Here is a 144179-nt window from a genome sequence, read left to right on the forward strand (position 1 = left end):
AAACCTCCATGATATTTGGTTTCACTTTTTGGCCTGGGGTAGAATCTCAGTTGCCCCTGCAGGCCAACTCCAGGAGAGCTAGACTGTGGAGATTTCCTAGCAGCTACCAAGAGCTTTTCTTAGACTGTTTTCCTGCACTCCTGCTCAAGGCATCAGCCTCCTGAAATTCCTATCTGATTAAAGGAAACAGGTCTGGGAAGGAGATGGACTCCAATACTGGACAAGCCCCACTGGCAGGCACACCAGGGGCCCTCTATCCCTGCTACTTGGACTTTGTGTCACTTGGGGCCAGTTAGGATAATTTGCAGTACCAGTTGGCAAGCTATGCATGCTGATTTGGCTTTGTGCCACTTGGGCTTTGTGCCACTTGGGCCAAGTTAGGACTATTTGTGGTACCAGTTGGCAGGCTGTACCTGCAGCTTGGACTTCATGGCATTTGGGTCCAGTTAGGATCACTTGTTCTATTGGTTGGCAGGAGACAAGACACTAAAACTTGCAATTATGGACTCAGATTTTGTTTATATGTTCCCACATTGTCTAGGGTCTTGTTAGAATTATGGTTATGGTTTGGGGTTTGTACTTTCATGACATGAGAGGCTGTTCTGTTTCAACTCCCGAAGGGAGCCCCCTGTGTCGAATTTTAGCAGATTGGTCCATGTACAGCTATCATGCAATGACTAAGATAGAATTAGTTTAATATTGTTAACACTCCTTGGCCTAAGTATACTTTAGACTATGGGTAAAAATGGTCCCTAAATTGTCCCCTAAATCACTACACCATCATACAATTGGAATTATTTTGCCAAAGATCAGAAAAATGGGATGAAATCCCTTATGCCTAGGCACTTGTGTCTTTACACACACACAAAAAAGACAGACTAATGACGCAGAGAAAGGAATAGGCTTCAAAATCCCTCCTTGATAGTAAGACACAGAAAGAAAAGGAAAATGAGGAAATGAGTCTTTTTAATGCCCTGAACCCAGGGAGCCCAGAATCAGCAGCAGAAAGATCTCCCCTGCTACTAAATACCCCTGAAATAGGGCCCAGAGGGGCAACAGACCCACCCCTTTGAAGATGTGGCAGGGCACCCAGTTTGGCCAGGGAGCATCTGTATCTGGAGCAGAATAATTCCCTTTGAGGCAATACCCTGTAGGCAGAATAAACTAGCAAAGCTACTTCACTGGCTACTATTGGGCCCATTCTCTATTTTCCACCTTCAGATTTACTGAATTGGAAAATGCCAACTCCTCTAATTGGGAGGATACTCAGAAAATGGCAGACTTCATCAACTCCATTTTTACCACTCATCATTGAAACTGGGCAGATGTTGCTTTGCAAACCACCACTATCTTAAACCTGGCTTCCCTATTTCTAGACTCAGAGGAAGGCTCAGACCTCCAGCATGATTGTTTAAAAATCATTGACAAAGTTTATTCCAGCAGACTGGATCTATTGGACAAGTCACTGACAGAACCTGAATGGGAATTATATACAGATGGGAGCAACTTCATGGAGAATGGTCAACGATGAGCTAGGTACACAGTAGTCCCCATGGACCAGGTAAAATAGAAGCCCAAATCTTTCCTGTATAAACTTCAGCACAAAAGGCTTAACTGATAGCCCTCATCAGAACCTTAAAATTATCCCGGGTAAGAATATTAACATCTATACTGACTTTAAATATGCCTTCACTGTAGTCCATGTCCATGGGGCAATATGGAAAGAAAGAATGCTCTTAACTCCAGGAAATAAGGACATAAAATAGGCAAAAGAGACTTCTAAATTGCCAGAGGCAGTGAATCTACTGAACCAGATTGCCATAATGCACTGCTCTGGACACCAGAAGAACAGTTCCCAAACAAGCCAGGGTATCCAAATTGCTGATAAAGCAGCAAGACAAGCCACCCAAAGGCGACCACTTCTTGGCACTTTAATTCCCTACCGGGACTTTAATTCCCTACCTGGACTTGCCAGAATTTAAACCACGTTACATGGAATGAGATGAAAAACAAGCCCATGAGTAGGGATTCTCTCACACTGACCCTAATTCTATATGGAAGATCAATACATAGTATGATCTTATTTCTGAAGCTCTAGTATATCCCATCCTCAAACACCTACATGAAGGGACCCATTATGAAAGGGACGTTTTAATAGTTCTAATTATACCATATTTAAAGGGCCTCATTTACTAAGAACCATTCAGATGATTACCCAAGCCTGTCAGATATGCACCAAAAACAATCCTAAGAGAGAATGTGCTCCAACAGGAAAGGGAGTATAATATAAAGGGATATGCCCATTTGAGGACTGGCAAGTTGACTTTACACAGGTGCCTAAGAACATAGGAAACTTTAAATTTTTATTAGTTTTTGTAGACACTTTCTCTGGATGTGCAGAGGCATAGCTCACTACAACTGAGAAGATAACTCAAGTATCAAAACTTTTACTCAAAGAAATCCCTGGGTTTGAGCTTCCTTACAGCATTCAATGTGACAACGGTCTGTTGTTCACTTCAGAAATCTTCCAGAAGATAGGACAGGTGCTACAGATTCAATGGAAACTACATGCATCTTGGAGACCTCAATCTATGGGAAGACTGAATAAATGAAACACACAATAAAGAAGACCCTGGTGAAAATATGCCAGAAAACACAGTTTTAATGGTCCAGGCACTCCTTTTGCCTTGCTCTGAATTAGGGTAACACTCCAAAGTTGTCGTCGGCAGCCACCCGTCTCGAGAGACGATGGTGTAGCTTCTTAAGAGTCTATCTGCACCGCCGAGAATGGCTGTGCAGTCCGACTTGGGAGTGACACGGTATCTGTCTCCTCCCGTGTTGAATCGACATCTTGCGATGACGCTGGAGTGTCCTCTCCAGTGAAGCTGAAGCTACAGAGCCTGGGCAGGGTGATATGGAGGGTCTGCTGTTGCCCATGCAGCAGACCCCCCTCTCTTCGCAGCTGAAGGGCCCAAGGGAAAGACAGAGTCAATACAGCTGGGCTTCAGGTGTGCCGCAGGAGTTGCCGGTGTTGACTACAACGTCAAACCGCCTTAGGGACTCCGGCTCCGGATTTTCTGTCGGGGTTTACTCCCCTAGCCTTTCCCCTGAAGAGGTATGCCGCAAGGCAGCGGAAGTTTTTTGGAGTCAGAGTTTTCCTTCTCTGATGTGCCCTGACTGGAAGATCGAACCAGCGACACTTAGCTCGCAGGCCGACGCTCAATCCACTGAGCCAAACCAGCCACTCCAAAGTAGGCTTAAATTAAGCCCTTTTGAAATAGTTTATAGGAGACCCTTCCAAGTTTCTGTTTTAGGAACACCCCCTTTAGATTTAGAGCATGAATCAAAAATCAAACAATAACATTTAAGGCAAATACTGACAAATTTGCACAAGTTTGCTCATTGTAGGTTCACTTACCTATCTGACAAGCCCTTACATCTGTCGCAGCTGGGAGACAGAGTCTTTCTAAGGGCCTGGAAGACTCAAGGTCCTGAACAGCAGTTAGCTAGCAATGAGCAACAAGCTAATTCCTATGATGTCCTGCTGACAACACACTCTTCCCTAAAACTCATTGAGCCTTGTATATATCACACACGTATAAATGGGCACCACCTGAGGAGGACTAGAATCTTGCTGCTGCTGTTGACTCTGCAAAGGAAATCTGAACTTGCACTCCTGAAAGAGATTTCAAATTCCTCTTTCAGAAAGGGATAGCACCTCCCAAAGCCAAATGACATGTTACTTTTTATTTTATTCTGCATTTCCTAGACAGTGGATTCCTTGGTAAATTTATTCTGCTGTTGGGTGTGCCACCCAAAGCCCTGCTCAGGATTAGATCATGGGGATTTTTAGTCTTTCCAGTATTTGATTTCACTACAATTCCCCTACACTACTAGGGATATCCCTTATTAAACACTTGATTGTTTGCACAATAGGTCTCATTTTCGAAGCCCATCTGCAACACCATCTCTTGAAACATGAAGCAGTCTACCAGCTTCAGTTGTTCAGTAGTGCCATCCTCTAGACACCACATATGCCACCCTCTGAAGACAGCAATCCTTCCCCCTCACATAAAGTCTTCCCTCCATCCTTGACTCCCTCTTTTTAGTAGATAGTAAGAATCTCTGGACTTGAGAATAGATAAGACTACATCCTTTGATAGCAAGAAGTAACTACAGAAGATGAGACCTTCATCCATTTAGCCTTGTAAGATTACAACGATCCAGAGTTTAAAAGGCAGTACTTGTTACTGTAGACAGTCAGAGTGCGCAGGAGTTTCCCCTATTGGCCAAGATTGTGGCAGGGTAAGGTTCTTACACAGCTAGAAATATGAATGGACAGGGTCTGAGAACGCCAAAAGCTCAAAAGATGAATGGATACTGCCCAAGTGTACCAAAAACTAGAAAGATAATTGGATATGAAAAGGTCCTTCCCTCCCTATCCCTATAAGAACTGAGGGCTTGAGCAGGAAGATTGAGATGGGAGTTCACCATTCTCCCAGGGTGTGTAGTATCTGAATAAAACCTCTTTCCTTTTGCACCAGCATCTGCCTCATGAGTTTGGCAGCCAAACCTCCATTTTGTTTGGTTACCCTATGGTTAGATTTTGGTAACCAACCTTTTATATTTGTTATTCTTCTTGTGTCCATACTCTCTACATAAGTTTGTATCCTAATTTTGGAAATTAATATTTAATTAGTCAACATTTTGGCATGTCTCAATTTATTAACTTGTTAGGTAATGCATTGCTTTAAAAACACATCTGAAAAGCACTACATTGTAGAAAATATTAATAACATATAAAGCAAATTAAGTGAGAATTATTAAAAGTTATCAAAATATCTGAAGTGTATGGGACTCGCTTAGGCTGATATGCAGAAAAATATGTAATTATCTGATTATCTGATCATGGTATCTACAGAGAATACAAACACAAAAGTATATTTTGGAGCCTGAATTTTCTTGCTACGTTTATATATATATGTTACACACATGCACAGAAATGTGTAAAGACAATGTAAACATGCTTTAGCCAAAGACCACCTGGAACACATCTGTAGTTCAACAAATTGGGTTTGTTCCTCATTGCAGGGAAGGAGAACACAGACCACGGGAAATCATGTGTGTCTCAGTAACAGGGTGCTAGAAGGAAATGTTAAGAGAATTTAGGCTTTAGTTGGATGACTGGGGGAGGATCTAAGGAAGTATGGATTCACTCTAGATTGGTTGCTGTTAGAAATTTGGGCAATTCTGTGATTGCATATCTCAATGCATTTTGTCTACATGGAGGGGAAGCTGCAATGAGGAGAAAGCTATAATTGATAAAGAAGTAGCAGTCACTTATATTGTCCATAAGAGTGGGTGCTTGGTATTTTATGAGTGACATAGTGACCTGTTTTTTCTGTGCTTTGCCAAAATCATGAAGTGCACTTGCTTTGTCTCATTTGTTTGTGGTCTCAGAGCATGATTGTCTGAGGCTGGTGTTCTGGGAGATTGTTTCTTTTTCTTTTATTTTTTTTAAAGTATATTTTATTGATTATATTGTTACAATAGTTCCAATATTTTTCCCCTTTGCTCCCCTATGCCCAGTACCCCCCTTCCCCCAGCAATCCCACCCCACCTTAGTTCATGTTCAGGGGTCATGCATATAAGTTCTTTGGCTTCACCCTTTCCTATATTCTTCTTTTTAAAAAAAAAATTAATTAATTTTTTATAACAATAAAAAATAACAATTCCCCCCTCAAGAGATTGTTTCTATTGGGAGAGACATGGTCTGGCTGTGAGCGCTGGGCCAGCTTCTTACTGTCAGGGGCTGCTCTTCTTTCTTTCTCAAAAACTTCAGTTTTTTTTTTTATTCTATAGCTAGTAGATCTCACAAGTTTATATGTGGGAATGTATCATACTGCTCCTTAGCAACAAGTACAATTTAACTTCAGGCTGGGTTAAATAAGAGAGTGAATATAAAAGAAATACTCTCCTGGAAAGGATGGTTCAGTACTACCCATTGGTCCCCTTTCTAAATGGTTGGCCCTTTCAGGGGCTGATCCTTCCTTTCTTCCTAGAGCTCATGCTTGAGTACTGTTTTGCCCACTCTCTTGTCTGTACATGAGCATTTGAAAACATTCTTTTCTCATGATAAATGTGATGATGAGTGGATTTTCATGTTTTTATTTTGTTATCAGAGAGGCACTCATAAGTTTTTAATAATCTATTGTATTAGAGAAAAAACGGTTTTTACACTTTTAGTTTAAGGTCTCTCTGGTCTGATCACTAAGCATTGCTAAAGGTCATTTGACTCTGAATTGCTTTTTCCTCTAGTTTCTTTTTTTGTTTTTCCTAGAAACTTTAGAAAAGTTTCTATGATTCTATATTTACAGTTATCAAGGTTGCTATTCCCTTTTTATTTTTTTTCAGAATGATTTGTTTACCTCTACATGTTAGTTGGACTAGATAAAAATTAATTTATATGATATTTTATGATATACTAGATGTATTCAATTAGTTCTTGTTTATAAAACTTGGGAATGCCACAAGCCACACTGACTGTTACCATAACTGCCTATCTACATATATGTTTATTCAGAAAATATTTGTTGAGCCCATGTTGTGTCCATACAACTTTGTCCTAGGCACTGTGACACTAGGAAAGGAGAGTGGGGAGGTTAAGAGCCCAGTTTCTGGATTGGAGTACCTGATCTGCCACTTGCCGGTTTTCCATGTTGGACAATTAGTTGCTTTCTCTAAATTTACATTCTTCCTCTGTAGAATGTGAGGATCATACTAATACCTCCCCTTAAACTACTGGAGGACTGAAAGAGCTTATCACAGTACTCAGTTAAAGCCACTGTTATTTTTTGAGGATAAAGTGGTGAATTACTAGATACTATCCTTCCTTAAGAAACTGACAAGCATCAGGCTCCACTACCTAGTTAGATAACTAGGAAGTTTGGAAGCATCTCACTCATTCTTGTGGAGGGTGTTGGAAGGCAGGCGAAGACTGCTATGGATAAAGCATTGTCCAAGGAAAATCTGAAGGATGCGTAAAAGTTGTCCAGGCAGTGGTGTAAGGTAAGGTAGAAGGCAGAAGAATAAGGCTAATGGAGAGCAGGGCAGTCCCAGCTTGGGAATACAGTGTCAAGTGCTAAAGTAATAGAAGGCACTTCCTCTGGCCAGACTGGATGGACAGGGTGGGGAGATAGAGGTGGTGAGAGCTGTGATTGAGGGGCAAGAGAGGACTAGATTTCAAGGTCCATGTGTTCAAAGCATAGTACCTTGAACTTTACCCGCAAGACAAATAAGGATCTAAAGTCAGTATCTAATATCACCACTAGTGTCCCTTCCAAGGTACTTTTTTTTAAAAAGTAAAGGAAATTGTTCAGACATATTATTACAGCTCATTTAAAAAAATGTATTTGCTTTTCAATCTAAACATGAGAAAGTTAATTATATTCTCTACACAGTGACAGCTATTTATGTTTCCTGGCCTTCTCATTTGATTTTCCTTGTCCCCTCATTCCTTACCCATCTCTTACCCTATTCTCCTCCATTTTGAAGACACCCATTTCTTATATGTTTGATATATGGCCTTAAATGTGCATGCATCTTTAAAAAACTTAATGTTTAATTTTTTTTAATTTACCTACATTGTATTCTGCCTTAAATCTCTTCCTGTCCCTAACTTTTTTCCTCTTGATATAAAGGACCCATGTGTACATCTGGTTTGTAGATACCATAGTATACTTTGTAGCATTATTTATAATACTACTTTGAAATAACCTAAATCTTGCACAGTGGGAAATCGTTAAGTAATCTTGGTATATTGGCAGTGTGAAATAACATGCCTGCATTAACAATGACGGCTCTGGATGACATGGGAAACAAGTTTCTGACGATGTAAAAGGAGAAAAGCAGACAAAATTGGCTTTACCCTGTGAAAACAACCACATATAAATACATATTCATACAGCCAATGGCTGGAAAGGATCAGAGAAAAAAAGGGGAAAAATAGCTCTGTATGTTGGAGCATGGGAACTGTGTGTAACATTTCTCTTGTAGGTGTTAATCATGATTATGGTGTGCCTGGGGATTTGGCTGACACACCAGAGCTTTACCAAGTATAACTTTAAGGTAGGGAAGAGATCAGAACAAGATCAGTCTGCTTCCTGCCCCAGTGCTGGCATCTGAATGACCTTCCTCTGCCAGAAAGTCTTCCTCTCTACCACCTGTGTCCTGCAGTCAACTTCAGCTGTCTGCCTCCCAGAGGAAGCAGGATCAAAACTAAAAATCTTTTCAGAAGGTTGAGATAGTGCTGCTGAATTTAACTACCTTCGAGATTAAACAAAAACAGCAAAATGCATAAAGGATTATGTATATTATTCTATTTGGGCAAAAAGCAAGACATAAGAATTTGTAAGTGCATAGAAAATTTCTGGAAGACTAGTCAAGAAATTGTAAACAGTAAGTGCCCTGGGGAGAGTGGTTGGGGCATCCTGGGCAGGAGGGAGACATACCTTTCTTTAAAGTATGGAAGAAGTATTTGTAATCTTTTTAAAAACCATGTGCACCAAGCATCACCTTTTCAATTAAAATTTTATTTTTAAAAGTTTAAGTCCCTCAATTTCATGACCCTTTTTAAACATTGCTTTAAAAAATCTCTTAATTTTTAACTCATTACAAAGTCTTCCAAACTAACAAATTCACATATTGAAGCCTCAAATTGTAAAACCTCTTTTTGGTGATAAGGACTCGGCCCAATTTGAGCACTGATTTCATGCGTTATGAATCACAAAGCACACACTATTCGGACATTAATTCCTACGCAGAATACTACTGACGATCAAGATACATTGAAAACCAAGAGTACCTAAGGATTCGGATACGGTAGCGGTTGTCATCAACACGGACTTGCTCCATGCTTTCCCTCCCTTGCCAGGTGTACGCGAGTGTTCTGGCCCTCGAGTGGGGGGAGGGGACGTCCATTCTGAGGCCCCAATCCGTTCCTCCCAGTCCGGCCTCTCCCGCTCTAGCGATTGGAGGTTCCTCTGCCTCTCCACCTCCTTGGTGGGAGGGGTCCTGTTTGTGGTGACTTAGCACTGACGGCTTAGGTGACCCCGCCCACCGCCGCGACCTAGTGCTGCAGCCCCCAGACGTTGAGACACTCCACGCTCTCGGTGAGCAGGTACCACTGGCAGAGAAGCGGGGGGGGGTAAGGCCGCGACCATAACCTCCAGGCAGGCGGTTAGGCGCCAGTACTCAAGTCGCTTCCTGCCTGGCGCTAAATTTTAAAAAGTTAATACGAGCCGCCAGTTGGCTCCGGAAACGAAACCAAATTTGTACCATGGGCTACCTCCTGGGCCCCTCCAGGCCCTTAGCGCGCTGCGCCACCCGGAATAGACCTTTCTGTAGCCATTTTCTGCCGCGCTGCATTCAGGCTCTGTGACGCGAGGGCTAAGGACCGCGGCTTCCGGACCCGCAGATACCTCACTAAGACCCTGGAGAAGGCGGGCTACGGGGCTGGTCGCATGGACTGCGGGGAAGGCGCTGGCGCCCGGCAACACGTGCTCCTGCTTCCAGGTAAACACGCCAGCTGCAGGGCAGCACGCAAGGCCCTCCTGGAAGGCGGCTGGGGGTGGGGGGTGGGGGGAGGAGGCACTTGGCGCCTGTGACCCCCACCCCGCGTGGACTCTTGGGGTTCCTACCGCCCGCGCTGAGGCCAGGCGCAGCCCGCCCAGGCTTTGCGCGACCTTGGGCCCCGGGTGCTGAACCAGATTCCTTCCCTGAACACATTGCCCCTCTTATTGGTCCCACATTACAGCCAGATGCGGTTTTAAAACCCAATGCTGGTAGCGCAAAAACGGACTGATGAGGCCCTCCCACACACACACACCTCCCCCACCGGCTTCCCTTGCATTCTTTGTGGCTCTGGTGGGCTGCTGGGAGTGGCTCCCCCGGCCTGCGCAGAGCAACGTGGGTTCAAGGACTCGGGGGCGCATTGTGATGCCGGGAGGTGTTTTGCCCTCACGGGTTGTAACTTGCCCCCCCCCCCCCCCCCCCCCCGCCCAACACACACACTCTGCTGCGGGCCCCGCGTCTGGGTTCCTACTGTATTGGAAGCTAGGATACAGCAGGCCCAGAATGGCATGGGAAACACGGCCCATGGCCTGGGACGAGGTAGAGGCTGGAGGTAAGCTGGATCGTGGTAGGTGGGGGTTAGGACAAGAGTGGTTCAAATAGGTTCAAGTTACAAAGTAATGACAGGACTGCTGGAGTCAGGTCTTTCAGCCCCCATCCCCACCCAGATGAACAGCCATCCACAGCCTGTAGGAGCTTGGGATGATGATCAGTCAGTTGCTGGACCCCGTTAAGTGACAGAATAAAAGAAGTTTGGGACTAGGGAGTGAAAGCCAGAAAAGGTTTGCCCTTTTGTAGAATCATACGTTAATATGACGACATAACATTGGAAATAAGGAAAATCCATTGTTCTTTGTATTTGAGATTTAGCTCAGCAAATGCTAAAGTTTTTGATGATGACGATATAGTTGCCCAGTAATGTAAATTTTATGGTGGATATTGAAAATTGTTACTCAATTTGTCAATATTTTTGTGTGTATAACCTTCTCAATCTTTATAAAGAGGTATGACATGCACAGTAAAGTGTACACACTTAAGTATACAACTGAACTATACATTTAAGTGTAATTCAATGAGCTTTTCACATGTATACTCACCTGTAACCATCTTCCAGGTCAAGATGTAGAACTTTTTCAGCAAGCTCCTCATGCCTTTTGGTAGATAGGGCCAGTAACCTCTCTGCTGACCTCTGTCACCAGAGATTCATTTTGCCTTTTTGAATCAGTGTGTACTTCTTTGTGTCTGGCTTCTTTCACTTGATGCCTGTAAGATTCATCAGTATTGGTGTAGCAGTTTGTTGGTTGGTTTGTGTTATTATTTTTGTGTATATTTTATTATAATAATATCCGTAGTATTTATCTCCTGTACTGTGGACAGACTTTTAGATTGTTTCCAGTTGGTAACTATTATGAATTACACTTCTAAGACAGACAGAGGAACTCATTTCTCCAGGGTGCATACCCAAGAGTGGAACTGTTTGTCTTAGGTACTTGTGTGTTCAACTTTAATAGACACTGCTAAACAGTTTTCCAAGGTGGTTGTCCTAATTTACACTCTGACCAGGAGTGTGTGAGAGTTTCTGTTGCTCCACATACTCTCACTAGAGATGTTTGTATAGTAAAATTAATGCAAAATTTAGGGTTTTGACAGACTCTAGTAAAGGGCTACCTGTATACATGCTTTACGTTAGGAAAAAACCCTCTTATTTTGCTATATCAATTCAATGAGATTTTAAGGATAAGGAACTATTCTTTCATATCAAGTGCATTATTATTCAGATATACACAATGGCTGAGGATAACATACCATGTTTTTCACACTATAAGACGCACCTGGGTTTAGAGGAGGAAAACAAGAAAAAAATGGTGTACTAAAATACTTAATGAAATAGAATAACTTTTCAACCATGTAAAGTGAACATGTAAAGTCCCTAAGGCGGTTTGACGTTGTAGTCAATACCGGCAACTCCTGCGGCGCACCTGAAGCCAAGCTGTATTGACTCCGTCTTTCCCTTGGATCCTTCAGCTGCGAAGAGAGGGGGGGTCTGCTGCATGGGCAACAGCAGACCCTCCATATCACCCTGCCCAGGCTCTGTAGCTTCAGCTTCACTGGAGAGGACACTCCAGCGTCATCGCAAGGTGTCGATTTAACACGGGAGGAGACAGATACCGTGTCACTCCCGAGTCGGACTGCACAGCCATTCTCGGCGGTGCAGATAGACTCTTAAGAAGCTACACCATCGTCTCTCGAGGCTCTGTAGCTTCAGCTTCACTGGAGAGGACACTCCAGCGTCATCGCAGGATGTCGATTCAACACGGGAGGAGACAGATACCGTGTCACTCCCGAGTCGGACTGCACAACCATTCTCGGCGGTGCAGATAGACTCTTAAGAAGCTACACCATCGTCTCTCGAGATGGACGGCTGCCGACGAAAGTGAACAGCAGTCAACAGTGGAATTAAGTACCATCATCATTGTCATTAACAAATGAGGAGAAACTTTAAGGTTCAAGTACTATTCTAGTTTTCTGGGAACTCCAAGAACTCATCGTTAGTGTCAGAATTTATGAAGCTCAGTTGCTCACAATTACTGATATCACTTTCTTCGCTATCTTCATATATGATACTATCTTCATTTCCATCTAAGGCATTGCTAATGCCACATTTTTTAATAACCGTACAATGTTTTCAGCCATTCACAAACTTGAATGATAGTGGGTCTTTTCATTCATCCAGTAGATGTCAGATCATGATTACCAGCAGCCATCCATTTGTTCCACGCTTCTTTCATAAAGACTTGAAATGGTTTGTTGATGGAAACATCAAGAGGTTGTAACTGGCTGGTAGGACCCCCAGGAATTACAGCTAGATGAGTCTTCACTTCTTTAAGCTCTTTTGTAGTTTTGTTAATATGTACTCTAAACTGGTCAAGCACTAATAAGGCAGGTTTTTTCAGAAGCCCTCCAGAACGTTTGGACCACACTTTTTCAACCCATACTCTCATTCCATTTTTTTCCATCCATCCTTTCTCATGAACATGCACAACAATTCCTTGCGGAATCACTTCTTTTGGAAAGTTTTTCCTTTTGAAAATTAACGTTGGTGGCAGTTTGGTGCTGTTTGAACAGCAGGACAACACAACCGTGTAATGGGTTTTCTCATGTCCTGAGCTTGTCACGGTTATGGTTTTGCCACCTTTTGGATCACTGTCCTACACAGCACCAGCCACCTCTCCCTCCTGCATAAACTGACCATTTTTCTGGAGCTACAGACTGGCACTAAGATCGTGTGAGCCCAGAGCATTACAGAATAGGAACTAAGGAATTAAAAAGTACCTGAAAGCTTCCGAAAGCTCCACTTCCCCCCACTTCTCCCTTGGCAGTTGGCCTGGTTAGGGCATTCAAATAAAAAAAGCTCATTGCTTCTCGCACCCCACTATCTGTTTTATGACAAAGAGATGAGCTTTTTATTTTATTTTAGTGCTCTAACCAGGCTAACTGCCAAGAGAGAAGTGGGGTTTTTTTGGATGGTTAGAAGTAGTCTTTAAGGTAGGGCCTTTAATAACAGGCATTGAGGAAGTTAAGAGGTGTCACTAGTTGTAACAGTCACTGAGAGTATCACTATCCTAGTTACAGGTTCTGGCAGACTACCCCCAATGCCTGTTACGGCTAGTGATACCCCTTAATTCCCTCAGTGCCTGTGTTACTACTAGAATAGTGACCCCACCATAACTCCCTTTATATACTACAAACTTCAGTATTTATGGCTGCTCACACAGAAATCTGGCGTGCACTGGAAACAGTATGGAGGTAGATGAGACAGCTGTAGCAACTTACGGAGCCAGTAGCCAGCAGAGAACGTGTTACTTCAGCTCCACCCATCTGCCTCTTGTGATTGGCAGAGCTTAAGGCACAGTGATTGGTGATTGGAGGCGGTTTTACTGACATAGACAATTGGCAATTGGCACTGTGCCTCATACCTGTTATTAGTCTCAGCTGATTCAACAGGTGAGCGGTTGTGGCTGGGAGTGTCAGGCTGCTCTCTGCACTCTCCCAGGTCCCGGGTGATGGGCAGAGGCGGATAACAACTGACCATATGCCCTGAGATTTAGCAGTAAAGTGGGACATTTAAGCATCCTCAGGGGTTTTGCGTGGGCCCACTGCTTCCCCTTCTAACAGCTGTCACAACCACTGATGGTAATACACATCACAATCTGTGATGCAATATTTGGGGGGAAAAAAAGTGCATCTTTTAGAGTGAAAAATACGGTAAGTTTCTTATTTTCTGTTTAATTAGTATTGACATTCATTCTTAAAGTGTTTCTGCCCTCATATACTAAACACAAAAACCTTCAAGATAATTAAATATTGATTGTATCCTGTAAAATTGTTGGTTTACTATGTCTACTTGCTGGGGCTGTGAGAAGAATTAAAATCCAGGTCCCGGTCAAAATTGAGATGCACTATGACCTTTGAACTCACTGGATGAGGCTGAGGCAGCTGTTAAGGCACTGATAGAAGGAACTGTCTGGCAGCAGGTTCTGTAACACAACTCAGCTTCCTGCTCACGTAATTCTTCTAGCCAGCCTTTAGTGCCACCTGCAAGCTCTGAGGGTACAAACACCAGTGCTTTGATAATTATTGCAGTGCAACTGTCTGTGCTTCTCAGACTTGAGGGTATAGGTCACCTGGGGAGCTTCACCCCACCCCCAGAGTTTCTAGTCCAGTGAGTCTGGGATGGGCCTGACAATGTGCATTTCTAACAAGTTCCTAGATGATGTTGATGTTGCTGGTTTGGGTACCTTACTAAGAACTACTGCAGTGAGACCAGCCTTTGAAAGCTGGATTGGGAGGTAGGAATGGTCATCCTGCAGTTTATATCTGTTTGTGGTAGGCCAGAAGGAACATAGTCAGGGGGAGTACATGTGGTGGGCAAGAAGTACATACATGGTCAGGGAAGAGCACAGGGTATGAGGTGTACACATGTATTTGTTAGGAGATAAGCTCTGATAAGTTATGCATTTGAGGAGGAGACTGTACCCTCCCTCGGCTGTGTGGGCACCATAACTACAGTAAAGTTGGGTCCTTAGTAAAGTAAACAAAAATTATATGAGAAGAATTTTATATTAAAATTGTTTGATGGGAGCAGTTTGTGCTCAGTTTTAGAAAACTTTTGGCAGAAGAATCTGAAAAGTTTACTCTATATACTGGAAAGTGAGCACATTAACCAACAGCCAAGAGAACTTTAGAGATTTATCCATGAGAAAAAGGTAAAGCCACTGAACCTTGAGATGACACCTTTTCCCCCAACATTTAATTTATTGAGTTACCTACCATAACGTTATGTTATATCTTGAAGCGTAAAATTTTAAAAGTACTATTTAGGTATCTTTGCCTCTCCTTTTCCATTTGCCTGAAGAAGTGGAATATCCCAGAACAACAAAAGCTGGAACTTGGAGGGATACTTGTGAGGTGGTCACAGGTGGGGCTTTGATTTTCATAGGCCGATAGAGACAGAACTGCCTTTCTTTTCAGCAGGGTAAGCATTTCTTGTAGTTTAAGATGGTCTTAAACATTTATCAAAAATGGCCTTGGAATACTAGCCTTTTTGCAGTTTTAGTTACTATAAGAGACTTAATATCTCTATTTTTTGGAATATGATAAAAGTTTCCATCCCTCTTTGCTGCCCTAAAAGTAAGTGTCTAAGTTGTATTTTAAATATTTTTCTCTAGTTTTAAGTTTTGTACACTTGTCAGTTCTACTAAGTTGGAATGGAGTCTAATGTGAAAGGCCAGCAGGCCAGGTCAGTACAGAGACTTTTTATTGTTAATATGGTTGAAGCATGTTGCTTAGCCATTTCCAAAGAACTGTTAAAACACTGGGAAACCCCGATATTGTGTGAGGGAAGAAGAAAGTAAGGACAGAAATGAGCTCAAGACAGTTCAAAAAACAAAAAACCTCATTCAGGTCCATTTAGGCTGAAAATATTCTTTAATCAGCCCTCTGATCAAACTGAACTATAGATGAGTTTTGCAATAAAGTAATTGCCCTTTATTTCATACAAATACATGTTTAAAAGTATTTTAGGGAGGATTGTATTTGATATTTATTTTCCCACAGCCAGAATAAGAACATAATGCCAGTTTTGAGGGGGTAGAGGATGGGATACTTTTTGGAAGAATTCCAGCCTTGCCTGCCTACCTTAGACACTCCAGATACATAATACTAATGAGCCTTTCATATGAGGTGCCGTAACAATCACAAATAATGATATCAGAGCTTTTCCAGATGGAATGCAAAACTATATTGGAAAGCATTGTATGAATGCAAGCCTTAAAACAATGTTCTAATTAAAGAATTAAAGATAAAGTTTAAAAAGAAATTAATTTTCCGATTTAACGATGGAGAACATGTGAGTGCTATTATTGATTAGAGTCAATAAGTTCTCAAGAATACCTCTTGTTTGAAAAAAATAAAAGTATGTGGCAAAAGAAGAATTACAAACTTAAATGAATTTTCAGTGACCCAAAAATAGAACAAAAAACGTGTTTCCTCCTTTACTTAAGTGCATGTGGTTAATCTAAAAAAAAATTTAAACATGTTTTTTGTTCTTTGTGATTGTTACGGCACCTCATATAAAAGGCTCGTTAGTATTATGTATCTGGAGTGTCTAAGGCAGGCAGGCAGGGCTGGAATTCTTATCTTCCAAAAAGTATCCCATCCTCTACCCCCTCAAAACTGGCATTATGTACTTATTCTGGCTGTGGGAAAATAAATATCAAATACAGCCCTTACTAAAATACAAACTGTTTGCATGTATGTATATTTGTGTTTAGAAATATACCTTGTGGGGTGAAAGCTTCCTTACTTTCTTCAGAAGGGCTTATTCATATGGGAAGAACCTGCACTTAGCTTGGCCAGCCATGGGGCAGGAGAATGGGGGGAGACCTGGCCAATTCAAGTGCTGATTTTAGACAACCTCTGAATAATTAAGCTCAGCTTCTGGGAAGGTGTGTCATTTATTGAATAGTCAGATCAGTCCTCTGTAGACCTTCAGCAGTGTGGGAATCCCTGAGTTTTCTAGCACAGAGCATGTGTAACATTTTCCGCACAAATCTGAGTCTGGCTTTGTCTTTATGAAATGTTTTTTGGTGGGAATCCAACTGACCTTTCTCAGGTGGCCACCGGATCTGCTCCCCTTGCTCAGAAAGCACGTTCTGAAGTTGATGGACTTAATCAGTTGCCAGTTTGTGTAATTAGGCTGCTTCCCAGAGCCTAATCTTGTCCTGCTAGCAATTGTTCCAAAGACCTGGGATATTTTATAAGAAAGATCTTGTGAGTCCTGCATATTTATTCTCCATGGCAGAAAAAAAATCATAAAAAGAAAGTAAGCAATATTCATAGGTTTTCATTTGAATAGCAGAGTAGGAGCTACATGAGTTTTCCCATATGCTTTGAGCTTTAACCATGATGTTAAGAAACAAACAGCTAAAGCCTGGCTATAGTAAAACACACCTAAAACTAGATTAGCTTTGTGTTGGAGAAATAGTGTCCTTGTTGTCAAGCCTCAATTTCCTCATCTCTACATTGGGAAGAGCAGTACTAGTCTCTTGGGGTTGCTGTCTGTTTGAGTACATGGAAGAGTTCTTTTGCACCCCAAGTTCTTAGCCTGGGGTGTGGGACAAAACAGGCATTTAATAAACATTTATTGAAGGAGTGAATGTCTTGCATTTTATTCTTCCTGCAATGTTTTTTGCTTATGCAGTCCTTTTTCTTCTTTCACTTCTATCCAAACTACCCTTTCTTCAAGGCTCAGTTGCACTTTACTTTCTGTGAAGCTAAGCCATTTGTCCCAATCCAGCTTCTCTTTTTTTGAAAGCCCTTGACTTTATGTCTGCTTGGATGCTGGCCCACTCTTCTCCATGTTCTCTGCCTGCCAAATGCCTACTTATCCTTTAAAGAAGTGCAAGTGTCACCTTCTCCAGGTAGCCTCCCCTCTTGGCCTCTCCCCCATTAATGTGCAAGTTAATGGTACCTCTTCAGTCACCTACACATTTTCCATTTCCTCATGATTATTCAATTCACTATCATTTTTATATTAATAATGTATTGAACACCCAATACATACTGGTAGCTGGGGAGGATCCAGGTCCATTTTCCCTGAGTAGCCACTTTTAGCTTCTCAGGGGTAGGAACCTTGGTCATAAGCCTCAGTGCCTCTGAAATAAGAACTTGCTACTTAGGACTTTCAGCCTCTTTGTTCAGAGGTCTTTTATATTTGTTTTAAAAATATCTTTAAAAGTGGCTTTCTTTTTTCGGTATGTCTGTCTGCTAAAGTGGAATGGGCTACCTGGTGAAAAGGTCAGATCTACATGTTTTGTTATCTGCCTCTGATAAAAGGAGGATGCAGTCCGGCTGAGGTTTCTCTAGCCAGAGCTGATTTGAGACAGAGGTGCCTCACACACCCTAGGCTCGGTTGGAAGCTGCTCTGTCCAACAGAGTCTTCGTGATCACGGGGGAACAAACTGTACCTAGGATGCTTTATTATGTCTGGGGGAAGGAAGGTGGCTGCCTCTCTAGTGGAGAACAGCAGCTAAACTTACTTCGTCCCTTATGCCTTTTATTGAGGAGGATACACACGAGAGATACAAGGTCAAGATTCATGAATTATCAATAACTTATAGGCGTTAGGATTACAGTTGACATGTACAGTATAGTAACAGATTACATGTACCAGTACAGGGGGCACAGTGACCAGTCTGTGTCAGGGTCTATTAAACATCTTGACGCCACACTGGCATTAGGTGCAAGGTTTCATACTTTCCTTTCTAGAGATTGTTTATGCTATGTTAAAGATAAAGAAAGCAGAGCAAATTCTAAAGCATAATAAGCATTTTTAAAATCCAATTCCCATGGAAACCCTCTGAGTGGCTTTCGGTTATGTTCCATGCGCAGCCTTATGTTGAGACTTAAAGACAAGCACAGCTGGAATGCCAGCGGCAGGTCATGCTCAGGTCGGGACTACAATTCCCTAAACCACAAGGAGCGGTTCCCTACTCTGATTTTCCTGCAAGGGTCTAAAGTCCCAAGATTTGGAGAGGCTTGGCCATAATCCGTTTCTCAGTTTTGACCAATTAACTCTTCATTTACACATTTTTCTCCCAGTATACTTTTAGTTACTTTTTTATTAGAATAGTAATACACACCCAGTAAAGAAATATTAGTAATGCAGAAAAATATAAAGGAAGAAAAGAATTTGTCCATTATTTTACCACTCAGAAATAGCAAGTTGGAAATTTTTTTTCTAGTCTTTCTACGTTTTATTTATCACAGAATGAATTCAGTGTTCTTAATTTTTTCCAGATTTTTTCTATTTCTGCCTCTTATTTCACTGTTTACTTATTTACCGTAACATTCATTAAAATTCTCAGAGATATTGGGGTTATACAAGAGTGTTATATGGTTTTATTCACTGTACTTAATCATAGAATTAGAGAAAGGCAGTTAAATTGATTTGATGGAGAGCTAAGGAACTGAGATTTTTTTTCTCTCAATTTTAGTAAAGATAAGAAGTTACAAGCCATACAAATAAAGTTGACAAAGAAAATTTGTAGGTTATACCTTGAGCAATGAAAAGGCTTATGAATTTTTTAAAGTATATTTTATTGATTATGTTGTTACAGTAGTCCTAGTTATTTTCCCCTTTGCTCCCCCTTGCAGTCCCATCCCCCTTAGTTCATGTCCATGGGCTGTGCATGTAAGTTCTTTGGGTTCACCCTTTCCTGTATTATTCTTAATTTCCCCCTGTCTATTTTGTACCAACCAATTATACTTCTTAATCCCTGCACCATTTCCCCTTTTCTCTCCCTTCCCTCTCCCAGCTGATAACCCTCCAAATGATCCCTATACCTATGATTCTGTTCCTATTCTGGTTATTTGTATTGTAACAAATATACCAACTAAGCATTGCTTTCACAAGGTAGACTGCATATTTAGAATGGATTATCTTTAAGACTGAAAATACAAATAGATGCAAGAGAAGTAAAGATAAATTTACAGAGCCATAATGGGCACGATAGCAAGCTAAGGTGTTTTGAAAGCCGTTTCAGGTTGAGTTTATTTAGAATAGCCATGGTATCCTGCAAACATCCCTTGGCATTAAGGGGATTCCAGTTAGAATGGACAATGAGTCTGCATACTATTTAATGTGAGGCCAATGCCTCATGATAGTGTTACAAAACCTGACTTAACACTTTGTTAGGAGTTCTCTAGCAAGTTCACATGTTTCTAGAAGAGGCAGCTGTGTGTTGTGGGCAGGAATAGTGGGGTGATGAAGAGCTTAAGACATTAGAACTCAGCTATTGAAGCATCAGAAAGAAGGTGCAGGGTTTCTGCCTCTCTGAGATTTAACTTTTCTAAAGCAACTTCCCCTATTTAGTGGGAAACTGGTTGAACACTGCACCCAAGCTTCAAATCTGATGTCTGCTGGGAGAAGCTGCTCCTTTTAGTTCTTGATTTTTTTGTTTGTTTTTTAATTTTAATTTAATTTTATTTCATTATTTAATTTATTATTATTGTTTTTCTGTTATGGTTGTCTCATTTTTTTCTGCCTTTGATCTCCCTTCCTCCACCCAGCTCTGCCTTCTCCCACAGTCAATACGCATTTAGTTGTCGATGTCCATGAGTCATTTATACTTCCTTGAATACACCCTTCCCCTTCTTTCCTCCCTTTTCCCCTTCCTCCTCTTTCCTTCCTTTTCCCCTTCCGCCTCCCCTCTGGTCACTGTTAGTCTGTTCCTTGTTTACATGCCTCCTTGTATTTTGCTTGTTTGTTTGTTTTGTTCATTAGTTTCCTGTATTTGGTGAAATCATATGATATTTGTCTTTTGCTGCCTTATATCATTTAGCATAATACTCTCCACTTCCATCCATGCTGTAGCAAAAGATAGGAGTTCCTTCTTTGTTTCTGCTGTGTAGTATTTAATTGTGTAGATGTACCACAGTTTTTTGAGCCACTCATCGACAGATGGGCAGTTAGGCTATTTCCAGCACTTGGCTATTATAAATAGTGCTGCTATGAACATAGGGGTGCATAGGTTCTTTTGAATTGGTGTTTCAGGATTCTTTGGGTATAATCCTAGCAATGGAATCACTAGATCAAAATGCAGTTCCATTTTGAGTTATTTGAGGAAAAACTATGTTTTCCATACTGGCTGCACCAGTCTGCATTCCCACCAACAGTGCACTAGGATTCCCTTTTCTCTACATCCCCGCCAGCACTTGTTGTTTGTTGATTTGTTTATGATGACCATTCTGACCGGTGTGAGGTGGTATCTCATTGTGGTTTTATTTGCATCTCTGATGGCTAGTGATGTTAAGCATTCTTTCATGTGCCTATGGACCCTCAATATGTTCTCCTTGGAAAAGTGTCTGTTCAGGTCCTTTGCCCAGCTTTTAACTGGATTGTGACTTCCTGGTGTTGAGTCATAGAAGTTCTCTATATATTTTGGAGATCAAACCCTTGTCTGAGGTTATCATTGGCAAATATGTTTTCCCATATGGTTGGTTCCCTTTTCATCTTGCTGATGTTTTCTTTGGTGAGCAGAAACTCTTTAGTTTGATGTAGTCCCATTTGTTTATTTTTTCCTTTATTTCCCTTGCCTTAGGAGATGTAATCAGTGAAAATATTGTTATGTGGGATATCTGAAATTTTCCTGCCCATGTTTTCCTCTAGGACTTTTATGGTGTCGTATCTTACATTTAAGTCTTTGATCCATCTTGAGTTTATTCTGGTGTATGGTGTAAGTTGGTGGTCTAGTTTCCTTTTCTTTGCATGTCCCTGTCCAGTCCTCCCAGCACCATTTGTTGAGGACACTCTTCTCATTCCATTTTATGTTGCTTCCCCCTTTGTCAAATATTAGTTGACCATAGAGGTCTGGGTTTATTTCTGGGCTCTCTATTCTGTTCCATTGATCTATATGTCTGTCATTGAGTATGACGTTGGCTTCAGGTTTCTCGTATATGGCCTTTATTATGTTGAGGTATGCTCCCTCTATTCCCAGTTTGCTGAGAGTTTTCATCATAAATGGATGTTGTACTTTATCAAATGCCTTTTCAGCATCTATTGATATGATCATGTAGATGTAGTGTTGCATGTAATCAAGTGACACTGAGGTAATTCCAGTAGGCAGAATTCTTGGACAGATGGGGGGCTGCCGCACGCTCAGGCAAATCAGCAGAGAGCATGAGACCCCACCGTCCTTTTATTAGGATTTCAAAAGTTACAAAAAATAGAATGGGGGGGGGTGGCTGTACAGCCAATAATGAAAGAATTTTTACAATGTATCATTAACGTGTAAAATACAGCTAGGGTAACTTATGACTTAGATAGCACCTATCAAGGATACAAAGCAGACCCACTAATCCTCATTAAGACTTTATTTACAAGGAGGCAGATGGAGTACTTAACAGACCTCTTTGTTCTCAGGATTCCGTGACTCAGTGGCCTGTACAGCCTAAGGCCGCAGGTGGAGACAAGGCCAGCTTATCTGCTGAGCCACAGGACACCTGGACGGAGGAGCATGTAAACATGCCCCTACCCAGAGATCTGAGTTCCTGCTACATGATCATGTGGTTTTTGTCTTTCATTTTGTTTATGTGGTATATTATGTTTATTGATTTGCAAATATTAAACCATCCTTTCATCCCTGGGATGAATCCCACTTGATCATAATGTATGATCTTTTTAATGTGTTGCTGGATCTGATTTGCCAGTATTCTGTTGAGGATTTTAGCATCTATGTTCATCAGTGATATTGGCCTGTAGTTTTCTTTCTTTGTTGTGTCTTGACCTGGTTATGGAATTAGGGTAATACTGGCTTCATAGAAAAAGTTTGGGAGTCTTCCCTCTTCTTGGATTTTTTGGAATAGTTTGAGAAGAGTAGGTGTTAGTTCTTCCCTAAATGTTTTGTAAAGTTCTCCTGTGAAGCCATCCGGTCCAGGGCTTTTGTGCACCCGGAGTTTTTTATTACTGTTTCAATTTCACTCTTTGTTATTCGTCTGTTCAGGCTTTCTGCTTCTTCTTGATTTAGTTTTGGAAGATTATATGTTTCCAGAAATTTGTCCATTTCATCTAGGTTGTCAAATTTCTTGCCATACAGTTGTTTGTAGTAATTTCTTACAATCTTTTGTATTTCTGTGATATCATTTGTGATACCTTCTTTTTTGTTTCTGATTTTGTTTATTTGGGTTCTCTTTTTTTCTTGATGAGCCTAGCTAAAGGCTTGTCGATATTGTTTATTTTTTCAAAGAACCAGCTCCTACTTTTGTTGATCTTTTGAATTGTTAGTTTAGTCTCTATGTCATTTAATTCTGCTCTGATTTTGATGATTTCCTTCCTTCTACTCGTTCTGGGTTTTGTTTGTTGTTTTTGTTCTAATTCTTGTAGCTGTAAGGTTAGATTTTTTATTTGGGATTCTTCTGTCCTTTTTAGGTAGGCCCGTATTGCTATGAACTTTCCTCTCAGGACTGCTTTTGCTGTGTCCCATAGGTTTTGAGCTGTTGTGCGTTCATTATCATTTGTTTCCAGAAACTTCTTGATTTCTTCCTTGATGTCATTGTTAACCAATTCATTATTTAATAGCATGTTATTCACTCTCCATGAGTTTGAATGTTTTTGAGTTTTTTCCTTGAGGTTGATTTCTAGTTTCAGGGCATTGTGATCTGAGAGGATGCTTGTTTCAATTTTCTTGAATTTGTTGAGGCTTGTTTTGTGTCCTACCATGTGGTCTTTGAAAATATCCCATGTGCATTTGAAATGAATGTATATTTTGCTTCTCTGGGTGAAAAGTTCTAAATATATCAATTAAGTCCATTTTGTCTAGAGTGTTGTTCAATGCCTCAATATCCTTGGTGTTTCTTTGCTTCAAAGATCTGTCCATTGTTGACAATGGGGTATTAAAGTCCCCTACTATGAGTGTGCGTTGCTGTTGATATATTTTTTGTAGTCTTCCAATATTTTCCTTATATATTTTGGTGTACCTATGTTGGGTGCATAGGTACATACGAGGGTTATATCTTCTTGATGGATCATTCCCTTAAGTATTATGAAATGTCCTTCTTTGTCTCTTTTTATGGCCTTTGCTGTGAAATCAGTTTTATCGGATATACGTATTGCTACCCCAGCTTTTTTTTCATCTCCATTTGCTTGGATTACTTTCCTCCATCCCTTTACTTTCAGTCTGTGTAGATCTTTTGTTTTGAGCTGTGTCTTTTGTAGACAGCATATAGGGTCATGTTTTCGTATCCAATCTGCTACCCTATGTCTTTTGATTGAAGCATTTAATCCATTTACTTTTAAGGTTATTATTGACAGGTATTTATTCATTTCCCTTTGTTCCTGTGTTCCTCTCCCTCTCTTTTTCTCCTTTTTCTTACAGCATTCCCTTTAGCATCTCTTGCAAAGCTGGTTTGGTGGAATGTATTCTTTTAGTCTTCCTTTGTCTGGGAAACTCATTTCACCTTCCATTTTGAATGAGAGCCTTGCTGGGTAAAGTATTCTTTTTGTAGGCCTTTGTTTTTCATTGCTTGGGATATCTTTTGCCATTCCCTTCTGGTTTGTAGTGTTTCTGTTGAGAAATCTGTTGGTAGCCTTATCGGAGCTCCCTTGTATGTTATTTGGTGTTTTTCTCTTGCTGCTTTTAGGATTCTCTCTTTGTCTTTGAATGTTGCCATTTTAATTATGATGTGCCTTGGAGAAAGCCTTTTTGGATTCATTTTCATTGGGACCCTCTATGCTTCCTGGACTTGCGTGATTTTTTCTATCATCAAGTTAGGAAAATTTTCTGTCATAACTTTTTCAATCAGGCTTTCTATCCCTTGTTTTTCTTCTTCTCCTTTTTTTATCCCTATTATCCGAATGTTGTTTTGTCTCATGTTGTCCTGCCGTTCTCTTAAAGCCTCTTTACTCCTTTTCAGTCTTTTTTTTTTTCATTTTTTTGTATGGTTTGGGAATTTCTTCTACTTTGTCCTTTAACTCACTGATCCGGTCCTCTGCTTCATTTAGCCTGCTTTAGATCGATTCTACTGCATTCTTTAGTTCAGAAATTGTATTCTTCATTTCTTCCTGGTTCTTGTTGATAGTTTCTATGTCTTTTTTTTATGCTGGTGTCGTTTTCAGTAAGCTCCTTATAACTTCTCTGGAGCTCTTTATAGCTCTCCTGGAGACTGTTATAATTTTTTTTGAGTTTGTCGAGTTCATTGAGCTTCCTCATTACTATTGTTTTGAATTCTATGTCTGATAGCTTGCTCGCTTCTATGTCGTCTATCCTTCCTTCTGGGAATTCCTCTTTTCTTTCTGGTGGGGTGTTGTTTCTGTTTGGTGGGGTGTTATTCTGCCTACCCATTTTGGGCACTGGTCTTTTTTTCTGCTTCTTAGATTGATCTTTTATTTTCTGCCTTTATGGTATAAACTTCTTGTATACAGTTGTTGAGCTGCTGTGTCCAGTTGACGCCACTTGGAGGGGACCAGTCTGCTTAAGTGATTTCTCCCATAGCACTTGGGATGCTCTCCCAGCTCTTTCTCAAGGGCCAGCACCCAAAACTTATTACAGAGTACCTCCAGTTCATTTTACTGTCCTTTGTCCTCAGCCAGAGGCTAGTGCCTTCCCTCGTGAAGGCCAGGGACGGGTTGACATATTGTGCACCAGGGCAGGTGGGTCCAAGGCAGACTAGTTGCTCTCCTGTTCCGGTGGAGGGGGAGGCTCCTACTCGCCGGTGGATGGGATTGTTGTGGGCCTATTGGAGTGGGTGGCATATTGGTTTCACGCCCACAGGAGCGTGCCCGGGTGGCACCTGGGCGTAGTGGCTGGTGCCTATTGAGGTGGGCCGGAAGTTCCTGAGCGCGGCGGCAGCGGTGTGCGCCTGAGTGCGGCGTTGGGCACACTAGTCTTGCCACCCGCTGGGTCACGCGCCCGGGTGGCACGCGCCTGTTGGAGCTGGCTGGGGTGCTTGTGCACTCGCGCGGTGGCCTGCGCACTAGCCTCACACCTGCTGAGCTGTGCCCTGTGAGTTGGTTTTCTGCCCCTTGGGGCAGAGCCCCGGACACCTGTGCACGGTGGAGGTAGGCGTCTGTGAGCTGTGGCCTCCCGCTTGGCCGTGCAGGAGTAGCGCTTGGGCAAGTGGCGCGGGGTGCCTGCGCATGGTCGCCTGTGTGCCCGGCGGGTTGATGTTGTGCCAGTTGGGGCAGGGCCACAGGCTCCTGAGCATGGTGGAGGTGGGCGTCTGTGCCTGTCCACTGGCACTTTGACTTTATGGCTGTTGAGGCGGGCCTGAGGGGCACCTGGACACGGCAGCCAGCAGCTGGTTGCGTGCCAGGGCCAGTGGACAGGGGCACCTCCCTGTGCGTGCTCGCGCGACCCAGGGGGAGGATTGGGGAGTGGGCGAGTGCACTTCTGCTCCTGCACTCCTCAAGAATCTCATCCCACCCCTAACCTCTCCTCCCCTCTCTGCAGAATACAAGAGAAAAATAAAAAGGAAAAACACTTTCTTACATACACAGGCAGTACGCTGTTTCTTGCCTCTCAGCGCCAGATGTCACCTGGCCCACTCCTGGCTCTGCCAGCGGGCAGAGCCCTGCTCTCCTCCCGATTCCTCTGTGGGGAAGCCTGTGGTCACTAAAAAGTCTTTGTGTACCTCCAGCCGCAGCTCGGGAAGCCACCCCAGTCAGAAGTCCCGTCTCGTCCCTTTCTCCTCTGCTATCCTCACCAAGCAGGTCGCTCCCAGGTGATCTTCTCTGATCCAGCAGTGCCAAGGCTCAACTCCTGCCAGTGTCCAGATGTTAACTGAGATGGTCTGTCTGCAATTAGTCCAAACTACAGACGGGTCTTGGGAGCTAGAAAGCGCAGCCTTTCCTCACTCCTCCGCTATCTTCCCAGCTGATTTCTTTATTTTTCCCATTATAGGCCATCTTCTATTGCTTCTTTGAATGCCTAGTAATATTTGATTGGATGCCAGTTATTGTGAATTTGACTCTTTTGACTGATGAATAATTTTGTATTCCTATAAGTAGTCTTGAGCTTCTTTCTGGGATATAGTGAAGGTATGTAGACACAGCTTGATTCTATTAAATCTTACTTTTAAAATTAGTTCAGTGGAATCAAAGCAGCATTTAGTATAGTTATTTGTTCTATTTTACTGAGGCAAGACCCTTTTGAAGACTCTATCCAATCCTTCTGAATTACGAGGTTTTCAGTCTGTCTGGGAATAGGCCCAATTCAATATGCTGAGTGAATGTGAGGTACTATTCCACCTAATATGTTCCGGTGGTTTTTCTCCCAGACTCAGGTAGTTATATCATATGCATGAACTGATCAGTACCCTTTATAGACAGACCTCTGGGGTTTTCTTTCTTTGTAGTTCTCTCCTTGTGTGCTGACCTGTGAATTCTAGCCATGCTGTCTCCAAAACTCTTAGCTTCCTTTGTTCAACTCAGGGAGTCTGCCAGGCTTCACCTGTGTTCTCCTGTTCTGCTCTATGGCCTGAAAACTATCAAAGCAGTAAGCTGGAGCAATAACAGGGCTCACCTTATTAGTTTCCCATCTCTCAGAGATCACTATCCTGCATGGCTTAACGTCCATTGTCTTGAAAATAGTTGTTTCATATATTTTTGTCTTTTTACTTTTGGTTGCATCAGGTAGGAGGGTAAATTGGGTTCCTGTTATTCCACCTGACTGCTAGTAGGAATCTTAAAATTATGGTATTTTTCTTCATATATTTAATGTTTCTTATTTTCAGGAAAAAAAAGTTGTATTTTAACCATTTATGAATAAGCCGATTTCTATACATGCTTGCTGTGGTTCCCTGTATCTTTTGGCAAAAGATACAGGGAACCACAGCTGTTCAACTAAGGAAGGAACACTGAACACCTTCTGATACCTGCAGCCAGTCTGGGAGCTGCGGGGTCAACCAATGTGTCCTGGAGTCACAGACTGAATTGGAGAGAGTTTTGATTCCAGTGTTGCCACATTCCCTAATTCAGTGACCTTAGGCAAGTTAGTCATGAAGCCACTTTACCTCTCTGCATCGTGGGGACAATATCTTCATCTTCCTCATGGGGTTACTGGGATGACTGAATTGAATAATCTGTATAAGGCTTTTTATGTGCCTGACATGTTGAATTTGCTTAATTGTTAGTTGCTTTTGTTAATAGTAAAAATATAGTAGCCAGATTTTGGAAAACCAAGTCATAGTTTAAATGCATTTAAGAAACAGAAATTTTGAAAGGGATCCTTCATAATATGAATAGGTGCCCCTACTTCCATAGACTCTTTAAAATTTCTTAAATTTTATTTATTGATGAAAGAAAGAGAAAGAGACATTGATTTGTTCTTTCACTTATTTGTACATCCATTGGTTGTTTCTTGTATGTGCTCCGACTGGGGTTTGACCCCACAACCTTGGTGTATTGGGACAATGCTCTAACCAACTGAGCTACCCAGCCAAGACTCCACAGACTCTTAAGGCATTAAAACGGAGAGAGCCTCTGGGACCATATAGTCCTTCTCGCTATTTTATAAACAAAGAAAACCGAGAACTAAAGAAGTATTTACCTGTCCCAAATTTTCTTACTTAATGCTGGCAGCACCTCTTACTGATTATACTAAGATGGGCTATCTTCTTTTGCTTGATCTTGCCTAGGTATGAAAATGTATGTGTGTTGTGAACATACATATTGAAAAGTATTGAGAATTACATAACACACACACACAAGTACCCATCACCAAAACATAACATTGTTTTTAATGAGCAGATCTTAATGCTTTAGCTTTAAGTTTCTCAGTTCCTCATCTTCTTCACAAGTCTCCATCTAAAAATTCAGGTAAGTTCAGGGAGTGCCTATTCAAAGGAGTCCTGTAGGGAATGGAAGGCATGCTTTGTGGTTTATCTCTTGATTATTTTTTGATTTTCAGATAGAGGGTTCTAAAAAATCAAATGAAAATTAAAAGAAGCGTTGAAGATTAGAAAATAATAGCATTTTATAATTTAAACTTTCAGTTTTAATATTGGTGCCTTTATTTGAGATGTTTTAGTTCTTTCTGGTTAGGTTGTTTCTTATGAAAACTCAATAGACCTTATAGAATACTTCTGGCGTACCTTACAGAAGGAAACGGCGGCAGGCGCCCTGCCTGAAAAATCCGGACAAAAGGCGCGGACCTCCGTCCCCGCCGGTCGGCCGCCGGGGTCCTGGCACTGCCGCCCTAATCTGTGCCCTGCCCTGGCATCCCTCCTACGCTTACCCTTTTCCCATGCCTTCTTGCAGTTACGCAGATTATGAAGAAAGGAAGGCAGAAGCCACAGATAAATAGGAATATGATTTGGATAAGGCAGGCAAGGAAAGTGGGAAGGGAACTCTGTGCACTTTGGAATCACCTATGCCCTCTGGGGCCAGGAGACCTCATACAACCACCACCTTGACTCCTGAGAGCTGATCAAGCCCAAGCCTTCCACCCATCCCCCTCTGATCAGAATCAGGGAATCAGGTCCTGGAAGGGGCAGGTGGCTCAGACACCAAGTGGGCCATCTCTACTCCTGTAAAGGAGGAAAGAGGAAGGACATCTCTAAAATCAGAGAAGGAAAACTCTGACTCCAAAAAACCTCCGCTGCCTTGCGGCATACCTCTTCAGGGGAAAGGCTAAGGGAGTAAACCCCGACAGAAAATCCGGAGCCGGAGTCCCTAAGGCGGTTTGACATTGTAGTCAACACCGGCAACTCCTACGGCGCACCTGAAGCCAAGCTGTATTGACTTTGTCTTTCCCTTGGACCCTTCAGCTGCGAAGAGAGGGGGGGTCTGCTGCATGGGCAACAGCAGACCCTCCATATCACCCTGCCCAGGCTCTGTAGCTTCAGTTTCACTGGAGAGGACACTCCAGCGTCATCGCAAGATGTCGACTCAACACGGGAGGAGACAGATACCGGTTATAAGCTCATCCGATTGGCGAAGGAAACGAGCGCCAGGGGTCTCCTCTGACGGTGGGAGAGGTCATCGCACCTCACTGGACAGCTACCGCCCGCCTCAAGCTGGGCAGCCCCAGCCAATTAGGTGCCGTCTCGCCATGGCTCGCCTGCCCCACTGGGTGCGTGGGGATCAGAGAGGCGCCTCTCGAAAAGTGGGCCACAAAACACCCGCACCAGTTAATTCCAAGCAAACAACAAGAAAGAAGCCTCCGGCTCTTAGCCTCGCTAGCTGGAACATCAGGACCATGTGCCCCGGACTTACTGCAGACCTTCCGTGGATCAAGGGTGCCAGGAAAACCGCTGTCATCGATAGGGAACTGGCATGACTAAACATCGACATTGCGGCTCTACAGGAGACCCGGTTGGCCGACAACGGAACTATCAGAGAAACCAACTACACCTTCTACTGGCAAGGGAAGTCTCCGGACCAACCAAGACAGCACAGTGTTGGGTTTGCTGTGAAGAACACGCTTGTTAACTCCATAGAGCCACCCACAGGAGGCACAGAGAGATTACTTACCCTCCGATTGTCAACAACTTTCGGCCCAGTCAGCATTCTTAGCGCGTACGCCCCAACCCTCTGCGCCACCATCGAAGAGAAAGAACAGTTCTACCATGCACTGGACGAAGCGTTATCCAAGATCCCCAGAAGTAACGCTCTCTATCTCCTTGGAGACTTCAACGCAAGAGTAGGAGCCGACCACATGGCCTGGCCCACCTGCCTTGGAAACTTTGGGAGAGGAAAGATCAATGAGAATGGTCAGCGACTGCTTGAGCTTTTGTGTCACCACGGCCTGTGCGTGACAAACACATTCTTCAAGTGCAAAGAGATCCACCAGGTGTCATGGAGGCACCCCCGCTCCCGCCATTGGCACCAGCTTGACCTCGTCATCACCAGAAGAACGGATATTGGCAGCACCCTCCTCACCCGCAGCTACCACAGTGCAGACTGCGACACGGACCATGCCCTCGTGGTAAGCAAGGTGCGCATAATGCTGAAGAGGTTGCACCACTCCAAGATGAAGGGTCGCCCACGCATCAACACCAGTTGTGTCAGCAACCCAGTTAAGACCCAGCAATTCATCAACAAGATGGAAGATGCACTCGGCGAGGGAGTGGCGGCAGATGACATTATCGAATCCAATTGGCCACGTCTCCGCGACGCCATATACAACTCCGCCATTATTGCTTACGGGAAGAAAGAGCGGAAGAACGCTGACTGGTACGAGGTTCACTGGGAAGAAATGGAACCCGTGATCGAGGCTAAGAGGAAGGCCCTACTGGCTTACAAGGTCACACCCACTCCCAGTACACTTCAAGCTCTACGGGCTGCCAGGAACAAAGTCCAGAAGACCGCCCGCCACTGTGCCAACACCTATTGGCTAAACCTGTGCAGAAGCATTCAGGAAGCCGCCGATATAGGCAACGCACGAGGAATGTATGAGGGTATCAAGAAGGCAACAGGCCCAATCCCCTCCAAGATCGCCCCCCTTAAGTCCAAGACAGGTGAGGTCATCACTGACCAGGAACAGCAAATGCGGCGGTGGACCGAGCACTACCTCGAGCTGTACGCAACGAAGAACACCGTAACAGACACTGCTCTTAACGCCATCCCAGACCTACCAGTCATGGAGGAGCTAGACACCCCACCTACTGCGGCAGAGCTCGGCAAAGCCATCGACCGCCTTGCTTGCGGGAAAGCACCAGGAAGCGACGGAATCCCTCCAGAAATCCTAAAGAGCGGGAAACCAGTCCTGCTACAGCCGCTCCACCATCTACTCTGTCTCTGCTGGAAGGAGGGTTACATCCCCCAGGATATGAGAGACGCCAACATTATCACCATGTACAAGAACAAAGGAGACCGCAGCGACTGCAACAACTACCGGGGCATCTCTCTCCTCAGCGTCGTCGGCAAAGTATTCGCCCGGGTCGCTCTTGCCCGCCTGCAGACCCTTGCTTCCCGCGTCTACCCAGAGTCCCAGTGTGGCTTCAGAGCTGGCCGATCAACAGTGGACATGATCTTCTCCCTACGCCAGCTGCAGGAGAAGTGTCACGAGCAGCATAAACCACTCTACCTCGCCTTTATCGACCTCATGAAGGCGTTTGATTTGGTCAGTCGAAGCGGACTCTTCAGCTTGCTACGGAAGATTGGCCGTCCACCACATCTGCTTGCTGTGGTCATGTCCTTTCACGACAACATGCACAGCACGGTGTCCTACAACGGCGCAACCTCTGAGGCCTTCCCAGTCAGCAGCGGAGTAAAGCAGGGCTGCGTCCTCGCGCCTACGCTGTTCGGAATCTTCTTCTCCATGCTCCTCCAATACGCCTTTAAGGACTGCAGCGAGGGTGTCTTCATTCACACCAGATCCGATGGCAAGCTCTACAACCTGGCCCGTCTACGAGCCAAGACCAAAGTCAAAGAGGTGCTCATCCGTGAGATGCTCTTCGCCGACGACGCAGCTTTGACGTCACACTCCGAAGAGGGACTCCAGCAGCTAGTCACTTGCCTTTCCCACGCATGCAAGGAGTTCGGACTAGCCATCAGCCTGACGAAGACGAATGTTATAGCTCAAGGCACGGGGACTCCCCCATGCATCACCATCGACGGGTACACCCTGGAGGTTGTCAACGACTTCACTTACCTCGGGTCCACCATCTCGAGCTCTCTGTCAGTCGACTTGGAGGTCAACCGGAGAATCGCCAGGGCAGCCACAGTTATGGCCAGACTGAACCGGCGAGCGTGGAACAATTCCAGCCTCACTGAGAAAACCAGACTGCGCATCTACCAAGCCTGCGTACTCAGCACTCTCCTCTATGGCAGCGAGACGTGGACCACCTATGCAAGGCACGAAAGGAAACTCAACAGCTTCCACATGAGGTGCCTGCGACGCGTCCTGCATGTCGCCTGGCAGGATAAGGTCCCCAACACCGAGGTGCTGAAGCGAGCCAATATGAGCAGTTTGCATGCAGTTCTTAGCGAGAGACGCCTCAGGTGGCTCGGCCATGTCAAAAGAATGGATGCAGGCCGTATTCCCAAAGACCTCCTCTACGGCGAGCTAGCAGAAAGCAAGAGGATGACAGGGCGCCCAAAACTGCGGTTCAAAGACATCTGCAAAAAGGACATGACACAATGCTCCATCAATCTCAACACATGGGAAGTTCAAGCAGACGACCGCCTAGCCTGGAGGCTCGCGGTCAGGCAAGGTACGTCACGCGCAGAGGCTGCGCGCAACGAGGAGGCGATCCAGAAAAGATCAAGGCGGAAGCAGCGTCAACAGCAGCAACAACGGCCATCTGCCTTCACCTGTAACAAGTGTGGCAGGGATTGTCACTCCCGAGTCGGACTGCACAGCCATTCTCGGCGGTGCAGATAGACTCTCAAGAAGCTACGCCATCGTCTCTTGAGACGGACGGCTGCCGACGACCGACGACGACGATACATGCTTGCTGTATAAATAAGTTTATGAAGATTTGAAGTGGGGTAAAGGGAGTGGGGGCCATAGAAAATAAGTGACTAAGTTTCCTTTCTTCCCAGAAGCTTTGATTTGCTCTTTGGTAGGTTGTTGTTCTGCTCCCTTATTAGTCAGAGTTCCCTGGTTTCTTTTGGAAAGAAATTCTTTAAATGAGTTATATGACTGTGCCATTCAAAATGTATAGAAGATGTTATAATTAAAATGTCATGGTCTTTATGTTTTAAACTATATTATTAAAATATTGACAGTGAAACAGTACAGAGGAAACATGAGGGGATTTACCTCACAATATTAAAATGTATTTAATTAAACCTATAATTACAGTATTGAAGAACTGATGTTAAAGTAGATGTAAACTAATGTATCAAAATAGAATGTCCATTGACAGACTTATCAATGTATTTTAAACATTTCTCACCAAGGAATTATTTCTAACGATGGGTCATGTAGTAGATGGGGTTGGTACAATTGAACAGACAACTCATTGAAAAACATTAAAGTTGGATCTTCTCCTTATATTTTATCCCACATATATTCCAGATAGGTTAAAAATATCTAAAAATACTAGAAGAAAATATATTCTTGAGAAGTAGAGGGCCTTTCTAAGTATGACACAGAGTTCATATTCTTACTGTATAAAGACTACTCATAAAATAGTAAGAGAAAGATGAATACCCCACTAGAAAAATGAACAGAGGACAAGGTTAGGTTATTAAAATTAGGGGCAAAAATATAAATGTTTGCCAAGTATTTATTTTTAAAATGCTCTATTTCATAATGGTGAAAATAAAATAATACTAGTAATTGTAACTATATTGTGTATTTCTCTTTCCAGATTTCTTCAGAACTTTCAGCAGGTTAGCTAAAATAATCCTTTGAAAGGCAAACCTATATATTATCATTTTATTTTACTTTAAAGTATATTTTATTGATTATGCTGTTAGCATGGTCCCATTTTATTTTTTTTTACATTTTCCCCCCTCTCCCATGTAGCCCCCTTCAGCAATCCCCCACCTCTTAGTTCATGTCCATGGGTTGTGTATGTAAGTTCTTTGGTTTCACCTTTTTCTATACTATTCTTAACTTCCCCCTGTCTATTTTGTACCAACCAATTATGAGTCTTAATTCTTGCACCATTTCCCATTTCTCCCACTTCCCCCTCCCAACTGATAAACCTACAAATGATACCCATACCTATGATTCTGTTTCTATTCTGGTTTGCTTAGTTGGGTTTTGTTTTTATTTTTTAGATTCAGCTGTTGCTAGTTGTGAATTTGTTGTTATTTTAATGTTCATGGTTTTGATCTTCTTTTTCTTAAACAAGTCTCTTTAACATTTCATATAGTACGGGCTTGGTGATGATGAGCTCCTTTAGCTTTACCTCATCTGGAAGCACGTTATCTGCCCTTCCTTTCTAAATGATAGCTTTGCTGGATAGAGTAATCTTAGTTGTAGGTCTTTGCTTTTCATCACTTTGAGTACTTCTTGCCAGTCCCTTCTTGCCTGCAAAGTTTCTTTTGAGAAATCAGCTGATAGTCTTATGGGAACTCCTTTGTTAGGTAACTCTCTGCTTTTCTCTTCCTGCTTTTAAGATTTTTCTCTTTAGCCTTTGGCATTTTAATTATGATGTGCCGTGGTATGGTCCTCTTTGGGTCCAACTTGTTTGCGACTCTCTGTCCTTCCTGGACTTGCATGTCCATTTTCTTCACCAAGTTAGGGGAGTTTTCCTCCATTATAGTTTTCAAATAAGTTTTCGATTCCTTGCTTTTCCTCTTCCCCTTTGGCATCCCTGTGATTTGGATGTTGGTACTTTTAGAGATGTCCCAGAATCCTCTTAAATGCTCTTCATTTTTTGAATTCTTGTTTCTTCATTTTGTTCTGGTTGAATGTTTACTTCTTTACATTCCAAATTGTTGATTTAAATCCTGGGTTCCTTCCCATCACTCTTGGTTCCCTGTATATATTTCTTTATTTCACCTTGTATAACCTTCACTTACTTCCTTTATTTGTGGCAGTACTCAATCATTTCTTTCAGCATCCTTATTACCAGTGTTTTGAACTCTGTGACTGACAGGGTGGCTATCTGTATTTTGTTTAGTTCTTTTTCTTTTTCTTTCATATGGAAAAGCAGCTTGGGTGGGCCCGTAAGTTGAGTGGGGCAGAATTCTCTGAGGGTCTCGAAGGTGGGTCAAACAATGTTAGCCAGGTTGATGTAGTCTCAGGGCACTAGGTTGTCAGCTCTGTGGAGAGAGGGTTTGGAAAAGAGACAGTGGCCTATACTGGCCTTCATGCCAGACACTTCATTTTCTCCATATATACCACTCGTGCATTTTCAGCTGTTATCCTGGTGCTGGAGCTCAGAGGGAGTGAGTCTGAGTAGGTGAGTCCATGTGTGGGCTCTTTAAGAGGAACTGCTTGGGGCTCTAGCAGTTTCTTCTACCGACTCAATCTCTGCTGGTTTTTGTGGCCAGAAGTTTTGGGAACTTATCTTCCTGGCACTGGAACTCTGCCCTGGGGTCCTGGTGTGGGGCTGGGTCTCCTCTCTCCTGAGATATCCCTCTCATATTTTTATCTACCACATGTTGGTGAGAGACCAGCCAGTTCCACGTCTGTACCCCTTGTGCTTATCTTGACGGGTATGGTTTCTTTAATTTCTTAGTTGTCAGCTTGATTTCTGACAGTTCTGGCTGATGGTGGTCCTATATTTTAGTTACAATTTTGATATGGTTGTGAGACAAGGCATGCCATGTCTGCCTGTGTCACCATCTTGACCAGATCCTCTCATCATTTTATTAATGTGACAACTGAGACAGGACATGAAGAACCTTGCCCAAGTAGTTGATTGAATAAGATTATAACTCAGGCCATCTGACTCAGAGTTCTGTTCCTCATTACTTCTTCAAGAAATAAATTAAAATGGCCTAAAACCCCACTGCACCTTCAAACTGGTAATTTGCTCCAAATTACATCACTCCTAAGCAATAGAATTGTTTAAATTTTAGAAAGAAAAACCATATGAATAGAAGAAAATCAGGGTAAAGGAAATTAGAAGAACAACAAAGCAAATGTCTTAATTTTACAAATTCACCATTTCTTTTCAGAATATTTAAAAGATGCTTCAAAGAAGATGAAAACTGGGCTTATGTTTGTAAAATTAGTTAACCCATGTTCAGGTAAGCTCTTTTCCTCTCCTCTTCCCTTCCTTCTGATAATAGTAACTTGAACTTTTTTTAATACTACAGCTCATTTGCCTTTGTATATTTGTTCTAACTGAATAGCTTTTAAAATGGGGACAGACATAACCTAGATTAAATGTGTGTCCCAGAACTCTACAGTACTTTCTCAGATAAAATGTGTTTTTCTCCTAGTTTTACAAGAGTTTTATCAAGTAATTCTAAATGTAATTAAATTAATATCTCTCATTTCACATTGAAACATCATTAAATGAGAAGCGTTTGAAGTTGATGATTCAGACATTTATTAAAACATTTTGCAGAAATCCAACTTGATATGTATTTTACTCATGCTGTTGCACACTGAACAGCATTGCTGGTTAATAAGTCATTGGCGTCAATAAATTTAGTGCTATGAAGATTAAAATCTGTAGGACACTACAAAAACATAGACTGCATGTTTGGCCCAAAATTGCACTAAATTTTATCAGTGAAAATGTATTTTGTTTGAAATAAGTAATGTTTTCTATCAAATAAAACTAAAAATAGCTACCATTACATCTCTCGTTTCACATATAAGTATAATTTCATGTGATGGTTTTCCAATTTTATTTGGAATGCATGTTTAAAGAGTTTGAAGTTTCCCGCTTTCTAGGAATTTCATTTATCTGTGTTCAGACACAGAGCGCGGGTGCATTGTTAAGTGATAATTAGATTGAGGCCAATAAGTGCAGTGTTATTCAAGTTGTTTACTCTTAGATTTCAGTGAAACCTAGATTAAATGTATGTCCCAGAACTCTACAGTACTTTCTCAGATAAAATGTGTTTTTCTCCTAGTTTTACAAGGGTTTTTCAAGTAATTCTAAATGTAATTAATATAATATCTCTCGTTTCACATTGAAACATCATTAAATAAGAAGCGTTCGGAAAAAAAAAATGGGGACAGACTTATAAATGGAAAGCAGGGTGACAGCCAGTGGCAGGGGTAGGCTAAGGGGCGGAGGGATTGAGCAAAAAGAAAAAGGACTCATGTACTTGAACAACAGTGTGGTGATTGCTGAGGGTAGCAGGATATATGGGGACTAAAAGGTAATGTAAAAAATACAATTAAGATTAAATTTTTTAAAATGTACAATGGCATTATAAGGTGACAAAAAGTACGCTAATAACATTACTAGTCATCTCAGGTGATTCACTCAACCTAAACATTTTATTTATTCTTATAATTTTAATCCATAGATTTGTTTATTTATCAGAAATGATGGCAAAACAAAGTAGTGTGTTTAATTTCTCTAAAACGGATTTATTTTTATTTTTTGGCTTACTTAAGCTAACTTTTCTTAGTAGTTAGTTGCCTCTAAATTAATACAAACAATCATGGGGTGGGGGGGTAAAAAAGAAAAGAAGGCTTTTATGTGACATGCCAAGATCATGAGTGGTTTTATTTTTAGCTGACCAGAAAGTAGTATATTTTTTTCCTGTCAAGGTATGAGTTTTTTGTATTAAAAGCTTTGTATGTTAAAAAGATATATTTTATCAGAAGTAATTTTATTTTAACTATATTCAGTGTATTTTCTGTTTTGTCTTTTAATTTTAGGCAAAAATTAATAAAATATACTGCAAATATGTAGTAATATTGATATTTATCTCAATATGGAATTTTTTATTAATGTATAAGATTTATGTTAAAAGTTTATTGTTAATTTTATAAGATTTTTTATTAGATACTTAGAAAATTAGAGCATTCTCCTGTTGACTATAATGCTGAATAGTAAAAGCAAGGAAAGATGGTGCATAGTGCCTTCTCGTTATTATTGTTGGGAAGATATAAAATATAAGCAACAAGAGGAAAACAATTTTAGCTCCCTCCAGTTTTCTTTTTCTCAAAATAAAATTGAATGTAATTTGTTCACTATATTATTTGGAGCTCCTACTTATACATCAGACTAAGTTGAGTTGAGAAACATTTTTTCAAGACAAGTTTTAGGTAGCAGCACAGGTTCTAGAGCATTTAACAAAAGTAGAAGTACAGAAATTTCAGGCTCCTTCTAAAATTTCTTTTTTACCTAAATGTCCATAGACAACAGAGGTTCAAACGTTTGTACTTGCTACATTAACTATAGAAAAAATAAAGACTAACATTTGCTGAGCGTTTACTCTGTGCCAAGTACTGTTTAAGAATTTTGCATGTATTTTCTTTTTAATCCTTATAAAAATCCTGTGAGGTAGGTTCACTATCGCTCCCATTTTACAGATATTGAAACAGGTACAGAAAGTTTTATATAACTTACCCAAGAGCACAAGCCCGGCATGTGGTAGTGATAGATTCAAAACCCTTGATTTCTCTGTTTAGAATAAAAAAGAAATTCATGCCTTTTTCATTCAGAGCTGGCCTTCAGGGTCTATAGGCTCTTTCTATCTTGGCCCCTGTGTGTGGGTAGCCGCACCCTGTCATGGAGTCTGAGATCAACATGCCAGCTCAATTCATCTGGATGAAACATTAGGTTTCAGTACTTTAAAAGTGGGTTTTCCCTCCTGGTCTGATGGAGGATTCAGTAAGAGGCTTTGAAACAGTTAAGATAAATAATTTGCCTTTTATTATTTATAGAGCTGGAAAACAAGCATCTGTATATAATAGCTTTCCTTGGAGTTAGTTTGTATAGAATATATATCTATATATATTTATGTTTCTGTTTATAGTAGGAACATTCCTAAGAACTATTGGATAGTCTTGATTTTTTGTGTGTGAAAACTTACAAATAAACAACAGATTTGTCTTAACAGGGGAAGGAGCCCTTTACTTGTTCAATATGTGTTTACAGCAGCTATTTGAAATAAAAGTCTTCAAGGAAAAACACCATTCTTGGTTGATAAATCAGTCAGTTCAGTCAGGTAAGTGACTTGTGTATATTTTTCCATTAGCTGAACAACATACTCTAGCTTTCCCATCCTTCACAGACATATGGGTCTGTTCTCCTGGCATGGAGTCTAGTCAGTAGTTTTTTTCTTCCTTGAAATTACAGCAGAGTTTGGTCAAAGAAAGGAAAGATAATTTGAGAAAGTTTATGTCAATACCTATGTATCATAGATGGTAGGAAATTTTTTAACTAACAACTTTAAACACTGAACATTATTTTCAGAAGGCAAATTATCTTTGTACCGTGGAATGCACATTGTGTTGACTAGAAACTCTTTTATTAGCCACATTTGAGGATTTTCAAGTTTTTAATAACTTGTTTCCTTGAAAAGAGATAGCTGATATAGCTTCTAAAATAGAATAGAATATGACAAATTTTTTTAATGCTTTGTTATATAAATTAATACTGCCACCCTCCCCCCAAACACACACATACCCCCAACACCAAAGTTCTATTTCTTTTAATGTTCTTTAATTTGGAGTAGTGTTGACTCAAGGAAAAAAGGATACCACATGTTTTTCTGATGGTTCTGAGAGGGAGGGTGTTGGGGGGGAGAAGGTAGGGTATTAAGTTGAGGCACTCTGCATTCCCTCTGACTGTTCTTTCACTATTTCCAGAGAGTGCTGTTTTCTTTTGACTGTGTATATGGCTACTTCATGCTAAGGTACAAAGGTCACTTGCCTTTCTTCTAAGACACTCCAGAAGGAGGGTTTCATGGTACCAATAAATTTCATATACCTATGTGTATGAGAAGAATTAAAGTGGTTTTAGTTGCCAAAATGCAATGGTAGTCTATGTATATTCTGGTATTCCCTTCTGTTATTGCTACTATGCTTGTTCATTTCACAGTATGTGAGAGTTTCAGCTTTTAATGTAATACATACACTTATAGTTGGGTCTAGCTAGTAGACATAGTAATATCCAGATGGAACTGGAAAATACTGATTATCTCTCCTGACAGAGTTGGTACCTGCTTACCCACAGTTTTTTTGTTCTTTGTTTTTTTTCTTTTGTTTATTTTTTTTCTTAGTATAATAGTTTGAGGTTCACTGCAAAGTACCTGCTTTTTTCATTATTGTACTTTTGTAAAACTTAACCTTAAAGAGCTGTTTAGAATGGCCACCAGGATATTGTTTTCAAACCTAGAAACCTATTCCTAATTTTTGAATGTAAAGGATGTCTTATATAAAATGAACTTAGAGAACCTGATAGGTTATTTTTATAAATTTCTCTTCTACTTTTAAAAAAAGTTGCCTTGGCTGGTGTGGCCCAGTTGGTTGGAGCATCATCCCATAACTTGAAGGTTGCAGGTTTGATTACTGGTCAGGGCACATACATAGGTTACAAGTTCTATCCCTGGACCAGGCGCGTATGGGAAGCAACCAATGATGAATGCTTCTCTCTCTCTCACATCAATGTTTCTCTCTTCCTTCCTCTCTCCCCTCCTCTCTCTAAAAGTAATGAAAAAATGTCTTCGGGTGAAGATAAAAAAAAGTCAACTAATATCATAATATGAGATTACTTAATTTTTTTCTTACTATGAAATGGATCCATATATATAATTTAGGGTTAGAATTTCTAGGCTGTATAGTTGGATTGGTCTGTTAGAGAATAAAAGTAAATAAACACATTTCCTGGAACAAAGGTAATAAATATGGAGATAAATGAATTGTGTATTGTTTCATCTGATGAAATTCCTCTTCTGATTCATTTTTGTGGAAGGGGAAAATCTGAAAGAGGATATTGGGAAGGAAGTGTGATAGAGGAAAGAAAAGCGGGCAGTACTTAGGTTAGTTTATTTGAGTTGCCTTTTTCCTTTTAGCCTGGAGAGCACAATTAATCTTCAGAGTTTCCAGTTTCTTATGTGCAGTCTTATTAGACTCCTGACCTCTTGCCTTTTTCTTTGGGGTAGGATCTGGGATGGTAACAGCCTTCTGAGCTTTAAGTCATTAGTAAGTCAGAGCTGTGAGCCCATAGACCATAGAAGGAGCTATGCAGAGAGAAAATACCATTGCTATCCCATGGCTTTGTCCTCAAAAGCACAGGAAATTGCATTTTACTGTAGCTTTACAGATGGTCTTATATAGGTTTCCTGTGTTTGCATGGTTAATATTCTGTTCGTATTTCCCCCAATCCTTGCCTTTCTGGGGCAGTTAAAAGTTATTTCTAGCTCAGGATATCAAAGAGACTGCACCACTGAAACTCCCAGACCTTCGATAAAGAATATTACACCACAAAGGAGGGAAGTCAAAGCAGACTAACCCCCCCAAAATAAATAAATAAATAAATAAATAAATAAAAACAAAAAGAATCCAACATGGTAAGACGCAAAAATAACCCCTCAATGAAAAGAAAAGAGGAATCCTCAGAAAGAGAGATAGACGAAATAGACATAGCCCAAATGTCAGACATGGAATTCAAAACAATGGTGGTAAAGAAGCTCAATATACTCGACATCCTTAAAATCAACTATGACAACCTTCAAGGAAGTTACCAGCAGCTCCAAGAAAATTACAGGGAACTGGCAGAGAACTACACCAGCATAAAAAAAGACATAGAAATTGTTAACAGGAACCAGGAAGAACTTAAGAATACAATCTCTGAACTGAAAAACACAGTAGAATCAGTCAAAAGCAGACTTAACGAAGCAGAGGATCGGATTAGTGAGTTAGAAGATAATGTAGAGAAAAACTCCCAGACAATACAGCAAAATGAAAAACGATTGAAAAAATATGAACAAGATGTAAGGGAATTACAGGATAGCATTAGGAAAAATAATTTAAGGATCATCGGAATACAAGAGGGAGAAGAAAAGGAACATGGAATTGAAAATCTGATAGGAGAAATAGTGACAGAAAATTTTCCGAACCTGATGAGAGGAAAAGCTATGCAAGTCCAAGAAGCACTGAGAGTTCCAATCAAGAGGAACCCCCAAAAACCCACTCCAAGGCACATCATAGTTAAAATGGCAACATTCCAAGACAAAGAGAGAATCCTAAAAGCAGCAAGAGAAAAGCAGCAAATAACATACAAGGGAGCTCCGATAAGGCTATCAACTGATTTCTCAACAGAAACATTACAAGCCAGAAGGGAATGGTCAAAAATATTTCAAGCAATGAAAAACAAAGGCCTACAACCAAGAATACTCTACCCAGCAAGGCTCTCATTCAAAATAGAAGGTGAAATAAGGAGTCTCTCAGACAAAGGAAGACTGAAAGAATACATCTCCACCAAACCAGCATTGCAAGATATGCTAAAGGGACTGTTCTAAGAAAAAAAGAAGAAAACAACAAGAGAGGAGAGGAACAGAGGTACAAAGGGAAATGAATAAATACACGTCAATAATAACCTTAAATGTAAATGGATTAAATGCTCCAATTAAAAGACATAGGGTAACGGAATGGATAAGAAAACAGAACCCACATATTTGCTGTCTACAAGAAACACACCTCAAAACAAAAGATTTACACAGACTGAAAGTAAAGGGATATAAAAAAATATTCCAAGCAAACGGACCGGAAAAAAAAGCCGGGGTAGCAGTTCTCATATCAGACAAAATGGATTTCAAAGCAAGGACAATAAAAAGAGACAAAGAAGGACACTTCATAATACTTAAAGGAACAATCCATCAAGAAGATATGACTTTGATAAACATATATGCACCCAACATAGGAGCACCCAAATACATAAAGCAAATACTAGAAGACCACAAAAAGGATATCAACAACAACACACTCATAGTAGGGGACTTCAACACTCCATTATCAACAATAGACAGATCATCCAAGCAAAGAAACACCAAGGATATACAGGCATTGAACAACACACTAAACCACATGGATCTAACTGATATATATAGAACTTTTCACCCCAAAGAAGCAAAATATACATTCTTTTCAAGTGCACATGGGACATTTTCAAAGATAGACCACATGATAGGTCACAAAACAAGCCTCAACAAATTAAATTGAAATCATATCAAGCATCTTTTCAGACCACAATGCCCTGAAACTAGAAATCAACCTCAGAGAAAAAAATCAAAGACACCCAAACTCATGGAGATTGAATAACATGCTATTAAATAATGAATGGGTTAACAATGACATCAAAGAAGAAATCAAGAAATTTCTAGAAACTAATGATAATGAGCACACAACAACCCAAAACCTGTGGGACACAGCAAAAGCAGTCATGAGAGGGAAGTTTATAGCAATACAGGCATATCTGAAAAGGCTAGAAGAATCTCAAATAAAAAACCTAACCACAATGCTACAAGAACTAGAACAACAACAACAAACAAAGCCTAGGGCAAGAAGAAGGAATGAAATCATCAAGATCAGAGCAGAACTAAATGACATAGAGACTAAACAAACAATCCAAAAGATCAACAAAACTAGGAGCTGGTTCTTCGAAAAAATCAACAAAATCGACAAGCCTCTAGCCAGTCTAATCAAGAAAAAAAGAGAGAAGACACAAATAAACAAAATCAGAAATGAAAGAGGAGAAATCACGACTGATACCTCAGAAATACAAATGATAGTTAGAAATTACTTCAGACAACTGTATGACAAGAAATTTGACAATCTAGAAGAAATGGACAAATTTCTAGAAACATACAACCTTCCAAAACTAAATCAAGAAGAAGTGGAAAGTCTCAACAAACCAATAACAAAAAAGGAAATTGAAACAGTAATCCAAAATCTCCCTGCACACAAAAGCCCTGGACCGGATGGCTTCACAGGCGAATTCTACAAAACATTCAGGGAAGAACTAACTCCTATCCTCCTCAAACTGTTCCAAAAAATCCAAGAAGAGGGGAAAATCCCAAACTCCTTCTATGAAGCCAGTATTATCCTAATCCCCAAACCAGGTCAAGACACAACAAAGAAAGAAAACTACAGGCCAATATCACTGATGAACATCGATGCTAAAATCCTCAATAAAATATTGGCAAACAGGATCCAGCAATACATCAAAAAGATCATACATCATGATCAAGTGGGCTTCATTCCAGGGATGCAAGGATGGTTTAATATTCGCAAATCAATAAATATAATACATCACCTAAACAGAATGAAAGACAAAAATCACATGATCATATCAATAGATGCAGAAAAAGCATTTGATAAAGTACAACACCCATTTATGATGAAAACACTCAGCAAAATGGGAATAAAGGGAGCATATCTTAACATAATTAAGGCTATATATGAGAAGCCTGGGGCCAACATCATACTCAATGGACAAAAACTGAAAGCATTCCCCCTGAACTCAGGAACGAGACAAGGTTGTCCACTCTCTCCACTCCTTTTCAACATAGTGTTGGAAGTCCTAGCCACAGCAATCAGACAAGAAAAAGAAATAAAAGGCATCCAAATTGGGAAAGAGGAAGTGAAACTTTCATTATATGCAGATGACATGATAGTATACCTAGAAAATCCTATAAACTCCACTAAAAGACTACTCAATATAATAAGTGAATTTGACAAAATCGCAGGGTACAAAATAAATATACAGAAATCTAAGGCATTTCTGTACATACACCAACAATAAAATAGCAGAGACAGAGACAAAAAAGAAAATACCATTTACTATAGCAACAAGAAAAATAAAGTACCTAGGAGTAAACTTAACCAAAGAGATAAAAGACCTGTACTCTGAAAATTACATAACATTGAAGAAAGAAATTAAGGAAGAAACAAATAAATGGAAGCAAATACCATGTTCTTGGATGGGAAGAATCAACATCATCAAAATGGCCATACTACCCAAAGCAATTTACAAATTCAATGCAATCCCTATTAAAATACCCATGACATATTTCACAGACCTAGAACAAATACTCCATAAATTCATATGGAACCAAAAAAGACCCCGAATAGCAAAAGCAATCTTGAGACAGAAGAACACAGCAGGAGGAATCACAACACCAAATATCAAACAATACTACAAAGCCACTGTAATCAAAACAGTATGGTACTGGCATAAGAACAGACATATAGATCAGTGGAACAGAATAGAGAGTCCAGAAATAAACCCAGGCCTCTATGGTCAACTAATCTTTGATAAAGGAGGAAGGAACATAAAATGGAGTGAGAAGAGCCTCTTTAACAAATGGTGCTGGGAGAACTGGATAGGGACCTGCAAAAAAATGAAACTAGACCACCAACTTACACCACACACGAGAATAAACTCAAGATGGATCAAAGACTTAAATGTAAGCCGTGACACCATAAAAGTCCTAGAGGAAAACATAGGCAAGAAAATATCAGATATCTCACGTAACAATCTCTTCACGGATACATCTCCTAAAGCAAGAGAAATAAAGGAAAAAATAAATAAATGGGATTACATCAAACTGAAGAGTTTCTGCTCAGCAAAAGAAAACATCAGCAAGATGAAAAGGAAACCAACCATATGGGAAAACATATTTGCCAATGACATCACAGACAGGGGACTGATTTCCAAAATATATAAAGAGCTGATACGACTCAACATCAAGAAAACAAACAACCCAATTAAAAATGGGCAAGGGACCTGAACAAACACTTCTCCGAAGAGGACATACAGAAGGTCCATAGACACATGAAAAAATGCTCAACATCATTAGCCATCAGGGAGATGCAAATAAAAACCACAATGAGATACCATTTTACACCAGTCAGAATGGCCATCATCAACAAATCAACAAGCAACAAGTGCTGGCGAGGATGTGGAGAAACGGGAACCCTACTGCACTGTTGGTGGGAATGCAGACTGGTGCAGCCACTATGGAGAACAGTATGGAATTACCTCAAAAGATTAAAAATGGAACTGCCTTTTGAACCAATGACTCCACTACTAGGATTATACCCGAAGAATCTTGAAACCCCAATTCAAAAGAACTTATGCACCCCTATGTTCATTGCAGCACTGTTTACAATAGCTAAGTGCTGGAAACAACCTAAGTGCCCATCTGTAGATGAATGGATCAAAAAACTGTGGTACATTTACACAATGGAATACTATGTAGCAGAAAGAAAGAAGGAACTCCTGCCATTTGCAACAACATGGATGGAACTAGAGAGAATTATGCTTAGTGAAATAAGCCAGGCAAAGAAAGAAAAATACCATATGATATCACCTAATACAGGAAACTAAAGAACAACACAAACAAAGGAACTAAATAGAACAAAGAGCAGAATAGCAGTCAATAGGGGGGAGGGGAGAGGGAGAGAAGGGGGATAAGTAAGGGAAGGGTTTAATTAAAGAGCCTGTATGAAAGACTCATGGACATGGACAACGAGGAGGGATATGATTGTGGGAGAGGGGGTGGGTTGGGTGGGGGAGAGAAATTGGGGGAAAAGGGGACAAGTGTAATTGAAAAACCAAAATAAAAAAATTAAAAAAAAAATAGTTATTTCTAAAGAGAAATGAAAAGTTAAACATTGATTTCAGTGTCTTGAGTCTCATCTACGTACAGGGATTTGAAGCTCTTTGGAGTAAAATCTTATGGACCACATTCTGCCTTTTGAGAGAATCTCATGGAATCTTGGGCCTGTGTAAGAACTCTGTATTTGGAAATTCACATATAGTTTTTAATGAATTGTTTCCACATTTTGGATTAAGATGAAATGACTCAGTTCTATCTTTTCAGATATTAATTCCATTTGTTCTCTTTTTAATCTATAGGAGGTCTTCTCCACTTTGTCACACCCATGGACCCTCTATTTCTACTCCTTCACTACCTTATAAAGGCTGACAAAGAGGTGAGTCTCCACCCTGGCCTGTGTGGCTCAGTTGGTTGGAGCATCATCCCTGGACACCAAAAAGTTGTGGGTTCAATTCCCAGTCAGGGCATATACCTAGGTTGCAGGGTTCCATTCCTGGTTGGGGTGCATATGGGAGGCAACTAATAGATGTTTTTTCTCTCTCTTTCTTTGTTCAATAAACATTTTAAAAGGTTTTTTTTTAAAGAGTTGAGTTTCCTAGTTTGGGATAATAACAGTGAGGAAGCAGAATATGTCATTTTTTCTTGATCTCCTCTCTCCTTTCAATGATCCAAATGTAGATGCCCCACAGTCAGGTTTAAATTGGTATAGAACACATGTGTCAGATGTGCTGGTATGGATTACCGTGGGCTGAGAACCACCACCTGAATATTGGACTGTCTTACTCGTGATGTCTGAAAATTACCTAACCCTCTATGCTGTGTGCTTTACTTGTTTGACACAGCCTCACAATGAAAGATTTTATCATTAAGTACTCATTGCTTTTGAAATATAATACAGATTTTAAGAAATTGATCTCAGGTTTTAAAAGAAGAAAGAAGATTAATATATTTTTATTTTCTTATTTGTGAGAGACTGTAAAATAGGTAAACTGGGGACAAATCTAGTAAAAAGCTCATTAATGAAGAAGCTCAAGTTGAGTCTTAATGAATTACAATAGATAAAATTTACCTTTGTAATATAAAGACAAATTTTATTAATAGTAAAAATTTCAACCAGAGGTCCTAAAATGTTTTGGTCTCAGGATACCTTTACACTCTTGAAAATTATTAAGGACCCCAAAGAGCTTTTTGTTCCTGTGGGTTTTATCTATCAATATTTACCACATTAGAAACTAAAATTGAGAAATTTAGAAAATAATTTTATTAATTTATTTTAAAATAAAAATAACAAACACAGAACATACTAACATAAATAACACATTTTCAATGAAACAAACAATAAAATTCAGTGATGAGCATGGCATTGTTTTATGTTTTTTCAAGTCTCTTTGATGTGTGGCTTAATAGCAGCAACTGGATTCTAGTATCTGCTTCTGCATTCAGTCTGTTTCCATATATTTTTTTGGTGGAAGTAAGTATATGAAGAATATGCAGCCTAACCTAGATGGGTAGTCAGAAAAGAGAGGAATAGTATAATAGCCTTTTCAGACAGCTGTGGATATTATTCTTCTTTGGTACTATTCCCAAAATCAGCAAGGCATACTTTCTTAAAATTCAGTTGCAGTATGGAATCTGAAACCCTGTTAATGAACTCTCCATACATTGTTACATTAAAATCTATTGGTCTATCTTGCACTGAGAATGGATCTTTTATCCATGTGTAATTTGGAAAGTATTGTTTCACTAAATTATGCTGATTTTCTAAATGTTGACATTTATCTCATTACATACACACACTGACCTTTGTTGATATCATCTCTTAGGGGAAGCTGTCATAATGGCGGGTACAAATTTCCTACCATTTTAATTTTTGCTTGAAAGTTAAAATTTTATTATTGGCTACAAGTACTGTCAATACTTCCTTGAAGTGACAGGTTCATTTCACTTATGCTCTGCCACATATCCAAGTCTGAAACACCATAGTTCATAGTGGTTTCTTTTTTCAGGTAAAAAATGGCATCTGTGGAAAAAATAGCTAGTTCAGCTGGCAGCTCAACACAAATGTTTTCCTTGAGATAGTCCTGCGCCTTCACAGGTGCCTGAAGCACTTTAGCAACACTTTACTTTCATCACACAGAGTATCTAAAGGACTGTCACTCAAGAGTCAAGATTTACATAAAAGTAATCAAACATATCCTTAAGTGAAACAGGTCAGTTTTTTTTAACTGTGTATGGCAGTGAAGAATTCAGTGGCTACCAGGGCAGTTTGTTGTCACCACCCTGACCAATGGATGCTGAGGAGCCAGTGGTTTTACCCACCTTTGCATTGGAATCTTAAGAGCAAATGTCTACACAGTGGGAAACACACATAGCATCTTAGCATTATTATGAAAATAGTTTTGAATTTGTTGGCCCTGTGAGGATATTGGGGATTCCCAGGGAACTACCAACAACAGTTTAAAAATCTTTGAACAACTTTAAGGAATAAGTGTTATTTAAACTGCTTAGAAGAATCTGTTGCTTTTGTACTCTAATGTTTGCATATAAATTATTTTTGCCTTTTTTATTGTCCTTCTACAGTTGTCTCCATTTTCTCACCATTATTTGCATATAATTTAAATGCTAGTTTGTGTCATTTCATTTACTCCTTAGACCAAATTCCCTAAACTACTATTTTGTGGGAATATCAATTGAGTTTGCTATAAATACTGAAATTAATAAAAACGACTTAAAAAATTAAGTCATGCTTTCTTCTTATGCAGGTTAACTTCTTTTATCTTCCTCCTTTCCTACTTCCTCTGTCCTTTTGTGTGGGTTAGTGAAATTTTATTCCTTAGTTTAATCAGGTTTCCCATTATCTGAAAGCTACCGTGGTGGACACTATTATTATAACATACCAGCAGTCAGGCTAGTGACCCCTGGGTCTCTAATGAATATAAATGATTCTAGTCATCACCAGGAAGGGCTGGCAGTATTCAGCAATGGGGCTGAAAACTTCAGTTGGCCCCCATTTGTTTTCTACAATACATTAACAGAGAGAAAGCCACCAACCAGCCTTAGTTCCTGCACTGATGAACATTTAAAGCCTCTCACACCGTATTTGGGCAGTGTTTCCCTATTTTGCATTAAGACCATGACTGGTGAATTAACCATCACCCTGACTTTCTAGGAATCTGTGGGGATGCTGTAGTATCATTCATACAGAATGAAGCAGAAATTCAAGGTGGTAGCTGTCTTTGATTGTAAACCATCTTCTCTTCTCAAATACTAAAAATGCCCTTTGAAGTAATCGATGAGATGTTTATTTCCTTTCCTATATTTTAGACATTATCTTTAGACATTAGTTAAAAAAGTGTATTAGTACACACACTTAAAATGTTGGCTTATTCTTTTTTAATTATAAGGTTTATCTTAACATCAGAAAAAATAATTTTCTATTCTAGCTATCCCAATCACTATTAACTAGATTCAAAGCAAGTTGCTTATTACATTTTGTTTTTATGTAAAACAAGGCTGAAATAATCATGAAATTATACTATTACTATTATGTGGTAGTCCATTTTATATGTATTTATGTATAGAGAGATTATTGTTTTAAAGTAGTTATATATTTAAAATATTGGTTGATCATGGAAGAGTGTAGTTTAAGGTAGAAATCTAAAGATAATAAGAGTTGAGAAATCTGAGAATTATTTTTACTATCTGAAGGAAAAAGAGAGCATTTAAATTGAGGCATTTCTTGCCACTTGTTAACCTAACAGACAGCATGACAAGCTGTCACACATGCTACTAAATGAATGTTAAGATTTTACCCTTAAAAGAAAGAAAGCTATAATTGCAGGAAAAAAGCTGATCAGACACAAGTTTTCTGTCTTCAAATGGAATTGTCACTAACAGAAAAGTAGGGTGAGCCAGAAGTAGGATGTGGGCGAAACCATACACCTTTGCAAATTCAGGTATTTCCAAGTCAGGAGACTAATAATTTAGAAAGATTTCTCCTCTTCATACAACTTATAAAATTAAGAAAAACTAAACTGAGAAGAAGAATGTTCTGAATTTTTGTGTTCTGTACTTCTGGCCCATTGGCGACAGGCCATATACATTTATCTAGCTAAACCTGATTTGATGTATCTGCAGCTTCATTGTCCTTATGCCGCTATCTTTTATTTTATTATAGTCTAAATGTGGAAGCGTTGTTAGCTCTGACAGGAATACATTTACTTCGGTATTTTCCTTTTCCTAGTGGTGTTTAAAGCCTGGAGGAGTGGAGTAAGGAGGGGAGAGGAGCTGTACACTGTGGGCTTGATTAGGTTTATTCCTGGGTGATTGTCAGGATTCCTGTGACCTCAGCTGATTCTTTTTCAAATTAAATGAGTTGGATCAGCCCTAGGCAATCTACCCTCTTTGCATGTGTCTGTAACTTCCAGTGCTTTTCCAGAATTTTGCTGCCCTGTTTTATCCCTTAACTGTCTGTACTCCTGAGGTTGGAATCCTTTCAAGGGAGCTGAGAATCAATTCTGGAGCTTATTCCCAGTTTAGGGATGCCTTAGGTAAAACAGGTGGCTTTGAACTTAGTTAAAAGGTCCAATTATGAGGTAATGTATCTTTTTCTCTCTTCTTTTAAATGTGTCAGTTTGTTGACTGGCATGCTTGCTTTCTGACTGACTAAAGTGTTCTTTCAGGGAAAGTTTCAGCCTCTAGATCAAGTTGTGATGGATGACATGTTTCCGAATTGCATCTTATTGCTGAAACTTCCTGAACTTGAGAAGTTACTTCGACATGTGACAGAGGAAAAAGGTAGTATACAGCGTTTGAAATGAAGCTGATGGCTGCTGGAAAGGCTGGGCATCTGTCTGAGAATGTAGTTGCTTAAAGGCCACTGAATGTCATGCTTATTCTACGTGAGTCATAGAGGGGGGACTGTCATTCAGATTTTGCTCCCACTTGTCAATTCTAGTCCTCTCTTGCTTTGGATTGTTCAGTCTTTGACATTCCAACCAGTGAAATGTGATGGTCTGTCTCCTATAGGGCCGGGGTTCACAAGCCTTGGGCTTCAGTCTCACTTCTTTGAATTAGTCAATGACTTTAACTGCTTTCTGCCTCAGATTTCTCATTTGTAAGATTACATAAAACCTTTTTTATTGATTTAAGACACAGTTACTAAGCATCTACTAAGAAGCATATTTTGAGCGATGGTGCTAAGCCCTGGCAATGCTTATATAAATAAGACATTATTCTTTCTCTCACTTAACTTTGAGTCTGATAGGAGCACATGACAAGTAGGGCAAACAATAGGGACTAATAGAGATGAACTCAGGGTTTTCTGGGGATGCACAGGACGGGTTTAAAACCTGGCATGAGTTGAGTGGAAGTGTGAGTCAGTTGGTAGTGTTTTGCTCTCCTTAGAGGGAAATGACCTCTAAGTGGAGTTCTGAAGAAGACGTCAGAGTAGCAATGTCACAGAGGCATGGATGTATGGAAAAGTTTGTCACATTTAAGAAATTCCAGGGAGTTCAGTGTGGTTTGAATATAGGATGCCAGGGATGGATTTGGGTTACAAAGGAAGAAGTGGGGCAAGGATCCTGGGCAAGGGTTCAGATGGTGAAGTGCATTATATTTGTCTGGACTTTACCTAATGATACTGGAATGTCAGCAGAGATTTAAGCAGAAAGGCGATAGTATGGAGTATGTTGGAAAAGCTGAGGCCAGATTCCCAGAGGCTGATGCAGTGGTCTGAACAGGAGATGATGGTAGCCTGAGCTTAGGAGATGGAACTAGAAGGAAGTTGCAATTTGGAGGTAGAACCAATTACATTTAGTGATTGAATGGTAATCAAGGAGAGAGAAGAGTCAAGGATGACTTCTGGGGACGTGCCTTGCCCAACAGGATGTGTAGTGGTAGCATCCTGGAGACAGGAAATATGGGTGGGAGGAGTAACTTGGGGGTAACAGAAGAGATGAATTTTAGATATTATTCATTTGAATTTAAGGAGAAAGTGAGGCAGTGTGTGCAAATGTATTTTGACCAATTAGGAGCACTAAACAAATTTAGCATCAGTGTTTCAAAAAATCATCCAAGTAGTTTCATGGTTAAAATGGAAGCATTGCTGGAACCAGAACAATAGGCTGATAAGTTGTGATTGTTCAGGGTCACACTAAGTTTGGCCAACTATAACAGCTCTTCTAGGATCAAGCAAGCGCTGAGTCCAAGAAGTGTAAGCTGAACAGTGAGAAAGGAGAGAACCTCATTGATTGCATTTTACATTTGAAGGGTCTACTGAATTCACACTTGGCCAGATTTAATGCTTCATTTCGTTTCTGAGGGGTGTGTGGTGCCAAGGTTTTATCAAAGCAGTCCATTAAAGACATTCCCTGATGCTGAGTTTCGCAGGAATAAGCAATCATTTTCTGGTGACGAGTGAGTAGCTCATAACCATTTCTGAAAGCTAAAGTAAGGAATAATTATAATTCATTTTAATTATGTCAAGTTAACACAGTTGAAAATGCAATAACTCATTTTCAAAGTTCTTACATTAGCTGTATAAGAACAGTTAAAAGCAAACCCAGAAACCCAGATTCCGAAAGGGTGTTAATGTATTGGCATTTGTTAGCTTACAGCCTGTTTCAAAGCAAGAGCTGCGCCCTCTCTCATTCCTTCCTTCTTGCACACCAAATCCTTGACCTCATATTGAATCATCTGAATTTCCATCCTATTTCTTCACTTCTCAACATTGCTTAGCTTTTGAAGTCCTGCTGTACCGGAACTGCATACGCTATACTTAACCTTGTTTAGCTCTAAATAATGAGCTGTACACTTCAAAATACTGTGCATTTCCCTTGGAGCTTCATGTTGTCCTTGAATATAGAACTCACATAAAGAAAAACATTGTACATGTTTGTGTTTTGGGCCAAGGGGTGAAACAAGTAATGTGGAATTGCTTATGTGTATTTTGATAGAGAGACCTTTTTGAGAATGAGGTGTGCAAGATATTTCTTTTCTTGTTTTAATACTGTGTTTAAATCTTACATTGTTTTAAGATTTACAGACTGTAGTTCATTAGGGGGAGATTTTAATTATGAAGAAAGCTGCCAAAACTTCTAGAGAATTGCATTTATCTTTTACTGTGTGAAATTTAATCCAAATTACTTCGTGCTTTGCCATGCTATCATTAAAAAAGAAAGAAAGAAAAATTTGAATCCTAGAGATTTTAGAAACCTGATATATATAGAGGTTGATAATATGTCTGCTTTGAAAATGAAAGTGCATAAGCAGATAAAGCAATTTTTAAATTAAAAATATAGTTACAGAAAAACTCAGAGGAAAAAATATGTATATATTATTTGTACCAACCTCAATAATCAAAAATTTAAATATTTTGTTATATTTGCTTCATATCTTTTGGGGAAAGAATTTCTTTAAGAATAATCTGGTAATCTGATCTCAGGATCTAATGGTCTGCAAGAAAAATTAAAAATGTATTTTCTATATGGTTTTGAACAAATCATTCAAAACTTTCAGCATCCTTTATCTGTCAGATGAAGAGTTTGAAGGGTTGTGAGTATCCCCTATATTCTGTCACACATTATAATTAGTATTCTATAAAGTTGTTCTAACTCATAAAATGAAACTTGCATTCTCTTAGCTTTATGGTGTTGAGATTTCTGAATGATCGACATCTGGACATCATTTAAGTATTGCCATTAATAGTATCTAGTATCTACTACAAAGTGATACTTCAGGAATTGAATGAAATAATACAAGTAAACCGATGCCTAAAGAGTGCTGGGTATATAGTAAATGTTAGTACTATTAAGACTTCTAAATTAGAAAATTTTAAATTCTTTGCTGATGTTTAAGTGCTAGGTACACAGTGGTGACCAACACACATTTCTTTGGTCCATATATTAATATATATTCAAGTGGTTTAAATAGGAGAGGGGATAATCGGATAATAAATATCTTCCATGTATTGAGAATTATTCTATACCATCTCTATAATTATTGTTTTACATGTATTGTTGAATCCTGGCCCTGGCAGTAATTCCTTTATTATAACCTGCATTTTTATAAATGAGGAAATAGGCTCAAAGAGTTTAAGTAAGTTAACTAATGTCAAAGAACTTGAAGTGGTAGAATTAACTCGAACTCATGTCTGTCTGCCTGGCAGCAACTCTTTCTCTTCCTTCTTACAACATAGGTTGTCACATGTAAAAATAGAAACTTTAAAAAATTTTAGGCCTGCGAGCCAAGTGTCGCTGGTTCGATTCCCAGTCAGGGCACATTACTAGATTGCACGTCAGGTCCCCAGTTGGGGGTGCGAGTGGGAGGCAACCACACAGTGATGTTTCTCTCCCTTTCCTTCTCCTTTCCCCTCTCTCTAAAAATAAATAAACAAATAAATTATTTTAAAAATAAAAAAAAAAAAAAAAAATCTTGCCCTGCCTGGTGTGGCTCAGTTGGCTGGAGTGTTGTCCCATAATTGGAAAGGTCACAGGTTCAATTCCTGGTCAGGGCACATACCTAGGTTGCAGGTTCTGTCCCTGGTCGGGTCATGTGCAAGAGGCAACTGATCAATATTTCTCTCTCACATTGAAATTTACCCCCCCACCTCCTCTCTCCCTCCCTTCCCCTCTATCAAACCAATAAGCATGTCCTCAGGTGAGGATTAAAAAATCTTTTAAAAAATCTTGTATCACCTCTTAATAGTTTCCCTTTGTGAGGTAAAAAGGGAGGGATAGGAAATAGACGTAGAGAACTTTGACAGCTTAAGGAAAAGGAAATTTTTCTCATCCTGGCAGTGAGCTTTCTTTTTTCAAGGCACTATTTTATCATGTTTTAGTGATTGCCTTGGGTGCTGGCTGCTTATTTGATTTGGGATTATTGCCTATTTATAATTAGTGTTTAGTTCCATTCTCTATTTTATTGCTAAGATTGTTAAATAAAAAACAAACAAGACTGCTAAAGAGTGGTCAGGTACTATCGATGAATGACAGGGAACAAAAATAAAGAAGAAAGCTGCTATTTTTTTTTAACTTCCATCCTCTCCACAGGAACTGTGTAGATAGAATAAAACTTCACATACTCTAATTCCCCAGCCAGTTATTTTGATTAGACTCCAGATGTTGTCTGAAAAGTCTGTGGCATTAAAAATATGATTAAGCCTGTTAGGTTTAGGAAAACCTTCCCCCCTTGCCTTCTCCCTGCCAAGTAAACCCAGCCATGGCTGTTTGTATCCTGAATGATGATGGCAGTGACCTTAGTTAGCACTGCTGGCTTTATTAGTGAAGGAAATGATATGTCTTTGATAGCTCTGGAGCTCAGCACGTTTCTTGCCAAAGCAACTCATTCAGTGGAGAGATGACAGGAGAAAAGACTAATAAAGGGTTAGGAACTTCATCTTGAGTATAACACTTTGTTTCATATTGCAAGCAAAACTGCATTGCACTGTCCAGTGTGATTAATGGGAAGAGCCAGGAAAATTTACCTGATTAAAATGCCCTGAATACATTTGCCAAGTTCTTATTCCCAGGAGGCAAGATTATATGAGTTTCTCAGTTGTGGAAAACACTGAGAAAGTAGATGTGAAAATGTGCTCTAGGCTGTTTGTTCAATAATCCATCAGGGAAGTGCAAGTTTGTGAACAGATTACCCAATTGGTGAACATATTATTTAATTGTGGACTCAGTTTTATACCATCTCTATTTTGTAAACCCAGTCTTTCTAGATGTTAGAAACCAGTTTTATAGGCACCAGATACACTGGAGAAAGAAACTTTCCCAGCACGTGTGCATATTATCTAACTTACTAACTCTCACAAATATTAAAATTTAGGACATGGATAAATATGTTTTATTTTTCATGATTATGAGTAATCTGTGGCCTTCATGAGTATTTTAAGTCTTCTTATAAAAATTTGTAAATTTTAAAGTTAAGCAGTAGTTTATGCACTTGGTCCTTGTACAGCATTATGAGATATTCAAATTTGGTATTTTTTAATGATCATCTTGTCCAGGGAATGTTTCATTTGCAATAAATTTTAATTTTAAAACTTCCTAGAAAAGAAAAGAAACTTCAGGCCCAGCTGGTTTCATTTGTGAATTCTACCATACTTTGAGAAAGAAAGAATGCTAAAAAATAAATAAATAAATAATTCTTTCAGAAATTAGATGAAGCAACTATTTAACTTTATGAAGCCAGAATTACCCCATATCAAAATCAAAATTATTACAAAAAGAAAATTAGGCCAATATTCCTTATGATAATAGAAAAAAAATAACAAAATATTAGCAAGGGTAGTAGCATTATAACGAAGCCAAAGGAATTCTACTCCCCTTCCCCCCTCCACTACTGGGAAACTCGCTGTCATTGAAGCCTCTGCCTTATGCTCTTGTGGGGAGGCAATGGGGACAAATGGTAGTGGGCATTGGCCTCTGAGACCAGGTGTTCTTTACCTACCAAATGAGGTTTCCTAGCCCAAGGCATGCAGAGTAGGGGAGCATGTGGAGAGGGGGTCAGAGTTCTGCCTGGTGCCAGGGACCTGGGAGTAAGCACACAGCAATATCTGCTTGCATTGTGTCTATTTTATATATTTGTATCTACGTCTATATATAATTTTGTTTAAAAAGAAAAAAGTGGGGTTTATCACCGTGATGAAAAATTGATTAAACATAGAAAAATCAGTATAATTCACCATATTTACACATTATAAAAGAAAAACTGTATGATCATCTCAGTAGATAGAGAAAAAAACATTTGACAAAATTCAGTCATAATATCAATTCTCAGCAGCTTAGAAGTAAAAGGGAGCTTCCTCAGTCCGGTAAGGGGCATCTGTGAGAAACCTAATCTAATATCATACTTCATTGTAAAATACAACACTCTTTTCTCCTTAGATTAGGTACAAGATACGAATGTCTACTCTCACCACTTCTCTTTACCATTGAAGTGGAAGTCCTAACAGTTTCAATAAGATGAGAAAAATATAAAAGGTATACGGATTGAAAAGTAAATAGTGAAACATTTACTCATAAACAATATGTTAATGTATTTAAGAAGCTCAAAGGAATCTACAAAAAATTATTAGAACTAATGAACAGGTTCCCAGGATACAAGGTCAGTATTCAAAAAAGAATTCTATTTCTGTATACTAGCAGTGAATAATCAGACAGTAGAATAAAAACATAGCATTTATAATATCAAAAATCATTAAGTTTCAGAAATAAATATAACACAGTATGTGTAAGGCCAGTTCACTGAACATCACAAAACATTGCTGAGAGAAAGAAGAATTAAATAAATAGAGAGATATACCATGCTTATGAATTAGAAGACTCAATATTGTTAAGGTGTTCATTTCTCCTAGCAGAAATTGAACCTGCAGTAGTCAAAACAATTGTGAAGAAGGAAAAGTTTGGAGAACTTACACAATCTGTTTTTAACTCTTATTATAATAAGCTAAAATAATCAAGAAAGCATGTCACTGGTATAAGGACAATTTTATAGAAATATGGAACAGAGTAGAGAATCCAGACGTAGAGCCACACTTAAGTTTTATTAAGATAATTCAGTGGGCAAAAGGATAACCTTTTCAACAAATGACCTGGTAAAATTGATTCTCCATATGAAAAACAGTTAATGTTGACCCCCACCTCACCATCATACAGAAAAATTAACTCAAAATGGATCAGAATTAATTCAAAATTAAAAGAAAACTTAAAGTTCTAAAAGAAACATAGAAAACTTTTGTGTAGATAGGCAAAGATTTCTTCACCTCACCATCATATAGGAGAATTTAAATAAGGCACTAGTTTAAATGAAAACTTAAACATCTAAAAGAAAACACAGAAGACCTTTTTGTGGGTAGACAAAGATTTCTTAGGGCACAAAAACTACTAGCTATAAAAAAATTATAAAGTATAATATTGAGACAACTATGTATGGTAACAGCTGGGATACTGGGAATATTGAGGGAAACACTGTAAAGTATATGGTTGTCTTAACAATGAAGCAGTACCTGAAACCCATACAAAATAAGATGAAAAAATATATAAATTACTTTTCATGAAAATTAACAGCTTCTGTTTTTTGAAAAACAAAATTGAGGAAAAAGATAAAGCCACAATTGGAAGCGAGTATTTACATGGCATATATCTGATAAAAGATATGTATCTCAAATATATAAACTCTTTTAACACAATAATGATATGATATGCAACCCAGTAAAAAAACAGCAAGCAGTTGAAACAGACACTTAAAGAATTACGAATAGCTCATAAGCACATGAAAGCATGTTCAATATCATTAGTCACCAGGGAAATGTAAATTAAAGCCACAAGGAATGTCATTAGTATCCACAAGAGGGGCTAAAACAGAAAAGGCTGACAGTAAATTGTGGAACAATTGGAACTACCCTACCTGGCTAGTGGAAGCATAGAAGGGTTTAACTACTTGGAACTTTTTTTTTTAAGTATGTTTTATTGATTATGTTGTTACAGTAGTTCCAATATTTTTTCCTTTTGCTCCCCTCTGCCCAGTACCCCCCTTCCCCCAGCAATCCCACCCCTCTTAGTTCATGTTCGTGGGTCCTGCATACAAGTTGTTTGGCTTCACCCTTTCCTATACTATTCTTAACATCCCCCTGTCTATTTTGTACCAACCAATTATGCTGCTTAGTCCCTGCACCATTTCCCCATTTCTCCCCCTCCCCACTCCCAGCAGATAGTCCTCCAAATGATCCCCATACCTATGATTCTGTTCCTATTCTGGTTTGCTTAGTTGGATTTTGTTTTTATTTTTTAGATTCAGTTGTTGATAGTTGTGAGTTTGTTGTCATTTTAGTGTTCATAGTTTTGATCTTCTTTTTCTTAAGTAAGTCCCTTTGACATTTCATGTAATAATGGCTTGGTGATGATGAACTCCTTTAGCTTCACCTTGTCTGGGAAGCACTTCATCTGCCTTTCCATTCCAAATCATAGCTTTGCTGGATAGAGTAATCTTGGTTGTAGGTCCTTGCTTTTCATCACATTGAATACTGCTTGCCAGTCCCTTCCTGCCTGCAAAGTGTCCTCTGAGAAACCAGCTGATAGTCCTATAGGCACCACCCTGTAGCCAACTCTCTGCCTCTCTTGCTGCCCCCAGGACTCTGTCTTTATCTTTCACCTTCCATCTCAGTCATGATGCATCCTGGTGTGGTCACCTCTACTTGGAATTTTTTATAACTCAGTAATTACCTTCCTAGATATTTACCCAAGACTCATTGTAACCAAGCAAACCAGGGCTTGTCCATGTGTCGCCTTGATACACGACCCAACAATTAGTGCTGAAGGAAAATGTTTTTTATTGATAGGATTCCAACCTGGGTGGGGGTGAGGGGGAAGCTGGGATCACTCCTGCTCAGAGCCCTGTTCTCCCACAAGACCCAGTGCTTCCCTTACTCCCCATCAGGCTATAAGCCAAAAACATGCCCAAGAAGTTCCCCATAACCTTATCTGTTCTTAAGCTGGTTGCACAGTGGTCCATCCCCTCTGGAATGTACACCTGTGGGTTTCAGAATCACCATCCTCTCCCAGCAGCTCTCTCCTTCAGGATCTCGGGTATGTTGTCTTCAGCCTCCATGTAGTAGTCCAGGAAAACATGTGCCATATTACACTGGATCATGGTGGAGTCCTGGGAGGCACACAACCCAAGAAAATGGCTTTTCCATAAGTCCTTCAGAGAAGCAGAAGTCTATATTCCTGGTCACAGTTCAGCATTCAGTCATCTCCCATGTATCCATGCTTGGTTCAGCGGGTTCCCACACAGCTCCATCAGCTCTTTCCTTACACTTTTTCCTCAGCCCACATGGCTGCCTTCTTCACCACAGCAGGCCACGTGGTGGAATCCTGACTAAAAACTGCATAGCTGCTTGTTGCTTCCTCTCAGATCTCATGCTGAATCCCCCTACTCATGGCTCCTTCCTCATAGGTCTTCTCTCTCTGTCCACCCTTCTTTTAAATGTTGACCCAGAGCTTCCTCTGTGACCTCATATCTGGCTCCTGCTACAATGTACTACTTTTGCTAGTTCCCTGGAATCTTTTACCTTCTTTTGGCTGCCATCTTTAGTCTCGGCAAGTGTTCTAAGTGCCGCACGGGCCTCTGCCTCCCCTGGCTATGTCATGACTCAGGATACGCCCTTAATGTCAGTACACCCTGGGGGGCTGCAGCACAACTATCAATTAGTTATCAACTTGTCATTGTAATGCAAAGTACCTTAAGCTTATCGTCCACTTCTCCCTCTCCCCAACCAAAGGTTTGGTGAGAAAATACTTTATTTTGGGGGTCCCCCACTCTGCACCCTGTTACATTATGACAACATAGATCTGTGCAAGGACTTATGCAAGAATGTTTAGAACAGCCTTTTTATTTCAGAGCAACTTTTTCAAAATAGACAAAAACTGAAAACAACCTAAATGTTCTTTAATAGGTGAGTGGGTAAACAAAATGTGGGAATACATACACAGGATATACTCCATAATATAAAGTAAGGAACTACTGCTAACTGCAACAGAATGGAAGAATCTCAAAGAAATTATGTTGAGCAAAGGGGGATGTTCACAAAAAAGCACACATTGTGCTGTTCTGTGAAGTTCTAGGGTAAAGGAAAAAATGATAGCAGATCAGCGGTCACCTGAGGTCTAGGTGGGGATGGAAGAATTGATGGCAGAAGTAAGGGAACTTTCTGGGTGATGGTTACATGACTATATGTACATCTGTCCATACTCTGCAAATTGTATACTTAATACGGGTAAGTTTATCATGTGAACATTATTACTAAATAAAATTGATTTTTAAAAGTGAACTGGTTACTCATCCAGCACAAGAATCTAAGCTTCCTGATTTCTGACAGTTTTTTCTTTGCTGTCTTCCTCCCACATTGTCCCCTACAAGATAATGTTGGCCCTTTTCCTATTTCCCAAAGTCCAGTGATGGAATGTGGTAGCAAGGCGGGAGTGAGGAATGGTTGAGATTTGAGCCTAGGCTTCTAAGAGGGTGGTTTGGGAGAAGGTGAACAGTTTGGCTTTAGGCACAAAGGGCTTCAACTCAGGCTGTGGGCTTCCTGATTGGGTTTGTTTATTCTTCTTGAGGCTAGATGAAGTCACCCCAGGAGAAAGGTACGATTGGCCTTGGAGGTGGAGGAAGAGGTAGAGCTAGAAAGAAATCAGAGGAAAAGTTATCACAGATATAGAAAAACTGAGAGATTTTATAGAACCGTAGAGGAGAGGTTTACCCACAAATAAGAGGGTCAGAAGTACTGAGGCTGGTGAATAGCTAATTAATTTTGTTAAAATGCACATCAGATCCACAGCTTTTCATTCAGCCTGAGTAGGAGTCCCACTACTGTTTACTAGCACAGTGACTTTGGACAATTTATTTACTCACACCCAGTCATTTAAGAAGGTAACAGATAATGCTTTTCATTGGCTTTTCATTCTGAGCATTCGGTGAGAAAATGTGTATAAAAAATGTAGCACAAGCCTGAATGTATATTAGTTTCTGATGTTATTTTTGTGAACATAAAATGAGGTCGTCGGTTCTCATTTGTTCTTAAATAATAATAGGTACTTGTTATGTGCCAGGTGTTGTGCTATCAGGTTTGTATGGATCATCCCATTTAATAGTGACTTCCCAAGGTGACATTGTGTGCTGTGTGTTTAGGAACTGAGGAAGTATGGTTCAGATCCTATGTTTCTTCTTCTGAAAGAGTATTTTCAAGAGAAAAAGGAGTAGCCTGAAAGGGGCTCAGAGAGTGGGAGGGAAGAAGTAAACTGGCAGACTGTTCTTTCAGGGAATTTAGAGGTGGAGACGAGAGAAGTGAGTAATCAAGGCAGGATTTCTTAGAAGAGACCTGAGCATTGAGCTTTGGAGATTATTTGTCTTAGGCAGTGAAAGCACTTTTTTTTTTTTATTGTTATTCTATTATAGTTGTCCCAATTTTTCCCCATTTGCCCTCTTCTACCCAGCCCACCCCTATGCTTCCACAGTCAATCCCCACACCACTGTCCATGTCCATGGGTCATTCAAAAATCTTTGACTAGTCTCTTCCCCTTCTTTCCACCATTACCCCCAACCTACCCCCACCCCCCAGCCCGGTCACTGTCTGTTCCATGTTTCCGTGCCTGTGGTTCTGTTTTGTTTGTTAGTTTATTTTGTTCGTTAGGTTCCTCTTATAGGTGAGATCACATGGTATTTGTCTTTCCAACGCCTGGCTTATTTCACTTAGCATAGTAGTCTCCAGTTCTGTCCATTATGTCACAAAAGGTAGGAGTTCCTTCTTTCTTTCTGCTGCATAGTATTCCATTGTGTAAAATGTACCAGTTTTTTGATCCACTCATCTACAGATGGGCACTTAGGCTGTTTCCAGCACTTGGCTATTGTAAATTGTGTTGCTATGAATATAGGGGTGCATAAATTCTTTGCATTGGTGACTCAGAATTCTTAGAGTATACTCCCAGCAGCAGCATTGCTGGGTCAAAAGGCAGTTCCATTTTTAGTTTTTTGAGGAAACTCCATACTGTTTTCCACAGTGGCTGCACCAGTCTGCATTCCCACCAACAGTGCACTAGGGTTCCCTTTTCTCCACATCCTCACCAGCACTTGTTTGTTTATTTATTCTGACAGTTGTGAAATGGTATCTTACTGTGGTTTTAATTTACTTCTCTCTGATGGCTAGTGATGTTGAGCATCTTTTCATATGTCTATGAACCATCTATATGTCCTCCTTGGAGAAGTGTCTATTTGGGTCCTTTGACCATTTAGTGAACAGGACTTCTAAAAATCCATTAAACAGTGTACATATTTTGAGTGATGGCTGTATGCTCTTAGAATTCCCCAAATGTACATGGAGTAGGACATCATCTCCAGGGACTTCAAGTCCAGTCTCCTCTACCTGGTTCTGCAGCAGGCTGTTTGCTGAGGTGGTCCTAGGGATAGCAGACCTTACACCTTGGAAACCTCAAACTTCTGGCAGTATGCCATTTGCGACAGTGCCTCCTTTTTGTTATTTAGTGGCAGGTCCTGAGGAGAGCTGCATAGGTGCAGCCATCACTCCAACCTGCCTTCTATTGCCCACAATATTGACAGCCACAAGATGAACTGGGAGTGGAAGTGGGTTTCTACAGAAACCAAGAAACCCCATGAATGAAGTGTTACTGAGAAGAAAGTCGTTCATTAACATAGGAGGTGGATTGTGAAGACAGAAAGTATAATTTATAAGACATGAAACTTTTATACCTATAAAAAGGCCAGTTTGAGCATATCATAGATCTAAATTTCCCTGAAATAGCAATGGGAATACTGTAATTAACACAGTGAAAGAGAGATTTATCTTTTCTTTTTCCTCCACTAATCCCACCATGACAGTACTGAGTAGTTAAATATATATATTATGGTATGGAATTTTTATTTTTATTTTAGAAAAGTGGTCTTTTATTGAAAACATTGAGGTGAGCTTAAAATTATGTAGAAAAATTAACTTTTCTTCACTTGTTAATTTTCTATTTAAAAGTTACCTTTCCTACAGGTTTGTTTTTATAATCTGATGATTTGCTTAAATTCCCACTCATTTTAATAGTTCCTGAGGTACTCAAATTCTGTTTTGGAATTTTTTGATATCTCAACTGTACTCTCAGGTTTGTAAATTGATTTTTTTCTATTTAAAATATTTTAAGTATAAAATATTTTATATAAAATATATAATTTTAAAATTATCTTGTATATGATATAACCTTATGAGTTTTATTTTTTGTTTAATTTACTGTGCTCAGTCTTCTTCTTTCTTTTAATTCAGAAATAGACAAAAAGAAATATTACAAGTACAGCAAAGAGAAGACATTAAAGTGGTTGGGAAAAAAGGTATAGTACCTGTCTAGTACCTATGGCAAAAAATTTTCAATGTTCCTTTCTAAAACTAAAGAATGTGATAAATCTTAATCCAAAGACTATCTTGTATTTCCAATTAAGAGTGGTAAACTGTGTAAAGATACCCATTATGAGAAGAAATATTTTACTTTTCATCCTCTGTAACTCGTGTGTCTCTGGAGTTTGCTAGAAGTTTTCTTCCTTTTCTTTCTTTTATTTCCTTTCTTTCCTTCCTCCCTGCCTCCCTTCCTTCCTTTCTTCCTTTCATTCTTTCTTTCACCTGCATCCTCTTTTCTCCATGATCTCCACCACTGAATGAAGTTCTTACTCTTTGTTGGTGTAGATTTGAGTTTTCCAAGCTAGACAATACCAGGCCTGATGTGCATTTGCTGTGGTTGGTGCTGCAGGTGTCTCATATGTGGGTGTTGCTCATACATAGCCAGCCAAGGGCCCAAGGCAGACTGGATTCAGGCTTAGAGAAAGTGTGTCCTACTCAGTGTCTGTATGCTGAAGAGAGGTCATCTTCCAGGCACACCCTGTACCTTAGTGATCCTAAGAAGTAGACTGCATATAAGGTTGATTTAGTAAGTTACAACCTGTATTTTTCTTTTAATGGGATAGAATAGGATATGATGGATAGGATGGGATGGGATGGGATGGGATGGGATGGGATGGGATGGGATGGGAAGGGAAGGGATGGGAAGGGATGTATTAAAATTTAACAGAGTAAGGGCAAGTATTAAGTATGGCTCTATGGAACATTTTTATATGTTTCAGTACTAAGTTGCTGTGTATTTCTTACTGTGGACTGTGGCTGAAAACAAACAAACAAGAAATACTTTGAAACCCATTGGTCTAAGGATATAGTATACTTTCACATTGATTAAGAATCTTACCAGAGGAGATGTATTGCTGACAGTTTTTGCAAATCAATGATACCCAGGTGTTACAGTACCAATTCTTAGGATTCTCTTCTGTCTTTCATTTTATGAAAAACATGTTTGTATGTCATATGTTACTGGGTATATTAGGAGGCTGAGAGCATGGAAATGAACCTTGTAGAATCAAGGCTCCTACTATACAGAGAAGTGAAAAGATTTTAAAAGTGCTCCCATGTTTTACTTTTCATTCCCCTTAATATTAGTCTTTGTAGGTGAAGAATGAGTATAAGTGCTGAACAGAATCTTGCCATTTAGTTTTTGCCCTTAGGAAATGATAATGACATGAATAGCAAAGTAAAGGTTAAATTTATTGGGTTTCCTTTCTTAAATTTCTAGGATTTGGGAAATTTGCATTATTTTGTTTAGAAAATTATTACATATAAACTTTATGCCAGGTTCTGTTCTAAGGGCCTTATGTACAGGGCAGGGAAAAAAAATAGGTTTACGGTTTTGAGTACACGAAACAGTTTATTCATGTATTATTAGTTATTAATTATTGTATTATTTTCCATATGAACAACAGTAAACCTACTTTTGTCCCATCTTGTATATTAACTCATTTAATCTTCATAACAATCCTGTGAGGTAGGTAGCATTTTTATTCTCATTTCACCAAGAGGTGAAGTAATTAGTCTGTGGTCACAGAGCAAGGCCAAGCAGCCCAGTTCCAGAGTCAGTACTCTCATATTGTGTAGCACTTAAGAGAGTCTCTGTGTTGAGATCCTCCTGAAATGCTGTAGCTGCTGCTCAAACTTCCTCCAAATGTGCAGCCATCTCTCATCTTCTGATCTGCTGAAGAAATAACTTCTTCCTAGATCTTAAATGGATTGAGGACTATCTGGAAAGTTGTGGATTTCTAGAGTTAGTTCAAAATACTCTAAAATAATATTCTCTTCTGTTTATTTCATAGGTTAATCAGACTATGGCAGCATTAAAAACCAATAGCATAAATGTTGGTGCTCGGGTACAGTCAACTGCATTTTTCCCCAGTCACAGGATTTCTAGTGACAAGGAAGGTAAGTAAATAATTTCATCAGAAGTGATTTTTGTCTGGAGTATGCTGCTTATGTATAAATGCCTGTCTTATGATTTTAAAATCTTAATGTCTCAGAAACTTCAGATTCTTGCCTTTGTCTTCTCGTCTTGTGACAGTTGCACATTTTATTTCTGAACCAAGTAATATTTCTACCATTGGCCACTTCTGTCACTAATTGATACTTAAATCATTTGTTGAGCAAATTTTTATTTTGTGCTAATAACAACCCCTAACAATTCTGGCTTTCATTCATTGAGGGTATAATGTATGCCATATCTTTTACTAAATTGCCAGTGTGCACACATTATCTCACCTGACCCTGGTAAGTCTCATTTTACAATGAGATTCTTGAGGTTGTGTTCAGTCTCACCACCAGTAGATGGTAAAACTAAGCTTCTAGGGATCTGGTTTAACTCTGAAGCCCACACTCAAGCTTCTTGTTATACTGTTTGTGTAGAGTATCCAGTGAGCTGTATCTGTTTGCATCTTTCTCTCAAGAAGCATGTGTCTGGCTATAGGTTTCAATACTTCAATTTTAGATAAAAATTATTTACTTGGCAATTTTTTATTCTTTTAGGTTATTAAGATTACATTCTTTTGCCTTAGTATGCTCTTACTTATATATATATATATATATGTCGAGTAAAAACAGCTACATAATGCAATTAACATTCTCAAATGATGGGACAGAAATTATTCTGATATTAAGCATCAGTTCAGTGTTTCCCTTATCTAGGTATACAATTCTGAAACATCGGGCTTTAGTCATAAAAAAATAAAATAAAAATGAAGAACAGTGCCCTGTTTGTGACTGATGGTAATGAGGCAGTCTTTGATTTGCAGAAACATACCTTGAACACATAGCAAAGACAGATGATAGCTGACTCCAGCCATTCTGGTAGTAGTGGACAGCGCCCTTGCCGTATTGAGTTTACTAGCTGTCAGTGTCTTTGGTTGACTTTAACAAAAGAAGAGAGAGGACTGAGTCAGATAAATTGATGCATGAATGGGTAGATGAAAGGTGGATAAAACCATAGATTTTTTTGTTTTTGTTTTTAAATAGGAGAAGGGATGTTAGAAGTTATTTAGATAGATGTCGTTTAAAAATATGAAAAACTGTGGTCTTAGAGAAGTAGATGATTTATCCAAGGTCACTCATCCTGGCTAGCAGACCAGGTCTTCTGCTCCCAGTCCAATGTTTTCATAGTCTCTTAATATAAGGGTCTGGGTTTTGCTATATTGCCATTTAGTGGTCTAGCTGTAAAATAAGCTTTACACTCTTTATGCTAGTTCCTTTTTTAGATATTTAGTTTGATATGGTACCAGAAGAAGCAAACAAATGACATATTGGCATTCTTAAAATTATTTTGTCTGTTCATGACTCATTGAATAATTACTAGCCCAGAACCATGAGCACATTTTGAGAAGAGTTCAATAATAACTCCCATTTCAGCATTGGCAATGAAAACCTCTTACTGAAGACTTTCTGAGATTAAGTGGTCCAAGAAGCAGACACTTTCTAAATAATACTAAGGCAGCCCTGGCCAGGGGGCTCAGTTGGTTGGAGTGTCTTCCCTACACCAAATGTTGCGGTTTTCATCCCAGTCAGGGCATATACCTTGGTGGTCAAGTTTGATCTCCAGTTGGGGCATGTGTGGGAGGAAACCAATCTTTCTCTGTTCTTTCTCTCCTTTCTTTCTCTCCTTTCTTTCTCTCTCTCTCTCTCTCTCTCTCTTTCCTCCTTTCTTTCTTTCTTTCTTCCTTTATTTTTAATCTTGATCCAAGGATATGTTTGTTGATTTTAGAGATGGAGAGACAGAGAGAGATTGACATTGATTGGCTCCCTCCCATAGGATTGACCCTGCAACCTACATACGTGTCCCAACTGGGAATGGGGCCTGCAACCTCCTGATGCATGGGAGCACTCTCCAACCAACTGAGTCACCTGGCCAGGGCAAAAATAAGTCTTTTAAAAAAATACTGAGGCAAATTGTTATCTTAACTTAAAGTCAGAAGAGAAAGGGGGTGGGGGGGGAGCAAATAAATATCCTAGCAACAAACCTGGGGTTGTTATTGATAGTTTATATTCCCATGTGATTATCCCATCTTACTAAATTTGATTATCCTCTAGTATTCTACTGAAAATATTGAATTAAGGAACAGGGCTCCAAAACAGATTTTATTGTATTAGGTAACTGTATTTAGTTAATACTCAGTTCTAAGGATCCAGATGCTTTTGAATTAATGATTATACACTCTGCTGGGTTTAGTTTTTTACATTTTTAAAGCATTTTATTCATTTGGAAGTATATTTAATATTCAGGACTTTTATAAAGCAAGAGCTTAATAAGTATTATTTCTCTTACATTACTATTTAATAATTAGATTTATTCTATTTTGAAACAGACCTAGAAACAATTAATCTTTTTCAAAGGACGTGAATATCTCATGTTGTTACAGATGATTTTTGAACTTTATTTGTATTCAAGGACCTCAAGTAAGAAAACAACACTGAATTTTGGTTTTAACTATTACTTAGTAGGCATTTACTGTGCTCTACTTGTATTATATAATCATATCTTATATCATCATCCATCATATCACCTCACTACTTAGGTATATGTTAGCATCCGCATTTTACAAATGATCAAATGGGTGAGAAGCTTGAGTTTCCAAGGCAAGACAGAGCCAGAATTTGAAGTCAGGTCAATTTTACTTTAAATCTATCATAATTATTACTATTTTTTCTTTCACTCTTTATTCTGTTTCTTTCAGAGGACTATCTTTGTTATGCCCATGGCCTGATATCTGATTACATCCCAGAAGAATTAAGTGATGACTTTTCTAAATATTTAAAGTAAGTATAATTCCTCTTCAGTTGTAATTAAGAAGTACCTTTTTACTTCTTGATGTTCTAGCAATAGAGTTTCTTATGGCTTGTCGTATCACTGTTTCTGATAGATTATTTTTGAGTTATGTCATAGACTATAGTTTGGAGGTGATTTCTTTTTAAAGATTTTATTTATTTATTTTTAGAGAGGGGGGGAAGGGAGAAAGAGAGGGAGAGAAACATGAATGTGTGGTTGCCTCTTGTGCACCCCCAACTGTGGGGACCTGGCCCACAACCCAGGCATATGCCCTGACTGGGAATCGAACCAATGACCCTTTGCTTCACAGGCCAGCACCACTAAGGCACACCAACCAGGGCTGGAGGTGATTTTTAATGGACATTCATTGATTGAAATGAATTAACTTAGTGTATTATGATTGCTGGAACTCATGTTAGGATTGGAATTATGGATTGGTATGATTTTAGAAGTAAACTATGTTAAAATTTTATCTCCAGTTAGACTTAATAAATTTGGTTCTTTCTGATCATTTTAATAGACCTGAATGAAGGTGGAAAAGAAAGAGTTGGGTGGCATGTAGAATATTTCTGAAAGTTACATTTAAAAATTTTGTACCATTTTCACTGTTCACTAAGTACTTTTGTTACACCCTCTGTCTTTGAGGGCAGAGGGTTTAAGAATGACTTGATTTGTGTTTCTTCTTTCATAAAGATCTTTAATATGATACAAAGATTTTACCTGAAGCTGAAAAAAACATGTTTTTTTCTATATTTTAGTAAACATTCAAAATTTATATGTGTGATGATTTAACAGTTTTTCCTCATTCTTAGAACTTTTTCTGTGTTACATGAAGGTAAAATGACTTTTTAATAGATATAATTGCTCTTTTTAGCAAATTCTTTAGTCTTTTAAAAATAATTAGTGGAAATTGGCTTAAGTTTTGGTTAAAGATTTGGGGAGAAATATATGTCAGTTAAACTTTAATGGAAGAAAGATAAATTTTGTATGACTTTTTGTCAGTGGTTAATACAAGGAGGGACCCCCCCAAAAAATAGAATTTATTTATAGAGTTGTATATATATTCTTACATGTTTAAACTTCAGTCACCTTCAGAGTACTCTCCGTTTTATGCAATACACCTATTGAGACATTTTTTTCCACTGCTCAAAACAGTTTTTGAACTCATCAATTTTAAAAACTTTTAGTGCTTCACCTCTTCTACATCAGAAAAACATTTTCCTTTGAAGACTTCTTTCATCCAGGGGGAAAGAAGTCACTCGGGGCAAGATCGGGTGGAATAGGAAGGGTGGACACAGGGGTCATACCATTTTTGGTCAAAAACTGCTGAACACTCAGAGTGGTGTAGGCAGGTGTGCTCATAAATCACCCATCATGAAATGACCAAGTGCATTGACTGAGTCTTCAAGAAAATTCACTAAAGCTGAATGCAGCCTCTCACAACAACACCAGCTGGTGCATTGATACAGATAAGTTCCTAGAACACTCACCTTGGGGAAAGCCTGTACTACATGGGTCTCACCCTCCAAAAGATAATTCTGGGGTTTTTTGGGTCCCACCCCTTGTATAATTTTAACTTCTAAATATACACTAGATTCATTATTTATGGAGGAGAAAATACTGCAATGCCAAAACACAAATATATAGAAGCTAAAAAAAAGCAATTAAATTTCAACAAATGAGTTCTAATTTTATTTTTTAGGTCAGACAATTCAAATACAAGGTATTATGTAGTGAAATGAAGACTTATTCATTTAGTTAAACTTTATTCTTTACATTGAGATGATTGTACAATACAATATATGGAGGTGAAGCTGTCAGAAGAAAATAGGACTTACTAAATATTAAGTTGGCCCAGCCTTTGTGTTGGCTTGTCTATGAAAAACTATGACTATAATTCTTATTTTTTACTTCTTAGGCTTCCAGAACCTTCATCTTCATTGCCAAACCCTCCATCAAAGGTAAGATATCTTGGGGGACCTAGAAAAATGTTATACTTTCACCACGTGAGTTTAGTTTGATGTAGTATGTTTTAAAGGAAACCAAATCCACATTGCATGGAGTGATGTTATGTGGAGTAAAGATTGTACTGGACTCTCCATCGATATTTTTTATTTTTGTAGATTTTACCTGAATAATGAATTACTGTGAAAACTCAATAAGAATTGGTTAGCCAGATAACTATATAAAAATATAATAGATATATAATTTTAATTAAATATCCTTGTTAGCCAGACCCTGTAATTAACTTTATTAACCAACAGGAATATTAAAATTTTGCTAAATCTAGCTGTCACTGGCACAGAGGTGCATAGAGTATAGTTTTTGTAACACAAAGAATCCTTTGAGCAAGGATGACCATACTTTTTTTCTTTACTTGAAGTGATGGGCACTTTTTGTGTATAATATTTATCTGTTAGTGGAAAACCTTGTCTTCGTTCAGATGTTATCACACTGCCACCCACAACTACTCTGCGCCATGGGCTGCAGCATGTGTTTGTCTCCCAGATTGGGAGAGTAGAGAAGCCATTCAGAAACCACATCTGATGGCACACTATAGTGTCCCTCAGTCCAGGCCTGACCTCCAAGACAGAGAAGTAAACATATGTACCAGCTTGTCACTGAGGCCATTCTTCTGCCAGCAAAATAATAGAAGCCCTAGAATGTGAGGTGGACATGTTGTGGGAGTTAAACAAATTTTCTTTTTTCCTGACTTCAAGATGGCCAACATCCTCAGTAGATTTTTGCATTATGTCCTATTTAGAGGTATGGTAGCTCCAAAAGCATTTATTACTTTGACCTTTAGAAAAAATGGAAAATTTACAGTGCATCGGTGTGAGTTGTGAGCCATTTTCAGCCAGTTGTTCAAGGAGATTCATCTTTCGCTCTCTGAAGGCATAGCTCTGGGCCAGGAAGTCATACCCACACTTCTTCCAGTCCAAAGTGGTCCACTATGTGTGACAGTGGCGCTAGGGAACAGAGGCATAATTGTCTAACTAAGAGGATAGGCCTTACCTATTTCTCTCCCTCCAAACACTAACATATTTCTTTCTCCCAAATATCTGTCTTTTTACATAACTTAGAGATCATTCATGAATGGATCTAAACCTGTTTTGATCCATTCATGACCCAGTTTTCTTAAACCCAGTTTTCTGTTTTCTTATTTTAATTTCCAGAATTACAGTTGTTTATGATTTAGATGAGAGATGAGCAAACTTATTCTGTAAAGGCCAGATAGTAAATATTTTAGGCTTTGTGAAGCAGATGGTCTCTGTCACAACTACTCAGCTCCGCTGTTGTAATGCAGAGTCAGCCACAAACAATTCATAAATTCACAGTGCAGCTATGTTCCAGAAAAACTTTATTTATGAAAGTAGGCAGCCAGCTGGATTTGGCCCATGAATAGTAGTTTGCCAAGCCCTGATTTAAATCTTGGCATCTTGTTTCTCCTAAATCCCAGCCTTGCCTCATGGATTATTTTAGTTGATTTTCAAGGTCTCCTACGCTATTGTATCTTCCTCAGGCTCCAGTGTACACATTGCAGACTGCACTGGATGATGTGCCACAGTTTAAATATGCATGGTACAATATCTTTTGCTAGCTTTCCTGTCTCTGTCCAGGACTTGATTGATTTTTACAGTTTAGTTTAGTGTTCTCGGGAAGCATGTTCCAGTGGCTCATTTTTGTATCTATGTTGTAATCGATAGCATAGAGCCTGTCATCCTTAATATGTTTTGTGTCATTTTCTTACTATCATATGTTTGCCTATCTCGAAACTCAGCTTCCAATATTCACCCCTTCCATCTTTTGAATTTATCACTGTCAGCTAGCAGAGCTGAATGCAGTCAGTGGATTTGGAGATGTTCCTGAATTTCTTCTTGCAAACCATTTGTAAGAATTATAAGACCAATCCATCCCAGCATTAATTCTTTTGGTACTCTGTCACTCGTTCTTCTCTTTACAGAACTGTAGCCATTTAGTCATACCCTTTGTTAATGTCTTTCTGAACCACATTTCTGTTTCTTCTGAAACATTTCCCCAAATCCATAGTGATCCATTCTTTTAAATAACAAAAAATATAAATAAATATAACAATTATGGCTTTCTTCCAGCATATTCAACAGTAGGGTGGGAATAACATAAAACCTGGTTATGTACAGAAGTTACCACAATCATCTTCTTTTTTGCAAGTACTTATAATTGGTGTCTTGTTTGATAGTGAGCCGTTAAAGCACCCTGGACAGGTCAGTCATCTTATTAAATGTTTAACATTTATGAGGAAACATCTTTTATCTTAAGCTCTTGTCATTACATTTTTTAATTTGACTTATCAGTGAAAAGTAATATACCCATGTGTTTATGATGACATCTATATTAGAACATATTGCCACCGGAGGAAAGTAAACATCCTCATAACTTTAAGCTTCTTGCAGTGTGAAAATATTATAGCCTTTATCATTACCTGTGAGTTCTACTCTCCTGGTTGAAGATAAATTCCTACTAAAATTATGCATCATTTAAACACTGTCTTAATTTTAGTAGAAACATGTGTTCTTAAGAAAGTTGCTTGTTCACCTAAATTCACTTTGCTTAGATGTAGTTCATACATTATAAACTAGTCTTTTTCTTTTGAAGATTTGGTTGCTAGAGGTTGCTGTGTGGCCAAGAGGATTTTCCCATTATGTGGTATAGTCCCAGATGCCCATCTGTTTGTTACAGTGAAGAATTTCAAGACGTGTTGTTTTATCTCTTGTTATACATGTACTTTGGCATCTTTTAGTACCAACTCTATCAGTTCTTGTTTAGAAAAAGCTTGTGTATGAAGAGTGAAGCTGGGAACAAATCTGTATTTCCTAGAATGGATCCATGTTGGGTCTTCTACCCCGGTATCCACAAAGAGCTTGAAAATCTGCAAAATTCTGAGTTGGGATCACTATGTAGTCAGTACTCCATTTAAAGATGTATCTGTCCTGCTATGTGCCCTTTACATAATAAATGTGGCAAGATTCCTTCTCTCATGGGAACATTAAGTCTAAATCTAGCTCTTGACAAGATTCTCTCATACATTGACGGCAAAATGCTCATGTGAAAGGTGAAAACAAGAGGTAAAGGTTGACTTAGTTGCATTGGGTCTAATGGAAAGAGTGCTTGTACAAATATTGAGATCTCACCCTAAATCTACTAGGTGGCCTTAAGTTATTTGCTTAACATCTCTGTTCATCATTCTCTTGCTGGCTGCTTGCTTTGCAAAGTTTACTTATGTGGATGAAATGAGATTATTGATTTGAAAGGAGGTAACAACATGAAGCTATACAAAGATGGTAATAAGCACTATTCCTAAATGGACATTACACCAACCCAGGAGGTGAATGAAGAGGAGGTTCTGGCTGGACAGCTGGCCCCCTTAAAGAAAATTATTGTCTTCGCTTTTGTGCCTACATTCCCCCCCTTGAACTGTCTTGGAAGTCAGCAGTCACTGTTCCTGGTGCATGCAAAGTATGTGATCAATGCGGCTAGACTGCTTAGAGGCTAGGGGGTGAGACTTGTCTAATTATATCTACCCATCATCAAACCTGCTTCTCCAGAGGGCTGTGTGGCTTAGTTCCCTAGATAACCAGCAAAATGTAAAATAAGCCCTTTTTAGAGTCAGCTGTTTCATTTGACCTCAGTGTCCATCCAAATTGCACCTCAGTTCTTTTTAAATGGATTGATGTATAAAGGTAACGTTTTACACTACTTCACCGCTCTAACATTGCAGAAAATAAAGTTATCACATGAGCCCGTAGAAGCAAAAGAAGATTACACTAAGTTTAATACTAAAGAGTTGAAGACTGAAAAGGTATGTGTATCCAGGAATGATTGCATGCTTGATTGTAATTTTATAAATTTAACCATGAAGAATTATTAACTTGTGACTTAAGTATATTTCTGTGACTTAATCATCAATTCAAAACTGAATGACAATTAAAATGTCAAGCAAGGAAGTCTTTAGGAATCAAAAAAAGGCAAAATACTTAGCAAGAGTATGCCTAAACTTTGCCTATATTCAGAGTAATAGGGTGTGGCAGAGGGAAGGAGCGAGCTGCCTACAGGTAACCTTTTTTCAACTCTATGGCTCAGAAGTTTCTCATAAATTGTATTTGTTAATAGCCCAGAATTTCGTAATCACTCCGACAAATATTTTTGTAACATTTCTTAAAAGTTTTATCTTGTACATACATTATAAATTTATATATGTTTTTAAGTTGGCATCGGTATGTATATAATGTTCATGTCATTAGCATTTTTTGATAATTTATTAATTTGTCATTCACACATTTTAGGTCACCATATGAAATAATTTATTTAATTATTCCTTTATTTTTGAACACACAACTTAACTTTTTGTTTTTGTTTTTATGAAGTAATACACATTTATAGTCTGCATCTCCGATTATTTCATTAGACACAGTTTAGAACTAAGAGTAAGAGCTTAGACAACATGAACTCCTTCCATAATGATTGAGATATACATATAAAATGCTTTCCAGAAGTGCAGTAGAAATTTGTAGTCCCACCATTATTGCTGATGAGTATTAATCTTGCATTCTTGACAACATTTAATATCATTTTTATTCTTAAAAGTGTTCGTGTAATTAGGCTACGTTTCTTTAAGTATAAAGTTAGTTGTTTTTCAAATACGTATTGGCTATTTGCATTTTTGTAAATTGTCTGGTCATGTCTCCTGCCTGTTTTTATATTAGGATAGTAATGTTTTTCTTGTTGATTTGTAAGAGCTCATTCTAAGTTAAGGCTATTAACACTTTTCATGACATATAAGACACAAAGAATTTTCCAATTTTGTTTAACCTTTTCATTTGATATAGTTTTAAGTTTTTCTAAAGATTAAATATAGAAATTGTTCATTCTGATTTTCTCATTATTTTTATGCTTAGAAAGACCTTGCCCATCCCCAAATGAGTTAATTTCCACTTAGATTTTAACATTTATTCTCCTTATAGTTTAAAGTTTTTAAATAAATTTTATTCTTTAATCTATGTGTAATTTGTCTGGGCATGCAATATCAGGAGATAATCCACTTTGGCTAAATAGCTGGTTATTTCTATGGTTTCTGTAAGCAGGGGCATTTTTGAGTTTTCTGGAGAAGTATTTCTGCCACACCCTTCTAACTGCCATTGTATCTCCTTGGGCACAGCACCAGTGAGGTAAGGTGTTAGACCAGGATGTCAGTTAAATGCAGTGGATGACTTAACTCAGAGACTGTCACTTTCACTATCCAGTAAAAAAATAAGCCTACTAAATTTTAAGTGATGAATGTGAGAAGCAAAATTTCAGAGATCATATATTATGCCCTTCACTCTTTGGCAGTGACAGTTCCTAGGGAGGCAGCTGACTTTTTTTCTTCGCTGATGCCCATTATTTATGCCTCTGCTTATTAACAAGTTGTGATGCATCTAAATAAAATCAGCTGCTAGAACATGGGGTGGGGGGAGTGGTCATTTACAAGGTAGAGATATTTGGAATCAGCTTTTTGGAAAGTATTTTGTGGTTGGAGGGAAAATGGGGTAGCTAAGCAGGTTGGAGATGCTTTGCAATACAGGTTATCTTTGACTATAATAACATGTCTTTGATTTCCTGTAGAACTTCTGAATAAAATCAGATGCTAAATTGCTGTGAATTATTCATCATGTAGTTGTACACGGCTGTAATTCCTCCCTCTGATAATTGCTGCCTGTGTCAGTTCCATCGTGTTATTGCACTTAATGTATTCTCCAGAATTATTCCCTCTAAAGTAAACCTTTTGTTATAAAATTCCACTTCTTAGAAGGCAGCAGTTTGTCTCCTGCATCTTTTTAACATATTTTGTCTCTTAGGTCTGAGTTCTGAATAGAAATCAGAACTTTTAAAAATAATTAACCCCTTATGAAGCTTGTTAGTGGATGCTTACCTGCCTTAGAGAACCTTGAGACAGGCATGGTCTGGTTTGATTTGCACGTGTGATTTATAAATGTTGCATTTGAAACAGTTTTTCTCTTATTTCTATTAACAGAAGAATAGCAAAATGACTGCAGCTCAAAAGGCTTTGGCTAAAGTTGACAAGACTGGAATGAAAAGTATTGATTCCTTTTTTGGTGCAAAATTTTCTTTTTAAGTTGGGAAGATTTGAAACTTTGAAAATGAAATCCAGCAAAAGTATTTGTCTTCTACATGTCCCATTTTTGTCCTTCCTCCCTATTACCATATTTCCTGACCCTTTGGGGAAAAAAAAAGTTTTTAGATTTACTTGAACATTTTGCTGTAGTTGAATTTTATGTTCCTGAATAAAATATGGGAAAGTACTTGTGTAACTAAATGACTTGTGGACTTTGGAGTCTTCTTTGACATACTGAAAAGTAATGAAGTGACTAGACTTAACCTCTAGCATCTCAATTTCCTCATTAAACTGACTTGTGACAATATTTGAGTATATGCCTCTTATTTTGTACAACTTTGCCAAATGGTAGCTATAGCAATATGATTTTCGATATCAGTATACTGAGAGAAATCAGATAGCAAAACTATCTCATGAACTACTACTTTTTAAAAGCTTTTAGTTTTGGCTTTTGTGTAATGGGTTCTTTTGTTTGTTTGTTTTATGAATATATGTTCTTTGTAGAATATAAAGAAAAGTATAAAACAAAAATTGTAGTCTCCCAACTTTTCATTACCCAAAGATAATATGGTGCATTTTGTAATAATTTTTAAAAGGAATTATAATTTTATAATTTTTTTTTCTTGACAACATCATTTTGTGAGCATTTGTCCAGGCTATTAATATGCTTTTTTAATAACAATTCTTAGGCATAAGACCTGGGCTCCAGTAATTTTAGCAAGCCCCAATAAATTTGCTGCCCCGTCTATAACTGCTGATGCCAGTGAAGTCCTGTGTCCTTCAAATATATCTTAGCCTGCTGGCAAGGCCCATGTCCTTCAAAGATATCTTACCCTGGTGGCAAGAATTTAGTAACTTTTCTGTTTTAGTAAACTTCTCTGTTCTCAGAACTGACTCCCCCAAAGCCATCTACAGAAAGTCCCTTCAACTCCCTGCCCCTTATGCCCTTTAAAAACCCCTACCTTACTTTTGTTCACTGCTGACACCTTCCTGCCTTCCTGGTTTCAGCCCACCTGTTTCAGCAGGCCAAATAAACCTTTTAAACTAATGACTTGTTCTCCCGTCGTTTCTCCTCTCACTCTCATCGGACCTAACAACAATAATTTTTAATTATTTGTATACTTGATTATTTAATAACTTAAGACCCTATTTGGGGTATTAGATTATTTTCAACTATTCATTACTTGAAAAATTAGATTGTATATAACTATTTGTCCATACCTTTTATTCTTTTCTTAGACTGGATCTTTAGATGTAGGCTTACTGGGTCATAACTAAGTTCTCCAAATACATAGTTGTGGGAATATATTTCACCAAAAATGTATAGTATCTTGCACTCTTAACAAATGATAGTGTGAATTCTTATCTTATTAAATGCCACCTTGTTAGCTTTAAATGTTGTCTTTGCAAATAAGTGGGAAAATACATTTTATTGTAGTTTTAATTCATATTTCCCTGAGTAGTAATGATATTAAATATTTTTTTGTGTTTACTGATCATTTGTCATATCATGGAGAGAATTGTCTGTTTACGCCCTGTGTTAAATTAGAGTGTCAGAATTTTTCTAATTGACTCTAAAAGTATCTTGTCAAGGTAAGAAACATTCAGATCTATGGAGAATTTTTGGTGAGTTTATGTGAGCCAACTTGAGGACAATTACCTGGAAGCAATAGCTTACTGGATTGAGAAATGCTCCAGAGAAGGGCAGTTTAGCACCTTATTTTATACATTAGAATCAAAGGAGGAGCCATAAGGGGGTTGGTTACATGAAGTCTTTGGTGATAGATTAGGGAGACAGAAGAAAGCAAAGTAGGGGAAACCTCTGCAATTGGATAAAAGTTATAGACATATACTTCTTTTACCTAGGTGGTTAAGGGATTAACCTGATAACAATAACAATGAGGGATTTGGGTCTCTACTTCTGTCCAAGGAGTTTGGGGAGAAAAGGGAAGTTACCTAGACATTCCAAAGATGTGTTATCATAGATACAAAACGACCATAGACAGGCTTAAAGTTAAAATTTACCTTTGTTAAGGAAAAATACTGGCATAGGACAGGACTACCCTCCTGAATGGCTTTTAGTTAATAAGTTTTAATTTTAGATCATCCTTTGTGGTTACTTTAGGTCTCTTTGAGTTTTTGTAGGCTGTCTTACAGATGTCCCCAGAGCTTGTCAGGTTAATATGTGGCCCCTTTTCTTCCACAATTTTATAATGTTATACTTGTGTTACTGGACAGGGGCCTGGCCCAGGGTGGGTATACCCAGGGCCAGGTGGTAGTGCATGAGTTCTTAACTTCAGTAGGAAATATTTCACAACACAAATCCAGGTGACTATGAATGTAGTTATTGAAGCTGGGGACAGTAAAACAGGAAGGGCTTAGCATAGAAGAAGCAACAAAAGAGCCTATGCTGGGCTGCCTTAGCTCACTGGGCAGTCAGAGGAAAGGGGGCTTTGGATACAGGTTCAGATTAGCCTGGGACAAGATGCCATTGCCCATTGCTCCCCTGATTACAAGTCTTATGGGGACCCCTAGAGTTTAAGATGCCTGTGGAATGGGGGAGAAGAAGAGAAAGGTAATGGCCCAGGGCATTCCCCAGAGAGATAAAACAGTGCTGGGTCCTTTGAAGGATTTTATCTCTTGCTAGTGGGAATCTTAGGGAAGGTCTCAGGGGAGGATTTCAGGAGAATATTCATCAGTTCTTGTGTGCCCTTTCAGGGTCATGGTCTTCACTGATTAGTCAGTGAAAAGTCAGGGGTCTTCAGTGATTGCATTTGGCTCTGGCTAAGACCACCTTGTTTTGCTGCTTTTCTGGGCCTGGAGCTGAAATACAACTGAGGCCTAGGGCGGTGACCTTCTGTATGTGGCTGTAAATTGCTCAGCCATTGTGTTCAGCTGTCTGTATCCACTTGCCAAGGAATTTCCCTGGTTTCTTACTATCCTTTCTTACTTAAATGTTTTCCTTTACAGGGAAATTTATGAGTCACATATTCTTCTAATACTTTAACAGTTAATTTTTGCTTTACATTTAATTACTTAAATCATCTAGAGAATTTATATTTAAATATACTGTGAGAAAAAGCTCTAATTTTATTATTTTCTCTCTTGTTTATTTTTCCATTAGTTCTGTAGGATTATTTTTGTCAGGTTCTAATAGTAAGTTCCAGTGGGATTTTTATTGATATTTTTTGTTAGACCCATAAAATTTGAGGAAAAAAAGACATCTTTACTAAATTCAGTGTCCTCATTTAGGAATGTAGTATTTCTCTGTATTTACTAAAATCCTAATCATACCATTCACTAACATTTGGTTCTTCATCTTCATATAGGTCCTAGACACTTATTTGTGTTGGGTATCTTTGTTATTATAATTGAAATTTGTTTTTGTTTTTTTGTTTTTTTTTAAATTTACATTTTTAAGTATATTTTATTGATTATGCTGTTACAGTTGTCCCAATTTCTTTTCCCTTTGTTCCCCTCTGCCTAGTACCCCCCTTGCCTCCAACAGTCCCATACCCCTTAGTTCATGTCCACAGGTCGTGCATGTAAGTTCTTTGGCTTCACCCTTTCCTGTATTATTCTTAATTTCCCCCTGTCTATTTTGTACCTGCCAATTGCTTCTTAATCCCAGCACCATTTCTCCCCCATCTCCCTCCAGCTGATAACCCTCCAAATGAGCCCCATACCTATGATTCTGTTCTATTCTCACTGTTTGCTTAGTTTGTTTCTGTTTTTATTTTTTAGATTCTGTTGATAGTTGTGAGTTTGTTGTGATTTTACTATTCATAGTTTTGATCTTCCTTAAATAAGTCTTTTTAACATTTCATATAATAATGACTTGATGATGATGAACTTCTTTAGCTTTACCTTGTCTGGGAAGCATTTTATCTACTCTTCCATTCTAAATGATAGTTTTGCTCGATTGAGTAATCTTGGTTGTTGTAGGTCCTTGCCTCTCATCACTTTGAATGCTTCTTGCCAGTCCCTTCTAGCCTGCAAAGTTTCTTTTGAGAAATCAGCTGATAGTCTTATGGGAACTCCTTTGTAGGTAACTCTGCTTTTCTCTTCCTGCTTTTAAGATTCTCTCTTTATCTTTAGCCTTTGGCATTTTAATTATGATGTGCCTTGGTATGGTCCTCTTTGGGTCCAACTTGTTTGGGACTCTCTGTCCTTCCTGGACTTGTATGTCTATTTCCTTCACCAAATTAGGAAACTTTTCCTTCATTATTGTTTCACATAAGTTTTCAATTTCTTGCTCTTCCTCTTCTCCTTCTGGCACCCCTATGATTCGGATGTTAGCACATTTAAAGTTGTCCCAGAGGTTTCTAAGCCTCTCCTCATTTTTTTCAATTCTTGTTTCCTCAGTCTGTACTGGTTGATCTTTTTTCTTCCTATTTTTCAAATCATTGATTTGAACCCTGGTTTCCTTCCCTTCACCGTTGGTTTCATGTGGATTTTTCTTCATTTCACTTAGCTTAGCCTTCACTTCTTTCCTATGTGTTTGCCATACTCAAGCATATATTTCAAGTCTGTGAGCATCTTTATCACCAATGTTTTGAACTCTGCATCTATTAGGTTATCTACTCATCTGTTAGGTTGGCTCTCTCCTCGTCGCTTATTTCTCCCACTGGAACCTTGATCTGTTCCCTCTTTTCAGCTATACTTCTGTGTCTCCTCAACTTGACAGGCTCCTGTTTTTGCCTCTGTGTCTTATGAAGAGCTGTCATTCTTGTTACATTGTAAGGGATGGAGCCTCAGGTATTCATCAGAGTGGGGTAACTCATTTCACCACGTTGTGGTGCTATATGTGGGGGCGGGTCTGAGAAGGAACAATGCTGCTTGCTCAGCACTCATCCCTTTTCCAGGCACTTCTCCCACTTCTTATATGGGACTGGCGCCTCTCTAGCTGTTGCTCTGGCTGTGGTTCCCAGAGTGGGTGGGTCTGCAGATGTTCTAGGACCGTGGGGGCCCTATACACAAACAGACCCTGCTGAGAGGCTGGTAGTTTCTTCCTCTGCCCCAGCCCCCACTGGTTTTCATAGTCGGAAGCACTGTGGCTTTTTTTTCCCTGGCACTGGAACCGTGAGCTGCACAGTCTGGTCTGGTGCTGAGAGCAGTCCCCAGGTGTCCCTCCCTACTTTTTAAATGTGTTACTGCACTTTCTGCTGGCCTGCCGCCACTGCCACACCGCTTTCTCTCCACCTCAGCTCCGTTCCTCCTACCATCTGGTGGAGCATTTCTTCTTTCTTTGTTGGACTTCCATGCAGCTCAGTTTTCTGGAACTTCTGGTTTTCTCTAGTTTTGAGGTAGTTGTATTCCTTCTTAGTGTGGAGGGAAGCGCAGCCTGTATACCTAAGCCTCTATCTTGGCTGGAAGTCTATAAAGTGTTACATTTTTATATATATTTCAAATAGCCAATTTATTAAACTATTAAATCTAAATTTTTTAATATTCACATTGGGTTTGCAATCCATAAGTAATCTTACTCTGAAAAAATTGTATGCAATTCCTTCTAATAGTTATACCTTTTTTCTGAGTTTTATATCATATTACTATAACCGAACACTGGTCCAGCTGCCTGCCGCTACGAAAGCCAATACTCAAGAGGCAGGTGCTTATGTAAGGGAAAGTGGTTTATTTGCAGATACAGGCCGTCTGGAAGATGGGGTACTCGTGTCTCAAAGCCCATCTCCTGGAAGATGGGGACTCATGTCACAAAGCCCATCTCCACCTCTCTTTGGAGGCAGAGGTTTTTTTATAAGGAAGGAGAAGGGAACAGAGCAAAGAGATCAAGGGAGGAGGTTGCAAAGTTCTCTATGTGCAGATGAGTGTAGTCTCTTCCAGTAAAGAAGTGATGATTCAGTGTGCATCATCCTGGTTTAGTCATACTGGATTCATGACATCCTGGCTCCATGGTTGAAGATCAGCAAATCTCCCAGAGCTAAGATGCCTGAAGGTTGGGTCTGTATCTTCTGAAGTTAGTTCCTAGGATTTTTATACAAACGTGCTGTTCATCTACCAGCTACATATCAGTCAGAATTAGCCCTTACAGAAACAATGTCAGAAGAATGGTGAGGTAGAATACAATATTCCACTCTTTCATTCCCAGACAAGAATATCAGAATTGTGTTGTAGAGTAATAATATTGGTTATCTTTGTCTTATTTGTGATTTTTAAAAAATGTCCTCTACCTTTAATTCTGACACTAGCTATTTGTTAAGATGATAAAAACATCAATTTTTAAAAATATTTCCTTTCATATTTATAATTTCTTTAAAATTTAAATTAGTAATTGGTGTGTGTGTATGTGTGTGCGTGTGTATTCTTTGGCATGTAGGACTATGGACTATTTATCTCTGTCAAACTGTACTTGAGTTTGTGCCTGACAATAAAGAACAGCATTGATGTTCCCTATCTAGTTTAGCCATTGTCAAATCTACTTTTCAAGACTTTTATTTAGGATTTTTTCATCTATATATAAGAGCAATACTGCTGTTAGGTTTTAGCATCAGAACTCCTCTAGTTTTCCGTCTCCCCCAGTGTTCTGGAAGGAATAACATTTCATAGTAATGATCCATTTCTGGAAAGTTTTAAAGAATTTAAGTGGTAAAATTATCTAGCACTGAACCTTCTCTTTTGTTGTTGATGTTATAGTTTTTAATCTGGAAGTTTTAGAATCTACTGATGATCTTTTTTTTTTATTTCTTGTATAGTTGTGTTACTGATAATTTGTCATTTTTTCTATAAGGGAGAGCTTTCCTGTCTCCACTTATTTATTCATATGTGAACTTATATTAGTATGTACTTGGAAATTTTATTTTATCTAGTGAGGTATATTAGATTATTTTGTTATTTATTTTGATGCTTATATTGTCCCACAAGGGCCAATAGGGCCCCTTCAAGCTGGCTCCTGTATCTTTTTTATATGTTTTTATTATTCTTTCATACTCCCCTACTTGTTCCATGAGAGGCTATTTTAGGCTCGTCTTCTATGTTCCTTGCCCAAGCCCTGGAAATTGCCTTTGCTGAGAAGCCAGGGTTTCTTTTTGTAGAGAATAGTATTTAGAAACCAAAGTCTTAAGTATGCTCATTGGTACTGCTGATCTATATGTTTAGGTTTTTGTAGATTCTCTTTTATCATATTGATGCATCTCTATTCCCAATCCACTGAAAATATTAATCATGAATGGATATTGAATTTTGTCAAATAATTTTCCTACATCCACTGAGATGCAAATGTAGTTTTAATAAAGCAATGTCTTTTAATATGTTCAGTATAATGATTGACTTTAAGTATATTTTATTGATTATATTGCTAAAATAGTTCCAATTTTTTCCCATTTGCTACCTTCCACCCAGCAATCACCCCCCCCAAATCCATGCCCATGGTTCGTACATAAAAAGCTCTCCCGCTTCACCCTTTCTTATATTCTTCTTCTTTTTTTAATAAATAAATGATTAATTATTTTAATAATAAAAAATAACAATCCCTCCCTCTCAGATATTAAGACCCTTTATAATCTTATAAAGGACAATGGGCGAAGGTCTCAAGCTCCTATAGCTGCTTCAAGGTGGACATGGTTGTCGTACTACCTACCCTTGGGTCCAAAATCCCTAATAAGAGTGGGGCTGTGGAGGGGAGGGTGGCCTTCCCATATAGGGAAGGATCGTGCAGACTCCAGGTCAGTTGGCTGTCTCTGGACAACGGCGTGCTTGGTTTAACAGGCTGGCATCCTTGTTGTGTTCTGGGGGCAACAGATTTGGCAAAAGGGTTAAAAGATATCATTCAATCCATAACTACTAGATGACAAAAGGCAGGGATTAATTTTTCAATGTCCCACATTAGGGAAAAAAAGGGGGCTTCTTTGGAAGAAGGTGTCCCAGGCACATCTCACCTGTCTAAAACCCTTTTGCCGATTATACTTAGTTTGGACTGAGAAAAATATTTCAGGTTTCCCCCCTCTCAGACCTCTGGGCCCTTTCGGTCCAAGGCATTAAGATAGAAAAGAGAAACCAGTTTTAAAGTGAAGCCCACAGACGACCCCATTCTTCACCAACCCGGCCACTTAGTTCAGCCAAACCATTGAGTCTCAGGAGGCAGCGCTGCAGACAGGATTAAGTGAGACCTGTACGTACAGTCACTCAGGTAATGAGATCATAGGCTTATGCCCCTTGAAAACAGAAAACACATGTTAATTTATGTAGCATAACCCACAAAGAAATCTCTAAATCTGTAAGACTGTTTTATTGGAAAGATATCCAGTTGCAAGGCATTTGACATTCTTCTTGCCCATAACTTAAATATCTTTGATGATACCACAGACATAGTTTAACTTTCAAGTGAAAACATTTTAAATGAAAAGAAACTTTAAAGACGGTTAGCTGCACTACTTTATAGTCTACCACTGATCATTGTGATTTTCCTTGAATAATGATTTTTTCTCCCTAAGACTACCCTCCTTGTCATTAAATGGACTGCATTAAGTCCATTTTAAATTTATCCTGTTCATTTGCATAAACACAACAAGAACAGAAAATGATCACTTATGATCTTTAGTTCTGCTTTCCTGGAACTTAAGCAAGGAAAATTTAGGGTGACCTTCAGTCTGCCCTTCACGGCACAGAAGCTGATCCACATACCTGGCATTCAGCCTTGCCTGTACACACCTGTCTTTTCCAGGTCCTTCTGGTTTTCCATTGTGCCTTAAGGTGCCTTCTAGCCATCTTTCAGGAAAACAACATTCATTCCTTCCCTGGAAAGATTGCTATGGACTGCACAACCAACCACGGTACCAGGCCTTTTATCTCGTGGGCTTTTATTACCTTCCAAAGTCATTCCCAGTTCCTCAGGGGTTTTTGGTAACAACCAGAGCCCAAGCATGTCTCCTTTAGGCATGACATTCCAGTCAAAAACTTGGTCAAAAAAAAAAAAAACCTCTATTAACAACTGGTCTTACTAGTTTCATGCAAATAAACTTATGTCATTACTTACTTCTTTAGAATGCCAAACTCTGGAGGGATCAGATAGAAGAAAAATATACAATGTGAAGGAAAATCCTTGTCCTTGTAATATTCATTGAACTGGCATTTCCATTCTTCATATTTCCATTTTTCCCCCACTAAAAATTTTTTTGTTTGTTTTTCTATTAGAGTTGTTCCACTTTTTCCCCCCTCTTGCTTCTCTGCACCCTGACGCTCCCTTCCGCTATATTCAGTCCCCACTCAGTTGTCCATGTCCGTGGATCATTTAAACATGTTCTTTGACTATACCCTTCTCCTTCTTAACACCTTCTCTCCCTCTCGCCTCCCCCCTTGTTACTGTTAGTCTACTTGTTTACATACATCTGGTTCAATTTTCCTCATTTGTTTGTGTTGTTCATTAGTTTCCTGTAATAGGTGACAGCATAAGGTATTTTTCTTTCGTTGCCTGGCTTATTTCGCTAAGCATAATTCTCTCTAGTTCCATCCATGTTGTTGCAAATGGTAGAAGTTCCTTCTTTCTTTCTGCTACATAGTACTCCATTGTGTAAATGTACCACAGTTTTTTGATCCACTCATCTACAGATGGGCAATTAGGTTTTTTCCAGCACATGGCTATTGTAAATAGTGCTACTATGAACATTGGGCTGCATAGGTTCTTTTGAATTGGTGTTTCAGGATTTTTCGGATTTAATCCTAGCAATGGAATTGGTGGTTCAAAAGGCAGTTCCATTTTTAGTTTTTTGAGGAAATTCCAAACTTTTTCATAGTGGCTGCACCAGTCTGCATTCCGACCAGCAATGCACCAGGGTTCCCATTTTCTCCGCATCCTCTTCAGCACAAGTTGTTGGTTGATTTGTTGATGATGGCCATTCTGATTGGTGTGAGGTGGTATCTCATTGTGGTTTTTATTTGCATCTCTCTGATGGCTAGTGATGTTGAGCATTCTTTCATATGTCTATGGACCCTCTGTATGTCCTCTTTGGAGAAGTATTTGTTCAGGTCCTTTGCCCATTTTCTAATTGGGTTGTCTGTCTTCTTGGTGTTGAGTCGTATGAGTTCTTTATATATTTTGGAGATCAATCCCTTGTCTGAGATATCATTGGTGAATATATTTTCCCATATGGTTGGTTTCCTTTTCATCTTGCTGATGTTTTCTTTAGCTGAGCACAAAGTTTTTAGTTTGATGTAGTCCCATTTATTCTTTCCTTTATTTCCCTTGCCTTAGGAGATATATCAGTGAAAATGTTGCTACGTGGGATATCTGAAATTTTCCTGCCTATGTTTTCCTCTAGGACTTTTATGGTGCCACGGCTTACATTTAAGTCTTTGATCCATCTTGAGTTTATTCTGGTGTATGGTGTAAGTTGGTGGTCTAGTTTCATTTTTTTGCATGTCCCTGTCCAGTTCTCCGAACACCATTTGTTGAAGAGGCTCTTCTCACTCCATTTGATGTTCCTTCCCCCTTTGTCAAATATTAGTTGATCATATAGACCTGGGTTTATTTTGGGGCTCTCTATTCTGTTCCATTGATCTATATGTCTGTTCTTATGCCAGTACCAGACTGTTTTGATTTCCATGGCCTTGTAGTATAGTTTGATATGAGGTATTGTGATTCCTCCTACTGTGTTCTTCTTCGTCAAAATTGCTGTGGCTATTCGGGCTCCTTTTTGGTTCCATATAAATTTTTGAAGTATTTGTTCTAGGTCTGTGAAAAATGTCATTGGTATTTTAATAGGGATTGCACTGAATCTATAAATTGCTTTGGGTAGTATGGACATTTTAATGATGTTGATTCTTCGCATCCATGAGCATGGTATATGCTTCCATTTATTTGTATCTTCCTTAATTTCTTTCTTCAGTGTTTTGTAGTTTTCTGAGTACAGGTCTTTTACCTTCTTGGTTAAGTTTATTTTTAGGTACTTTATTTTTCTTGTTGCTATGGTAAATGGGATTTTCTTTTTTGCCTCTATCTCTGAGATTTTATTGTTGGTGTACAGAAATGCCTTCGATTTCTGAATATTGACTTTGTACCCTGCTATTCTGCCGAATTCACTTATTTGGTTGAGAATTTTTTTTGTGGAGTCTATAGGGTTTTCTATGTACACTACCATGTCATCTGCAAATAATGACAGTTTTACTTCCTCTTTTCCAATTTGGATGCCTTTTATTTCTCTTTCTTGTCTGATTGCTGTGGCTAGAACTTCCAAGACTCTGTTGAATAGGAGTGGAGAGACTGGACATCCTTGTCTTTTTCCTGACCTCAGGGGGAGTGCTCTCAGTTTTTGCCCATTGAGTATAATGTTGCCTTCAGGTTTCTCGTATATGGTCTTTATTATGTTGAGGTATGCTCCCTCTATTCCCATTTTGCTGAGAGTTTTCATCATAAATGGGTGTTGTACTTTATCAAATGCTTTTTCCGCATCTATTGATATGATCATGTGGTTTTTGTCTTTCATTTTGTTTATGTGGTGTATTACATTTATTGATTTGCGAATATTAAACCATCCTTACATCCCTGGGATGAATCCCAGTTGATCATGGTGTATGATCTTTCTAATGTGTTGCTGGATTCAGTTTGCCAATATTTTGTTGAGGATTTTAGCATCTATGTTCATCAGTGATATTGGCCTGTAGTTTTCTTTCTCTCTTGTGTCTTGACCTGGTTTTGGAATTAGGGTAATACTAGCTTTATAGAACGAGTTTAGGAGTCTTCCCTCTTCTTGGATCTTTTGAAATAGTCTAAGGATGATAGGAGTTAGTTCTTTCCTAAATGTTTTGTAGAATTCACCTGTGAAGCCATCCGGTCCAGGGCTTTTGTGTGCCTGGAGATTTGTGATTACTGCTTCAATTTCACTAGTTGTTATTGGTCTATTCAGGCTTTCTGCTTCTTCTTGATTCAGTTTTGGAAGACGATATGTTTTGAGGAATTTGTCCATTTCCTCTATGTTGTCAAATTTCTTGCCATACAGTTGTTCGTAATAATTTCTTACAATCCTTTGTCTTTCTGTGGTATCGGTTGTGATTTCTCCTCTTTTGTTTGTGATTTTATTTATTTGGGTCGTCTCTCTTTTTTTCTTGATGAGCCTGGTTAAAGGCTTGTCAATTTTGTTTATCTTTTCACAGAACCAGCTCCTACTTATGTTGATCTTTTGAATTGTTAGTTTAGTCTCTATGTCATTTAATTGTGCTCTGATCCTGATGATTTCCTTCCTTCTACTTGATCTGGGCTTTGCTTGTTGTTCTTCCTCTAGTTCTTGTAGCTGTAGGGATAAATTTTTTATTAGAGATTCTTCTAGCTTTTTTTAGGTAGGCCTGTATTGCTATGAACTTCCCTCTCAGGACTGCTTTCGCTGTATCCCATAGGTTTTGGGTTGTTGTGTGTTCATTATCATTAGTTTTCAGAAACTTTTTGGTTTCTTCCTTGATGTCATTGTTAACCCATTCAGTATTTAATAGCATGTTATTCATTCTCCATGAGTTTGAATGTTTTTGAGTTTTTTCCTTGAGGTTGATTTCCAGTTTTAAGCCATTGTGATCTGAGAAGATGCTTGATATAATTTCAGTTTTCTTGAATTTGTTGAGGCTTGTTTTGTGTCCTACCATGTGGTCTATCTTTGAAAATGTTCCATGTGCACTTGAGAAGAATGTATATTTTGCTTCTTGCGGTGAAAAGTTCTATATATATCAACTAAGTCCATTTGATCTAGAGTGTTGTTCAGTGCCTCAATATTATTGGTGTTACTTTGCTTTGAAGATCTGTCCATTGCTGACAGTGGGGTGTTAAAGTCCCCTACTATGAGTGTGTTGCTCTCTGTATCTTTCTTGGAGTCTTTCAAAATTTTCCTTACATATTTGGTGCTCCTAAGTTGGGTGTATATATATTTATAAGGGTTATATGTTCTTGATGAATTTTTCCTTTAAGTATTATGAAATGTCCTTTGTCTCTTTTTATGGCCTTTGTTGTGAAATCTGTTTGTCTGATATAAGTATTGCTACCCCAGCTTTTTTTTTCATGTCCATTGGCTTGAAATACTTTTTTTCCATCCCTTCACTTTCAGTCCGTGTAGATCTTTTGTTCTAAGGTGGGTCTCTTGTAGACAGCATATATGTGGGTTATGCTTTGTAATCTATTCAGCTACCCCATGTCTTTTGATTGAAGCATTTAATCTATTTACATTTAAGGTTAATACCGATAAGTACTTATTCACTGTCATTTTTCCCCCTATGTACTCATGTTTCTCTTTGTCTCTCTCTGTTTCTTCATGTTCTTAAAGCAGACCCTTTAGCATTTTTTGCAGTGCTGGTTTTGTGGAGATGTGTTCTTTTAGCCTTCTTTTGTCTTTGAAACTCCTCATTTCACCTTCCATTTTGAATGAGAGTCTTGCTGGGTAGAGTATTCTTGGTTGTAGGCCTTTGTTTTTCATTGCTTGGGATATTTTTTGCATTCCCTTTTGGCTTGTAGTGTTTCTGCTGAGAAATCTGATGATAGCCTTATTGGAGCTTTCTTGTATATTATTAGTTGTTTCTCTCTTGCTGCTTTTAGGTTCTCTGTTAGTCTTTTGTGTGACTCTTTCTCTCCTCATGCTAGGGAAGTTTTCTGTCATTAGTTTTTCTAAGAGGTTTTCTATCATTTGCTCTTCTTCTTATCCTTCTGGAATTCCTATGATACGGATATGATTACATTTCATGTTTTCCTGCAGCTGTCTTAGAACCTCTTCAGTCTTGTTGAGTCTTTTTTCATTTTGTTGCACTGTCTGGGAGTTTTTGTCTACATTGTCCTCCAGCTCGCTGATCCTATCTTCTGCTTCCTCTAGACTGCTTTTAATTCCTTCTACTGTGTTCTTCAATTCAGAGATCGTATTCTTCATTTTCTCCTGGCTCTTATTAATAGCTTCTATGTCTTTTTTCATGCTGGTGTAATTCTCAGTAAGTTCCTTGTAGGTTTTCTGGAGTTTCTTGTAGTTTCCCTGCAGTTCTTTGTAGTTTCCGCTGAGCTCATTGAGCTTCTCCATAATCCATCTTTTGAATTCCGTATCTGATAGTTTGCTCCCCTCTATTTCATTTAGCACTCTTTCTGGGGATTCTACCTTTCCTTTCGATGGGGGGTTGTTTCTCTGTCTCCCCATTTTTGTGACTCCTATTGTTTGTTGGTGCTTCTTATAATGATCCGCACTTCCTGGATCTGCCCCTGATGGCGTCAGATCCTGTACCAGTCTGGGCCTAGGCAGCCTGTTGGAGACTTCCAGGGATCTACTGCCTTTGTCTTCTTTAGTTGTTAATCTATTCAATCTGTGATTAGCCGGCAGGCTTAAGGACCATGGGTGTGGCAGCTTAATTCCTGTAGGCAGTGCTTTTGCTTCCCCTTAGGCTGACACCACTTGGAGGGGAATGGTCTGCCTGCACTACTGGGGATGAGTCAGCACTGGGACCTGGTCGGCTGCTCCCCTAGTTCCCCCCTCAAAGCCACCATGCCAAACTCTCCCCAAGTGTCTCCAGTCCTCTCTGCCTTCCCTCTGCTTGAACCCAGGTAAGTGGAGGCCAAAATATTTTCGTATGTGATCCACTTAAGAGCTCTTTTTCTCCTGTTGTTTTTCTCCGGCTAGCAAGAAACCCTTTGGCTTTTCACTTTTCACAGCTGGATACTATTTTACTTTCCACTCTGTTGCTGTAGGCTGGGAAGCCCAGCTGCGGGTTTAGACCCTGTCCTTCTCAGGGAAACCCCAGGCTGCTGAGCTGTTTCTTAGTCCCTTCAGCTGCCACCCGTGGGAACCCAGCCAGCCCTTCTGCGTCTCCTCACTCCGTACTGGTCACGTTGTGATGTAGCAGCCTTTTCTGTCTCTCCGTGGTTATAAGACTTCTTTCCAGCTAGTGTTCAATTGGTTATTCCCGATGATTTCTCCAAAATTAAGTTGTAAATCCAGACTGGTCCTGGGAGTAGGTTAGTGTAGCTTCCACTTACTCTTCCGCCATCTTGGATCTGTGATTGACTTTTTAATGTGAAACTAACTATATTCCTGAGATAAACCCTACTTGGTCACAGTGTATATTTTTAGTATGTAGTATTGTGTTTTATTTTCTAATATTTTGTTAAGTATTTTCATATCTCTGTTCATGAGAGATATATTGGTCTGTAGTTTTCCTTTTATTGATTTTGTTAGGTTTGGTATCAGTAAATTTTAACGTTATAAAATGACTTGGGAAATAGTCCCTCAGCACCTGTTTTCTGAAAGAATTTGTATGAGATTGGTGGTGTTTCTTCTTTTTGTATTGTACAGAATTCACCTGTGAAGCCATTTGATCCTGAAATTTTCTTTCTGGAAAAGTTTTTAATTCAATTTTTAAGTAGATACAGAACTATTCTAATTTTCTTCTATTTCTTATGCCAGTTTTAGTAATTTATTAATTTTCAAGAAATGTGTCTATTTCATCTAGTTTGTCAGATTTATTGGCATAAGTTTCTCATATTTTTATTATCTTTTTAATATCTGTGGCTATATAGTAAAGTTCCCTCTTTTATATCTGATATTAATCACTGGTATCTTCTTTTTTGTCTTTTTGATTAATCCAGCTAAAGATTTATTAACTTCTTTGAACCTATTAAATAATCATTGTCTCCTGCCTTGTGTAATAGCTAATGAGATGTCTGTGATAATTCTTGTATTTCTTATGTTTTATAGAATGTATCCCCTCTCTGGTTTCTTTCAAGATTTTCTTTCTTTATTTTTAATTTTTAGCAAGATAATTATGACTTGTCAATGCGGTTTTCTTTGTATTTATTTAGTTTGTGGATCTGTTGATTTTCTTGAATCTTTGAGTTTATAATTTTCATCAGATTTAGAAAACTTCTGGCCATATTCTTTAAATATTTTCCTGTTCTTCATCCTCCCCCCCCCTTTTTTTTTACTCATCCCCTCAGCTTCTAGGACTTCACTTACATGTACACTAGACAACTTGATATTTTCCCACAGGTTCTTTCACTGACTTTTTTTTTTTTTACTTATTGCATTCGAGACAGTTTTTGTTGCTTTATATTCTTCTGTTTTTTTATTGATGCCATTTATTTTTGCTTCGCTTTTTTATTAAGTTTATTGAGTTAATAGTGGTTAATAACGTTATAAATTTAAGGTGTACATTATATTGCAATATCTGTATAGTCAGTTATTATATGTTACCACCAAAAGTCTAGTCTCCTTCCGTCACCATATATTTGACCTCCTTTACTCAATTTATGCCCTCCCAGCCTCATTTCCCTCTGGCAATCACCATTCTCTTGCCAGTATCTGTCAGTTTATTTTGTTACTACATGTTGTTTGATATTCCACATATGAGTGAAATCATTTTCTTTTTTTTGTCCTTTCCCTTCTGACTTATTTCACTTAGCATAATACCCTTAAGGTTCATCCATATTGTTGCAAATGGCAATTTTTAATCATTTTTTATGTCTGTGTAGTATTCCATGTTATATTTATAATGTTACATCTTCTTTATCAAATCATCTGTCTATGGACACTTAGGTTACTTTATTTTGTAATGTTTTATCTCCTGTTAACCTCAGTGAATTTTATTTCAAAATTTTTAATTTTTAGTTCTAGATGTTCTATTGTTTTCTTTTTTAATGTCTTCCCATTTCTTTCCTCATTATATTCATGCTTTCTTTTAAATACTCATTATAGCTACAATAGCTGTTTAAATGTCTTTGCTGGTTTCATCATCTCTGATTTCAGGGTCTATATCTCTCTTTCCTCTTTACTTTTTCATTTTGAAATATTTTTAGACTTACAGAAAAGTTGCAAAAACAATAGAGAGTTTACATATACCCTTCATTCAGCTTCTTTTAAAGAGTTTATTTATTTTTTAGAGAGGGGAAGGGTGGGAGTGAGGGAGAGAAGCATCAATGTGTGGTTGCCTCTTACACGCACCCCCCTGGAGACCTGGCCTACAGTCCCAGGTATGTGCCCTTACTGGGAATCAGACCAGCGACTCTTTGGTTTACAGGCTGGCACTCAATCCACTGAGCCACACCGGCCAGGACCCAGCTTCCTTTAATATTAACATGTTATATAACCATAGTACAATGATCAAAACAGAAAATTAACAATGATATAAATCCATTAATTAATTTACCACCTTATTTGAGTTTCACCTGTAGTTACATTAATGTTGTTTTTCTGTTCCAAAATCTAATCCATTACCCTATATTGTATTTATTTGTCATATTTCCTGTTTTTATAATGTGTAAGAGTCGCTTAATCTTTCTTTGTCTTTAAATAACCTTGACATTTTGAGGGTACAGGTGAGTTATTTTGTAAAATACCTCTCAGTTTTTGAGATACTTTAAAACTATGCTAACTTCCTATTTTTCATGTGATGATTTCATGATATCAGTAATGAATGATACAACAAACACTATATAGCATTTATGCATTTGTCGATATTATGAACTCTTTACATATAAATAACTCATTGAATTCCCGAAACAGCTATAGTTTTAGGTCAGTGTGCTGTAGGAGCCAGGGCAGTGACACCCAACCAAAAGGGCAAAGGATGAAATGAACAGCTAATTAAACATTTGAATTGTCACCACTATTGAAGGTAAACTATTTAACAACAGGAATTCTGTGCTACTCAAGTTTGGGTCTTACCTATTGCTGGGCACGTAGAGTGTACAATTTTTAAATGTTGAGTACATGCTAGGCAGATATGTTGAAATCATCTGACCAGCGTCCTCTCTCGTTGAGACTTGACTTTATTCCCAAGGGTCAAAGTCAGGATCTTGATCTACCTTGATCTTTCAAAATGTGATGGGATTAAATAAAAGAAGAAGAAAAAAAAAAAAAGTCAGACACAGAAAACAGTATGTTTGTTACAGAACACCAGCCTATGCTGTTCTAGAACAGCTGTGGGGCTCCGATTACTTGCTGCCAAGAAGTGTGACTCTTAATACAACACAAAAGTTTGGTGGAAAAGGAAAGGGGGGTTTATTTAAAAGTTTTACAAGTTCAGAATAACGGTGAGTTTCTATTATGTCCCACTCCCTTTAAAACATCCAAGAACATTTAGTGCTGCCTCCCCCTGCCAAACCAGGCCAGTTTCAGAATATGCCAAACAGAGGTACCATCTTTCAGAAAAGTAGAAGTCCATGGCTCCATAATTCTGGACACAGTTCAACATTTCAGGCATCTCTGACAAATCCATGCTTGGTTAAGTAGGTCCCTGCAATTCCAGCCTCATCAGCCATGCCGCCATGTTCTCCAGGCAGGTTTCCCAGTGGGTCTCCTCTTTCTTACTCCAGACCTTGTGGCAGACTCTCCAAATCACGTAGCTTCCCCCTTAAACCCCAGACATCCTAGCCGACTCCTATCTACACCATTTTTTCAGACTGGTTGATCCTCTTTTTACTGCAGTCCCTTATTTTAAATGCTGACCCAGGACACCATACATCATGGTTATGAAAAGTATCGTAAGCCTATCATCTTCCCTTTTATCTGGGGGCAGCATAAAAGTATCTTAAGCCTATCATCTGCCCTTTTACCCTGGGCTTCAGCACAGCTATTATCTACTTACCAACTTGCCATAGATATGCCAAGTACCTTAAAAGCTGTACTATCTCCTTCCCCATCCCCAAAACCATGAGCTGTGGGTACTCTGGTGAGGGCCTCCAGGTTGTTACATGTTGATTACTAGAAAGGAAGAGTGGTAGGGGAGGTAGAAGAGGGTAAAGAGAAGGTAAATGGTGATGGAAGGAGACTTGACTTGGGGTGATGAACACACAAGACAAAATACAGATGATGTATTATAGAATTGTATGCCTGAAATCTGTGCAATTTTATTATATATTTTAGATCAGTCTCTTTCATCATCAAAGATTTGTATTTCTGCATCCCAAGGACATGCTCCCCAATCAGGTTTAATGTGTATGTCAAGTGGAATTGTGTTTTGTTGGTCAGAATCTATTTCTAGTGTGCTACAGCTCATTCCTGGGATCATATTTCTCCTACTTGGGGCCTTAGCAAAGCACGAAAGCACTTTGGAAGTAAGAAACTAAAATGTACCCATTTACTTACTAAATGTGAAACTACAAAAGCCGGCATTCGTGTTGCCTGTCACCTACCAGACCCCATAAGCAGAGACAGGTGTCAGGGTGCCTTTGCTCTAAGAAATAACCAAGAGAACAGTCTAGATTTTCATATCTAGGTTTATTGAGGGAAGGGAGGAAAAGGGAGTTAGAAATAAGAGGCAAAACTTCAGGTCCACCTTCAGGGCCGATAGGAGCAAGGAAGTGGGAAGAGAAGAACTCCCAGTCCACCTCAAGAGCCCATTGGAGTCTCCTACTTAGTCCTTGCAGGCAGCATGTCCACATCTTTCCAAACATACATTTTGGTTAGGGTGAGTTTTATCCATCAACACATTCAATAAGGTATTTACATTTCCCCACTTTTCTCCAGTCATGCTAGGTCCATCAACATTTCTTCTGGGAACTAGCAAAGTTCATTTTCATTTCTTATGTGGGAAGCTGGGACCTAGGTTAATTTGCATATGGCTTATTTACATGTGTCAAAAGTCCAGACAGGTGGTCCAGCTGCCGCCAGGTTTTGACAATGAACAAACAGGTAGTGTAGCCTGCAGATGCCCCGGAAGAACTGGGCTGGAGGGAGGAGCCTTTGTGCATGGAGCTTGCACAGCCACAGTAGAAGCTGCAGTAGAAGCCACATTCCCTCCCGCCGATCGCACCGACCAGACCGCCATGTTCTGACAGCAGAGATTGAATCTTTATGGGCACTTTATTCAGATGGTCAGTGATTTGAGAAGACAGTGGGTTTGTACCATAATAGACCATCTTAAATGCCATTATAAATCGAACCTTTTTATAAGGAAAAGAAAAGTGTAGGTAAGGGGTTTGGAATTCATAGGAAAAGTTAATCAGATAAAAGTTGCAGTGTTCTTTCATCTGTGTCCTGGGGCAGTGATCTTTGTGTCTTGGGTGATGGTCACCTCACCCTTGGAGTATAATGGCTCAGATACCATCTTGATTGCTTATAGTTCTCCTGAGCCACAAAGGTGGAACTACTTATGGTCTCCTGGAGTCAAGATGGGTCATATCTTCAGTTCCTGAAACAACAACTTTTTACATACATTGATTACTAAGCTTATTAGCTAGTACCTGAAACTAAACTTTTTCCAACATTTGAGTCCCCCATTAAATGTACAGTGTTGTCTCTATCGTATGCAAACTTATGACAACCGTAAATGGATATCTTAATTTTTAAAAATGTAAAGGAAGTGAAAAATGACCAAAAGTACAAAGTTTACTTTTAAAAAGTAAAAGTGGTCTAGATCAATTTATAGAGATTGGATTATATCTGGTGGTAGTCCCGGTCCTGCCTTAATTCTGTGATCCATGGACAAACAACCAGCACTGCTGGCCCACAATCACATCTTCTATGTGAGATGACGCTAGGCCATTGAGTTGTTTATGTCCTCCATGTCGCTGCTGCTTGGAATCCTCATTTCCTTTATACTTGCAAGGAAAATGCTTTTAAACTTAGCATCCATCCAATGCTTACTATGCATCAAGTACTTCTGTAACTAGATGGATTATCTCATGTTTTCTCTGGAAGAAAGTCTGGAAGGAAATACAACAACATACTCATACTGGCTCTGGTAGTTTTCAGGGCATATATAATTCTTTCCTTCATTTCCCATAGATTACATTACTTGACAGTGGAAACAAGTGCAAAGAGCACAATTATTGGAGAGGAATAAAGACTGACAAAGTGCTTTACAGTTTTTAAGCATTTTTCATATGAATTTATGTGTTTAATATTTCCAGAAACCATATCACACACTTGGTTTATTTTATAATTGAGTTCTTTCCCCCATTTTACAGTTGAAAAGGTAGTCAGCTTATGTGTTCAAGGTCACACAGCTAAGAAAGAACAGAGCTTGAACTTAAACTCAGGATTTCAGGCTCTAAGATTCTCTGCATCAAATTCTCTTTTTTCAGAGACTCTAACTTCAACTTTGGTTATATCCTGCAAAGTCACCCCTCACCAGATTTGAAAGATAGCCTCTTTACATAGGTTAGGGTTGACTTTATCTGTTCTTAAAGTTGATCTCACTTGAATAGCTGCCATGAATCATGTGTATTTTCCGAAGTAACCCTTTTCTAGGACTAACCCAAAATTTGGAGATCTCCAGAGTGAACTACATCAAACCTCTCCATGGAAGACAAAGAGCTCCCTGTCTAGGAAGAATGCAGGGATGTTTTCTTAGTGTTTTTTCAAGTCTACAGGCTTTGACTTTGTCTGAATAATAGAAAGAAACTATTAAGAGTTATATACACCTCAGGGTCATTAGACCCATATCAGCTAAATTAATCTTCACAACAATCCTCTAAAACAGACCAAAAAGTGATGTTCTGTTTTATAGATGGTCAAAATGAGGTAGTACACACTGAAGGTGGCAAAACAGTGCTGCCCAGACATCTTTCCTTTTTGTCTCCCCAAGATTCTTATCCATACCATTGTTTGTGTGGCTTTAAGGATGTTTACCCATTAGCAGTCTGGTTTAATTGTGAATTTTATTTTAAGAATGGATAAATCAGATTTATTTTGTTTCATCTTGCTCTATTCATAATGAATTTTGTAGGTCATTTTATCCTTAGCAGTGGTGATAATTTAAGTAAAGCTTCTACTTAGCTGGTACATTTGCATGTCAAATTTTTAATTCAGCTGTTAGCTTTTCAGCATTTACTGCACTTTCATAAATGTTATTTTGATGGCCTCACACTAATCAAGCCTACTTGAGAAGGGGAAAAGTACCAAATGTGATTTACAGAGGAATTAGCTTCTAAACAGACATTAAAAGAATTGATATTTTACACGTGTTTTAATCAGAGTATGTGAGAGGATCCAGTCAAGATCATGGCGTAGGCAGACATGGCCTGCCTCTTCACACAACTACATCAAAATTACAGCTAAAATATACAACAGCTATCAGAAATCAAGTTGAATTGAAGTGTGACAACTATGGAGTTAAAGAAACCTCATCCATGAGATGGAGCTGGCAAGCTGGTGCCATATCTGAGACTCCCATCAACCTAGCAAACACTGTTTGACCTGCCTTGGAGATCCCCAGAGACCTCTGCCTGACCCAACTTACAGCCCACCCAAGATGCTTTCCCATATGAATGACTATCTTGGTTCATGCTTCACAACTTCCTAAATCCTATCAAACAAGCAACAGCTGGTTTTAGTTAGGATCAGCTCCAGCACTACCAGCAGCCAGCTTAGATTCATAGCTTGGCTTTGCCTGAGAATCTCCAAGTCCAGCCCAGGTAGCAACCATCTCACATTGCTTTATAGCTCAGGCAGGGTGCCCTGGACAAAAGAAAGGTGGGGGCTGACCTTGGCCTGTACCAACTGGGAAACCCCAGGGCCAGTGCACACAGTAGAAAGCTACAGACCAGGTTGGGTACCACTACCCTGTCCCTGCACAGCTGATCCTTCATGGAGGACAGAGGTTGGTGGTCAGTGGTCACAGCCAGCCCTTGCAGCTGACTGGCCTGGGTAGATCCCTCCCATTGACCTGCCAACAGCAACCAAGGCTCATCTATAAGAGGAGGGTGTACTCAACCCACTTGAAGAGCACACCTCGAGTACCCAACTTGGGTTGTAAGCGGAGGCTGTGCCACTGGACCCTACAGGACACCTACTACATCAGGCCATACTACCAAGACATGAAGTTGAAGCAGCTCTACCCAATACACAGAAAAACAAAACAAAAAATGGAGGCTGCCAAATTGAAGAGGCAAAGAAATATAGCCCAAATGAAAGAATAGAACAAAGCCCAGAAAAAGAACTAAACGAAACAGAGATAGCCAACCTATCAGAGGCAGAGTTCAAAACAATGGTGAGCAGGATATTCAGGGAAATGATTATGGTTGCAAAATAAAGGAAGAAGCGAAGGTTATACCAAGTGAAATAAAGAAAAATATACAGGGAACCAACAGTGATGGGAAGGAAGCTGGGATTCAAATCAATAATTTGGAACAAAAGAAAGAAAGAAACATTCACCCAGAACAGAAAAAAGACACAAGAATTGAAAAAAACAAGGAGAGGATTAGGAACCTCTGAGATCATTTTAAATGTACCAACATCTGAATCATAGGGGTGCCAGAAGAAGAGGAAGAGCAAGACACTGAAAACTTATTTGAAAAAATAATGAAAGGAAACTTCCCTAATTTGGCCAAGGTAATAGACATACAAGTCCAGGAAGTACAGAGAATCCCAAACAAGTTGGATCCAAAGAGGACCACACCAATACACATCATAATTAAAATGCCAAAAATTAAAGATAAAGAGAGAATCTTAAAAGCAGCAAGAGAAAGGCAGAGAGTTATCTACAAAGGAGTTCTCATAATATTCAGCTGATTTCTCAAAATAAACTTGGCAAGCATGAAGGGACTGGTAAGAAGTATTCAAAGTGATGAGAGGCAAGGACCTACAACCAAGATTACTCTATCCAGCAAAGCTATCATTTAGAATGGAAGGGCCAATAAAGTGCTTCCCTGATAAGGTAAAACTAAAGGAGTTCATCATCACCAAGCCTTTATTATATAAAATGTTGAAGGGACTTACTTAAGAAAAAGCAGAAGATCAAAACTATGAACATTAAAATGACAACAAACAAAACTATCAACAAAAGTGAACTAAGCAAACAACCAGACAGGAATAGAATCATGTATGGGGATCATTTGAAAGGTTATCAGCTGGGAGGGAGAAGGGAGAGAAAGGGAGAAATGGTTCAGGGATCAAGAAACATAATTGGTAGGAACAAAATAGATGGGGACGTTAAGAATGTTATAGGAAAGGGTGACCAAAGAATTTACATGCATGACCCATGAACATGAAGTAAGGAGGGAATTGCTGGAGGGAAGTGGGGTACCAGACAGAGGACAAAGGGAAAAAAATTGGGACAGCTGTAACCACATAATCAGTAAATATATACTTAAAAAAGAATATGTGAAAAATTAGATAGTCATGTTATTTCAGAAGAACAAAGCCAAGGAAGGAGCATAGATTCGTTTATCCTTAGAACACTGGCTACATGCCAAATGTTGTTTCAAGGCTCTAGGAATTCAGCTCTCAACATGTCACACAAAATATTTGCCTTCAAGCAGTTTCTGCTCTAGGAAGCAGATAAACATGCCAGGTGGTACTGGGAGCTGTGGGGAAAGCTGGGCCAGCATGGACAGAGGCCCGGGAAGTTGGTGGTCAGGGAGGATCTAACCTCTGTCACAGTTTACCAACATTATGGCATAGAAATCTGATTTCCGTCAACTTTTTTTTTTTTAATCTGGTAACTTACAGCTCCAGGATAAAGTATACTTGACTTTGAACTATGTAAAAAAACAAGCTTATAGTGATTAACCTTGGTATTCTTCAGAAGGATAGTAGGGACTACATCCACCAGCAAGTCTCTATTTATCTATCTTTTATATATTGGAAGGCTATGTAAGTCTTCCTACTTTAAAAAATATATACACCTTTTTAAAAAAAGGAAAAGAAAGATGGTTTAAGAATTATTTATGCTAGAAACGTCTTTATGATTTTTTTTTCTCTCTAATGATGATCTCCATTCCACAAATTTGGGCAACTTTAACATAATTTTGTATTTCACCCCCTTTGAACACTGGAAAGAAAATATGCTTCTTCCCCATTCACTCTCCAGAGCCTAGAATGAAGTTTCCAAGGATAGCCAACACCAAAACCCCTTGCTTCACCAGAGGTCTTCTCTCAGAAGCAAAAATGCACAGCCGCTTTTATTCCAGAAGGCGCAGGCGATGCTTGGGATTTCAGGTGACTCCCCTTCTGCAGGTTACAAAATGTTTTCCTTTTCTCCTTAGGTGACAGCACAAAGACAGAAAACGGACATCGCTGCTTCTTGTGTAATTTAAGGCTCTCCCAAAGTGCTATGGCTTTTACTTCTGCACTTCCTGGAAAATCACCAAATGCCAAAAGATGTATGTTAAAGAACTATCCACAGATGCTCTATTTCTTTGATTAGTTGCACTGGTGTGGTGGGGAGTGGCATATCTCCCTGGAGGAGATTCTGTCATGGAATTTGAATACACGCCTAGAGTGTGAACCTGAAGAATTAAATCCATATCACCCCTCTATCCCCATAAAGGTGTGAACTTTTACAGTAGAGTGCTTCAAATTTCAAAACGTTGAGAAGGGAAGGCTCATTGTGAAATTTAGATTATTTCATATGCCTGACCAACTTGGCCTGTTTTGCATTGCTGGGTTTAAGCAAGCATGTGTTAAGTATGTGGGGACCATGTGGTGATTATAAGTATTAGATTTTACACTAAAAGCTTTGGTGAACTGATTTTCTACCTTTTTTTTTTTTTAATAATGACTGCTTCTAATCCATAATAATACTGAACATGTGTATTTTATGATGTACTGGAGTTATAAACATTGCTTCACTTTAAAAAGATCTGTCCAGTATGTGTATTATTTTTCAGAGTGAGGGCATAACATATGGGGAAAAGTTGGAAGTAGATGCGAAAAAGTAATTTAGTGTGGGGCATTCTGATACATAGTGAACCTATTTTAAGGGGTATTGAGGGATTTCGTGCAAAAATGTCCAAGGGTTTGAGTTGGCTCATCCACTTGACATTCAAGAGGAATAGGGTAGAAGCCTCTCGGGTGATCATCCTGCATTGAAAGAGGATCCTCAACCTCTTCTTCAGGAAATAATTTTGTTTCTGATTCTCTAACAGCATCGAGTAAGAACCTGGTTCTGGAAAGTACTCTTATGTTTTTACACACCTCTCTTCACCAGGAAATTTTTATTAAGAGGCAGTTTTAATATTCCGTGCTTCTGTAGCTGATAAGTGAATTCTCTCCAAAAACCCAAATCTAGGAAGTCAGTTGTGGAATTTGGGATATATTACAGGCATTCAGGAGGGAGCCCTCATGGGAATTACCTGTTTGAAATCCAGGCAATTTGGGTAAAAATCAAGAGCCTGATATACATCTCACTGTGAAATTAAAACTTGGTGTATTTTGCCTTCTTGCAGAATTCCAAACATTGCTCTTATAGGTCACTGTATATTTTGTCCCAAAGCAACTGCCAACACACTGGAGTTTTCCTGCTATGTTGTGTGTCCTTGTGCTAATTAGCCTCTCAGGATCACATCTCAGGCAAGAGAACTAGCTAGTGTGATAGCTGTCCCTTATCTCTTCCTCCTCCAGAAGGACTTATCTCTGGGACACCTCTGGATGAGCACCATGCTTCCATGTGTATGAGGCTCCCCCAATTTGAGAAAGCCTTGTTAGAATAGTCCTGCATCTTCTACAGGCTTCATTTATCAACTGCCTCCCTCTCTCTGATGTTAGAATTCTTCCATGATAAACACATATTACTATTACATTACTACAAAAACAATAACAATAATCAGTTAATTTTTTTCTCAGAACTAAAATTTTTAAAAATCTTACATCTCATTTAGTAAGTTTCTTGGAGGAAGAATCTATGTTTTAATATTCTGTGTTTAGTATTCAAGTGAATGCTTACCAAATACTACAAGTAATCAAATAATTGTTCTTATTTAAAAATATATTTTAGTGATTATACTATTATGGTTGCCCTAGTTTTCCTCCTTTGACCCCCTCCACCCAGTATCCCCATTCCCTCCAGCAATCCGTGCTTTAGTTCATGTCCATGGATCATGCATGTAAGTTCTTTGGCTACTCCATTTCCTATACTGTTCTTAAGATCCCCCTGTCTATTTTGTACCTAACAATTTGTACTTCTTTATCCCTGCACCTTTTCTCCCATTCTTCCCCTTCCCCCTCCTGACTGATAACCCTCCAAATGATCTCCATATCTGATTGTTTATGTTCTGCTTCTATGTTTAGTTTGTTTTTTAGATTCAATTGTTGATAGTTATGAATTTATTGCCCTTTTAATGTTCATAGTTTTGATCTTCTTTTTCTTAAATAAGTCCCTCTAACATTTCATATAATAATGGCTTGGTGATGCTGAACTCATTGGTTTTACCTTGTCTGGTAAGCACTTTATCAGCCCTTCCATTCTAAATGATAGCTTTGCTGGATAGAGTAATCTTGGTTGTAAGTCCTTGCTTTTTCTCACTTTGAATACTTGCCAGTCCCTTCTAGCCTGCAAAGGGTCTTTTGAAAAATCAGCTGACAGTCTTATGGGCACGCCATTGTAGGTAACTCTGCTTTTCTCTTGCTACTTTTAAGATTCTCTCTTTATGTTTAACCGTTGGCATTTTAATTATGATGTGTCTTGGTGTGGTCCTCTTTGGGTCTAGCTTGTTTGGGACTTTCTGTGCTTCCTGGACTTGTATGGACTTGTATGTCTATTTTCTTAGCCAAATTAGGGAAGTTTTCTTTCATTAGTTTTTCAAATATGTTTTAAATTTCTTGCTCTTTCTCTTCTCCCTCTGACACCCCTATGATTCGGGTATTGGTACATTTGAAGATGTCCCAGAGGCTCCTTAGCCTATTATTGTTTTTTGAATATTTTTTCTTCTTGCTCTTCTGATTGAATGCTTTCTTCTTTATGTTCCAAATTGTTGATTTGATTCTCAGCTTAATCCCCTCCACTATTGGCTCCCTGTAGATTTTTCTTTATTTCATTTAATGTAACCTTCATTTCTGCCTGGGTCTTTTTTATGCTACTGAAGTACCCAGTGAGTTTCTTGAGCATCCTGATAACCAATGTTTTGAACTCTGCATCTAATAGGTTGCTTATATCCATTTAGTTCTTTTTCTGGAGTTTTGTACTGTTCTTTAATCCTTTGAGTGCCATGCGTAATTCGAAATTTGGATCAATATGAGAAAAAGTTATATCAATATATAACTGAAGTACAAAAAAGAACAAAACATAGAATATGAGTTATTCCATTGTTATTTACATTTATAGCCATTGTAAAAAGAGTCGCTGGGAGCGACGCTGGCATTTTTGGGGATAATTTGTCAGCGTCACTCAGAGCAACGTTGGCACTCAAAGGGTTAACTTGGTCTATATTTCTTTGTCTCCTCATTTTGGAAGTCTCTGTGTTTGTTTCTGTGTGTTAGGTAGAACTACTTTGACTCCCTTTCTTTGTTGTGTAGCCTACTGTAGAAAAGTAAACCTGTATGTTATATGGGAAAGAGCCTCAGGTATAATTGCCAGGGTGGGGCAACCCATGTCACTGCTCTATGGCTGTGTGGGGAAGGGCTCACAGAGGGACAATGCTGCTGCCTGGCCTCTGGAGTTCTGCCCAGGAGGAAGCTGTCTCCAAGTACTCACGCTGATGCCAGTCACTTTAGTTTCTCCCCAATATGCCATTGTTGCCCTGGTGCTTAATCCAAGGAAGTGAAAATCCAAAGTCTGTTGTGGACTTTAAGAGGAGTTAGAGGAGTCTCCTAAGAATTCCACAGTTTCTTTAGTCACCCCAACGCCCACTGGTTTTTACAGCCAGAAGTTATGGGGACTATTCTTCCTGGCACTAGAACCCTAGGCAGGGTGGTGTGGTCTGGGGCTAGGATCCCTCACTCCTGAAGTATCCTCCTGATTTTTATCCACCACACATGGATGTGGGACTGCCCTTTCCACGTCTCCGCACCTATGCACCATTCTGGAGCGCCTCTCCATCTCTACACATCTCTCTGCAAGTCTCTACATCTCTGCCCCTCCTACCCATCTGGATGAATGTGACTTCTTTAAATCCTTGGTTTTAAACCATCCTATACTGGTTGACTTTTATTTCTTATGTTCCAAATCGTTGATTTGAACTTTGGCTTCCTTTCCTTCACCATTGGTTTCATGTGGATTTTTCTTTATTTCATTTAGTATAACCTTCACTTCTTCCCTAATGCATTTGCTGTATTCAATCATGTCTGTGAACATCATTATCACCAGTGTTTTGAACTCTGCATCTGTTAAGTTGGCTATATCCTTGTTGCTTAGTTTCCCCTCTGGATCATTGATCTGTTCCCTCTTTTGGGCCATCCTTCTGTGTTTCCTCAACTTGACAGCCTCCTGTGTTTGCCTCTGTGTATTAGGTAGAGCTGTTGCACCTGTTACGTTGTGAAGGGTGGAGCCTTTGGTATTTGTCAGTGCTGCGCAACCTGTTTCACCACCTTGTGGTGGGGGAGGGGACAGAGAAGGGAAAATGCCGCTTGCTCAGCACTCACCCTTTTCCAGTCATTTCACCCGCTTCCCATATGCGACTAGACGCTCCTCTAGCTGTTGCCCTGCTGATACTTCCCAGAGTGGTTGGGTTTGCATATGTTCTAGGACTGTAGGGACCCTCTAAACAGACTCTCCTGAGAGATCTGCAATTTCTTCTGGCACCCCAACCCCCACTGGTTTCCACAGCCAGAAGCAATGAGACTTTTCCTTGGTGCTGGAACTGTTAGCTGCATGTTCTGGCCTGGGACTAGGATCACTCCCCAGGTGTCCCTCCCAGTTTTTATAATGTGTGACTGCTCTTTCCACCAGCCAGCCACAGCCATTGCCTTGCTGCTGCTGCCACAGCACATCCTCTCCACCCTGACATCCCCAGCTCCACCCCTTCTACCTGTCTCAATGCATATTACTTCTTTATATCTTTGTTTGACTTCCATGCAGTTTGATTTTCTGGTAGTTCTGGTTTTTTGTTTTGAGGTAGATGTAATCCTTCTTGGCTGGAAGTCTCCTTGACTTTTCTTACTTAGTCAAAAATGTGTGTTTTACTTTAAATTGTGTGTGTTTAACATGAGTATGAATGGTGAAGTTGATTAATTTTGCTTTGATGATTTACTAAGAGCCTTAGAAATAATTGTGAATGCTCTGAGGTACTTCACCACCATAACTGAGAAGTACTATTCCTATCTATAAAACTAAGATGAGATAAAAAACATGACTGAAGGAAGAGAGTAGAAAATGTTTCACATTTGTTAATAAACTGCCCTTACTTGTTTTGTTTTTTCTAAAAAATAGTAACCAAATTGTTCAATTTTATAATAATTGAATCTCTTTGACACTTCCCCACACACGCACCCCGCTTCATTTAAAACCTTTCACTGATTTCTTGTTGCTCTTAGGATGAAGCTCTCAATTTCCCCCCTGATCTCAAGTCTTTACATGTCATACATAGCTCCAATTCTCCCATCTGTTACAGCCACTCTACCTTTTCAAACATTCAGTGACACCCTGCTTACTCTGGCTACATAACTTTTAGACATGGTGTTTCCTTGCCTGTTCTTCAAGCCCATCTCTGATTCCCTAAGCTCTACTCTTCCCTCATCTCTGATCTTCCCCAGTTTGCCATCTGGAAGCTGTAGGAAGACTCCCCTGACCTTGGCAGCCAGAGAAGATCTTCCTGTGTGAGCTGTCATGGCACTCTGTGCCTTGCCTTCCTGAAACTCTCACAGACATGTTTATGTTTGCAGGAATAATGATTACATGAATGTTTCTCTCCCCAGTTACACAGAACAGAGCTTCAAGAAGGTAGAGAACATTTTAGCTTACCATTTATGCAGAAGAGTTAACAAAGCAGGGCTGCTTTCAGCGTTAGCCATTGGTTGATATCTGGGAGCTTAACTGTAAACAACTCCTTATAGGTTTAATGAGAGTGGCCCACTAAGTCTAAATCAAGCCTCATTGCTTCTGACTATGCAAACCAGTTGGGGTTGGGGTGGAGGAAGAAACTGCCAATCTCTCAGCAGAGTCCACTGGTTTAAAGGGCCCCCTTGGTCCTAGAACTTCCGCAGACCCACCCACCCTGGGAACAACAGGCAGGGCAACAGCTAGAGAGCCGCCAGTCACACATGAAAGTGGGAGAAGTGCCTGGAAAAGGGGCAAGTGCTGAGCAAGTGGCATTGTTCCCTCTCTGGCCACTCCCCCACATACAGCACTACAACGAGGTGAAATGGGTCGCCCTGTAATGATGAATACCTCAGGCTTTGCCCCCTATAACATAAGAGGTGCAACAGACCTTGCCCAAATCACAGAGGCAAACACAGAAAAATGAGGAGACAGAGAAGTATAATCCAGAAGCAGGGGCAGATCAAGGTCCCAGTGGCACAACTAAGCAATGAGCAGATAGCATGCCTAACGGATGAGGAGATAGATAACAGGAGCACAGTTGAAGACATTGGTGATTAGGATGCTCGCAACTCTGACAACAAAGATTAAACAGGACGGGGAAAGAATGAAGGCTATCCTGGCTGAAATTAAGGAAAATCCCTATGAAACAAGTGGTGAAGAAAAGGAAACCAGGGTTAAAATCAACAAATTGGAATATAATGAAGAAACAAACGGTCAACCAGTACAGAAGGAGGAAATGAGAATTTAAAAAATGAGGAGAGACTTAGAAACCTCTGGGACAGCATCCGAATCATAGGGTTGCCAGAAGGTGAAGAGAGAGAGCAAGAAATTGAAAAATTATGTGAAAAAATAATGAAAGAAAACTGCCCTAATTTGGGGAAGAAAATGAACATATGGATCCAGGAAGCACAGGGAGTCCCAAACAGACTAGACCCAGGGAGGACCACACCAAGACACATCATAATCAAAATGTCAAAGGTTAAGGATAAAGAGAGAATCTTAAAAGCAGCAAGAGAAAGGAGAATTACTTACAAAGGAGTACCTACCTATAAGACTGTCAGCTGATTTCTCAAAAGAAACTTTGCAGGCAAGAAGGGACTGGCAGGAAATACTCAAAGTGATGAAAAGCAAGGCCCTACAACCAAGATTACTCTATCCAGCAACGATATCATTCAGAATGGAAGGGCAGATAAAATGTGTCCCAGACAAAGTAAAGCTGAAGGAGTTCATCATCACCAAGCCATTATTATATGAAATGTTAAAGGGACTTATTTAAGAAAAAGGATATCAAAACTATGAACATTAAAATGAAAATAGTATCACAACTGAAGCTAGGGAATGGAACAAAGGTAAACTAAGCAGACAACTAGAGTGGAACAGAATTATAGGTATGGGAAGCATGTGGGGGAAGGGTCACTGGGAGAGGGAAGGAGGAGAGGGAGGGAAATGGTCCAGGGATTAAGAAGCAAGGTAGGAGGGTCGGGAATAGATGGGGATGTTGAGAAGAGCTTTATGCACAACCCATGGACATGGACTAAGGGTGGGGGACTGCTGGAGGGAGGGGGGTTGCTGGGTGGAAGGGAGCAAAGGGAAAAGAATTTGGGACAACTGTAACAGCATAATCAATAAAACATACAAAAAATGAAAAAAAAAGAATATATACTTCTGGAAAAGGCAGAATAAGAAAATGGTTCAGGAAATCTAGTAGGTCAAATATGTCAGAATTTTGTTTTTCATGAAGATGAATTTTCTGTGTCTGAACTGAGGGAGGGTAAAGAGCGATGGGCCAGTACCTTGACTGTGTCCCACAGGTTTCCCTGACTATCTTGTCCCATCCTCCTCCACCACATGGTTAGAGTGTTAGCCAATTGTGTCATGTAGGATGATACTCAGTTTCTGGAGCAGTGAGTGCTTCTTCATGTGGGGAATCATCTGGCAGCTTGTTTAAAAAAATACTGATTCCAAGGCCTCAGCCCTACAGATTCTGATATAATTGGTCTGGGCACATAGATTTCGTTGTGCAGGTCTTTACCCACCATTCCTTCCTGTCTCACAGATTAATACCAAGACATGCTAATGGGAGAAGGAAATAACACCATCTAACCAAATAGCACAGAAGAAGGGAGCAGCTAGTTCAAGCAGGTGGAAGAACTCAAAACTATAATATGAGATCAAATTCAGAGTGGGTCGGTCGGTCGGTCGGCAGCCGTCCGTCTCGAGAGACGATGGTGTAGCTCCTTAAGAGTCTATCTGCACCGCCGAGAATGGCTGTGCAGTCCGACTCGGGAGTGACACGGTATCTGTCTCCTCCCGTGTTGAATCGACATCTTGCGATGATGCTGGAGTGTCCTCTCCAGTGAAGCTGAAGCTACAGAGCCTGGGCAGGGTGATATGGAGGGTCTGCTGTTGCCCATGCAGCAGACCCCCCCTCTCTTCGCAGCTGAAGGATCCAAGGGAAAGACGGAGTCAATACAGCTTGGCTTCAGGCGCACCGCAGGAGTTGCCGGTGTTGACTCCAACGTCAAACCGCCTTAGGGACTCCGGCTCCGGATTTTCTGTCGGGGTTTACTCCCTTAGCCTTTCCCCTGAAGAGGTATGCCGCAAGGCAGCGGAGGTTTTTTGGAGTCAGAGTTTTCCTTCTCTGAGAGTGGGTCACTTGTAAGAATATTCCTGTAGTCCTCAACAAAGTCTTTCATGAGAGTACTGTTTTTAACAATTACTAGCAGTCAACACAGCCACTCAGCACACCCTCACCCCTACCTCCAATGTACACTTTATTTTTTAATCATTTTTTATTATCATTCTGTTACGGTTGTCCCAATTTTCACCCTTTGCCTTCCTCTGCCCAGCCCACCCTCCACCTCCCCGCTACCACAGTAAATTCCCACATGTCCATGGGTCATTCATACATGTTCTTTGACTAGTCCCTTCCCCTTCTTTCCACTATTATTCTCCTACCTCCACCACTCTGGTCACTGTCTGTTCCATGTTTCCATGCCTGTGGTTCTATTTCATTCTTGAGGGTTTTTTTGTTAATTGGAATCCTCTTATAGGTGAGATCATATGGTATTTGTCTTTCACTGACTGTCTTATTTAATTTAGCATAATATTCTCCAGTTAACACCCATGCTATCATGAAAGGTAGAAGTTCTTTCTTTTTGCTACATAATATTTTATTATGTAAATCACCACAGTTTTTTGATCCACTCATTTAGTGATGGGTACTTAGGCTGTTTCCAGCACTTGGCTGTTGTAAATAGCACTGCTATGAACATAGGGGTGCATAAGTTCTTTGAATTGGTGACTCAGGATTCTTAGAGTATACTCCCAGCAACAGCATTGCTGGGTCAAAAGGCAGTTCCATTTTTAGTTTTTTGAGAAAATTCCATACTGTTTTCCATCAGTCTGCATTCCCACCAACAGTGCACTAGGGTTCCCTTTTCTCCACATCCTCACCCGAAGTTATTTGTTGATTTATTAATGATGGCCATTCTGGCAGATGTGAGGTGATATCTCATTGTGGCTTTAATTTCTCTCTCTGATGCCTACTGATGTTGAGTAACTTTCCATATGTCTATGGACTATCTGTATGTCCTCCATGGAGAAATGTCTAGTCAGGTCCATTTTTTAATTTGATTGTCTTCCTGGTGTTGAGTCATATGATTTCTTTATATATTTTAGAGATTAAATCCCTGCTCACTGTATCGCTGTCAAATATGTTCTCCCATACGGTCAGTTCCTTTTTCAGTTTGATGATGGTTTCTTTAGCCATGCATAAGCTTTTTAATTTGTTGTAATACTATTTGTTTATTTTTTTCTTTATATCCTTTGCTTTAGGAGATATATTGGCAAAAATATCGCTATATGGGATATATGAAATTTTTAAGTCTGTTTTCCTCCAGAATTTCTATGGTCTCCTAACTTATATATATCCTTTATTCATTTTGAGTTTATTCTGGTGTATGGTGTAAGTTGGTGGTCTAGTTTCTTCTTTTTTTTTTTTTTTCTTGCATGTACCAGTCCAGTTCTCCCAACATCATTTATTGAATAGGCTGTTTTTGCCCCATTGTATGCTCATGACCCTTGTGAGGACAATAGAGTCTGTCAGTCCCCCTCACCACAGATGCCCAGGCTTGGGCTGCTTAGAGATAATAAGATTCACATACACAGCGCACTTGCAGTTATATAAGCATTAATGTCTTATTTTGGCTAGTAGCTGGCTTTGTCTATGCAAAGTATATAAGCGGCAGGAGCACAGCGAGTGACAGTAGGGGCAGTGAACAGCAAGGTTCACACACTGAGCCACTGGAGCACAGTTGGCAGCCAGATGGCAGTCCAGCAGACAGGCAAGGGTGTAGAGCAAGTATAATGTCTTCAGTAAAGAAAATATCAGAGATTTCAACTTTGATTCGCATATTCTTTCGATTGCTGGGCAATAAGAATCTGCTTTGGTTTCTATGGCACCCCCTTTGTCAAATATTAATTGACCATAGAGACTTGGGTTTATTTCTGGGTTATCTGTACTGTTCTGTTGATCTGTGTGTCTGTTCTTATGCCAGTACTAGACTATTTTGACTACAGTGGCCTTGTAGTATAATTTGATATTGGTTATTGTGATCCCTCCTACTTGGTTCTTCTTTCTCAAAATTGCTGAGGGTATTTAGGGTCTTTTTATGGTTCCATATAAATTTTTGAAATATTAGTTCTCCATCTGTGAAGTATGCCATTGGTATTTTAATAGGGATTGTGTTGAATCTATAAATTGCTTTGGGTAATATGGACATTTTAATGATGTTAATTCTTGCATTCCATGAACATGATATATGCTTCCATTTATTAGCAGCTACCTCGATTTCTTTCCTCAGTGTTCTATAGTTTTCCAAGTACAGATTCTTTACCTTTTTGATTAAATCTATTCCCAGATACTTTATTTTTCTTGTTACTATGGTATTTGGGACTTTTTCCCTAGTTTCTCTTTCTGATATTTCATTATTGGTGTACAAAAGTGCCATGGATTTCTGAATATTGACTTTTTATATTGCTCTTTTGCCAAATTCAATTAAGTCAAGTAGTTTTTTGGTGAAGACTATAGGGTTTTCTAAGTACACGATCATGTCATCTGTGACAGCTTTGCTTCCTCCACTCCAATTTGGAAGTCTTCTGTTTCTTTTTCTTGTCTGATCACTGTGGGTAGAACTTCTAGTACTGTGCTGAATAAAAGGCATGAAAATGGACACCCTTGTCTTATTCCTGATAGTAAGGGGAAAGCTTTTAGCTTTTGCCCAGTGAGTATGAGTGTTTTTTTAATCATAAATAGGTGCTGGATTTTATCAAATGCTTTTTCTGCATCTATTGATATAGTCATGTGATTGTTATTCTTCATTTTGTATAGGTGGTGTGTTATGTGTATTAATTTGCAAATATTGTACCATTCTTTTTTAAAATTGTTTTCCTATTACAGTTGTCCCACTTTTTCCCCATTGCTTCCCCCCACCCCACCCATCCCTTCTCCCACAGTCAAGCCCCACACTGTTGTCCATATCCATGGGTCATTTATACATGTTTTTTTACTAGACCCTTCCCCTTCTTACAACCCCTTCTTTTCCTCCTCTCCGCCCCCCCCTGTAACTGTTAGTCTGTTCCTTGTTTACATGCCTCTGGTTCAATTTTGCTCCTTTGTTTGTGTTGTTCATTAGTTTCCTGAATTAAGTGATATCATGTGGTATTTGTCTTCCATTGCCTGGCTTATTTCCCTAAGCATAATTCTCTCTAGGTCCATCCATGTTGTTGCAAATGGTAGAAGTTCCTTCTTTCTTTCTACTACATAGTACTCCATTGTGTAAATGTACCACAGTTTTTGATCCACTCATCTACACATGGACACTTAGGTTTTTTCCAGCCCTAGGCTATTATAAACAGCACTGCTATGAACATAGTGCATAGGTTCATTTAAATTGGTGTTTCATGGTTCTTCAGGTATAATCCTAGCAGTGGAATTGCTGGTTCAAAGGGCAGTTATGGAATAACCAACTGAACACTAGCTGGAGAGAGGTCTTATAACCATGGAGAGACAGACCAGGCCGCTTCATCATCACAATGTGACTGGTGGGAAGTGCAGAGATGAGGAAGAGCTGACTGGGCTCTCATGGGTGGTAGCTGAAGGGACTGAGAAACAGCTCAGCAGCCAGGGGTTCCCCCTGAGAAGAGCAGGATCTAAACTCCCAGCCTACAGCAACAGAACAGAAAGTAAAATAGCATCCAGCTGTGAAAAGTGAGAAGCCACAGGGTTTTTTGCTGGCCTGAAAGAAACAGCTGGAGATAAAGAGCTCTTAAATGAATCACATACAAAAATATTTTGGCACCCAATTACACTGGGCTCAAGCAGAGGGAGGGCAGAAAGGACTAGATGTGCTTGGGGAGAATTTGGGGTGGTGGCTTTGAGGAGAGAACTTAGGGAGCAGCCAACTGGGCCCCAGTGGTGACTCATTACCCATACTGCAGGCAGACCATTCCCCTCCAAGTGACATCAGCCTGAGGGGAAGCAAAAGCCCTGCCTGCAGGAATCAATCTGCTCCACCCTTGGTGCTTAAGCCTGATGGCTGATCACAGATTAAATAGATTAACAACTAAAGGAGACAGACAAAGGCAGTAGATCTCTGGTAGTCTCCAACAGGTTGCCTAGGTCCAGACTGGTAACAATCTGACACCATCGGGGCAGATCCAGGAAGTCGATGCAGATCAATCTAAGAAGCAGCAATAAACAAGAAGAGTCAAAAAATGGGGAGACAGAGAAAGAAACCCCATCAAAAGGAAAGAAGGAATCTCCAGAAAGAGTGCTAAATGAAATAGAGCAAACTATCAGACATGGAATTCAAAACATGGATTATAGGGCAGCTCAATGAGCTTAGCTAACTAAAAAAAAACTACAAAGAACTCAGGAACTACCAGAAACTTGCTGAGAATTACACCAGCATGAAAAAGGACATAGACGCTATCAATAAGAGCCAGGAGGAAATGAAGGATACAATTTCTGAATTGAAGAACACTGTAGAAGGAATTAGAAGCAGGATAGAGGAAGCAGAAAATGGGATCGGTGAGCTCGAGGACAATGTAGAAAAAAATTCCCAGACAGTGCAACAAAATGAAAAGAGACTGAAAAAGAATGAAGACGTTTTAAGAGAGCTGCAGGACAACATGAAATGGAATAATATCCATATCATAGGAATACTAGAAGGGGAAAAAGAAGAGCAAGGGATAGAAAACCTGTTTGAAAAAGTAATGACAGAATACTTCCCTAACTGGATGAGAAAAAAAGTCACACAGTCCAGGAAGCACAGATGGTCCCAATGAAGATGAACCCCAACAGGCCCACTCCAACACATTATAATTAAAATGGCAACATTGAAATAAAAAGAGAGAATCCCAAAAGCAGCAAGAGACAAACAGCTAATAACATACAAAAGAGCTCTGATAAGGCTATCATCAGATTTCTCAACAGAAACACTACAAGCCAGAAGGGGATGTTGAAAAATATTCTAAGCAATGAAACATAAAGACCTACAACCAAGACTACTCTACCCAGCAAGACTCTCATTCAAAATGGAAGGTGAAATAAGGAGTTTCCAAGACAAAAGAAGGCTAAAAGAATACATCTCCACCAAACCAGCATTGCAAGAGATGCTAAAGGGTCTGCTTTAAGAAGATAAAGAAACAGAGAGAGACAGAAAAGAACACAAGTATGAAGAAGAAAATGACAATGAATAAGTACCTATCAATAATAACCTTAAATGTAAATGGATTAAATGCACCAATTAAAAGACATAGAGTAGCTGAATGGATTAGAAAGCATGACCCACATATATGCTGTTTACAAGAGACCCACTTTAAAATAAAAGATCTACAAAGCTCGAAAGTGAAAAGGTGGGAAAAAAAAAATCCAAGCAAATGGATATGAAAACAAAGCTGGGGTAGCAATACTTCTATCAGACAAAACAGATTTCACAGCAAAGGCCAGAAAAAGAGACAAGGAAGGATGTTTCATAATACTTAAGGAAAAACTTCATCAAGAACACATAACCCTTGTAAATATATATGCACCCAAGTAGGAGCACCCTAATATGTAAGGAAATTTTTGAAAGACTTCAGGAAGGATATAGACTGCAACACACTAATTGTCAACAATGGACATATTTTCAAAGCAAAAAAGCACCAACCAAGTATATTGAGGCATTGAACAACACTAGATCAAATGGACTTAACTGATATATATAAAACTTTTCAACCCAAAGAAGCAAAATATGCCTTCTTTTCAAGTGCACATGGAACATTCTCAAAGGTAGACCACATGGTATGACACAAAACAAGCCTCAACAAATTCAAGAAAATTGAAATTATATCAAGCATCTTCTCAGATCACAATGCCTTGAAACTCGTCGGCAGCCGTCCGTCTCGAGAGACGATGGTGTAGCTTCTTCAGAGTCTATCTGCACCGCCAAGAATGGCTGTGCAGTCCGACTCGGGAGTGACATGGTATCTGTCTCCTCCCGTGTTGAATCGACATCTTGCGATGACGCTGAAGCTACAGAGCCTGGGCAGGGTAATATGGAGGGTCTGCTGTTGCCCATGCAGCAGACCCCCCCTCTCTTCGCAGCTGAAGGGTCCAAGGGAAAGACGGAGTCGATACAGCTTGGGTTCAGGTGCGCCGCAGGAGTTGCCGGTGTTGACTACAACGTCAAACCGCCTTAGGGACTCCGGCTCCGGATTTTCTGTCGGGGTTTACTCCCTTAGCCTTTCCCCTGAAGAGGTATGCCGCAAGGCAGCGGAGGTTTTTTGGAGTCAGAGTTTTCCTTCTCTGATGTACCCTGACTGGAAGATCGAACCAGCGACACTTAGCTCGCAGGCCGACGCTCAATCCACTGAGCTAAACCAGCCTTGAAACTAGGAGAAACTTAAAAGCATTGAAACTCGTGGAGAATGAATAACATGCTATTAAATAATGAATGGGTTAACAATGACATCAAGGAAGAAATCACAAAGTTTCTGGAAACAAATGATAACACAACAACCCAAAACCTATGAGATACAGCAAAAGCATTCCTGAGGGGGAAGTTCATAGCAGTACAGGCCTATCTAAAAAGGATAGAAGAGTCTCTAATAAAAAATATTACCCAGAGCACAAGAACTAGAACAAAAACAAAGCCTAGAGAGAGTAGAAGGAAGGAAATAATCAAGCTTAGAGTAGAATTAAATAACATAGAGACTAAACAAACAATTTGAACGATCAATAACAGCAGGAGCTTCTTCTTTGAAAAGATAAACAAAATTGACAAGCCTTTTACCGGGCTCATCAAGAAAAAAGAGAGAAGACCCCCAAAAATAAAATCAATAATTAAAGAGGAGAAATTGATACCACAAAAACAAAAGGATTGTAAGAAATTACTATGAACAACTATATCATAAGAAATTTGACAATCTAGATGAAGTGGACAAATTTTTGGAAACATATGATTTTTAAAAACTGAATATAAAGAAGAAACAGAAAGCCTTAACAGATGAATAGCAACTAGTGAAACTGAAGCAGTAATAACAAAACTCCCAGTACACAAAAGCCCTGGATCAGATGGCTTCGCAGGTGAATTTTACAAAACACTTAGGAAAGAACTAACTCCATCCTTCTCAAAACTATTCTAAAAAATCCGAAAAGTGGGAAGACTCCCGAACTCCATCTATGAAGCCAGTATTACTCTTAATTCCAAAACCAGAAACGGCAGAAACAGAAAACTACAGGTCAATATCGCCAATGAACATAGATGCTAAAACCCTCAACAAAATATTGGCAGACCAGATACAGCAATGCATTAGAAAGATCATACACCATGATCAAGTGGGATTCATCCCAGGGAAGCAAGGATGGTTTAATATTCGCAAATCAATAAACATAACATACCAAATAAAAGAAAAAAAAACACATGATAATATCAATAGATGTAGAAAAAGCACTTGATAAAGTACAACACCCATTTATGATTAAAAGACTTAGCAAATTCAGAATACAGAGAGCATGGCTCAACATAATAAAGGCCATATATGAGAAACCTGAAGCCAATATCTTACTCAATGGGCAAAAACTGAAAACATTCCCCCTGAGACCAGGAACAAGACAAGGATGTCCACTCTCTCTACTCCTATTCAGCATAGTCCTGGAAGTTCTAGCCACAGCAATCAGACAAGAAAGAGAAATAAAAGGCATCCAAATTGGAAAAGAGGAAGTAAAATTGTCATTATTTGCAGATGACATGATAGTGTACATAGAAAACCCTATAGACTCCATGAAAAAACTTTACACATAATAAGTAAATTTGGCAAAATAGCAGGGTACAAAATCAATATTCAGAAATCGAAGGCATTTATGTACACCAATAATAAAATTTCAGATATAGAACGTAGAAAAAAATCTCATTTACTATAGCAACAAGAAAAATAAAGTACCTCGGAATAAATTTAATCAAGGATGTAAAAGACCTGTACTGAGAAAACTACATAATACTGAAGAAATAAATTAAGAAAGATATAAATAAATGGAAGCATATACCATGTTCATGGATGGGAAGAATCAGCATCATTAAAATGTCCATCCTACCCAAAGCAATTTATAGATTCAATGCAATCCCAATTAAAATTCCAACTGTATACTTCACAGACCTAGAACAAATACTTTAAAAATTTATATGAAATCAGAAAAAGACTCTGAATAACCACAGCAATCTTGAGGAAGAAGAATACAGTAGGAGGAATCACAATACCTGATACATAATTATACTACAAGGCCACGGTAACCAAAACAGTCTGATACTGGCATAAGAACAGACATACAGAACACAATGGAGAGCCCAGAAATAAACCCAGGTCTATATGGTTAACTAATATTTGACAGTGGGGGAATGAACATAAAATGGACTGAAAAGAGCCTCTTCAATAAATGGTGCTGGGAGAATTGGACAGGGACATGCAAAAAAAGTGAAACTAGACCATTAACTTACACCATACACTAGAATAAACTCAAGATGGATCAAAGAATTAAATGTAAGTTGTGACACTATAAAAGTCCTATAGGAAAACGTAGGCAGGAAATTTTCAGATATCCCACGTAGCAATATTTTCACCAATATATCTCCTGTAGCAAGGGAAATAAAGGAAATAATAAACAAATAGGACTACATCAAACTAAAGAGTTTCTGCTCAGCAAAAGAAAACATGAGCAAGATGAAAAAGAAACCAACCATATGGGAAAACATTTGCCAATAATACCTCAGACCAGGGATTGATCTTCAAAATATATAAAGAACTTCTATGAATCAACACCAAGAAGACAGAGAACCCAATTCAAAAATGGGCAAAGGACTTGAACAGTTTTCCAAAGAGAACATACAGAGGGTCCATAGGCACATGAAAGAATGCTCAACATCACTAGCCATCAGAAAGATGCAAATAAAACCACAATGAGATACCACCTCACACCGGTCAGAATGGTCATCATAAACAAATCAACAAACAACTTGTGCTGAAGAGGATGTGGAGAAATGGGAACCCTAGTGCACTGTTGGTGGGAATGCAGACTGGTGCAGCCACTATGGAAAACAGTTTGGAATTTCAAAAATAAAAATAAAAATGGAACTGTCTTTTGATCCAGTGGTTTCATTGCTAGGATTGTATCCGAAGAATCCTGAAACATGTATTCAAAAAAAGCTATGCACCCCTATGTTCATAGCAGCACTATTTACAATAGCCAAGTGCTGGAAACAACCTAAGTGTCCATGTGTAGATGAGTGGATCAAAAAACTGTGGTACACTTACACAATGGAGTACTATGTAGCAGAAAGAAAGAAGGAACTTCTACCATTTGCAACAACATGGATGGAACTAGAGAGAATTATGGATAGCGAAATAAGCCAGGCTATGAAAGAAAACTACCGTATGGTATCATCTAATATAGGAGACTAATGAACAACACAAACAAATGAGTAAAAATGAACCAGAGGCATGTAAACAAGGAGTAGACTAACAGTGACAAGGGAGGAAGGGGGAGGGAGGGAAGAGGGGTCAGAAGGGGAAGGGTCTAATCAAAGAGCATGTATAAATGACCCATAGATATGGACAACTGGGTGGGGACTAACTGTGGGAGAATGGGTGGGTAGGGTGCAGAGAAGGAATAGGGAAAAAAGTGAGAGAAATGTAATGGAAAAACAAAATATTTTAGTGGGGGGAAAAATAAAATTAAATAAATTAATAAATGAGCCAGGGGAAAGAAAAAAGAAGGCAGTTCCATTTTTAGTTTTTTTATGAAATTCCACACTGTTTTCCATAGTAGCTGCACCAGTCTGCTTTCCCACCAACAGTGCACTAGGGTTACCTTTTCTCCACCTCTTCGCCATCACATGTTCGATGATTTCTGATGATGGCCATTGTGACTGGTGTGAAGTGGTATCTCATTGTGGTTTTTATTTCATCTCTCTGATGGGTAGGGATGTTGAGCATCCTTTCCTATGCCTATGGGCCCTCTGTATATCCTCCTTGGAGAAGTGTGTGTTCAGGTCCTTTGTCCATTTTTGAATTGGGTTCTCTGTCTTCTTGGTGTTGAGTCATAGAAATTCTTTGTATATTTTGGAGCTCAATTCCTTGTCTGAGGTATTATTGGCAAATATGTTTTCCCATATCGTTGGTTTCCTTTTCATCTTGCTGATGTTTTCTTTTGCTGAGCAGAAACTCTTTAGTTTGATGGAGTCCTATTTGTTTATTACTTCCATTATTTCCCTTGCCTGAGGAGATGTATCAGTGAAAATATTGCTATGTGGGATATCCTAAGTTTTCCTGCCTACATTTTCCTCTAGGACTTTTATGGTGTCCAACTTACATTTAATTCTTTGATCCATCTTGAGTTTATTCTAGTATATGGTGTAAGTTAATGGTCTAGTTTCACTTTTTTTGCATGTCCCTGTCCAGTTCTCCCAGCACTGTTTGTTGAATAGTCTCTTCTCCATTTTATGTTTCTTCCCTCTTTGTTGAATATTAGTCGACTATGTAGACCTGGCTTTATTCCTGGGCTCTCTATTCTGTTCCATTGATCTCTGTGTCTGTTCTTATGCAAGTACCAGACTGTTTTGATTACTGTGGCCTTGTGGTATAGTTTGATATCAGGTATTGTGGTTCCTCCTACTGTGTTCTTCTCTCTCAGGATTGCTGTGGCTATTCGCAATCTTTTTTGATGTCGTATAAATTTTTGAAGTATTTGTCTAAGTCTGTGAAATATGCAGTTGGTATTTTAATTTATTATGACATAATATTTTTTTATTTGTGAGGGAGGTTGTTGTAAATGAAGACTTTACACCCCACCCTTGTAGCGCAGAATCTAGGTGTAGCAGAGGCTGATGTGGGGAGCTTCAGACAGCTGAACGTCCTGACACACATCAGACCTTGCAAGAAACTGAAGGTGAATGCAGAGGACTCTCAAATGCCACCTGAGAGCTTTTTAAGAGAAATAGAAGTTTTTTAAATTATACTTAAGGAGTCACTGCAGGGAAACTTCTGGCCAAAATGGAGGCCTAGACTGACATGTTCCATCTCCCTCCACAACTAAGAAGGAATACAACTACCACAAAACCAGAAAGAACCAGAAGTCCCAGAAAATAAATGGAAGTCCAGCGTATGAAGTTATAAAGAAGTGCTAGACCTGACGGGTAGGAGGGGCAAAGCCAGGGTGGAGAGGTCAAGCTGTGCTCGGCAGCAGCATTGGCAATGATGAAGGGACAGTGGTAGGCACAGACACCCGTATTTAAGGGGAGGCGAGAAGGACCTGGGGAGTACCCTCAGCTGCAGACCAGACCTGTCAGCTTGCGAGTCCAAAGCCAGGAAAGGCCGACCTCCATTGCCTTGGACTGTGAGGCCAGAAGCGGGTGGGGACTGAGTAGGAGGTTCCCAGTCTCTCAGCGGAGAGTGAACGGCAGGAACCGACCCCCGCATAAAACACCACAGCGTGGTGAGAAGGTTCACCTGGTTCTGATGAGTGCACGGGGCTCTGTCCCCTATAGCATAGGAGGTGTGACAGCCCCGCCCAGGGTGGCACAGATCATGATAGAGATCCCAGTGACGTAGCTGACCAGACAGCAAATATACAATCTAACAAATCCGTACATAGATAATCTTTCTGAGGCTCAGTTCAGAGCTTTGATTATAAAAATGCTTACAAACATAACAGCAGTTCTTAAACAAGATGGGGACGGAATGAAGGCTAGTCCAGCTGAAATGAACAAAAACACATACGAAACTAGTGGTGAGGGAAGGAAAACCAGGGATCAAATCAACAATTCGGAACATAGGGAAGGAACAAACAGTGCAGAAAGAGGAAACGAAAAATGAGAAAAACGAAGAGAGACTCAGAAACTTAGTGGACAGCTATAAGCGGGCCAACATCCAAATCATAGGGTTGCCAGAAGGTGAAGAACTAGAAATTGAAAAATTATGTCAAAAAATAATGAAGCAGAACTTCCCTAACTTGGGGGAGGAAATACACTGACAAGTACAGGAAGCATAGAGAGTTAAAAAATAAACTGGACCCAGCGAGAACCACACCAAGACACATTATAATCAAAATGTCAAAGATTGGATCTGGGAAGATGGTGGAGGAGTGAGGAGAGGCTGCGGATTCAGGCTCCTGAGACCGTTCTGCATTTTGGGCTAACTGCAGACAGAACATCTCAGTGAGCAGCTGGACACTGGCAGGAGTCGAGCCAAGGCACTGCTGGATTAGAGAAAATCCATCTGGGAACAACCTGTTTAGTGAGGATAGCGGAGAAAAAGGGGACGAAAAGGGATTCCTGACTGGGGCAGCTGCTGGAGCTGTGGCTGGAAGTACACAAAGGCTTTTTGGCGACCACAGGCTACCCGGGAGAGGTGTTGGGAGGAGAGCGGATCTCTGCCCGCTGGCAGAGACCAGACTTGACCAAGTGGCATTGGTGCTGAAGGACAAGAGACAGCATGCTGCCGGGCAAGTGAGAACATAATTCTCCTTTATATTTTTCTCTAGTGGATGGTGGAGAGGGGAGGAAAGTTTGGGGGTGGTAGGCCATTCTTGAGGAGCGCAGGCGCAGTCGTGCACTCATCCACCCCCCAACCCTCCCCTTGGGTCACGGGGGCGCGCATAGGGAAGTGCCCTCATTCACTGGCCCAGGTGCGCAGGGCTGCGCGTCCAGGTGCCCCTCGGACACACGCCAACAGACATAAAATCAGTGACCCAACGGGCGCAGGGAGGGCCCACTGGACACGCAGAAGACTGTGCGCAGTCGCCCCTGGCCAGCCCAGTGGGCGCCAGGCCGAAGTACCAGGCCGGAGTCTGGAGCACAGAGCACTTGCCCAGGCTCTGCGCGTGCCCGCTCAGGAGGTGTGGGAACGGTGGGCAGCAGCGACTCACAGACACTCACGTCTACTGAGCACAAGTGTCTGCGGCCCTGCCCTAAGAGGCAAGAGACCAATTCCCGGAACACGGCGCTGCAGGCCTAAGGCTAGCTCCCCAGCCACTTGGGTGCACACAGGCACTCGAGCCAAAAAACACCTCAAGGGCTTTCCCAGAGCGCGGCGCAGCCGCCTTTCTAGGAGCATGGTGCGGCAGGCCTGAGCTTAGTTCCCCATCTGCCTTGGGCGCGCACTGATGCTTGAGTGAAAAACACCTCACCAGCTTCCCCAGAGCGCGGCGTGGCCTGCTTTCCTGGAGCGCGGCGTGGCAGACCTGAGGTGGGCTCTAGGCTGCCTTGCATTGCGCCCTGCCGGCCACCTTGCACACACCACTGCTGCAAGGAAAAGGAATCTCTGACCCATCACATTAGACCAGCTGTTGACGACGAAAAAGAAAATGACACAAGAAGGCTGAACTGAGTAAAAACATTCCTTTTTTTTTTTTTTTTCTTTTTCCCTTTTTCCTTTTTCTTTTCTTCCTGAAAGAGGAGGGGAGGAGGGAGGAGGGGAAGGAAGGAGGAAAAAACAAACTATATCTCTAATCTGTTTTATATAATCTTTCCTTCTTATCCCTCTTCTTCAATTCTTGTTTATTTGTATGTGGGACTAGTTTAGCCTCCCTTTCACTCTAAATAAATAGACTATAACTACTATTTAAATCCAATACTATATAATTCCACTTTCCTACTATATTCTGCACTCTTCCCCCCTTTTTTTCTATAGTTATTAACGTACAACGTAAATATTACCTACTGTCTTGCACAGTCTCATATATTATTAGCCTATTATCCCCTCTCTCAAAAATCATATTTTTCCTTCACTAAAACAACCCTTATCTATTCTTCCTATAGTGTAAAAGCTCTAATCTCTCTACATCTATATTAATACTGGCTCATTGGCTGATGATAGCAGGATAGAGGGTGGGGGATATTTTTGAGGATTCGGGTCTCCTGCCGGGGCTGTGTGTTTATGTTTTTAACAGCATCTCCACAAAAAAATTCGATATAAAGTGGCTAGAGTGACTCCCAATCAACAAGCCAGAAGGAATATCCTAACGAAAAAAAAAAACCTGAAATATAACCAGACAGCATAAACAAACGATATAAAAGGTACCCCAAGAACATCAGGCTCAGAAGATCAAAGAGACTGCACCACTGAAACCCCCCAAATCTACCATAAAAAATCTCATACCACAAAGGTGGCAAGGCAAAGCAGACAAATCCAAATAACAAAAACAAACAAGAAGAATCCAACATGGTAAGACGCAGAAACAACGTCTCAATGAAAAGAAAAGAGGAATCCCCAGAAAGAGAGGTAGATGGAATAGACATAGCCCAAATGTCAGACATGGAATTCAAAACTATGGTGGTGAAGAAGCTCACTATTCTCGATAACCTCAAAAACAACTATGACAGCCTCCAAGGAAGTTACCAACAGCTCCAAGAAAATTATAGGGAACTTGCAGAGAACTACACCAGCATAAAAAAAGACATAGAAACTATCAACAAGAACCAGGAAGAAATGAAGAATGCAATCTCTGAACTGAAAAACACAGTAGAATCAGTCAAAAGCAGACTAAACGAAGCAGAGGATCGGATTAGTGAGTTAGAGGATAATGTAGGTAATAATTCTCAAATGATACAGCAAAATGAAAAAAGATTTAAAAAATATGAACAAAATGTAAGGGAATTACAGGATAGCATTAGAAAAATAATTTAAGGATCATAGGAATAAGAGAGGGAGAAGAAAAGGAGTATGGAATTGAAAAACTGATAGGAGAAATAGTGACAGAAAATTTTCCGAACCTGATGAGAGAAAAAGTTATGCAAGTCCAAGAAGCACTGAGAGTTCCAATAAAGAGGAACCCCCAAAAACCCACTCCAAGGCACATCATAGTTAAAATGGCAACATTCCAAGACAAACAGAGAATCCTAAAAGCAGCAAGAGAAAAACAGCAAATAACTTACAAGGGAGCTCCAATAAGGCTATCGACCGATTTCTCAACAGAAACATTACAAGCCAGAAGGGAATGGTCAAAAATATTTCAAGCAATGAGAAACAAAAGCCTACCACCAAGAATACTCTACCCAGCAAGGCTCCCATTCAAAATAGAAGGTGAAATAAGGAGTTTCTCAAAGGAAGACTAAAAGAATATATCTCCACAAAACCAGCATTGCAAGAGATGTTAAAGGGAATATTCTAAGAAAAAGGAAGAGAAAAAACAAAAAAAGAGTAGAGGAACAGAGATACAAAAGGGAAATGAATAAATACATGTCAATAATAACCTTAAATGTAAATGGATTAAATACTCCCATTAAAAGACATAGGGTAACGGAAAGGATAAGAAAACAGGACCCTCATATTTGCTGTCTACAAGAAACACACCTCAAAACAAAAGATTTACATAGACTGAACGTAAAAGGATATAAAAAAATATTCCAAGCAAATGGACCTGAAGAAAAAGCTGGGGTAGCAGTCCTCATATCAGACAAAACGGGTTTCAAAGCAAGGGCAATAAAAAGAGACAAAGAAGGACATTTCATAATATTTAAAGGAACGATTCATCAAGAAGATATAACACTGATAAACATATATGCACCCAACATAGGAGCACCCAAATATATAAAGCAAATACTAGAAGACCACAAGAAGGATATCAACAACAACACACTCATAGTAGGGGCCTTCAACACTCCATTATCAACAATAGACAGATCATCCAAGCAAAGAAACACCAAGGATATACAGGCATTGAACAACACACTAAACCACATGGACTTAACTGATCTATCTATCTATCTATATATATATATATATATATATATATATATATATATATATATCTGATATATATAGAACTTTTCACCCCAAAGAAGCAAAATATACATTCTTTTCAAAGGCACATGGGACATTTTCAAAGATAGACCACATAATAGGACACAGAACAAGCCTCAACAAATTCAAGAAAATTGAAATCATATCTTTTCAGACCACAATGCCTTGAAACGAAAATCAATCTCAGGGAAAAAAATCAAAGACACCCAAACTCATGGAGAATGAATAACACGCTCTTAAATAACGAATGGGTTAACAATGACATCAAAAAGAAATCAAGAAATTTCTAGAAACTAATGACAATGAACACACAACAACCCAAAACCTATGGGACACGGCAAAAGCAGTCCTAGGAGGGAAGTTCACAGCAATACAGGCATATCTGAAAAGGCTAGAAGAATCTCAAATAAAAAACCTAACCATAAAGCTACAGGAACTAGAACAGCAACAACAAACAAAGCCTAGGGCAAAAAGAAGAAAGGAAATCATCAAGATCAAAGCAGAATTAATCGACATAGAAACGAAACGAACAATCCAAAAAATCAACAAAACTAGGAGCTGGTTCTTTGAAAATATAAACAAAATTGACAAGCCTCTATCTAGCCAGGCTCATTAAGAAAAAAAGAGAGGAGACCCAAATAAACAAAATCAGAAATGAAAGAGGAGAAATCACGACTGATACCTCAGAAATACAAACAATTATAAGAAATTACTACAAACAACTATATGGCAAGAAATTTGACAACCTAGTAGAAATGGACAGATTTCTAGAAACATATAACCTTCCAAAACTGAATCAAGAAGAAGTAGAAAGTCTCAACAGACCAATAACAAAGAAGGAATTTGAAACAGTAATCCAAAATCTCCCTGCACACAAAAGCCCTGGACCGGATGGCTTCACACGTGAATTTTACAAAACATTTAGGGAAGAACTAACTCCTACCCTCCTCAAACTATTCCAGAAAATCCAAGAAGAGGGAAAAATCCCAAACTCTTTCTATGAAGCCAGTATTACCCTCATCCCAAAACCAGGTCAAGACACAGCAAAGAAAGAAAACTACAGGCCAATATCACTGATGAACATAGATGCTAAAATCCTCAATAAATTCTTGGCAAACAGGATCCAACAATACATCAAAAAGATCATACACCATGATCAAGTGCGATTCATCCCAGGGATGCAAGGATGGTTTAATATTCGCAAATCAATAAATATAATACATCACCTAAACAAAATGAAAGACAAAAATCACATGATCATATCTATAGGTGCAGAAAAAGCATTTGATAAAGTACAACACCCATTTATGTTGAAAACACTCAGCAAAATGGGAATAGAGGGAGCATACCTTAACATCATTAAGGCTATATATGAGAAGCCTGAAGTCAACATCATACTCAATGGACAAAAACTGAAACCATTCCCCCTGAAATCAGGAACTGGACAAGACTGTCCACTCCCCCACTTCTATTCAACAAAGTGCTGGAAGTCCTAGCCACAGCAATCAGACAAGACAAAGAAATAAAGGGCATCAAAATTGGGAAAGAAGAAGTAAAACTATCACTATTTGCAGACGACATGATAGTATACCTAGAAAACCCTATAAACTCCACTAAAAGACTACTTTATATAATAAGTGAATTTGACAAAATAGCAGGGTACAAAATAAATATACAGAAATCTAAGGCATTTCTGTACACCAACAATAAAATCTCAGAGACAGAAGCAAAAAAGAAAATACCATTTACTATAGCAAGAAGAAAAATAAAGTACCTAGGAATAAACCTAACCAAAGAGATAAAAGACCTGTACACTGAAAATTATGCAACATTGAAGAAAGAAATTAAGGAAGATACAAATAAATGGAGGCAAATACCATGTTCTTGGATGGGAAGAATCAACATCATCAAAATGGCCATACTACCCAAAGCAATTAACGAATTCAATGCAATCCCTATTAAAATACCAATGACATATTTCACTGACCTAGAACAAATCCTCCAAAAATTCATATGGAACCAAAAAAGACCCCGAATAGCAAAAGCAATCTTGAAACAGAAGAACACAGCAGGAGGAATCACGATACCAGACATCAAACAATACTTCAAAGCCACTGTGATCAAAACAGTCTGGTACTGGCATAAGAACAGACATATAGATCAGTGGAACAGAATTGAAAGCCCAGAAATAAACCCAGGCCTCTATGGTCAACTAATCTTTGATAAACGAGGAAGGAACATAAAATGGAGTGAGAAGAACCTCTTTAACAAATGGTGCTGGGAGAACTGGACAGGGACGTGCAAAAAAAATGAAACTAGACCACCAACTTACACCACACACGAAAATAAACTCAAGATGGATTAAAGACTTAAATGTAAGCCGTGATACCATAAAAGTCCTAGAGGAAAACATAGGCAGGAAAATTTCAGATATCACACGTAACAATATCTTCACGGATACATCTCCCAAGGCAAGAGAAATAAAGGAAAAAATAAACAAATGGACTACATCAAACTAAAAAGTTTCTGCTCAGCAAAAGAAAACATCAGCAAGATGAAAAGGAAACCAACCATATGGGAAAACATATTTGCCAATGACATCTCAGACAAGGGATTGATCTCCAAAATATATAAAGAACTCATACGACTCAACACCAAGAAGACAGACAACCCAATTAAAAAATGGGCAAAGGACCTGAACAAACACTTCTCCAAAGAAGACATACAGAGGGCCCATAGACATATGAAAGTATGCTCAACATCACTAGCCATCAGAGAGATGCAAATTAAAACCACAATGAGATACCACCTCACACCAGTCAGAATGGCCATCATAAACAAATCACTGGTTTCAGGAATGCTAGAGTCTTTTGGGTAGTCTGCCACACGTGACACACTAAAGGAAAGATATGTGACTTCACATTTCACATATGTTTCCTATTTTGTTTCTTTGTAATTCATTGTGAAACTCAAAAAAATACTACGTTTTAATAGAGGCCTAGCCTATAAATTCTATTTGGTAAAGAATAATTTTTTGAAACAGGAGAGAACATGAACGTTTCTGGCAATTATAACAGAAGTTAGAGCTTTCTCCTCTCTGTGTGGTAATGGCGTTGATTGTGTGAGATCGTCACCGGTGGCATTGCCATAGAAGGCAGAAGCGGAGATAGCAGTTTCTGGACATAACTGGTTTTCTGTGGAGAGTAACGCATATACTACTGGAAGTACAGATGTAGCTCTTTGAACTGAAGATGTTAGATGTTGTCTTGTTTCTCACGTCTGTCTTTCAAAAAGCTCCTGTCGCCCTTACTTGTTAACTCAGAATAACTGTGTTCTGAAAGAGGCCAGCAACAGTTTTCCACCGCATAGAAGAAATGTACATTGAACATTCTAACCAACTTATACATATTGTCAAACGATTTCAACAGATGGAATTATGCCCTTGCTGTGTCATTGTTGTTCTGCTCCATTGTATGCTTCAGTGAACTTTCGAGTTTATACAATAGACTAAAGAGCAAACATGGGTTTCAGGAGCACTAGAGTCTTTTGGGTAGTCTTCCACATATGGCACACTAAAGGAAATATATGTGACTTCACCGTTCACATTTGTTTTTTATTTTGTTTCTTTGTAATTCACTGTGAAACTCAGGAAATACTGTGTTTTCAAAGAGGCCTAGCCTATAAATTCTTTTTTTTTTTTAATTTTATTTTTTGGTTATGCAATTACAGTTGTCCCATTATTCCCCCATTACTCCCCCCTACCAACCTATCGCTTCTCCGACAATCATATCCCTCCCTGTTGTCCATGTCCATGAGTCATTCATACACGTTCCTTGACTAGACCCTCCCCTTACTTATCCCCCTTCTCTCCCTCCCCCCTCCCTCCTACTGACTACTGTTCTAGTCTTTGCCTATTTAGTTCGTTTGTTTGTGTTGCTCTTTAGTTTCCTGTATTAGGTGATATCATATGGTATTTTTCTTTCTTTGCCTGGCTTATTTCACTAAGCATAATTCTCTCTAGTTCCATCCATGTTGTCGCAAATGGCAGGAGTTCCTTCTTTCTTTCTGCTACATAGTATTCCATCGTGTAGATGTACCACCGTTTTTTGATCCACTCACCTACAGATGGGCACTTATGCTGTTTCCAGCACTTAGCTATTGTAAACAGGGCTGCTATGAACATAGGGGTGCATAGGTTTTTTTTGAATTAGGGTTTTAGGATTTTTCGGGTATAATCCTAGCAGTGGAATCACTGGTTCAAATGGCAGTTCCATTTTTAGTTTTTTGAGGTAATTCCATACTGTTTTCCATAGTGGCTGCACCAGTCTGCATTCCCACCAACAGTGCAGTAGGGTTCCCGTTTCTCCACATCCTCGCCAGCATTTGTTGTTTGTTGATTTGTTGATGATGGCCATTCTGACAGTTGTAAGGTGGTATCTCATTGTGGTTTTTACTTGCATCTCTCTGATGGCCAATGATGTTGAGCATTTTTTCATGTGCCTATGGACCTTCTGTGTGTCCTCTTCAGAGAGGTGTTTGTTCAGGTCCTTTGCCCATTTTTTAATTGGGTTGTTTGTTTTCTTGATGTTGAGTCATATAAGCTCTTTATATATTTTGGAGATCAGTCCCCTGTCTGTGATATCATTGGCAAATATGTTTTCCCATATGGTTGGTTTCCTTTTCATCTTGCTGATGTTTTCTTTTGAAGAGCCAAAACTTTTTAGTTTGATGTAGTCCCATTTGTTTATTTTTTCCTTTATTTCTCTTGCCTTGGTAGATGTATCTGTGAAGATACTGTTACATGTGATATCTGAAATTTTCCTGCCTATGTTTTCCTCTAGGACTTTTATGGTATCACGGCTTACATTTAAGTCTTTAATCCATCTTGAGTTTATTCTTGTGTGTGGTGTAAGTTGGTGGTCTAGTTTCACTTTTTTGCACGTCCCTGTCCAGTTCTCCCAGCACCATTTGTTAAAGAGGCTCTTCTCACTCCATTTTATGTTCCTTCCTCCTTTATCAAAGATTAGTTGACCATAGAGGCCTGGGTTTATTTCTGGGCTTTCAGTTCTGTTCCACTGATCTATATGTCTGTTCTTATGCCAGTACCAGACTGTTTTGATCACAGTGGCTTTGTAGTATTGTTTGATGTCTGGTATCGTGATTCCTCCTGCTGTGTTCTTCTGTTTCAAGATTGCCTTTGCTATTCGGGGTCTCTTTTGGTTCCATATGAATTTTTGGAGGATTTGTTCTAGGTCAGTGAAATATGTCATTGGTATTTTAATAGGGATTGCATTGAATTTGTAAATTGCTTTGGGTAGTATGGCCATTTTGATGATGTTGATTCTTCCCATCCAAGAACATGGTATTTGCCTCCATTTATTTGTATCTTCCTTAATTTCTTTCTTCAATGTTGCATAATTTTCAGTGTACAGGTCTTTTATCTCTTTGGTTAAGTTTATTCCTAGGTACTTTATTTTTTCTTTTTTTTATAGTAAATGGTATTTTCTTTTTTGCTTCTGTCTCTGAAATTTTATTTCTCGTGTACAGAAATGCCTTAGATTTCTGTATATTTATTTTGTACCCTGCGATTTTGGCAAATTCACTTATTATATCAAGTAGTCTTTTAGTGGAGTTTATAGGGTTTTCTAGGTATACTATCATGTCGTCTGCAAATAGTGATAGTTTTACTTCTTCTTTCCCTATTTGGGTGCCTTTTATTTCTTTGTCTTGTCTGATTGCTCTGGCTAGGACTTCCAACACTATGTTGAATAGAAGTGGGGACAGTCGACAGCCTTGTCTAGTTCCTGATTTCAGGGGGAATGCTTTCAGTTTTTGTCCATTGAGTATGATGTTGGCTTCAGGCTTCTCATATATTGTCTTAATGATGTTCAGGTATGCTCCCTCTATTGCCATTTTGCTGAGTGTTTTCAACATAAATGGGTGTTGTACTTTATCAAATGCTTTTTCTGCATCTATAGATATAATCATGTGATTTTTGTATTTCATTTTGTTTAGGTGATGTATTATATTTATTGATTTGCGAATATTAAACCATCCTTGCATCCTTGGGATGAATCACACTTGATCACGGTGTATGATGTTTTTGATGTATTGTTGGATCCTGTTTGCCAAGATCTTATTGAGGATTTTAGAATCTATGTTCATCAGTGATACTGGCCTGTAGTTTTCTTTCTTTGCTGTGTCTTGACCTGGTTTTGGGATTAGGGTAATAGTGGCTTCATAGAAAGAGTTTGGGATTTTTCCCTCTTCTTGGATTTTCTGGAATAGTTTGAGGAGGGTAGGAGTTAGTTCTTCCCTAAATGTTTTGTAAAATTCGCCTGTGAAGCCATCAGGTCCAGGGCTTTTGTGTGCAGTGAGATTTTGGATTACTGTTTCAATTTCCTTCTTTGTTATTGGTCTGTTGAGACTTTCTACTTCTTCTTGATTCAGTTTTGGAAGGTTATATGTTTCTAGAAATCTGTCCATTTCTACTAGGTTGTCAAATTTCTTGCCATATAGTTGTTTGTAGTAATTTCTCATAATTGTTTGTATTTCTGAGGCATCAGTCGTGATTTCTCCTCTTTCATTTCTGATTTTGTTTATTTGGGTCTCCTCTCTTTTTTTCCTAATGAGCCTGGCTAGAGGCTTGTCAATTTTGTTTATTTTTTCAAAGAACCAGCTCCTAGTTTTGTTGATTTTTTGGATTGTTCGTTTAGTTTCTGTGTCATTTAATTCTGCTTTGATCTTGATGATTTCCTTTCTTCTTTTTGCCCTAGGCTTTGTTGCTGTTCTAGTTCTTGTAGCTTTATGGTTAGGTTTTTTATTTGAGATTCTTCTAGCCTTTTCAGATATGCCTGTATTGCTATGAACTTCCCTCTTAGGACTGCTTTTGCTGTGTCCCATAGGTTTTGGGTTGTTGTGTGTTCATTGTCATTAGTTTCTAGAAATTTCTTGATTTCCTCTTTGATGTCATTGTTAACCCATTCGTTATTTAAGAGCGTGTTATTCATTCTCCATGAGTTTGGGTGTCTTTGATTTTTTTCCCTGATGTTAATTTTTCGTTTCAAGGCATTGTGGTCTGAAAAGATGCTTGATATGATTTCAATTTTCTTGAATTTGTTGAGGCTTGTTCTGTGTCCTATTATGTGGTCTATCTTTGAAAATGTCCCATGTGCCTTTGAAAAGAATGTATATTTTGCTTCTTTGGGGTGAAAAGTTCTATATATATCAGTTAAGTCCATGTGGTTTAGTGTGTTGTTCAATGCCTGTATATCCTTGGTGTTTCTTTGCTTGGATGATCTGTCTATTGTTGATAATGGAGTGTTGAAGTCCCCTACTATGAGTGTGTTGTTGTTGATATCCTTCTTGTGGTCTTCTAGTATGTGCTTTATGTATTTCGGTGCTCCTATGTTGGGTGCATATATGTTTATTAGTGTATATGTTCTTGATGAATCATTCCTTTAAGTATTATGAAATGTCCTTCTTTGTCTCTTTTTATTGCCCTTGTTTTAAAATCCGTTTTGTCTGATATGAGGACTGCTACCCCAGCTTTTTTTTCCGGTCCATTTGCTTGGAATATTTTTTTATATCCCTTTACTTTCAGTCTATGCAAATCTTTTGTTTTGAGGTGTGTTTCTTGTAGACAGCAAATATGTGGGTCCTGTTTTCTTATCCATTCCGTTATCCTATGTCTTTTAATGGGAGCATATAATCCATTTACATTTAAGGTTATTATTGACATGTATTTATTCATTTCCCTTTTGTATCTCTGTTCCTCTACTCTTTTTTTGTTTTTTCTCTTCCTTTTTCTTAGAATATTCCCTTTAGCATCTCTTGCAATGCTGGTTTTGTGGAGATGTATTCTTTTAGTCTTCCTTTGTCTGAGAATCTCCTTATTTCACCTTCTGTTTTGAATGAGAGCCTTGCTGGGTAGAGTATTCTTGGGCGTAGGCCTTTGTTTCTCATTGCTTGAAATATTTTTGACCATTCCCTTCTGGCTTGTAATGTTTCTGTTGAGAAATCGGTCGATAGCCTTATTGGAGCTCCCTTGTAAGTTATTTGTTGTTTTTCTCTTGCTGCTTTTAGGATTCTCTGTTTGTCTTGGAATGTTGCCATTTTAACTATGATGTGCCTTGGAGTGGGTTTTTGGGGGTTCCTCTTTATTGGAACTCTCAGTGCTTCTTGGACTTGCATAACTTTTTCTCTCATCAGGTTCGGAAAATTTTCTGTCACTATTTCTCCTATCAGGTTTTCAATTCCATGCTCCTTTTCTTCTCCCTCTCTTATTCCTGTGATCCTGATATTATTTTTTTAATGCTATCCTGTAATTCCCTTACATCTTGTTCATATTTTTTCAATCTTTTTTCATTTTGCTGTATCATTTGAGAATTATTACCTACATTATCCTCTAACTCACTAATCCGATCCTCTGCTTCGTTTAGTCTGCTTTTGACTGATTCTACTGTTTTTCAGTTCAGAGATTGCATTCTTCATTTCTTCCTGGTTCTTGTTGATAGTTTCTATGTCTTTTTTTATGCTGGTGTAGTTCTCTGCAAGTTCCCTGTAATTTTCTTGGAGCTGTTGGTAACTTCCTTGGAGGTTGTCATAGTTGTTTTTGAGGTTTTCGAGCATATTGAGCTTCTTCACCACCATAGTTTTGAATTCCATGTCTGACATTTGGGCTATGTCTATTCCATCTACCTCTCTTTCTGGGGATTCCTCTTTTCTTTTCATTGAGAGGTTTTTTTCTGCGTCTTACCACGTTGGATTCTTCTTGTTTGTTTTTGTTATTTGGATTTGTCTGCTTTGCCTTCCCACGTTTGTGATATGTGATTTTTTATGGTAGACCTGGGGTGTTCAGTGATGCAGTCTCTTTGATCTCCTGAGCCTGATGTTCTTGGGGTACCTTTTATATCGTTTGTATATGCTGTCTGGTTATATTTCAGATTTTTTTTTTAGGATATTTCTTCTGGCTTGTTGATTGAGAGTCACTCTATCCACTTTATCTCGAATTCTTTTGTGGAGATGTCCGTTTTAGCCTTGGTGTGTCCCCTTCTTTTTCTGCGTCCACATCTGTTCTAGTGTGGCAGTTCAGAGGTTCTTGTTTCTTGTAGCAATGGTGTGCGTCCGTGGTTGCCGGCAAGGCACGCTCCCTTGCTGCCCGCTGGAACAAGTTGAGGTGTCCTTGTGCGCGAGCCCGTGCACAGGCCGGGCGACTGAGAGCTTGCCCCGAGATTGGCGCCTATTGTTGCCGGGCCGAAGTGGTTCTGCGTTCGCGCAGAGGTGTCCCTGCGCGCGCCAGCGGCCCAAGAACTTGCCCCGCGATTGGCGCCTATTGTCCCTGGGCTGAGGTGTTTTAGTGCTCGCGTGCCTGTGCCCTTAGTCCTGCTGAGCCGAGCTCCAGGAGCTGGTCTCTCGCCCCTTAGGGCGGGGCTGCGGACACTTGTGCTCAGTGGAAGTTAGCTTCTGTGAGTCGCTGTGACCTGCTGTTCCAGCGCCGCAGCCGACTGCCTTCCCTCACCCATCTGGGCGGGCACGAACAGAGCCTGCGCTAGTGGTCTGCTTTCTGGCCTGGGGCCCGGCGCCCATGGGAGCTGTCTAGGGGTATCTGCGCACGGTCCTCTGCGTGTTCAGTGGGCCCTCCCTGTGCCCGTTGGGGCACTGATCTTATGTCCGTTGGGGAGTGTCCGAGGGGCACCCGGACTCACGGCCCCGTGCACCTGGGCCAGTGAGTGAGAGCACTTCCCTATGCACGCCCCTAGGACCCAAGGGTAGGGTTGGGGAGTGGGTGAGCGCACCACTGCGCCTGCACTCCTCAAGAACGGCCTACCACCCCCAAACTTTCCTCCCCTCTCACCATCCACTAGAGAAAATATAAAGTAGAATTATGTTTTCACTTGCCCGGCAGCACGCTGTCTCCTGTCCTTCAGCGCCAATGCCACTTGGTCGAGTCCGGTCTCTGCCAGCGGGCAGAGATCTGCTCTCCTCCCAACACCTCTCCCAGGTAGCCTGTGGTCGCCAAAAAGCCTTTGTGTACTTCCAGCCACAGCTCCGGCAGCCGCCCCAGTCAGGAATCCCATTTTGTCCCCTTTTCCTCCGCTATCCTCACTAAACAGGTTGTTCCCAGATGGATTTTCTCTAATCCAGCAGTGCCTTGGCTCGACTCCTGCCAGTGTCCAGTTGCTCACTGAGATGTTCTGTCTGCAATTAGCCCAAACTGCAGACGGGTCTCGGGAGCCTGAAACCGCAGCCTCTCCTCACTCCTCCGCCATCTTCCCCCCTCCCTTGTTTTATTTTTGTAGACAGTAAACTGTGCTTGTATCTAGAAATATTCAGGCGTGGCCCATAGTTCCTCAGAGTTACAGCAACCAGGATTGGAATGAATGCAAAGTGCAGGATCAAGAGATGTGGTTCTTGTTCAGACTGCTGCCTGATGGCTTGGTGTCTCAATTTCGCCAGCTATAAAATGGGCCTAGTGACAGCTGCCCCACCTACCTAATGGGTTTTTTGTTTGTTTGATTTTTGGTGAGGATTTATTGAAATAAAAGAGTGCAAAGTTCAATGTGATAAAATAATAGTAACTACTAACATTTATTGACCATCACCACATACTAGGCACTGGCCTTGCATGTATGTTACATGTTATTTCTGCTCCTGGCAAGAACCTTGTAATAAGATAGCTCTTCCAGATACTTGACAGAAGAGGAACAGAAACTCTGGGATATTCAGAGGCCTGAGATCACACCACTGGTGCTCGTGAATAACTTTAGCAGGACAGGTGCTGCTCTATGTTATTACAACATCAAAAAAAGGTAGGATAGTCTGGTGGTATGGCTCTGGAGCCAGGTAGAACCAGGTTTAAGGCCTGGCTCTATTATTTACCAGACCGTGAGTATGGAAAAGCTGCTTAACATCTCTGTGCCTCAGTGCCCCTCTGCAAAATGGAAATGATTAGAGGATCTCCCTCAGAGGGGTGTCATGAGGATTACATGAAACATACACAAAGTACTTAGAAGAGTTACTGATACTTAATAAGGCCTCTTTAAATGCTAGCAGTTTTTTTTTTTTTTAATATTCCTATTTATTGGTCTCCCTGCTAAAGTAGAGAAAAGAAAAAATGATCCAGCTCATGATTCTTATTACTTTCCCTGTATGTTTTTCTTCAAAATCCTTTGGCTCAGTTATGAGCAATGACCCAACTTTGGACTATGAACGCCTAGGTGGCAGCATTGACTGAGAGATGAAGAACAAGAGTTGTTTGGTGGAGTGGTACTTTTTGTTTTGTTTTTGGAAGAGTAGGAACCTTGGGGCATGGCTCCCAGCTGGCAGCTTACTTTCTGTCTTTGACCCCAATAGAACATTCCAGTTTAATGCTCAGCTATACCTAACACTGACAGAAATTATGAAGCAGGTGCCTTAGCTCTGGTTCAAAATGGAGAGGATTTTGTTCAATGTTTATGATTGAAATAATCATTTTTGACTGTAACTGAATGACTACATCTTGCATTTGGTATCCTCCTTCAGCTTACTATTTGTTCAGGATTAAACACTGGTAGAGACAAATTTCAAGTGCCAGGAAATCCAGCCAGGCTGCTGACATTGTCCATGAGCCCCTGGAACTCCCATGAAAGCATTCTTCCATGGATAAACCTCTCTGGGATGGAGCCCTCAGGAGCAGCTGTGCCAGGCTTGGGTATATATTTCACTCCTCCTCTGGGATATAACCAGCTCATTCTTTATAACAGCTCAACCTCCACCCCCCTTCTTTTTCACCTTCTTCTTTTTAACTTTCCTTCAGCTCCAGTTGTATGTGAAAGAAGGAAGGCAAATCATGTGTCTGGCTGAGGAATGAGATCATTTCTCTCCCTTCTTAGCAGGTATGCTCTCTACTGGTTGAGGTTACTGGAAGAAAGGAGGAAAGCTCCAGTTCCACAGGGAGCCTTCACCAAACTCACACTGATGCTACTCTGTTGGTTTCTTTTTCTTTATTCTTTTTTATTGGTGGTGTTGTTCCCAAAGACCATTTCACTGCAGCTGAAAATTAAGACCTGGTCCATCTAAAGGCAAGGGTTTATTCGACATTATGGCCTACGCACTCCCTTGTAGCCTTGTAGGTGTCAGGAGGTCATTGTTATCAATGGTGGGTCTATATAGTTGTAATGTTAGGGCTGTACTTCCATGTGGAAATCAGGCAATTATGTTCCATGTGGAGAAGTCTGACAGATGCAGAGGTTTTATATCAACTGCAGTGTCATGGGGACAAAGGCAGCCAGTGTTCCCAGGAGATGGTTAAATAAATAAAATATGGTTCAAGAGCACATAAAAACCCAGGATTAATTAACTATATGATGAGAGTTCATATATCCTGTGGCTGTTTAACTTCAGAATGTGATAATGTGTCAATGAACTGCTTAACCCTTTTTTGTAAAGGTGACATTAGAAAACGGATTACACTGTGTATTCAGAGGAGGAAGGCTGCTCTGTGCATTTGTTTTCCAGTTTCCAAATGCAAAGCTTCAGAGTATTTTATTTTATTTTTCTCTTTTATTTTTTGGTTTTTCAATTACAGTTGTCCCATTTTTCCCCCATTGCTCTCCCCCACCCAGCCCACCCCTTCTCCCACAATCATATCCCTCCCCATTGTTTCCCTAACACGGGGTCGGGGGTGGGGTGGGCTCCACTTGGCTTAAGGAAAAGAGCTGTTAACAGCCTGATGTCTACCTAATGGAGCAGCTTCCTGTCAACATTTGGTGTAGATACACAGGTGCTTATGCAGAAACACACAGTAACAAGATCATAGCTACTGGTTCAGTACTAGTTATGTGCCAAGCCCCAGCCAAGTACTTTAGCTCTGTGAGTGTGAGTTAAGTACTATTATTATCCAAGTTTTACAGAAAGGAACAATAGCACTAGAAGTAAGTGGAAGAACTGGATTTCAGATCTTGCCTTCTCTGAGTCTAGTCTTAGCTCTCCACCATCAGGTTGCACGCTCCCTAATGTTTCAACAGATAATAGGAAAAAAGATACACTTTCATGCACCCTTTACCAAGCACCCTGTGTCTGACACATATAGTTGGAGTGAATTAAATAGGAGTGACCTAAATAAAACTTAAAACTGAAATTTTACCCTCAAATATCCTGTAGTTTAAACAAATGGTTAATTTGGAGCCTAAAACATGCAGAAAATTTAACACTCAATGTGTCCAAAACTGGATTTATATTACCTTACATTTTCAAATTCTAGTCATTTTTCTCTTCTGTCACAGAGGGAACAACTCAGAGCAGGCTTTGGTCCATGGCTTTGGACTTCAGTAGTCCCTGAAATTCCTCACTATGACACTGTCTTGGATGACACTAAAGCTGATGACAATCAGAACTGAGAGAAAGAAAGCATTTTATCTCTCAAAGTATTTTTCCACTAAGCATATGACAAAACAAATAAAACAGGTTTTTATAGGAATCTCTAATGCTTTATCACATCAGCAAGTTCCATTTGAAAGTTCATGAGGCCTCATTGTAGCTAGAATACATTAATCCAATAAAACTGGAAGTTCCAAGAGAAAAATGTCTATTTTGTTACTAATAAACACCAGTCACATACATAGCACTCTCTGATCAGGACTTGTTTTACTTTATCCAAGGGTGGAAAAACACTTGAAGATATTCAAACATTTTAGACCATTAGCTTTGTCTTATGTTAGGGAAAAAATAAATTTCTGCTTTTTGAAAAATTAATTTGACTGTTTTCATCTCTATTGATCACATTTGTTTGAAAAATAATAAGCTCACATTGCAGAAACCAATAACATTATTAAAGTTTACTTTTCACTAAAGATCTTAATTAAAAAGAATAGAAAAAACTAATGATGAGCACAATACTCCAACATGGATCACTGGGGTCCTGACTAGTGTGGCTCAGTTGGTTGAGGGTCCTTCTCGCAAAGCGGAAGGTTGCTGGTTCGATTCCCAGGCATGGTGCGTGACTAGGATGTATGTTCAGTCCTGGAGCATGTGAGAGGCAGCTTATTGATGTTTCTCTTCCTCTCTTTCTCCCTCTGTTCCCTTCTCTCTAAAAATAAATAAGTAAAATCTTGAAAAAAATAGATCACTGGGCAACTAAACAAAGCAACAGAAGCATCATCCCATGGGTAAGGCCAACATAGCAAAACCTTGTTCTATAGAGACAAAGGGCTAACACCCTAAGAAGAAAAAAATCGACCAAAGAAAATGGGAAAACCAATTAAAAATCAGAAATTTGGTCCTGGCCAGGTGTGGGAAAGTTAGTTGGAGTATCGTCCACAACCCAAAAGCTGTGATTTCAATTTCTGGTCAGGGCACATGCCTAGGTTTTGGTTTGATCCTGACCCAGTGAATATGATCCCTAGTCCGGGAGGCAACCAATCGAAGTTTCTCTCTCTCATTGATATTTCTTTCACTTCCTTCCTCTCTTTCTAAAAAGCAGTGAAAAACATGTCCTTCAGTGAGGATTAAAGAAACTCAGAGATTTAAATTGTAAAAATAACAACTAAAATGGAGGCTAACAACCTCAAAATAGATGTCATTACTAATGTCATTCAGTTGATTAGCATCCAAGATCCATTATTAGCATATATCTTTCCACAAAAAATTTTAACAATTTCATTATAAGTTCTTTACCCATCAGAGAGATGCAAGTAAAAACCACAATGAAATATCACCTTACACCTGTCAGAATGGCCAATTTCATTATAAGTTCTTTACCCATCAGAGAGATGCAAGTAAAAACCACAATGAAATATCACCTTACAACTGTCAGAATGGCCATCATCAACAAATCAACAAACAACAAATGCTGGCGAGGATGTGGAGAAACTGGAACCCTACTGTACTGTTGGTGGGAATGCAGACTGGTGCAGCCACTATGGAAAACAGTATGGAATTACCTCAAAAAACTAAAAATGGAACTGCCATTTGAACCAGTGATTCCACTGCTAGGATTATACCCGAAAAATCCTAAAACCCTAATTCAAAAAAACCTATGCACCCCTATGTTCATAGCAGCCCTGTTTACAATAGCTAAGTGCTGGAAACAGCATAAGTGCCCATCTGTAGGTGAGTGGATCAAAAAACGGTGGTACATCTACACGATGGAATACTATGTAGCAGAAAGAAAGAAGGAACTCCTGCCATTTGCGACAACATGGATGGAACTAGAGAGAATTATGCTTAGTGAAATAAGCCAGGCAAAGAAAGAAAAATACCATATGATATCACCTAATACAGGAAACTAAAGAGCAACACAAACGAACTAAATAGGCAAAGACTAGAATAGTAGTCAGTAGGAGGGAGGGGGGAGGGAGAGAAGGGGGATAAGTAAGGGAAGGGTCTAGTCAAGGAACGTGTATGAATGACTCATGGACATGGACAACGGGGAGGGAGAGAAGGGGGATAAGTAAGGGAAGGGTCTAGTCAAGGAACGTGTATGAATGACTCATGGACATGGACAACGGGGAGGGAGAGAAGGGGGATAAGTAAGGGAAGGGTCTAGTCAAGGAACGTGTATGAATGACTCATGGACAGGGACAACGGGGAGGGAGAGAAGGGGGATAAGTAAGGGAAGGGTCTAGTCAAGGAACGTGTATGAATGACTCATGGACATGGACAACGGGGAGGGAGAGAAGGGGGATAAGTAAGGGAAGGGTCTAGTCAAGGAACGTGTATGAATGACTCATGGACATGGACAACGGGGAGGGATATAATTGTGAGAGAAGGGATGGGCTGGGAGGGGAGAGCAATGGGGGAAAAATGGGACAACTGTAATTGAATAACCAAAAAATAAAATTAAAAAAATAAAATAAAATTACACTCATGAAAAAAAAATTTTATTTAATGGGAATATGTCATATATGTTTCAGAGACACAGTTCAGTTCTGTAACGTTCAGCCTTGAAATGGCCTGTTTTGTGGAAGAGCTTGACACCTCACGCTGTGGCTTTATCAAAATAAAACTTTTAAGCAAAACAAAACAAAAAAAATTTCTTAATTAAGCATTTGACAAAAATAATCAATTTAAAGAGAAATTTCTGAAACTTTTCCATATTCAAAAAGTGCCACTTTGAAAGTTCAAGATGCCCAAATTCGCAGATAATTTATTAACTAAACCTGAGTTGTCTACTAATTTGCCTGTGATTAATGAGCATCAGAAATACAAGTGCACACATAGACACACACACTCATTTGTTATTTCAGCTTCCCAAATATAGAAAAGCATTTTGAAAACCATTCAGAATATTTTGGGCCATCAATTTATCTTATAATTGAAAAAATTTTTAAATGCTCTAATTAAAGAGAAGTTAGTTTTGCTTTTTTCTCTTTTTCAACACACTTATTTGAAAATATTATTATAATAATCTTATTGTGACCGGGCTGTCAGGTAACATACATCTGTCCAGAAGTTATCCAGCCATATAATACGAAAAATAGAAACATTTATTGAAGAAAATACAAGATACAAGAAACACTGTACACAGGACAATGACGCCTCAGTCCTCTTCAAAGTAGGCACTTTGGTACCTCTTAAATGGCTCTCCCGATCACCATCAGCTGCCCCGTCGTATTTTCTTGAGTCTCATCAATGGTTTTGAATTTCTTCCCTTTCAAAGGTGATTTTAGTTCTGGGAAAAGTCAGAAGTCACAGAGCAATAAATCTGGGCTGTAAGAGGGGCTGAGTCACCTGGGTGATTTGACGTTTCACCAAAAAACTCTGTATGAGATATGATGCATGAGTGAGCATGTTGTGATGAAGCTGCCAATCACCAGCAGCCCAGAGCTAAGACCTTCTGAATCATCTGTATAGTTTCTGCAGAGAAACATTCAAGCTTAATGCAAAATTTGATGCAGATTCATTGCCCTACTTGCTCAGTCATTTTGAATGCAACTGCCACACAGTACACATGCTCACTCAACTGCATTTACCACCCCCACTGACTAGTGCAGTGAAGTTATCATTGTTCACACATGTGCATTCCAGTCCACTCTCCTTGGCTGCCAGGTTATATCAATCTCATGCAAACCATTCTTGGTATATTAACAATGGCTGGACTTCTTCCAGGCAGACCTTTGTATGTATTGTGACTCTGTATACACAGCCCCATAATACTCATCTTAAGAAGAAAAAGGCAAATTGCTGGTCAACAAGCATACAGATAAAAATCAGTAGGGATGCAACACTGCAGGAAAGCTTTCTATTAATCATTCCAATAATAACCTATCACACTTTCTTACACTTGATGATGGACGATATGAACTTGGAAAAATCATGCTGTTTATTAGAAGAAGAAAGAAAATGAGACAGTGGGCAGACTACATAAAAAACACAGATGGGATTTTTAGGGGCTAGAATTATGGGTGACTTTTTCTTCTTCATGTGTTTCTGAGTTTTCCAAATAATATATAATGGGTTTCCAGCATGAAGTTTAAATGAGTAGGCACTGGAACCAAGCCATCAGATTTTGAGCCTGGTCTGCATGTCATTGGCTCATTGCCAATGACTTTCCACTTTGGACACTCAATTTTCTCTCTGTATAATGAAACCATTATGGTGCCTACTTTGCATAGTTGTTATGGTGCTTAGTGAGGTAATGCTCACAAAGCATGTAGTGTCTTGCATATGTAACTACAATAAATGTTAACTACTTAAGAAAAATCCTTATACTGTTCATGTCTGTCTAGTTTCTTACAGAAATAGAAACAGTAGAAACCCTAAGTCTCATTAATTAAGTCAATATATTTTGATATGC

General features: G+C 39.4%; 1 protein-coding gene across 5 annotated transcripts; it reads left to right on the forward strand.

The window, feature by feature from the left end:
- Nucleotides 1–9202: 9202 nt before the first annotated feature.
- On the forward strand, nt 9203–102860 carry RNASEH2B (ribonuclease H2 subunit B). 5 transcript variants are annotated; one of them, XM_090258182.1, is made up of 11 exons: nt 9203–9573; nt 36215–36286; nt 39071–39178; nt 46876–46952; nt 51259–51373; nt 64401–64465; nt 66323–66428; nt 69224–69305; nt 71234–71276; nt 75074–75154; nt 77366–77532. In XM_090258182.1, exons 1-11 carry the CDS (start codon nt 9522–9524, stop codon nt 77465–77467), a joined length of 903 nt encoding a protein of 300 aa, XP_090114308.1. In that variant the 5' UTR covers nt 9203–9521; the 3' UTR covers nt 77468–77532. The 5 variants fall into 5 exon arrangements, with proteins under 5 accessions (XP_090114308.1, XP_090114311.1, XP_090114312.1 ...); XM_090258185.1 differs by lacking the exon at nt 77366–77532 and adding an exon at nt 76434–76520; XM_090258186.1 differs by lacking the exon at nt 77366–77532 and adding an exon at nt 76437–76520.
- The last annotated feature ends 41319 nt before the right edge of the window (nt 102861–144179 follow it).

Source organism: Furipterus horrens, unplaced genomic scaffold, assembly GCF_987537825.1.
Source record: "Furipterus horrens unplaced genomic scaffold, mFurHor1.1.pri manual_scaffold_12, whole genome shotgun sequence".
Classification (NCBI taxonomy): domain Eukaryota; kingdom Metazoa; phylum Chordata; class Mammalia; order Chiroptera; family Furipteridae; genus Furipterus; species Furipterus horrens.

Excerpts from the sequence above, each read along its gene's own strand:
- RNASEH2B (XM_090258182.1), top strand. The coding sequence starts at position 9,522 with ATGGACTGCGGGGAAGGCGCTGGCGCCCGGCAACACGTGCTCCTGCTT. Across the intron at positions 39,179-46,875 it reads AAATCAGTCAGTTCAGTCAG|GAGGTCTTCTCCACTTTGTC; the intron begins GTAAGTGACTTG and ends TTTAATCTATAG. Across the intron at positions 64,466-66,322 it reads TAAAGTGGTTGGGAAAAAAG|GTTAATCAGACTATGGCAGC; the intron begins GTATAGTACCTG and ends TTTATTTCATAG.